Source organism: Xyrauchen texanus, chromosome 25 (assembly GCF_025860055.1).
Source record: "Xyrauchen texanus isolate HMW12.3.18 chromosome 25, RBS_HiC_50CHRs, whole genome shotgun sequence".
Classification (NCBI taxonomy): domain Eukaryota; kingdom Metazoa; phylum Chordata; class Actinopteri; order Cypriniformes; family Catostomidae; genus Xyrauchen; species Xyrauchen texanus.
The window spans coordinates 10,804,376-10,932,913 of record NC_068300.1 but is presented as its reverse complement, the minus strand read 5'-3'; the positions used below and the strand labels follow the sequence as shown (position 1 = coordinate 10,932,913).

Here is a 128,538-nt window from a genome sequence, read left to right as displayed (position 1 = left end):
TGTTCCTTGTTTGCCCTAATATTGACCTTAAGACATGCCAGTCTATTGCATACTGTGGCAACTCAAACACAAAGACAATGTTAAGCTTAATTTAACAAACACAAATAGCTTTCAACTGTGTTTGATATAATGGCAAGTGATTTTCTTGTACCAAATGAGCATTTTAGCATGATTACTCAAGGATAAGGTGTTGGAGTGATGGCTGCTGGAAATGGGGTCTGTCTAGATTTGATCAAAAAAGACATTTTTCAAATAGTGATGTGTTGTTTTTTACATCAGTAATGTCCTGACTATACTTTGTGATCAGTTAAATGCCACTTTGGTGAATTAAAGCAACAATTTCCTTCCGAATTTTATAGAAAATAGTGTGTTAAACAATTTTGAATGGAGAAATACTTTATTAATCCCGACAGGGGGAAATTACTTTGTCACAGTAGCAACATGTAAAGTGCAGGTGTTATACACAAAAACATGATCACACACATTATAAAAGACAAAAATACATAATAGCCTATTGCAAAAATATATTTTTTGTATGTATACATTGACTTAGCACTTTATTAGGAACACTTAGTTATTCATGCGATTATCTAATCACCCAATCGTGTGGCAGCAGTGCAGTGCATAAAATCATGCAGATACGGGTCAGGAGCTTCAATTAATGTTCACATCAACCACCAGAATGGTGAAAAAATGTGATCTCAGTGATTTCAACTGTGGCATGATTGTTGGTGCTAGACGGGCTGGTTTGAGTATTTCTGTAACTGCTGATATTCTGGGATTTTCACACACAACAGTCTGTAGAATTTACTCAGAATAGTGCCAAAAGCAAAAAACATACAGCGAGCAGCAGTTCTGCAGAAGGAGCTGACAGAAAGGCTACAGTAACTCAGATAACCACTCTGTACAATTGTATTGAGCAGAATAGCATCCCAGAATGCACAACATGTCAAACTTTGAGGTAGATGGGCTACAACAGCAGAAGACCACTTGGCACTTTATTAGTACCATAGTGCACATGAATGTATACAAAGAATGTATTATGCATTGATAAAGTTTCAAACAGTAGTGCATTAATGTACAGTTATAATTTCAGAAATGAAAATGGTTGTTTTGCATTTTTAATCCAATTTTGTGTTAAAACATTGAACATTTTGTCAGTTTAATCAAATAATGAGTCAAAAAATAATCACAGCTGATATTGCTTCTGATACATGTCGGCTTTCACACTGGAAATGGAAGCGAAGTCAAACATATCGCATATTACATTATGCTATATAGTGATCTCTACTGTATACTGCACATTTTTACCAAATATAGCCTATTTCTCCATGTATTCCATTCATACAGAAAATGTGCATATTCCACTCTGTAAATATACTATATACTACAATACTACTAGTATGCAAGTATTCAGTTTTGAACAGATTCTGAGTGTATGTGTGTGTGAGAAAGCATCCAATTGTTGCTGTATAAACATACTTTGTACAGTATACTGTATGTTCAATAGGTCTGTACATTTGTGTAAAGAAGATTCAATATTTTGAGATGATCCCTAATTCTATTAGGACTCAACACACCCCCTTGTCAGTCTTATTTGCATGAAAGAAGGAGAGGTTGGTACAGCAGTGATTTGTAAATGGTTGTGTGCTCTTTTACATGTTATATAATTGTCTATTTTGTCCATTTGATCTTATGCCGTTTTAGCATTAGTACTGTGAAGTCTGTAAATCTGTAACTGTTCAGATCACATAAGTCATCATGTGAATGCAAGATAAAAATAATAATAATATGAATTCACATAAGAATTAGTGACTTGCATTGAAGAATGATGGTTTGATGGTTTTGTAGCTGGAATGTGAAGCTCTACAACAACATTTAGACTGTGAATTATCCTCTTACTGTACATAGTATGGATGACATCCTTCAACAGATGTTTTAACTTTGATGACAGCTTACGGTCTGAGAAGTTTTCTGTTTGTCATCTGGTTATAGAAAGTTAGTAGTTCATCTCAGGTCTTGAACACTGAACCAGTTCACTGAAAATGCCTGGAAAACAGCTGGGAGATCTGCTTTAGTGGCTTCACATTTACACAGGACATTTGAAGTCAGCATAAAATGGCATTTGCAACCCATTTTACTTCCTTAATATGACATATTTCTGAATGAAACAAGATATTTGTTGAGGAAAAAATGTTGCTTAAACCTACAGCTTTTATTGATTGTGGCATGTCTGTATTTTTAATTTGACTGCTTTCAGGCCTTGGTTTTGTTGTAGACGGATTTGTGAGAAAAGTACTAAATGGAAATACAATAATCTACATGAGTGAGCCTTTGGTAGCAAAAGTGGTTTACACAAGTCATTATTTTCCTCTTATTTTCCCAGTTCTTCGTGCCGCACAAGGTCTAAAGTGGAAAAGATCTCAGAAGCCACATGAGATGTTTCCAGAAGTTGCTTTTTACTGCCATTCATTATATATATATATATATATTAGCAAGATTTATGCATTTCAATCTCACAACAGAATTTCAATCAAATTTAACTGTGTAATGTTTAACAAAATGTAATTAATAAAACGTAAAATATTTAGTTTATATTTTATAAGTGTTCCTCACATCAGTTTGATGAAATTGTGTTATAAAAAATTGAAATGCATAAATCGACAAAAGGATTTGTAACTGTGTTTTGTCTTTGCATGGCAGTTTAGTGTCTTCCAATAACAATATTTGCAGACATGGTGTACAGTTCCCTTCTTAACTGAACAGCAGCATATTAGCAGATATTTATATAGTTTTGTGTGTGATTAAATATCTCGACTGTATTGCATGCCTGGTGTCTAATATAAACAGCCATCTTTAGTTATAGATAGCAGAAGTCATTAACCACAGGTTACTGACAGGTTCACACAACGCTTATAACAGCACGTAACCGACTGACTGGAATCCATCTGTGTCGGACTGCTGAATCTGTGTGACAAATGTGATTGGATAATCCCCAAGAGCATATACAGATGGAATATATGTCTCCACTGAGTTATAGCCATTATTTCATCACTTTATAGGCCTTGCTGGTTTAACTAATGGCAAGATAATGAAGCAAGGCAATTACATTGGTGTCATTGATTGAAAATGCACAGCTGTTAGTGTGGTTGGACAGGACAAGCGTAATGGAGAGTTCACGAAAATAAACAACTTCATAATAAACAACGGGTTAAAAAAAACGGTCACATGCAAAAACAGAATGGATCATTTTTCATTCAGATGGTTTGGGTTCTCCTCCACTGTGGTCCTTCCATTTTTTCTCCCCACAGTTGGCAGGATAAACAAAAAAAAACACAACATTTCCTCCTCTCACTTCACAGTATTGAATGAGATCTGGAAGTGTTGGACTTTGTAGATTTTCTCACAGAGGAACCTGATACTATGGGGGATTTGCATTCTGGCAGGCTTTGGTAAGTGCTGCAGCAAAGATGCAAACATCTGTGACGATTTCCAGAGAAAACATTGTTGGCTTTCACATGAAACTCGAGTTTCTGCTTTCAGAATCGTTGAGTGCAAAAATCACAGTTCACAGTAAAGTGATTCCATACATATGAAGCTATACATATTTGGGTGTTTCTTCAACTTTGGCACTTTTAGCTCTGTGGACTTCTAGAAAGTAAAGTCTCATTATCTTTTTTCAAACTCTCACTAGTTTATACAATTTGTCTAATGACAATGTCCGAAAGTGTTAATGTACATGACATACCACAGAAGATTTGTGTCATTTTGGGGCCTTTTTTTCTGAAAGTCATGAAAGTTCCCCTGCGATGGACTGGCGACCTGTCCAGGGTGTCCCCCGCCTTTCGCCCAATGTTAGCTGGGATAGGCTCCAGCCCCCCGCGACCCTGTACACAGGATAAGCGGTTGACGATGGATGGATGGATGGATGAAAGTTCCCAACACAGCGTCAATTCCAGGTTGTATTGTGTTTAATAGAATTCTGTGGTGGAAATGACAGTAATGGAAATGACATTTTTACCATTTTTGGAATAATTTGGCCAACTCCTTTGTCTTGCTAAGGCTAATTTCATAGCTAACGCTTTATGCATCCTAAATACACACAATAAAATATTATTTTCATACTTTTTGAATAATATGGAGAAAAAGAAAAGAAAAACTCAACTGATACTTTTGTCGACTTAGTTGACATTAATGTTAAAAAATATAAAAAATTAAAAAATTAAAATTATTAGAGGCAAAATTGTTCAGTGTGGCGATGATGCCACAACTTTGGGACAATTGTGATTTTTGAAAAATTCATAGAAATAATTTTCACACAATAAATACTAAAATGTTTTTTGTTTATTTCACACTTTGTTTAGATTATAATAGTTTTAAACATGCAATAATTTGTAATTTTATAATTGGATTTCATTGTTTAATATTACATAATATTAGAAGGCTAAAACAAAAACAAATCAGAATTTGAAAAGTACACAATATAACTGATGTAGGCCTGAAAATTAATGCATTTCTAAAAGTTTTAATAGCAGTTTCATGGTTTGTTATAGCTACATGTACAGATACATAATATGAACTGCACAATTATGGATGACCAGCACCAAAGTATAATCCTGCATTTAAACTGTTTTTATGATTCATTCAGACATACACAACTCCTAAAAGGGCCAGAATGAGTTGTTTTCATGCAAGCTCAACATAACATGTCCCAAACATGCCCTCCTTACCCCTTTAATAGAGAAAATATATGCACAAATACAATCTGGTTTCTTCATATTTAATAATGGACATGTTTATAATGAGCTCAATGTAATAATCTAAATTTCTCTCTGTAATTCCCAACAGTCATTCATTGGTAGAAGGCCAGTAATTAGATATATACAGAAAAATCAATTGCTCTAATGGCATTTTTATGGCAAATTTAAAATTAGAGCATTTCAACAACATGCATTTCCTATGAGAAGACAAAAATAGAGGGCATTATTAATTCACAGGAAATGGGACGGCCTGGGGGAGGGAGAGGCATAAGGATTTTACTCCAGGCCTTTACACAGTGCTATTGTTTAGTCCTACTCCTATCCCACATTGGGGAAGCTGTGCCAATGAATTACGAATGATCTCATACCCTTCTCTTCTGCTTTTAAGATGTCAGATCAGCATGTGGCCTGTGGAGTGGAAGTGTAGAACTGGCCATGACAGTCTGTTTAGGGTGGGATTGGCATTTAAAGGGATAGTTCACCCAGAAATGAAAATTCTGTCATTATTTACTCACCCTCATGTTTTAAATTACAGAAGATGCTTTAAATTACAGAAACAAAATCTTACAGTAGATACAGTAACTAATAAAAAGTAATGTTTTAGTTGAGGAAAAATGAATCTGCTTTTGATTGCACTTATATTAAAAAAAGCTATTATAGGACATATCTAAATATTTGCATAACCAAATCCATTCAAATGTATAAACAATTCCAATTAGTAAAGCTTACAAAAATTCCATTGTAAATTGGTAAACAGGTAGTTATTTACCCTGTACGGAGAAAAATTCCATTTAAAAAGACAATATCATTTTACTGTAAAAAGTTGTTAAAACATTTTAGAAGTAAAAGTATTATTTATCTTATCTTTCACTGTGAAAATGTAAATAAATAAATAAAACCTGCCACACAGCGTGGCTATTTGCACCCCAGTATTATTGGAAACATCGAAATTTACACCAAACTCTATTGTGTTACATTAGTTGTGTTTCCTGTCTCCTCTCTTAATGTTCTTTAATACTACTTATAATGATACATCAAAATGTATATAAAGGTATGTGGCAGGGCGGAGGGCGGAACTGGGTGTGTAGGATCACAACCCGGACCCGCCCTCCGCCCTGCCACAAGGTAGTTTTACAATAGTAATATTGAAGTAACCGTGTCTTTGGCGGAAAGCAAATATTTGCGATTAACAATGGTGTTACTACAGTAATATGCTTTTTATATAGTTACCATGTGCCATGTTTTGTGGATACTATGATTTTACTACAATATATATTTAGCTATACTATAGTTACTGTAGTAAAACCATGGTTAATCTTTGTAACGGAAGGTTAGGGGTAGGGGATGGTGTAGTATGTGTGTGTGTGTGTGTGTGTGTGTGTGTGTGGGACTCTAAATAAACATGCTGCAGTGATGCCCCTAGAACTGTCAATAATATTTGCCATTATTTGCACTGGGCTTAAAATAGCATCTGTCAAATTTATATTATGTTTAACAAGACATTTACGGTAAACTATGGTTAATATTATGATGAAAAACTAAAATTGGGCTTTCCCAGAAATGTAAATATATTATATATTATAAATGAAAATATTTAACCTTCTTATTTTTTTACCTTTACGTACATTATTTGGTCTTTTTGGTCTTGTGGCACTGGCAGGTTTTAGACATGGAATCACGAATCGGCCCCTGTCAGATCATGAGGACACCAGAACATCTCTCCTGAGCTCTTGGAACACCAGCCTCCAGCTGCGTCTCGCCTGTGAGACCTCTACTGAGTGTTAAAATTAGACGTTTTCAAATCCACCGAGACGTCCCATTCTCCTGTGTCTCTTCGACTTTCACAGAACAAAGCTGGAGCTTTTTTTCTCTTTTTTGGTGGCTGTTGAGTCAGCAGTCTAAATTGGACAGAAGAGAGAGAGAGAGAGAGAGAGAGAGAGAGAGAGAGAGAGAGAGAGAGAGAGAGAGAGAGAGAGAGATTTATAGGTAAACTTCCATCTCTTCATTTGAAGATTAGATGGATAGACAGACAGACAGACAGATCGGATAGACAGACAGACAGACGGATAGACAGACAGAGAGACAGATAGACAGACAGACAGACGGATAGACAGACAGAGAGACGGATAGACAGACAGACAGACAGACGGATAGACAGAGAGACAGGCAGGCAGATGGACGGACAGACAGACAGACAGACAGACAGACAGATAGATAGACAGACAGACAGACAGACAGATGGATAGATGAGATGAGATGAGATTTAATTGTATGGATTAACTGATCAATCTATAAAGTGAAAATTTGCATTTAAATCAAGAACTAAAAAATAAAAGAGCAGCTATGAGGCTATATGTTTCTAAGATAATCATATTATAATTTTTTCACACATATCTGATTTTTGTTTCAACTACTCTAGTGAAAATATATTTAAAAGTGGGTTTGTGTGTGTGAAATTTGCTGTGAGTCTGTCTCACTGCACACACATGTGAGACGGATAGTGTGGCTTGCTGGATTTGCTGGAGAGTCTCGGGAATATTGACCTACTTTTTATTCAAATGCTTCACAATGTTCACCCGCGCGCTCTCTCGCTCTCTCTCCCTCCACATGTGCAGATGGCAGAGACCAGCCACTTCTGAACACAATGTGTAACAGTATCCATTCTGACTGCAGGTGCTACAACTGGACTGATTCAGGCACTTTTCTGGCAATATTACATTATACATGCTCTCTCTCTATCTCTCTCTCTCTATCTATCTCTCTATCTATCTATCTCTCTCTCTCTCTCTCATGTACTTCCAACAATTTGGTTCTGTCTTTGATCCATTATTCATCCTCAGTGTGTTTACATTTTTCTCAGTGCATATTCTCCTCTTTCCTTGAGCTGAGAAGCGTTCTAGTGTTTGCAGTCTGTCTCTTGTTCTTTGTTCCATGAGATCCGAATATTTCCCATCAGAAACACACAAATGGAAAACAATTCATCTCAGTGAATCAACAGATGCAGATGGTTTTCGAAGCTGATTACCAATTCATAAATGTCATTTTCTTAATGAATATTTTTATCTTGTTTTCCAGTAAAAATATCTAAACATCTGTAGAAGAAGATGCACTTCTTTTAGTAACACAGTTAGAGTAATAAGATTTGTTTTCATATATCTTGAATTACGTTTATTTTTCTTACCTGTACTGGCAAAATGTTTTTGTTGTTTGAAGCATAAATCTCACAAAAGTTTGTTAACTTTGTTTAAAACATGGGAAAAAAACCCAAACAATTTGCTAATGTGGTAAGAAAAATAAACATATAGATATAATCTCTGGAAATATCTTATATTATGTAGTTGCATCTGAAGTGTATCTTGTTTTAAGTATATTTACATATTTTTACTGAAAAACAAGACAAAAAAAATGGTTAAGTAAATTATTATTATTATTATTTGCAATGTGAGACTCACGACACACACTTGTGACAGAATAGCTTTTAATCCACAAATGAAATGCCCTTAAACTCTGTTAAAATAGATTAGGCAGATTAGTCAATGTCACAAGAACAAGACCAATATGCCAACATTTTAAAGTGGGTCTCAAGTGCATTTTTAAATGCCAAGTTATAAAAATAAAATCAAAACTCATAAAAATGGTTCTCAACCGCCAGGGAGCATTTAATAGGTCTCAAAATGAAAGCAATAATGAGAGACAAATTGCAAATATGTCATTTTGACTATAAGACTTCTGCTTTTGTCAGGTCATTGCTTAGCGGTTGCTAAGGTCTTCTGGATGTTTTTTAGAATGTTGCTATGCAGTTGCTGTGGTGCTCCGGATGGCAAAGAGGTGGTTTTCTTACTGGCCAAAGTCAATAGAGCCTAAGCAAACACCACTAAATACTTTGTGCAATGCCTCCAAAAGCAAGCAAAGAAATAAATAAATACGTTTATGACATTGTTATAAAGGATAACTTTATGTGCTGTTCATTTAGGAAGATGGCAACGAGCAAACAAACTTGTGTAAAGACAGCACTTGTGTACATCAAAAACATAATTATCATTGTCAAAACGAAGCTAACTCTCTGGATTAGTCACTGAAAAGTTTTGACCTTGCTGTCATTAGGGCTTTTCACACTGTGCTTAACCTCGGGTTAACATTTTTAAAAGCCCTGGGTAAAGCAACGTTTCACACATGTAATTTTTAAAGGGGGTTAGGACCACTTTTAACCCAGGTTTATAAAACCCTTCACCGCATTGCAGGGCAAAAGGATGGCAAACAGTAGGGCTTTTCACACTGTGCTTAACCCAGGATTATGAAACCCTTCTCCGGAGCACGGTTAGCGCCACATTGCGAGGAAAAAGGACGGTATAGATTAGGGCTTTTCACACTGTGCTTAACCCCGGGTTAATGTAATTTAAAACCCAGCTTTTAACCCTGGGTAAAGCAACGTTTCACACATGTAATTTTGAAAGGGGGTTAGCACCACTTTTAACCCGGGGTTATGAAACCCATTTCCCGTTCAGGGTTAGTGCCGCATTGTAGGGCAAAATTACAGTATACAGTAGGGCTTTTCACACTGTACTTAGCCCCGGGTTAATGTAATTTAAAACCCAGCTTTTAACCCTTGGTAAAGCAACGTTTCACACATGTAATTTTAAAAGGGGGTTAGCACCACTTTTAACCTGGGGTTATGAAACCCTTCTCCGGAGCAGGGTTAGCACCAAATTGCAGGTGCAAAAGGATGGTATACAGTAGGGCTTTTCACAACCCTGGGTTAACATCTTTTAAAACCCCACTTTAACCGTGGGTAAAGCAACGTTTCACACTTGTCATTTTGAAAGTATGTTAGCACCGGGCTTTTCACACTGCACTTTCCCAACGTTTACATTCTCTGTCTCAGGGAAATTGGTAAGTGTCGAACAGTGATGGCAAACGCGATTTCAAGTGTGAAATGGCCGTTTGTGTTTTAATCACATTAGAGAAAGACTATCACATAATGGCACTGAAAACTTTGCATAGCCATTTGTGAAGGGTCCTCTGTGCATTATAAAAGAGTCTGAGAAATAAACTTTCAGACTGTATGTAGGTTTTGGAGATGAAGAACATGGCATGCCCGGGTCAAATTCAGCACACTTGAAATGATTAGAATGGAAGACACTGTGAGGAAGTCTGTTGCTACAGTACTGGGAATGCAATGAAAGATTAATGCCAACAGCTGAGATTAACCCCAACACTGTGTCCAAAGCTTTTTTCTGACACTGGGCTTACTGTGCACTTTGAGCAGAACAGGTACCTTAAATAGTGCATTTTAGAAGAGAAAAACAACATAGAGACATCTTGGTTAAAAATCTGCATCCAGTTTTCCTCCCTAACAAGCTACATGGGATCATTCACATGGAAACACATCCATTCTCAAAAACACAGTCACATACAGTAAAATGACAATTTTGGAAGTTCTCCACTGTTTTCTGTGCACATCTATCATGACTATACTATTTTATGCACTATTTAGATTACATTTACATTTATGCATTTGGCAGACGCTTTTATCCAAAGCGACTTACAGTGCACTTATTACAGGCTGTGGGGCTTGAACCAGCGTCCTACCTGATTACCAGGTTACCAGTTATGTGCTTAGACCACTACTACTGAATATATCCTTGCAGTGTTCTCTCTCTCTTAAATTTTGATAATATCTATTATTTAGCAAGAGATGTAATGCAATCAAACAAAGATATTTTGGTGTACAGAGTAGCAAAGCTGTTTTTGGATTCCAAAGCTGCATTCAAAGCCATATGAGCCATTTTCCACGGTGAATGCCACATGCATTCTCACAGGAAGTGTGGAATATGATTGGCTACACTGACTGAATGGATCTGTCACTTCATAAAGGCTAGAAGACACAATGCATCACTCAAGCCACCACACAAATCACAGTCTTGTCCTCTCTGACTCAAACGTTTGCTTGTGTGCAGATATTTTCCTTGAATTCCACTCCAATGCACTTCGGTTTTATGGTATTTACAAAATCACTAATGTAAAATGTATATTGTACTCATATTAATCATGCTTGCACATGGCATCATACACATTGAAAAAGACATTTAAACAATAGATTAATTAGACACCACTTGATTTAAAGATGCTGTAAACAATTTTTTCTTGGAAAAGTATGCAAAACATGTTCGTACTCCCAGAAAGAAATCACTGAAATAAGTGTCCTGAGATAACTCACCTGTCTCTGTGACAGCATTAGACTCAATGTATCTGTGTGCACCGCCATCTCTGACGCTTTCTACCTGTCAATCATTTTGCGCATTCTCATATTATTGTAGTTGCAGCAATTTACTGAGGCTTAACGCCATTTTTATGCCACGTTGCTCATAAGAGTTGTCAGCTGAGGGCGCTATTTTGTCACTTCTGGCACTTCTGCACTATGTCCAAGCTCTTTTGATTTCTTTGGAGTGCTGGGTTTTGGAAAGAGGGGCGTGGCTAATCCAACGGCTCAGTTTGTGGAAAATCTAGGACAGTTGAAATCCCTTATAGCACCTTTAAATGCATAGTTCACCCAAAAATGAAAATTCTCTCATCATTCACCTAAGAATATTTTTTGACCAAATTTCACTATCATAAGTTTAACACACACTTTATATGTTGGAGAGTGCGTGGTTTTAACATACACAGTCATCGTGCTAATCTTAACTAGGTTAGGATACCTCTCCAGTGCTCTTAAATAATTTTGGAGCTGAGACCAAGTCTTAACACTTATGAACCTTTATGAATCACACTTACTCTTAAGTCTAGGATGAAAAGCAAAATGACATCATTCTTAGAATTTTGACACACTTCAGACTTTTACTCCAAGCGGCTTTAATGCATACAGCCCAGACCTTTATTGCTCCAAAAATCACATAAAGGAAACGTAAAAGTAATCCAGAAGCCACCAGTGATTAAATCCATATCTTCTGAAGCGATATGATAGGTGTGGGTGATAAAGAGAACAATATTGAAGTCCTTTTTTATGATCAATCTCCACTTTCACTTTCAGATGTGAAAGTGAAACTAAACAGGCACCACATGTGACTTTAAGATGTAAAAGGGAAAGCGAATGTGGAGATTTAGAGCATAAAATAGACTTAAATATTGATCTGTTTCTCACCCACACCCATCATATTGCTTCAGAAGACTTAGCCACTGATGTCATTTGGTTCACTTGTATATTTCCTTTATGTGATTTTTGGAGCTGCATAGGTCTGATCACCATTCACTTGCATTGTATAGACCTACACAGCTGAGATATTCTTCTAAAAATATTTTGTGTGTGTGTGTGTGTGTGTTCAGCAGATGAAAGAAAGTCATACACATCTGGGATGGCATGAGGGTGAGTAAATTATTAGAGAAATTTCATTTTTGGGTGAACTATCCCTTTAAGTTCAGCATAAGGCTCATGTCCCTCTTTCAATATAAATTTGCCTCTTTTTGTAACATTATGCTTGGAAAGTGTGCTTGTGCAATCTTTCTTTAAAATGAATACACTTGGATTGATATTTCGCTAACTAATGCAATGAAATTCATACATTTACATACAAGTGTAACTGGAGTGTCCAAATACTAATTGGGGCCTCTGCGTGTGGCTCAGAATGGACTAGTCATGTGTCTATCAAACCAACTAAACAAATTTAGTAATTGCACGTGGAACATGAACTGCATGATTTCCACATGCAAAAATGTGTGCATGTCTCCCATCACCCACAAAAGTCTGGGGGAGGCTGCACTTAAAAAGTTTCCTGTTCTGTCTTTTCATAACACCATGCATAAACCACAGCACTCAGTAAAAGTTTCCACCACTGGCAGAACAACACAGCTAGATTTCTGAAGACCTGATATGAAAATAAAGAACTTTCTGCTTTAGTTCTCTTCTTAGAATACAAGGAAGCTGAATTTCTAACCGTGTAAGTATAGTTTAAAATGAATTGTTTGATTTTTGTAGTGTGCATGCTTCTATTTGACATTTTTGCAATTTAATACATTTTTTTCCATTACAAATGATTATCAGCATAACAATGAGTTAACAGTTGAATTTGGTAGTATTCAGTCTCTCTACCTTTTCCATGCACTTGAACTGACAGACTCTGATGTTCAAGTTGTCCATCATGATTTGAGAATGTCCCAAAGAGCATCTTATGTGTTTCAAAAGCAGCATGTAAATCTGACCTTTTGTATAAAGGAGTTAATATGGTAAATGTTGATTACCACAACGTTACTCGTTCCTTTTTGAAAGCAAAAATTACGGTTGCACTAATGGTACATCCACATCATTTCCCATAATTACGAGATTTTGACTTATAAAAAGCATTCTCATCTTCAAGAACTCGTAATTACAAGTTTTAAACTTGGAATTCTATGAAAGCTCCGACTTGACAGTCATGACATCATGTAAAAAGATCCAACACAGCAGCGGCATCAACAGTTATAGGTAATAAACACATATTTCTGGATGGGTGCGTCTCAATCAGCCCCCTATGTTGTGAATCTGTGTAGTGTGAGCACAAATGCGAGCACTGGCAAGGGGACACTTCTGACTCAATCCCCTGTGACATGATTACGAGATCACACATTAAGACATTTAAATGATACTGACTTGCATTTTTTGTAGATATTTAAATGTACAATGTTAAGAAAAATAAATTACTTTAAGTAATACGTAATACAAATAAGAGTATTTTTAACCTTCTTTGAACAACTCTAATATTTAAAAGTATTGTTTCCCTTTCATGGTCATTATGTATGAAAGTCATTACAAACAAAGTATGAGAAAAAAAAAAATAGGCTCTGACTTCATAGTTTTACACATGTGCTTGTCTTTTAACGACTTGAGAGACTTCAGAAGACATAACGACGTTTCCGACAATGGAACATAAGCTGTGTCCCAAATGATGCACTATACAATATGCATTTACGATGTACACCATGCCTTCAGCCGTGTTTGATTGTTTAAAGTGTAATATCATCCAAAATTAAACCCTTAATGCTTTTTCTTTTACTTAACGGAAGCAATCGCCATTTAACAGCTGACAGAATGTTTCAAATGCATGCAACGTGCTGCCGCTAACTTGAGCGCATTAGCCAACCTCAGTTCAACACTTACTCACGGAGCACTTCATTAGAAATACTATGGTTCCAATAAAGTTACCCGATGTGGACTTCTGATGTTGTAGCCCATTCGCCTCAAGGTTCGACATGCATTCTGAGATGCTATACTGCTCACTACAATTGTACAGAGTGGTTATCTGAGTTACCATAGCCTTCTTGTCAGCTCGAACCAATCTGGCCATTCTCCGTTGATCTCTCTCATCAACAAGTCATTTCCTGTCCACAGAACTGCCGTTCACAGTTTGTTTGTTTTTGGCACCATTCTGAGTAAATTCGAGAGACTGTTGAGCGTGAAAATCCCAGGAGATTAGCAGTTACAGAAATACTCAAACCAGCCCATCTGGCACCAACAATCATGCCACGGTCCAAATCACAGAGATCACACCCCCCCCCATTCTGATTGTTGATGTAAACACTAACTGAAGCTCCTGTCCCGTATCTGAATGATTTTATGCACTGGTGCCACACGATTGGCTGATTCGATAATCCCATGAATAAGTAGGTGTACAGATGTACCTAATAAAGTGTAAAGCATTCAACTCACATTTGTAAGGCACTGCCTTAACTGACGTTTCACTAGTTGCTATATTCTCCATTATTTACAATTGTTTTGTCAGACCAGCATCCAGGATGGGCAACTCCACCCCTTCCGAAAGTACGGCAAGCAGTGAGCGATGAGTGCATGAAGTGTCCAAAATTCCACACTCCGTTTTGACGGTAGATGATGTGCATCATCCGGTTTCTCACAGTACACTTCTTTTTAGTGCATTTTCAGTGTTAACATTCTACTCACACTATACACTGCAAAATGACGTAAAATAGTGCTTAAGTGCGTTAAGCGCTCCCTCATTTTACGGTGCATTGTAGGAATTTTTAGGGAGTGAATGTTTAAGTGGACTGGAACGATTATGTACATAATCGAGACAGTTCTACAAACAGCTGACTCCCTGATCCGTGCCCTTACTACTGAACTGGGGAGCTGATTGAGACGCACCCTTTGATATGCCATTTTATTATGCCGTCGTTACCTGGAGCATTTTCTGCGTTCTTAAACATTTTGTGACAACATATAGAGGTGAATTAATGCATTGATAAATATTTTGATGTTAAAGAAATACCTTCCGAGGTCCCAGGACATGAACGGCTCAGAGTAGAACCTCCAAATTTCCATCTCGATATTACAGTAATTCCAACACAATGTGAACGCAGCATAAGGCACTTACAATGGAAGTGAATGGGGCCGTCATTGTAAGGCCTTACTGTAACCTAAATAAATAAGGGACCAATCAAAATGATTTTCTGTGGTTATCAACATTACGCCACAAATGCTGTCGATTGAACTGAACTTGTATTGAATGTAGAACATCCCTTTAAATATTTTGATTACATTTTGCATCTCAACTTTGTTGTAAATGCTTCAAACTGTTTTGCCCAGATTTTAATTAGATTTTGAAACCCAGGTTTTGAATGTGGTTATTTATATTGGTATTGTTTTCTTTTCACAGCGGATACTTTGTGAAAGGAAAACACACTTTCACCTCTTTCTGATGGTTTGCCGGCCCAGCGAAACACATTTGTGAGCAAAATAAAGACCGTTCATTAACACGATGCAGTAATGCTTTTCAATTTCTCTGCATTGTAATCGTGAAAGCACAGGCTCAAAAAGGCAAACTCAAGTTTCCCAAGCTTGTTCTGAACATCATGGAAACATCTTCAATAGACCTAGACTTAAACGCTTCAAACCCTTACACGGCAGATATGCAAATTTTTCAGTACTACCTCTTCCCACCAGTGTACAGTGTGGTCTTGTTTTTTGGGCTAATAGGAAATCTGGGGGCTTTGTACTACTTGATTTTCAAAATAAAACTAAAGTCTCCATCGAACGTGTATATCCTCAACCTAGCGGTGGCCGACACACTTTTCTTGTGCATCTTGCCGTTTCGTATCCACTATCATTTGAACTACAGCAACTGGATATTTGGCGATGTCATGTGCCGCATCACCGGCACAATCTTTTTCGTCAACATCTACATCAGCATCACCTTCATGACCTGTATCTGCGTAGACCGCTACATCGCAACCGTTCACCCTCACACCTACTTGAAACTTCGCAACACAAGTCTGACCGCGCTGGTGAGCACCGCTGTTTGGTTGGTGTCTGGCGCGGCGATATTGGCCTTCATGTTAACTTGCCCGTTGCCAGCTGAAGGGAAAAACTGCTTTGAAAACTTCTCGGCTAAGGAGTGGAGTAAGAACTTGGCGCCCTACAGTGCCTGCAGTCTTGTTTTTGGATCTCTGCTGCCCTCTGTGGTCATACTGGTGTGCTACCCCATTGTGGCACGTCGCATCGCCCGAATCCAAAACACCACATCGCGCGGGGCACAGAGAATTATTTATGCCATACTAGCCATCACCATTCTCTGTTTCCTACCATATCATATAGTGCATTTAGTGCATCTTCTGTCACGCACTCGTTGGATACCTGAAGGGCCCTGGAATGTAGACATTAACATCGCCCGCAGAGTGACCATGGCTCTAGTCAGTTTAAACAGCCTCTTGGACCCCCTGTTGTACTACTTTGCCACGGGCCACTACAAGTGGAGGATCAGAAGACTGAGGTTCAAAAGGAAAAAGGGGGTTTATTCAATTTCCAATGATTTATGACTTGGTTCAATGACCTTAAAGCTTAATTCTTACCAAACAATATGTTTTAAGCGCAGTGTGCTATATTTGTAAACCTAAAAAGCATAATGTGTATTGTAAAACAACATTTCAGTAAATTCTACAGTAAGGCACTTACAATGGAGGTGAATGGGGCCAGTCCAAATATACACTGTTTTACAAGTAAAGCCTCAAGACATAAACATTATATGTGTTAACATCAGGGATTTACCAGTATTACAACGTTTACCGTATTCCAGGGTTTACCGCTGTTCCGTCGTCATGACAACAAAGTTGGCTATAATTTAATACAGATAAGGTTATTAAGTGATTTTATTACACTAAAATCATGTTAACATGCATAATGTTTACGTCTTGTGGGTATATTTAAAAAATAGTGTGTATTTTAATGTTTATGTACTGGTGATATTCACTTGCATTGTAAGTGCCTTACTGTGATCACAATTTTATCTGCTTTTTTTTTTATATATACGAGGGATGAAATAATAATAATACATTTTTTTGTGGTAGTCAACTTTATGCCACCAGCGCTATCGATTAAGATGAACTTGCACTGAACCCAGAACATTCCTTTAAGAACATGTAAAGTGCACTTCTACAGAGCAAATATATTTTTTATTAACAAAATACAGACTTCTTACACCAACAATACATTATTTTGTATTCAAATGCTAATTTTGTAAAAATAAATGATATGTTTAACTGTACGCCTCCAAACCAAGAAATAAATATATTTTCAAACATTACAGGCATCTTGATGAATTGATTTAACTAAAAAAGGTTTTTATTAGTTTTTTCTAAACAAATGCAAAGAAGCAAGTTACATTGGCACAGTCAAGCAGGCAAACCTTTTTTCAACAACGTAGACAAAAAACTGCCCAATTCTTCATCCTGAGGGAGACAAAGATTTAAAAAAGGTCAAACTTTAAAATGTAATGTTTTAAATTTATACAATAAAAATTTGATTGTATAAATAAGAATAAAAAAATGATTCAATGTCTCAAGACAGTACTGGTATATTAGCATGCATGTAAGAATAAAATAAGATTCCCTTGAGGTCTGCAAGTTGTTGGGAATTCCACTACACCAACTGTCTCCGACCACGACAACGGACAATAAGCTACTTTTTCCATAAGTACAAACACGAAAGGGAAAGTAAAATGCTTAAGCCTTGCAGATGATGCTATTAATTCTCATCAAAAATGAAATTTAAAATCTAGGTAAATTATGTCTTGGGAACAATGTGTTAACAGTAAAAAGACAAAAATCTGATATATAGTAGAACGGTTCTACATTGCTATGCACAACAACAGCCTGAGAGTCAGTACTGGTGTTTGTTTACCTGATAGCTCCACGAGAGCAAAATGACTTTGAGGTTTGGTTCCTCAGCCGAGGAAGTCACTTTAATAACGATGGATTCAACACTGACAGTGCCGTCTGGGAGATGTTGAACACTGTAGGTTTTCAGTACACTATAATAAGAGAAAAACAGATATGACCTTAAACTCAATGTCTGAGAAAACGTAGACGTTGTACAGTATCTGCCCACATTTCCTGACATTCACACTGACTGGAAGGTAATTGTTTTGTTGTCACACTATGATGTGTGTTCGGAAACAAACTCACTTGTATGTGATGTATGTTTTTCTCATTCAACTTTTATTTTCCTGTGACATTAATGCCAGGTCGGTTTGGTGTAATTGGATTACAAACTAATTAGTTATTGTAATGTATTTCCTTTATCCTGTTTATACGCACCCCCTTTTTGAGCACAAACCATGAAAATGACAAACCTGAACTTAAATGGTTGTATTTACGGGACCCTTTGGAGTATGGACACAGTTGTAGTATCTTTTGAAAGAAGACACTTTTGGGCAGAAATACAATGTTCTCAAAGCCACAAGTCTAAAAAAGTTATGTTTCAAATTTGAAGATGATCTACCAAAAAATGAGGTTCCTGCAAGCTTGTTTCTCTGTAAAATCACTGGAAGCGTACAGAGTAAAATTAAGGCTCCACCTTTCAAGACAAAATCTGACTGCACTGCTTGGCTATAATGAATAAAACTACACCCCGTTTTTAAAAATAGACTTTGGAGACAGGCTCGTTTTGTTTATGAGACTCTAATATATGAGATAATATACAGTTTTACAACATGAATGCTGCTCAGATTGCAGTTTGTTGAAGAACGATGACGAAGGGTAATTCTTTCAGGTGAGATCTCATGTAAACAATGGAGAATATATCAATATTTCTCAGATTTATCACTTTTATGGACCAAAATTGCTATTGGATGTTTTTCAATGAACGCTTGTCATGGACAATTGACCCAAGTGTGTTGAACCTGGATTCATCTGACGATCGAGTTTTCATAACAAATGTATGAAGTCCCGTTTTGATATTGCATGTTTTCATTTGTACTCCTGGCACAAATAACTAAATTGCTGTTTCTGGAGGATTGCTATCGTGAAACAGAGATCGGATATCAATGTTGAATCCTTAGACCTTTGAAAAGATGTATCATTGGTTAACATTCATTACATTTATAGACGATAAATTATATATTAAATGTAAGCAGAGTGACGTCACTACTGCATGTGGGCGATTGCGTATCAACAGGTTAAGGCACAGAAAGTAGTGTATTACATTTTAAATTCTGTAATCAGATTACAATTACTGACATTCAATGAAAATAATTGCTTTTAAGTACATTACTTGGGTTACAAATATTTCTAAAAAAATATTATTTATGTGTACTACAATTAAAATGTGAATTTTTATGTTCATATGTACGTCTGTTTGTGTTTCTGTGACAGCTGAACGACAGTGTTCGACAACGCACAAGGAGAACATAGACATTATTTTGAATTTGTTGAGTGGAAAAACAAAAAAATGTGTGTTTCATAAAGTAACTTAAAAGTAAAGTGTGTGATTACTTTTTCAATTAAGTAATCAGTAAAGTAATTTGATTATAATTTGAGAGATGTAGCGGGTTACATTTTTTAGTAACCTACCCAACACTGCAGTTCGATAATGTGCTCTGTGAATTTAAAAACTGCTCTTGCCAAAATCCATGAAATTTGGCATCAAAACTGGACATTAACTGGTCATTTGCCCTCACATACTAACCAGTCAAAACATGTAAATTCCTCTTGCAGAACATTGGTTGAGTTACACTTTTTCTTACTATAAAAGCTGTTCAAATTAAGGTACAGGACCTTGAACATACCCCTAACCCTAAGTATTTCAAATATGTGACATAAAACGAGAAAAGAGCCCAAAACAAAAGACAGTAGAGAGTGCGTGAGTTCTGACCTCTTGAGATGTGTGTAGATGCGTCCGAGTGTGTGGGTGTCACTGTGAGGGTCGTGAAGCTGCACGCGGCAGGTGAAGCGCAGCTGATGTTCACTCAGACCGAGCTCTTTCAGTGCCTGATCTGGAGAAACCAGCCGCAGACTCTACACAAATGTTCAGAGAGCATGCAATTTATCATGCCAGAAATGTCATTTTTAATTTATGAAATGTAACAATCTAAAGAGCCATGGTGACCTACATTGTCCTTCATTATTAACGTCCCATGCATGGTGCGAGGTTTTTTAGGGTCAGGTAATGGGCCTGGAAGTAAACAAAGTTTATTAGAAATACATAATTATCAAAATGGCATTTTGAGTCAAGATACAGTTATTATTTTGACATCTAGTCTGATCAGATATGCTACTTCTAAGGTGCTACTTTTATCCTCCACTATATGCTTTCACTGTAAGAAAAACAGCAGCATGAACATTTTTTTAAAGTGTCTGCTTTTGTGTTCCACACAAGATAGAGTCATATTGGTTAGGAATGACTTTAGGGTGAATAAAATAATTTTGGGGGGAACTATTCCTTTAAGCTTTCAAGAGCATTGAGGCCATACTGAAACTACAGGTCAAAAAACAGAAACATTTAAAGATCAACACAGATTACGAGTGAATACAAAAATAACAGGAGCAAAAACTCAGGTGAGCATATCTCAGAGGCCCTTGGTGTATGTGTAATTGCTCACCTCCAAGAGCCATCTCTCTCTTCAGTAGATTGAGTGAGATGTCCACGGGGACGCTGGGGTTCGTCACTATAGTCGTTGTCTCTCCGTTGGCTGGCATGAAGCAACTGACATCTGCATGAGATAAAACAAAAGCCATTTACTTCCGCATTAGAGCTAGGTATTGATACACATTATCCAAATCGATTCGAATCCGATTTGACTCCTATTACAATGGGTATATTTAGATTATAATGCCCATTTTGCTTACAGATGAAAGAAATTCTCTCTCAGCTAATGCTGTTAATTATATAGCAGACTTTCTAACTAGGTACATTACAAAATGTTTACATTTGTAATTTTACAAATGTTACAATTAGCTTTTTAAAAATGTACAAATCCATGTATTATTCCATCAATAAATATGATGTCATGAAATTGCATAAACTGAATATATACACATTTTATTACATGTTTATTGTTTAAATGCATACTACATACTATTAACAAGTATTAGCATTGATATGTAGTACAAGTGCTAAAATGGATGAATGTGTGGATCTCGTCTTTGGACACAAATTACATGGAATGCGTCAAACCAAATGTATCCTCTAGACATAGTGAAAAGATCTCTGTGCTGCGTAACAGATCAATCTTGGGATTAGAGAATCAATATCAAATGAAGATCACAATGCATCGGAAAATCAATACTTTTACATCACTAAGAAAAATAAGTAGAAAAAACACTGATACTTATAAGTTATTGATAGTAGTCACTGATAGTTATTAAGGTTTTTCTTCATACAATAAAGTAGACCGTTAAAGGGGACATATTCTACATATCCCACTTTTGTAGCATTTTATGATTATATCCACTTAAACGACCATTTTTGCTATTGTTTACATTACCTTTTTTGCACTGTACCTTTAAGACTTGTCATGTAATGACGTGTAATGTCATGTTTTGATTGGCTTACCTTTGTGTACCAGTGTTCAAGACGTCAGCCATCACTGTATAACAAAATCATTGGAAAACATAATGTACTGACCGAAGTTAAATCAATGCCTTTAGAAAACCTACTGAATTCCTGTTCGATCTTGTCTTTGAGGAACTCCATCTTCTTGGCTTCTCCGTGCACCAGCAGCATGTTCCGCGGTTCTGCCATGCGGATCAATTGCATGATGCCTTTAGCGTCAGCGTGAGCACTGAAAGACATGTACTCCACCTGCAACTTCACTTCCAACTGAAAACACACACACACAAACATATAAGACTTCTTCAGATACTTAGGAAACATGTGAAACATACTTTGCTCCTGGTTTGATTTAAGAACCTAAAACAAATCAACGATAAAATAAGGGTAAACAGCAATTTAGAGCTCTCTAGTGCCATCTAGTGAGCTCTAAAAAAGGTTGTAACTAACTGCCACTATTTACCGTTGCTCTTCCCTCCATTTCAAGTTTCTTCTGTCCATTCAGGATCTTGTGTCCAACAGTGCCTTGTACACAGTATCCTGGCATGATAACCTAAGAAGAAAAAAAAACCCATTCAACTCAAATATTTGGTATTTCACAAAAACCTGAATAAAGCAGATTTATACAGTTTCCTTACCATGTTCTTATCATTGCCTGCCCATTTCTTGAATATCTGTAAAGACTGCCCAGCATGCAACATTCCCGGTGTCGCAAACACAACCTGAAGGCACAGATTAAGCAAAGTCTTATCTTCTACAGTGAACTATCCGCCATAAGCACTCATTTGTTACACTTCTAGTCATCAATCCACCTCTAACATGCTCTATGTGCACTAACATTCAATTGGTGGAAATATTGTAGAATTACAGAACATTCACACCAATTTACATCACAATCCAATAATCTTGAAATAACAGGACGCTACTCTAGCAATGAATAATATCAAATTCATAGATGATTCTTCCATATAAATGATCCTGTAGTTTAAACTGCCAAATAATATATAGCAAGAATATATTACGTCAGTGATTTCTTTAAAAAAGTCTTACCATTGGCCCAGGGTTATCCGCATAGGAGCGATCAAAAGCTTTGATGTGTTTGAACTCGAACATGTTTCTTTGCACGAAGGTTTTGCGTATCTTCTGATTTGTCCAGGTGATGAAGAGCTTGTAGTAGTGATTGGCTTTCTCCGTCAGCCCAGTGGAGAAGTAGATGGGGGCTTTCAGATTCATTCGCTCCCTTTTAAAGTGAAACACCAGCTGTTATGAACCATTCATATTGCCGATATGGAGTTTATTCATTTATGGAGTTTGTTTATTCCAGCTCACCAGAATGTCTCCAACAGAATACAGAGCTCTTGTGCTCTTCCCAGAGCAAACACTGGAATCAAGACCTAAAACAGAGAGATACCACGCTGAAAATAACTCAAACACACTTTAACATACTTCGAAAGGATGTGTTTGTTTAAACTAACATCAGCATCTCTTACCTTCCCTCCTCGTTCTACTGTTTCATGAACTTTCTTCAAGAAATCTCTTTCCCTGCAACGCTTTGAGTCTCTGATCGTGGTGGCGTACGTGGACTCTGATATCAGAAGATCTGGCCGGCATTTGTCAATCCAGGCAGCTCTGGGTAAATATTTGAAGAGAATTGAAACATTAAAGCATTTAGCCACATGATAAACTAAAATGGTATGAATGTTGTTGCCTTAACAAACTAGACAGCTAAAGTTTGACACGACAAACTTTGCTATTGGCTTGACAACACCTTGACCACACCTTGACCACGTTCACACATAAGCAGAATACAGCTGTCTTATTTTGAGTGCTTAATACGGTTGCGTTCACACACAGGATGGTTATTGATGAGTGTGACAACTGCATTCTGTAATCGAACGGACACCCACAAATTTTCAGGTCTCACAACCGCATTTAAGAGTTTGAAATCAATTGACACCCTTTACCATGGAGCATTGAGATTTATTCTAAACGGCAAAACTATTACTCATCATTGCACTTTATATGAAAGGGTTGGCTGGTCTTCTCTAGGCATCCGTAGGCTCAGTCACTGGCATGTTTTGATCTATAAAGCCATTCTGGGGTTTCTCCCATCTTTTTTGGGCATTTTAATTATTTAAACAAACACGAGGATTGGTGGCATTCCAAATTGGGAGAAAAGGGGATAAAAAAATTAAATATAATAAATAATAGTAAGATTTTACTCACCCCAAATGTCTGTCTGGTGTCATATTGTAATCTCCCTATACGAATAGATTAAAGTATAATTTTACACATGGACACATAAAAATAAAGATGACACATTATAAAATTAAAGTTTGAAAAAAGGTAAATTAACACTCACTGTGTAGACAACAGACTCCAAGCCAACTTTAATTTGGACCATGGCGGCTCCTAATACATGACCCGCATAGTATGCTTTGATCTCAAGCTCTTCATCTACCTTGAATGAGGGAAATAAAATAAAACTGCCATCAGTGAGAGGTATAAATAAAATAGCATAATACTCCTAGTATGAATGCATTACATACTATGTTATCTGTGCACAGTATGCAAACATTCTTGTTAAGACCTGTACAGTGCTCTCCCTGACAGGTCACAACAAGGGGAAAATGTACGAAAAATGAACAAATTAATCTAAACTAGACCAAAAATGTACTGAAACATAGTACTTAAAGGTGTCATGTTTCCATAACACCCACTAAAGAGTCCAAATAAAGACTCAGACTTATAGAGAAAATAAAGAAAGAGGCAAACTTTTACCTCAAAGAGGAAAGAAATCAGAATTAAGTGTGGAGAGCAGCCTGGTTAGCTGCTACAACCTCAACATCTACTCTCCCTATGAAGCTCAAAACACAGGCTTGTATATGGCCTGCCTGCTCAGCAGCACAGCACAGGTTAGTTGATCAGATTGATAAGGGCAGAAGGGGTGTGCCGAGTGTAACCGGAGGTTGATCAGGTCTCCAACCACACAACACTCACCACCAACACCCAAACCCAATGCAAAAAGGGGCGAGCAAGTAACATTGTTTCCACAGAATATCTGGAAGACCTTCTTTTTTTCATAAGGTTCCAGATTTTGTGGCATAAGTCCAAAACATTTCCAAAGGGGTCTGCACTTACAAAAGCTGCCTCAAATTGATTGCGCTTTTACCTGAACTGTTTGGTGGAGATTTAAAGGCACCACTTTCTTCATGCAGTCTTTAATCATTTGTGAAGTGAAAAAGTTGGTCTCGCCCTTTTTGTCCACTGTGATCTTTCTGAAGTCCTCCAGCAGGATGGGGCAGATGGCTTTAGTGGGGTGGGTCATATAAATGGGCCCGTCATAACCCACCATCTCACTCATGTAGGGAAGAGCACCACAGTGATCCAGATGGAAATGACTGAGAGAAAAGAAACAGAGGAGGAAAACTCACAACGGAGGACAGGAAGAATGTTATCATACAAAAATACATGGCGAATTTAAACAAACCTTATAATGACACAGTCCAAGAACTCAGTGAGACGCCCGTTCTGTGTAATGTAACTGAAATCTGGGAAACGCCTCTGTAAGGCAAAAGAGGAGACAAACATATCAAACACAGAAAGCTGAAAGCTAGTTTTAATCAAAATACAGGTAAGAGAAACAAAGCAAGATTGGTTACATTGCTTTAATGAAAAACTCACATCATCGTTGTAACCCATGTGCATTCCACAATCAAGCATGATGTTTTTGCCTCCTATGGAGACCAAAATACAGCTGCGGCCAACATCCTGACCAGCCCCTGGAAGATAAAACAGATAGATACAATTCTTACATAAATCTTCTATCACACCTGGGTCCTGATTAACGAAAAACGTATATAAATTATAAGAAGCTTGAAAGAACATCCCTAAGTGTAATTCATGTATTCATAAGAACATTCTTAAGAGGTCTTTCCATGAATACAAAATATTATTAAGTTAGAAAATAAGAAGAAAATAGTAGTTAAGAAGAAATTCATTCTTAAAGTTTTGTAAATCCAGCCCCAGATGCTTGGCCATTAATGGTAAATATTGTAAAATTATATCATACTGTATTTACAAATAGAGACCACTTACTATTAGGAGTCATAATGGAATAGAATAATCTAGTATAACATACCATACAAATGAATATACAACTCATTTTAAAGTATAACACTACTGCTTAAAGGGACAGATCACCCAAAAAGGAAAATTCTGTCATAATTTACTCACCCTCATGCCATCCCAGATGTGTATGACATTCTTTTTCCTGCTAAAGACAAATTAAGATTTTTAGAAGAATTTCTCAGCTCTATACAATTCAAGTGAATGGTGACCAAATTTTTTTAAAGCTCCAAAAAGCACACAAATACGACTCCATTATTTTAATCCATGTCTTCAGAAGCGTTATGATAGGTGTGGCTGAGAACAGACCAAAATAATACTCCTCCTTCACTAAAACTCTTGAAATCAGCAGTCTCCTTGGCGATCAAGATTTTAAGCTATATCACACTTCCTTGTTCTAACTAGTGATCTGTGCATGCGTCAAATACTAGGAAGTTTATTCGAGTTTAAAATCATTACCGTGTCTAGACACAGCAATTTCATGATTTATAGTGAAATAGGAGTTTTATTTTGGTCTGTTCTTACCCAACCCGACCAGATCACTTCAGCTGACATAGATTAAACCACTGGAGTCATGTGGGTTACTTTTATGCTGCCTTTATGTGCTTTTCAGAGCTTCAAAGTTCTAGCCACCATTCACTTGTGTTGTATGGACCTACAGAGCTGAGATATTCTTCTAAAAATCTTCTTTTATGTTCTGCATAAGTCATAGACTTCTGGGATGGCATGAAAGTGAGTATGAGATCATTTACATTTTGGGGTGAACTATTCCTTTAACAAGAGCATTAAAATACTTAATGTAAATTCATGTATTGATCATTATATTCGACTCATTATATTTTCAGAAGTTATACTTCTTTTCAATGTGCATTGACTTACTGTTTCATATAATGTTAGTTAATGCCTTGTTAATTAAAGTTATTTTTAAGTGTTACCTAGTAGGCAAATTAAACTTCTTACCTAAAGGCGTCACCTTGATATCGGGCATCTTGACGACTTTGAAAGGCTTAGAAAGAAAATTGTTTCTTAAAGGATGCTGTTGGGAAAAGATAAATAATAATCTTCAAATGTGCATATCTGTCTGCGTGCTCTATTTTCTGCGCATTAGCTACAATTACTTCCTAAAACCCACACGATCGAAGGATGTAAATCAACTGTGATGTCTTTAAATGTGTGGATAAGACCATATACTAAATACAAAGAGCAAAACAACATTCAAAAACAGGTTAACACAAAGCTAATGCAACTTCATTCGCAGCCATGTTGCTATCGCAGGCTGTGTCGCGAAACCTCATGAGCAGCATCACATACGTCATTTTTGGGCGTTTGAAACGCCTATATGTCTACTTGGTAGGTTGCTCGATACGATTTGAAACACAGCAAGTAACGACAGAACGTCACTTTAACGTCATCTTCAATCCCATTGGTTAATTCACCACAACAACCTTTGCCGATTCTCAACGTCCAATCATATGCCACGTTTCTCAAAAAACGCGATTCGATTGGTTCAATAAATCTTACGTTGCTAAAATAACGCAGGAAGAGAGAGCCATGACGAAAGCAGCAATGACAGTTCTATGTCCTAATGATGAAAATATTTGAATTTTAGCTTCTTTTGTGCGATTTGGCATATGTAAAATCACAAAAGGTTTTCGTCACAGTTTCTATCTAAGTTCCCGGCTGGTTGTTAAATAAGAAAGCAAAGAAATGGCAGATACATTCCGTCTTCAGAAAGTGTTAGATGCATTCAGATCATGTCTGAATGAAAATAAGGAGGTTTACATTAAATATTATATAGTAGGATGGCAAGAGCTGGTCAGGTGAGTTGGTCACATGTTTTGTTATTGTCTCTAAATAGTAGTCTTCTTTAATGTTAAAATAAGTGTGTCACAGTTCCCACGGTCATTGTAACTTTTGTATTAGTTATGATCATAAAATTAAATAAAATCAGAAAAAAATATTTAATTTAGTTTTAGATTTATTTCATAAAGTAAATGTATCTTTATTCTCTGTACTACATTATATTTTTTGATGAGTCTGGTGTCATGGAATTTTTTTTTTAAGCATAGTGGTTAAAGCATGAATAAAAACAAAGAATCATACACATTTTTATAGTCAATTTAAAGTTTCCAATCTAAAATATCTAGTGGTCTAGGAATTACACTTTTTGTGTGCAATACCTATATAATAATTTTTTTAAAACGCTATCTTGTAATTATGAAAAGATGTTGGAACTTTGAAGTTTATTATTCAAAATTTCTCCTTTCCCATTTCAGCTTCATGAACAGTTTGGGGAACGTGTTTTCCTTCATCTCCAAGGATGTGGTCAGCAAGATACAAATCATGGAGAACTTCCTTTCGGGTGAAAATGGGTCCCATTATGTCACCGTCCAGTCCATGGTGAAGTTTGAGCTGGAGAATGACCTAGTGGACCTCACCAAAAGGGAAAACCACCCAGAATCCGGTTGTCGCACTCTTCTGAGGCTACATCGGGCTCTGCGCTGGCTCGAGCTTTTCCTGGACAGACTGCGGACCAGCACAGAGGAGAGCAAGACTTCTGTCATGTGTTCTGATGCTTATAATGAGTCTCTGGCTCATCATCATCCCTGGCTCATCCGCAAAGCTGTTGACATGGCGTTCTGTGCACTTCCAGGGCGTGACACATTCTTTACTGTAATGAATGCAGGTGATCACACGCAGGTGGTTGCTCTGTTGGGAGAGTCTTTGCCTCTCATCTCTGAAGTGTACCAGATCACAGAAGACTTATATTTGAAGAACAACCTCCTTGAGTTACCATAGATGGATGACATATGTGGTTACACACCCACATACATATAATTCATAGTACATATAGCACGTGCATTTGATTTGCCCAGGAGACCTTTACAAGGGATCTATGCAAAATGCATATAAATGCAAACAGTTTTAACCAGGGTTGTGCTTATTTCACTTACCAACTACAGTACACATTACTTACACAGATATTTTCTGTTAGCCGAGTGAGCTGTATTTGAACATATTTGTAAATTAAGGGAACAATATGAAATCATAATTATTTTTTTTATTTAAAGGTGAAAGATGTACAGTACATGACATGTATTTAAATTATAACTGACACTACATTACATTTGAATTAGAAATACTGTATAATTTAATATATTGGAAATGTTGTTTTTTCCACTTAATTGTTTGGTTTTACTTGTATTTTCAGTTCATTTTAATGTATTATATCAGCTGAAAACTACAAAGGGAGATGTAAAGCTTTATGTAATGCAATAATTAAATGTAACATTCGGAAACAAAAATTACGTTTTATTCATGATTTTCTCATTCTCATATTATGTCTCACGTTTAGATGAAACTACAGTGTATTCAAAGCATTGACTGAAGAATGAGCACAGATGCATTGTTCACAATAAGACCAGCAACATAAATTAAGTAAATAAATAGGATCTATTTTAAGTTCATGTTGACTTTTAAGTTATCGTTTTCTTTTAAGTTAGACTTTTAAATGTCACCAAATAGTAAGTCATGATGGCTGACTATTTTAGAATGTAATTGTAAATCCAGGACATCAAGATGCGGAAATATCTAAAAAATTCCCAAGTCATAATAGTTATGACATTGATAAAACTGTATTTTGCTTAAACGCATCAGTGGACTCAAATGAAAAGCATATCAAATGCGATCTAAGGGATCTCAAGATGTGTTTAAAGATTGAGAATTAAACTGTATTTAACTTGAAACAGTGACCTAAACACTAATTATTTTCTTGTAGAGTGATTTAATTGTGATGTCGATATATTCTGTACATTTTGTGGTCTGCAGGAGGAAACATTTTTTCATTTATTTTGGAGTTGTCCCTACTCGACTTGTTTTTGGTCTGATTGCTGCAAGATTTTTAGAGATCATGTTATTCCTAGCTTTCAACTTTGTTTTGAAAATGTTTTATTCGTTTTTTTAGCTATGACATGTCTCTTCATAAGGAATATTATTTGATTAATGTTCTGCTTTTGTTGGCAAAGTTTAGTACTCATAAATGTAAGTGTGGTGGTTATAAACCATTAGTTTGGTTCAGCAATACCTAAGAATAATTTCCAATTTCAGTAACAAGAAAGCTGTAAAGGGTATTGAAATATGTAAACAATTTGATATTTTTATTACCGGTAAACTGTTTATTTATTTATTTTCCTTTTTAGTTGTTGTTTGTATTAATATACCTCTTGGCTCTAGATGTAAAAGTTATATAATGTCTGAAGCAGGTGTAAATTGACGAGTCCTTAAACAAGCCCTCATAATAAAACTGATTTACAAATTCACTTGTGAAATGGATTGCTGTATGCCAGTGATTGACTTATGATCAATAATATGGTAGTAATCAATACATTGTATTCTAAAGCCGCTTTTTGTATTGTCTTATCAATGATTAAGAATGTAATGCATTTTAATTATCTGAATATTTATATATGTATATATATAATGTTTAAATATTTAAAGATAACTATGTATAATTATATATTGATATTAATATGTATAATCATTATATATTTAATTATTGTTATATAAGGGGCTTTCTCAGCAAATATTTGTATATGTGATTAATCGCAATTAATTAATCGGGACACCATGTAATGAATTAGATTAAAAAAATATATTGATTGACAGCCCTATAAAAATCACATTACCTTTAACTATTATTATTATTATTATTATAAAATGAAAATACATTATTAATAAAAAAATAACAATAAAAAATAAAACAATAAACCACTAAAAAAGTATTTTATTTATATAATTGTACACAATAATGATTAGGTCTACAATATATATATATATATATATTTGTGAGTATTTAAAAATATGTAAACATAACTGTGTGCCAGAAGCAAACAGCACCAGTGTACTCATATGAAAATAAGATAGCTCTACCTCTTTTTTAACTTTACCTATTATTAGTATAAATCTGCAAAAAAAAAAAAAAAATGGGCTTATAGCACTAGATCAGTTTTTTTTTTTTTGAACAAGCCCTCATCTATATAGATCAGTGGCTTATAGTAATAAACGACGTAATAATGACATAAGGATCAATAACATCAAGAAATTTTATTTTTCGTAGCTATAGTTGAATAACACTATATAATGGTGAGATCTACAGTTTATATTTTTATACAACATTTTTAAAACTATACCAGAAGCCATTGTTAACTAAATGATCTTACTCATAACGCTCATTAACGCGGAAGAGTTGCCATGGAGACGGTACTGCGTCGGCAACAATAGAGACGGTATTGAAAATGCCTCCAACGAGCAAAATAACATAATACAGGTAACACGCCTCTAATACTTTACTCTATTGCTATAGTGTATGGAATATTGCATATTTATAACCTAAAAAGAGTAAATATGAATCATTGTTGCTGCAGTAAACTATATTTTACTTTGTTTACAAAAGGGATACACTTTTATATGTGCTATCTATCTATCTATCTATTATAGATTTTTAATTGTATGCAACTATGAAATAGATATGAATTCTGGAGAAATGATGCATGTGACCAGGCCGAAGTCTTCAAAGGGACGCAGTAGGCCCATGATGGCACCCACTCAGATTGTGGATACACCTGCGCAGCACTCGTCACTTTCACCCCAACCTCCAGCCAAGGCAAATGACAGATTCAACCAATGCCTCCGATCCAGAGCCTTTCTGAGACGCAGCAGTCGGCAGAGCACCGAGATTCTGTCTGACATCTGTGACAAACCCCTGGATGAGACCGTCTCACTCAACAAATACAGGGTTCTCCCTAACATTGAGAGAAAAACAACAGTGAATGGAGCCAGTGCAAGTACAGAACGGAAGGCATTACAGTTCAGCCCAGGTGGCAACAGTCGTTGGATATGCAGGCACCAGTGTGTGCAACACAGTTCACATGTTCCCACAAAGGCAAAGTTCAATACAAGTTTGAGGAGCAGTTCCAACACCCCTAAGCTACCAAACCAATCAGATGTGATGTCAAAGGGGACAGGAAGAGACACAGGTCAACCTCCTCGAGATGAACCAGATCTGCTGCTTGCTATCAGAACTGCATGTGGTCGAAGATTCAAGTGCCATTTCCACCCAACAGACAAGCTCCAGGAGGTGCTATCAGCTGCAGAGGCTGAATTTGGGGAGAAGTTTGACAATTGTCTGATTGAGACTATGGACGTCCCACGCAGGACATTTGCAAACATGACAATGACCTTTGCTCAGTGTGGCATCTTAAACAAATCGGTTTTATGCATTTCCAAAGATGATGACAATATGGATTTATCTTGAAACCTGATGATTGCATGAAAGTGCCTATCTAGTAGATTCATGACAAATTCAATTTACAGTCCAATCAACATTTCAAATCAAAATTCATATTCCTCATTTTTTAAATCTGAGAGCTATTCCTGCTAACATAAATGTACTTATAAACATAAAAATAAGTCAAAGAGGTGAATGTTACTTTAGTCACTTGTAAAATAAATACATGACTGAACAGCAAACGGGAAGACAGTGATGTTTTTTTGACGGTAATGTTCCTATTGATACTAGCAACATCGTTGTTGTTGAAGTTGAGGATAACATATCAGTCACATCAGTCTGATTGTGTATTATTTACTTTAATATAACCAAAATGTGCCTCTAGAGTACACTGAACATTAAAAGGAATGTATAGTGTCTCCATAAAACAGTATTTTTCAAACGGCTTCAATCATGAAACCTCCCGAGAACATGTCCAGGTGATATTTATATAACAAAAAAAAAAGTATGAAAATATGAAAAAATGTCATCATTTTTTAAATGTGAAAAATAACAAGACAAAAACAATATACGTGTTAACAGATTTAAATGTAATAGAATTGATTACTAACCTTATATGTGTAAAGTTATATCAATGTTACAACTTGGTTGTCATGAACACGTATTGCCGTTAAACCCTGTAATCTGGTAACTGCTTTAACGGCACTAAATCCATGATTTTATCAAAATAAAATCATGTTAAAAGAGTGTTTACGTCTAGTGGCTATGCTTTTGACTTTGTGTATTTTAGCGTTTATGTTCTGGCCCCGTTCACTTTCATTGTAAGCGTGTTACTGTAAAATGGAGGTAGTCAACATTAAGCCACAAATGCTGTCAACTAAACTTGTACTGAACCCAGAACAATCATTTAAATTAGATTTTGAGTTTAACCATGACCCAGAAATGTTTTCATAAGAAGCAACCTCCCATATTGCAAGTCAAATGTACAGAAAATACAGCGCAAGAAAGTATTGATATGAATCTAGAACACAGCTCATCTGAATCTGCATACATGAGAATATAACAGATGTTGCATAAAAGTGAATATTATGGATACACCAGAAAGATCTTTATTATTATAAGAATAGATAAGATGCAACTAAAACAAATGCAGCAAATGTGCAAAAAAATAAACTCAAATGCTGCAGAAAACTGTTCTCAATATTACATTGTAAACTAATTAACTTCACTCACAGCACTTGCAAATGCAAACAGTTTCAGTCAACAGAAGTGCTTTACTTTGAGCAGCAAAAATGTAACAAACAACAGTAAAATGATTTAGCTTTTTGCAAACAGCAGCAGGGCAATAATTTTCTAACATTATAGCTATTTTAGCTTTCAGTACCTAATTGTACTTGGTAAAAGTGCTGCATTTCCTGCAACGAAACAGAACATGCTAGCCAGTGTTAAGAGAAATTCACATTTCAACTAAAACTCAACTTTTTAACTTCCAACTAAAAAATTATTTTTGGTCTTCTTAACTTTTAACTAAAATCCAAAGCTTGGAATGACATTTAAGTACAATGTTTGTTTTTTTGTTAAACATCAAGATAATGGTCTACTGTGTTTTTCACAATAATGTTCATTACAAAATCTCTTTTAAATCTAAAGTGCGCTTGAGGAATGGTAGTGTTTTTGAATTGGTCATTTCTGTGCCTTATTATTTGATGCCAATTTGTACGCACACCAAGATTGATGTCAGATCCTCTTCCTAACGTATGCCATCACAGCTTATATATTTAAGTCAGTTGTAATTATATCCACATTTCAGACCAAAAGGTAGACTCATTATTTAACGGTGCAACACAACGCAACATGTGCTTCATTAGTCCATTAGCTTACAGACAAAATGGCTACATAAAATAAAAAACAAAACTAGGAATTAGTACAGTGGTTCACTTCTAATGGAAATATAGCAAGACACTCTTTCAAACGCAAACTGATTCCTCCTGTAACATCTGTTAGTTTGGAATCAAAACTATTTGGCATAAAGATTAGAGTTTACATCTGTAATTAATGTAAACATCTGTCTTTGCAACACTAGCTTGCACATTCAAAGTGTGGCACCAATGTCGTTTAATCAAGCATCAAATCTAAATGAGGTAACATCAACTGATTTTGATGATGTAACTTGGGAGTGCATTTTGGGTCTTCATTACTTCAGTTGGAGATCTTTTCGATTTCGTCAAGATCATCTGTATCCAGCCTCAGAATTTTCTTATCTGCAGGAAAAAAAAAAAAAAACACACATATCATTAAATTGAACTAATCTATTAGCCGTAGTTTCCTAACCTAACCCAACCATAGCCAAATATATACACAGGGGCGGCTGTGGCTCAGGTGGTAGAGCACGTCGACCGCTAATCGCAGGGTTGGCGGTTCGATTTCCGGCCAACATGACTCCACATGCCGAAGTGTCCTTGGGCAAGACACTGAACCCCAAACTGCTCCCAATGGCAGGCTAGCACCTTGCATGGTCCTGGTCACAGTTTAAAGTGCTTTGGTAACCTCCAAGTTTAAAAAAAGGTGCTATATAAGTGCAGACCATTTACCATTCTGCTATATATAGTATAAAATGTATACATTATCTTAAAGGGGTCATATAATGGTACATGCACTTTTTCAAGTTGATTGTACTGAAATGTGTGTTGGCTGTGCCTGTACACAACCATCCTATTATGATAAAAATCCATCCAGTGTTTTTGTTTTAATCTCCTTATATATTTTCCCCTGCCTCAAATCGAGCCGTTCGACCGTGTGACGTCACACGGTCGGACGCCCCTCCCAGGATTGTTGATTGACAGCTTCACATGTTTTTTCAAGTTGCAGAAAAGAAAGTCAAACTGGTTTGGAATGACGCAATGGTAAATAAATGACCATTTTCATTTTTGGGTGAACTATCCCTTTAAAAAAAAATAATAATTACGACGGGACTTACTAAAATGCCTTTCGATTGTCTTGAGAATCTCCATGCTGCGCTGGCTGTCCACCATGTTGATGGCAAGCCCTCTCTTGCCAAATCGTCCTGTTCTCCCGATCCTGTGGAGGTATGTCTCATTGTCTGGATTGTTGTCTTTGTCCAGAGGCAGGTCAAAGTTGATCACCACGGACACCTGTTCGACATCAATACCTGCGCATGCCCGTGAAATTGATGAAAATAGCTGAATTTACCCATAGATAAGATTAACATTACCTATATAATATACCAACTCTATATTCACTTATTAGCTGTGAATATAAAAACAATAGCACATTTACCTCTTGCACAGACATTAGTAGTGATGAGAACCTTCTCTTTGCCCTCTCTGAAACGTTCAATAACTGCAGCTCTTTGCTCGACCACCATTTCACCACTGAGGAGCGCCACCTGGTGGCCTTCTTTAGACATCTGCCCTGCAAGCCGGTTGTTTTCCGAGTCTGAGAAAAGAGGATGCAACGAGATATTTTGATGAATGATTAAAACAAACAATCTTCAACCATCAGAAAAGGCAGATGGACTCACATGACAGAAGATCATTGCTTGTGCTATAGTGATAGCTCCATAAATGTTACAGAGTGCATTGAATTTGTCCTCCTTGCTGTTGCAGAGCACATAGTACTGCTTGATAGTGTCCAGGGTCTCCTCTTCTCGTTTGAGCTTGATGATGTTGGGGTCAGGCACAATCCGCTCAGCAAATTTCCACACAGACTCCTCAAATGTAGCAGAGAAAAGTAACATCTGGCAGCCTCTGGGAAGCATTCTGTGATGGAAAACGGACACCACACTTAATTCTCACTTAATGGATTTCATGCTAAAGCATATCTTCCCTTTAAGTTAATTTAGAATGTGCCAAGTTTTGAACACGAACACACACACACACACACACACACACACACACACACACACACACACACACACACACACACACACACACACACACACACACACACACACACACACACGCAGAGCAGAAAGAAACATAAACACATCGTGGGCAGGTGCATACACAACAACATGGGGAAGAAATAGAAAACGCCTGCACTGTCGTATAGCTTGCAAATCTGTAATATTTTACAGCATTTCAGTCAAAGATCTTCTTTAAGCATTTTATACATTTCTCTGAAGATTCTTCAAGTATCCTATATCACTGTTACCATCATGATTTTCCAGAGAAGTTTCACAAACGATGCTGGTGATGAGTAAATTCAGAGTATGTTGCATGTTAAATGGACCTTCCCAAAAACTTTCCACTGGATTCAAAAATGCTTTACACTCCCCAGATTTGTTACTAAAACATGTGCATGTAAGTGAATTCCAAACATTCGAAAAGAGGGGGCGTGGCCACGTTCATTCACAATTAGCATAATCAACGGCCATGAAAACACCATAAAAAAAAATGAAAGAAAAATCTGAAATAAACACTGGTTTCTTTTCTACTGAAGACTCGAAGAATGAAATTACTTAATTTTGCAACATTATCCAGTATACTAGTTAACAATAAAGTGCTTCTTAATAAGCTATACATTTATACTGAAATAATGTGTAGTAAGAAGTTTGTGTTTCTTTACATATTAAAGAGCACACCCAATTAGTTCCACACAATAATGTAATAATAACTATAAGATAACTGATTATGCAAAAAAACAACACTGGTATTGGATCGGCTGATACTGAGATTTCCGGTATCGGAAAAAGTGGTATCAGTGCATCCCCACAAAGAACATATATGGCTATTAACAAATGTGTGTACAATTATAAAGTCAAAATACGTAGTCGGTTCATATTCTCAAATAATAAGTAAAAAATGTAAACGTGAAACTAAATGCTTCAAAAGACGGTTCAATGTTAACTTAGTGTTGCACAGTAGCCTATACCGGTGCCATGGTACTACCACAAACTCAAGCTTCATAATACCGGCGTTACAACAGTGTTTTTCATGAAATACAGCAGCGGGACGCTCATAAGAGCAAGCCAAGGCAGAGTCAAGACACAACCGTCAAAGACCTCAACCTCTTGGGCAGATTTTATTTTGACAGGCTTATGGGAAACCTTTTTAGCGACTATATATTAGATATAAATGCACAGTTGATAGAGGTGTTATTTCATAATTCAACATTATTTGCTTGAAAGTTTTCAAACCCTCCATTAGAGAAAGTTCACCTCTGAATGCGGATGCTCTGGTCCTGGTGTCCCTGTGTGGCGATCATGACATCAGCCTCATCCAAAACAAACACTTTGATCTTCTTTGGGTCAATGAGCTTCCGCTTGATGCACCAGACCAGAACGGTTCCAGGTGTGCCGATGACAATTTGCTCTCTGATTTCAACACCACGCTCCACTGAGAGAAAGCAGCCATAACACACATTTAAGTCTGGGGTTACGTATACCGGTAATTTACACATTGCAAGATTGAGAAGCTGAATTTACACCGCTTACTTCTGTGTCCACGAACAGCATACGCCAGAGTGACTTCTGGGTAGAATTTGCCCATCTGTTCAATGACTTTACCCGTCTGCAGAGCAAGCTCATAAGTGGGAGAAATGCACAAACACTGGAAGAAACACATAGATTGGACACCAGAGAATTATTGAAGGGATCGTTCATAATTCTGTCATATTTTACTCCTGTACGAGTGACCCCCCCCAAGGAACAGAAACGGAGATATTTTGCAGAATGTCTATGCTGCTCTTTTCCACACTATCAAATGAGTCATTAGTAGTGATGTATACAGCCAAACTGCAATTTTGAAGATGTATGGACTACTTTTATGGTGCCTTTTTAGATTGTGTTGTATGCAGAAGAGCAGCATGGAAATTCTGCTTAACATCTGTTTTTGTGTTCCACAGAAGAATGGGTTCCAACATGAGTAAATTTTGGGGTGAAATACACCTTCAACAATCCCTTACTATTTATTTTCGTTCTGATTTTAAATTCTATTTGAACTTGCTGTGAGAAAGGATCATGTCAGTCAAAGATGTTAGTTTTCACTTTCACCTGAGTCCATTTAAGGGTTGGGTCCACATGGCTGAGCATGGCCAACACGAAGGCGGCCGTTTTACCGGTGCCAGACTGAGACTGAGCGATCAGATTTTGAGGTCTGGGAGTGGAGGGAAATATATACAGAGAAGAGTGATACAGAGGTTTATACATTCCAAAGTTGAAGTAAACACTACTTAACACGTATCCACTACTTTAATAGCAGATATTTAGCAAAACTCTTTAATTAAAAACATTTGTAATGTAAAGGTATTGCATATTAAATATCCAAAGTATGTGTCAAAAGCATCTGATTTGTTAATGAATCAGACAAATCAGCTTCATTCTGAATGCATTTATTTGATCTATAGTTCTAGGTAAAAATACATCTTGGAATAAGATGACTGATCTTTATTAGCTCCTGGTGTGCAAAAACAATTTTATTTGTTGATGCCAGAGCTAATTTCTCTTACAAATTTAAAACATATGACCTCTGCATTTTTCTGAGACCAACGTAAATAAGAAATATGTGGACTTACGGTTCTGCAAGCATCATGGGAAGTGCATTCTCTTGGATTTTAGAGGGTCTGTTGAAGCCCATTTCATACACACCTTTGAGCAGCTGAGGTTTCCTGATTGTTAAAATTCACAACTAGTGAAAATGATCTCATCAAGTGCCACATAAGAGCTTTTTAAAGCTTATAGTTCATTAAACATTTAAAAATATGATGTCATTTTTTTCTCACTCTATACATACAACTTGTCAATTTACAGTAATTGGTCTGAATGCTCATAACATAATATATACAGGTCAAATTATTTTCTCACATTTTCTTGATTTTTAAAAGCATTTGCCTAATGATGGTTATTTTTAGAGTCGTCAAAGTTAACGCATTAATGCTTGCTAGAAATGTAAAAAGTTTCATGTGTTACATTTTCTTAATCACGCTTAACGCATTTACTGTTAATAAAGCAGAAACCAGCATATACACTGGTCGGAAAAGGGCGTAACCTTTGCAATATGTCCGCCCGGGTGTGACACTGACGCGCACACCACAACACACACCCAACAGATGTGTCAGTGATCAAATGATGGGGAAAGGACCTCTTAATGCTATTTGCTGTACAAAACAAGCCCAGATGGGACTTGTGACAGATATCAAGTACTTCGGAGACTCTGTAAAGTGCAAATTAATGACCAATTTAGCACGTCAAGTCTTAACTACCATGAAAATGCAGAATGAGACTTTGTTTGAAACCCACGATTGCATAGATCTTTTTAATAAGTCAGCTACCACTTAGACTTTGTGAAACATTTAATGTTACTTGATTTGGCACCATTTCAGCGCATATCAATCTTTATACTGTTGAAGGCTTTGTTTGGAAAATGTTAATAAAGCATTATTGTTACATATGTTTTTGTTTTCTTTCCTAAGAAGGAAATAAGTTGACAGGAAAAGAAATATATATATTATATATATATAGGGCTGGGCGTTATGGCCCAAATTTTTATCACGATAATCTTTTTCATATTGTTCAATATCGATATTTATCACGATATACATTTACACATTGCACTTTCTTTTTTTTTATTTCAAAGTTGACGGAAGAATAGAAGAAAAAATTAATTCTAAACAGTCAAAATAGGTTCTACAAAACTGCACAGGGGGTCCAGAGACGGCCAGAGCAGTGGGGTCTGCAGGATCTTTTACCGTTTATCAATTGAAAATGAATGTTAAAAGATCATCGTTTGTTCTGAAGCATAGTGACAGCAGTGCAGTATTTGTTGGAATATTCTAACATTCAAATGAAATATTTTTTATATTTATTTAGATTCAGATACCCAAGTATGAGGCATAGAAGCCCTTGTGACTGTGGAATGATGCTGAATGTGGGTTCAGGGGTGTCCCGAGAGAAAATTTAGAAAACATTTGTATATTTTCATTAAAGTGAGAGACTAGTCTACCAAATAGTAATTGTAGTCTTTCCTTATCCATTCCAGACATCTAAATAATTTTCACAAAATTAGAACAGAAATCGATTGTTTATTCACTTTGTTTATTATTAAAGGCTCGTAACATGCTGATTAATAAAGATACATTTAGAAGAGAAAAACGTTTTGGTCTAAAAGGTGCTTTGAAACCACGTTAACTCATGTGGCGCTTCATGTCTGCACAAATGCAGGGAAAAGAGGCAACGCATGCGGAGCGGGACAGGGCAGATGTTGTCCACATCACTGTTGTTCTGTCGCGCTCTTCAATAGAGACGATGAGAGAGCGCAAGTCATGAAGTCTTGCGGTGCGGATGGAATCAATCCGGTGTCCGACGTAACCTAAACATCAGCAAGGCGGCTAGCATTAGCAAGTTCATCCAATCTGACCCTACGTTACCACTGGCTCATTGTGAGCGAAGCTGAGAGCATTTTCAAATCATTCTTATGAAAGCAAAAAGTCATGCTCGCAAGGTGGATCGTAGGATTGGGTGCGGTGCGGAGCAAGCTCTCTCCTAGCGCTGCGAGTGGATTTCGTCCGCCCCAGTTGGAAACGCAGCCTGAGAAAGCCGAACTGCTTGTGTTTTAGCGACATGCAGTAAATATCGAAAATTCCTCAAAAGCTTATCATGGATTTTCTTTATCATGATATATATCGATATTGTTTTATCGCCCAGCCCTATATATATATATATATATATATATATAGAGAGAGAGAGAGAGAGAGAGAGAGAGAGAGAGAGACATTTTTAGTGATTAACTATGAAAAATGTACTGACAGCACCAGTTATTTTATATCTTTCACTTTAGTGTGTCAATAGGAAATATCAATTTCAGATTTCCAAACAATCCTTTTGAAAATAAACCCTTTCCTACAACAGATGGTATGACCCCCACAGTGCCCAAATGATTTCAACATGGAGTCACTCTGGGATTACATGAAGAGACAGAAGTAATTGAGACAGAGCTGTGGCAAGTTATCCAAGATGCTTGGAACAACCTATTTGCCAACAACCTTGAAAAACTGTGAGCAAGTGTACCACTGAGAATAGGTGCTGTTTTAGAGCCATAAGGTGGTCACACCAAATATTGATTTAGTTTGTTTACTGCACTTTTTATGACGTTAATTGAAAAATGATTTAATTTTGAAACTTTGGCACAGTATAAATCTTAACTAAAACATACTCACAATCTCAGCTCCTCAAAGGTCTTCACTGAATATAGTGGGGAGTTTGGATCTCTCTGAAGAACCTCCACTTGGTTTGTGTTGTTGACTAGACTGCTTCTGATCAGTTTATTTAAGAGGGACTGTGTGGCTTTGTCCTCTAAAAGAAAAGGTCAAGAAGTAAATAGTTTTAATATAATGGCTTTTTAATGTGAAGATTTGATGTCACATTTAAAATAAATATTTAAACCACAGTGTAAATAGTAGCCCCTAAGAAACATGGAAAACAATTTTTTTTTTAGACCAAATATCTTTCCTAATAAATTGATGTACACATATGTAGACAGTGGGACTAAGTTGGGACATAAATAATACCATGCTATAGGAAGTCAGATTTATTTTTAAATGAATTTGTTTATGTTTCCAGGAGTGTTAATTATTCATGTTTTGAGACATTACATCAGAAATTAGCATAAATAATTAAGTAATGTATAAGTAATGGCCAGAATCATCCAATCACTGCCAACTATGTTAAAATAAATGTTGCTAGAAAAACTCAGAATCTTTGTACAAATTACAATTGTCCCGTGTCTGCCAAAAATGTTGAGCGGTCCAAACATCATCTGCAGCCTGAAACTTTTGACCCGATGTTAGGAGTGAATGCTCTTGGCTGCATAGGAAAGCTATAGGATGCTCCCTTGTTCACTAATTAGGGAATTACTTAACATCCAGTGTGCTGTCTGTCCGCACTGGTCTCAGAACAGTTTGAAATGCACCTTCAGGGTTCCCACTCTTTTCAAGGCACAATTTTCCAGGACATTTCCAGGACATTTTATGTGTCCCACGGGTGTAATATTTAAGCAAAAACACACAGGAGGTCATGATGTGTGGTCATGTTGTGGTTATTGAATTGTTATTTTTTCCTGAATTCATTACACACATTCATTTTGAAGCATGCAGCACATGCAGATTACATTTTTTAACTAAATCACAGTGGTTTGCGGTTTAATAATCACACTAGGACATGTTGCAATTTGAATTTGATCATTTGGGCATTCAAACAAGGGATATATTGACTAGTCAATGGATTGTCTGAGCCACAAATCTGCTTGTCTGTGTTAAGGAACCAATTTAAGTATAATTAGGCTCCGTTAGCCTCACTGTTAAGTACAAGTTATCATCACACAAACGCTATGAAAAAGAAGGGTCGTCTCTCAATTAATTTGAGAACTGTGTCTACCATTAAAACCACCACCATTGAATATAGAAATGCTAGTAATCGATCCTACTAATTGACTCTTCGGTTGTTGGACGACCACCCTGACACATCCCTAATTTAAACATTCTTTTTCTTCCCAAATGTGTCACCTATCCAGAGTTTGTATATGTAACAAAAACCATGTTAGCCACACAGTCAACCAGTTTTATTATACATAAATGTCCTGGAAAATATTTAGGTGTATTTCTAATTTTACATGACTTGAAAACTGCAATGCAAATTTAAGGTTGTCCAGCATGCGTGGGAACCCTGACCTTATTTTCATGTCTCTAAAAGCAAGATTTTCCAGCTTTTGGAAGCATTCATTGATTCTAAATGTGATAATGCACAGAGTGCATAGGATATTTTATGAAAATGAGCCTATAGTCCATGTAGAAACTATATACTCAAATACCTCAGCTCAGATCTGCGCCATGTTGTTGTGTCACATGACTCTGTGCGTCAAATTTTAACCCTTAAATTAAATTAGGTATAGCCTATAGTGAAAACTTTATGTCCACACATGTGTATGTGGAGTTTAGGAGGTTAAGGTCAACAATAAACCATTTTTAACTCACCTTTATCCTCTTCGTCAGATTTGTCACCATCATCAACGGGTTTTGTTCTCCCTAAAGATAAAAAAAAAAGTACTAATTCAATAAATTACAATTACATAAGACAATGAAAAGAAACCTTTAAAACCGTTAGTAACAATATAGCAACAAATTTCTACACATCTTAAAAACAATGTAATTCATGTTGATTACCATTAGTGCAAAGAACAGGTCTATGTCCCACATCCAGAATCCGCAAACTGCCAATCTGTGTTTATTTTTTGTAAAAAAACAAAAAAAAAGTACAACAGAATTGCAGTTACAGTCTACTCAAATACAATGCATAGATTCCACATACAATACCATGTGCCAATAATTTGACAACAGAGCTGATATTTATGACACTACATCATGTAAAACATAATGATCATTTAATATGAACAGAGCAGATCTGGCTGAAGCTGATTTGGGTGAAGGCAATGAATCACTAATCTTTAACTGGCACAAGGAATAATTGGAATAAGTGCACGGATCAAAGTTATAGCTGATATAGTGATATTGAGGGGCTGTATGTACATACACACTATATAGTGTGCCTCAAAGAGTATAAAGAGCTTTGGCAGCGAAGTTTCAAGTCAAACTGTACAGTCTCAATACCTAGTGAGCTGCCTAATTAGACAGCATTTTTTGGCAATGGAACGTTTTGATTACATAGTTCGATTAGGACGCCCAAAAATGCTGACTGCAGAACATGCAGATAGCATGCTTACATTTAAATAAATACAGTGGGGAAAACACATTATTCACTCACAGACTTGGTTGTAGCCTCTTGTTCGTCCACAGCAAGAGCCCATGAGTCGGTTGCCATGGCTCCAGTCGCAGTTATGTGAATTATAAATCTGTTTTGATAACTCTTCTGACGGGCTGTCCACTAGTTTCACTCTACTCAGCTCCGCGTGCGTGGACGCGCATACTGAGGGCGCGTGGATAGAATGCAGTCCGGGCGGAAGTTAGCACCAAATTAGTTCCAGTTTACTTTTTAGAAACTATCTTCATTTATGTTTATTGTCAAAATATGTGTGTGTGTTTAGTTAAAATATGTTTGTCTAATTTTGCAAATTTAAAAAAATGTAATTTGTATTTGTATAAAAATATCTAGTCAATTATTCAAATATATATAGCTTATTATTGTCTATTAATACAGAGGGATGCGAGCATCTGCCTAGGGGGATTTTGATTCATTTGAGTCCAGTCTTTTTAATCCGTTCACCACAAATGATTTGTTTAGCCAGTAACAATAATAGCCAGTAGGTGTCGACATATGAGCCGCTGCACCCGAATGTCCATATACTTTCCCACTATGTAGTATGCCAAAAATAGTATGCCAATGGAGTAGAATCATCAGAATCCTCAGTATTCAGAAAACAGAAAGCGACAAATATACGGATGTGTATGACTTTTTTTCTTCTGCTGAACACAAAGATTTTTAGAAGAATTTCTTGGCTCTGTAGGTCCTCATAATGCAAGTGAATGGGTACCAAAAATGTGAAGCTCCAAAAGAACATAAAGGCAGCATAAAAGTAATCCATACGACACCAATGGATAAATCCATATCTTCAGAATTTATATGATTGATGGGTGAGAAACAGATCGATATTTAAGTCCTTTTTTACTCTAAATCTCCACTTTACCTTTCAAGTTCTTCTTCTTTTGTTTTTGGCAATACACATTCTTCGTGCATATTGCCACCTACTGGGCAGGGAGAAAAATGTAAAGTAAAAATGGGCTTAAATATTGATCTGTTTCTCAGCCACACCTATCATATCGCTTATGAATATGGATGTATACTGCCTTTATGTGCTTTTTGTATCTTCACATTTTTGATACCCATTTATTTGCATTGTGAAACCCTACAGAGCTGAAATATACTTCTAAAAATCTTTGTTTGTGTTCTGCAGAAGAAAGAAAGTCATACACATTTGGGAAATGAGGGCAAGTGAATGATGAGACAATTATAATTTTGGGTGAAGTAACTCTTTATTATGAGGGAGTCTTTGATCAATGATGTGATTAAACTGATTCATTAAACACAATGAGTCATTCATGAGCGAAACAGTGGAGGTGTACAAGAACGATTCATTTACTTAAACAATTCAATCAAAACACAGATTCATTCACAAACAAAATTTGTGTTAAGGCACATTTAGGGAAGCAAAATAGTTTTCATAAAACGAGGTACTAACAAACCAAAACGACTGCAAGTGCCACAGTGCCAAGCCACATTTAATATACATCAGAAACAAGCACTGCTCATGTTTATGGACAGTCGAAGATGATTTTATGACTAGCTGTGTCAAGGATAGGCAAAGTATGCTTTTAGAAACAGGGTTATCCATCATACTGAATATGGTGAGTATATATTGGGAGGAATTGTTCATTCATATCAAATATATATACAGTATCTCACAAAAGTGAGTACACCCCTCACATTTTTGTAAATATTTGATTATATCTTTTCATGTGACAACACTGAAGAAATGACACTTTGCAAAAATGTAAAGTAGTGAGTGTACAGCTTGTATAACAGTGTAAATTTGCTGTCCCCCTCAATATAACTCAACACACAGCCATTAATGTCTAAATCCAGTGACCAGTTTGAGGGAGTGTGAGAGCGATGACACCAAATTTAACACTAGTGCTTCCCATTCACACCTGAGACCTTGTAACACTAACGAGTCACATGACACTGGGGAGGGAAAATGGCTAATTGGGCCCAATTTGGACATTTCCACTTAGGGGTGTACTCACTTTTGTTTCCAGCGGTTTAGACATTAATGGCTGTGTGTTGAGTTATTTTGAGGCAGTAAATGTACACTGTAATACAAGCTGTACACTCACTACTTTACATTGTAGCAAAGAGTCATTTCTTCAGTGTTGTCACATGAAAAGATATGATCAAATATTTACAATAATGTAAGGGGTGTACTCACTATTTTGAGATACAGTATATAGGGAACAAAGGAATCGTGATCTTTTTGACATAACCATGTTAATGATGGGTCATCCATGTTAACCTGTGGTTGCTATTATATTACAAAAAATTCCTCAGATAAACTATGATTACTGTGCAAGAATAATGGAATATTTTTAAAATGGAATTTTCCTTGAAATTATTTTATTTTCCCAATAAAATGGAATTGATTCTCCTCTGTCCAAATCTACACCAAATACTGTATAATAATAATAAAGCTTTAACCACCATTTTACCATAAAGTATGCAATGTTAAGTGGGTGTAGATGTGTTTTCTTTCTTTTATCTTTTCATTTTTTAGCCTTTAACAATGGCTTGGGGGACCCTTAAACATCAGGATTTTATGTTGACTTAAAAGTTAGCACTTTCAGAACAGCTGGAAATGCTATCAGTAATAACGGTTTTGTATTGTTTGTCTGTTTTCTGGTATACTGTATGCATTTTTTTTTTTAATGTCTAAATCAAATTTTTTATAGGCTATTCCTTCCTACACAGGTTATTTTGTATAGATAACTGTCCCTCTTATACAGATACATTTAGACCCAAGCCATATCAAGTAAATAATGGGAGTCACTACAAATTGTGTTACTGTTAGAAATGTAAGTGCAATACTGCTGAATTTCAAAGAGTCTTTATTATTTACAATAGGTTTATGTAGCTGATATTTATTACTTGAATCCATAATCTCTGGATGTGTTCCACATCATAGTATTTTTAGAGAGAGAGAGAGAGAGAGAGGAGAGAGAGAGAGAGAGAGATACAGACAGCACGTTAATTTAATTGAGAAGCTTAATTTTAAGCCAAAGCACCACACACACTCACACACACACACACTCACACAAACAAACAAACACACACACTCACTTTTTCCAACCGACCTGTTGTCTTTTAAGACCCTGGAGGCTCCATGTTGATTGTCATGGTTACCTCCTCTGCAAAAGCAGACTAATCAGATGCGCCATGGTCATAAAACCTATTAAGATCAAATAAAACCATCCCTCGCACATTGAAATCAAGATAGTGAAGCTCAGCAGTCCCTAGAGGAGAAAAAAATTTATGATAAAATGACTAAAAGTTGGTCAAAAGAGGGCAAACTAAGAAATACAGAGGACATGTGAGACTAAAAGATGGGGGCTAAGCCTCTTCTATGGTCCATAATATAATACCCTCCCTTCATTATCCCATGCATGGTTTACATTTCAGTCAGTGCAGTCCCTCCATCAAATAGGATACATGAATGGATGCCCTCGTCACTGATTACGGAGAGGTAGGAGGGGGACATGTGGCTGGGTGGGTTGTACAGATGCTGAGGGGAGAAATGAGCATTGGCGGGTGGGTTGGGGGGGTTCATTTGTTGCACAGGACAAGCTCTCGCAATCCAGCTTTCTCACTTCTGTTGTTGCCACAGCTCCAGTGAGCTACTCTTCATAACCACATGTTGCTGTGCTGACAGACTGCATTACAGCTGCTGCTATATCTGCCCTTCTCTCTACCTCTCTCTCTACCTCTCTCCCTCCCTTCACAATTCTTCTCAGTTGTTGTGTCCATCTTTGAGGCTGGGAGCTTTAATTTAGAGTTGCAGCCACCTGTGACAGCCGACGGTATCTCAACGCCACTCACACGGACATCATTACCTAACAGAAAGGGAAAACCTTTTATAATACAGCTTCATATGATCCATACAGTCATCATAACCAGAGAACTGTTGCAGATGCCAATGTGAGGTAAGAGTTGTGGTTTCCGACTGTATGAAATGCACGTTTACACTTGAGAAACTGGCGTGCAATTCAGTTTCACAACAGGTTTATGATTAGGCTGGAATTTCTTTGATTTACAAAATCTTGCCATGAAGAATCATGTTCTTTTAGATTACAGGTAAATATGTAAAGAGAACTGCAACAGATGCCAAAGTGAGGTAAGTGTTCTGGCTTCCAAATATCTAAATGGCATGTTTACACTTAGGAAACTGAATTGGTGTGAAATTCAGTTTCACAATGGTAATGAATAAGCTAAACTTGAAATTGAATTGGTGTGCAAGTCCGATTTAAAGTGGCTTTGATTGAACAACATTTTGTGATGAAGTATGTTGCATATTGGTTTAGAAGTGTTTTAAAGGCACAAACCTTTAGAAATGTTTGTCCAAAGCGGTATGGATTTTTTGAAGATGGATCTAGAATTGCAATTGCTATAATAAACATCTTTCAATTCAGTAGGATGCATATTGCTTTAGATTAAAAGCTGTAAGGTGTATTGAAAAGCACAAACCTCTCCGAAATGTCCAAAACGATGCAGATGGTTTGAAGGGAGATTTTTTATTAAGTGACAATGTCAAGGAAAATCTGGGCTTCCTTTAAAACAGAAATAACTCACAGAATCAACAGGTGGTTGTTTTTAATGCTGTGTCTCCCTCAGTGTGTTTGGCGGCAGCCTTGGTGTTTGTGTAGTGAGTTATTTGGCTGTTTTGTGGGAGTGATTCACACTCCAAGCTCCAGGGAGATGGAATGGGAGACAAAGGTTTCATCAGTGTCTGTCACCCTGATTTTTCTTCTTCTAGGTCCCATATTGCAGAATATGCGACTATACCAGTTGCAAATTCTGCGCTTTTAAGATCCAGAAGCTCAATGCACAATTTTATGTGGAGGCAAAACAAATCAACCTTGTCAGGCAAAGGGTGAAATTAAATTGGGCCCTTACACCTATATTTGCACTGCTTAGGTTAATTAAATACTAAAACTAGATGTTAACTAGGCAGGTGCCTGCATTATCAGAGGACATCTTCTATATCTGTTTTATGATGTCTGATGATGATATTGACACCTTTACTTTGTGCAAATGGGTCTTAGGACACATGATGGCAGTGTTTGACTAGTTTGGTGTACATGATGGCAGCAAGGGGTGTGGAGGAAATCTGTTGCACTCTTCTGCTCTGAACAGCACCGTGCCAAACCCTAATTTGTTAAAGAGTAGGTGGTGTTCCTGTGTCTGTGAGTTATGGTCATGTGGGGACCTGGATGAACGGCCCTGTTTCTGCTCCGTGATTACAGGGAGACGTTTAATCTCAAACATTAATGTCTCCTTTTGTCTTCTCAGAGTAATTACCTATAAATCCAGGGGTGAACTGGCTGAAAATCATGTCAGGTCCAAAACTGTGAAAGTCTCTGTGGAAGTTCAACAAGTTAGATGTGGAGTTTTTTTTTTTTAAAAAAGGGCAAAAATAAGGTGGAAATCAGGGATCTGTTTTTCGGGACACTAAACACACCTGGTCCTGAGCTAAATGACATTACAGTTCACCTTTAGGTATATACAGTATGTTAGCGTTTCACCCAAAGAAGAATTATAACTGTTTTTGTTTTTGCTGTAGCCCCCTCTATGAGCAGAATTAGATGAAATTTGGCACGCATTCACAAAATGTTTTCTCATTGAAGCTTCCCAAGTTTTGTTAAATTTGGACTTTACGTTCAGAAAATATAGGACGATAAGTGAATTTTGGCCATGGCCAAAAATGAATTGGCTTATGTCTTCTAACAATTTGACTAATTAAAATTATTTTGATAACTTTTTGTCTTGTTGGTCTTTAGATGATACATGCAACAACAACAAAAAAGAAAAGTCTAGGAGGAGTTCGAAAAAGTGGTTTTTGGAAACTTCAAAAATGCTGAAACTTTTATAGATTTAATGAGACAATTTAAGATGTTCAGTTACATTGTAGAGCTATTCAATTACATATGGGGTCAACAGGGTGGCTGATGAAATATTTATATATTATAAATAATTACATTTAATGATGCCAATTTAAACTAATTATTATTTTACAAACTATGAATCTCATAATCTCAAAATATCTGATAAATTATTGTCTTGGCCAATATATTGGTCTGTCACTATCAGTGTTGGGTGTAATCTGATTAAAAAGTAATTAGTTACTGTAATCAAATTACTCTGTTACAAAAAGTAGTATAATACATTAATTAGGGGCCAAGCACCGAAGGTGCTGTGGCACCTATTGTTTTCGTTATTATTATTATTATTAGGGGCCAAGCACTGAAGGTGCTGTAGGTGTGTAGCCCCTATTGTATCCGTTAGTATTCTTCTTCTTCTTCTTCCTAATGGGAGTCTATGACAGCCCATAGAACCTAAGAAATTATTAAATTTGTCAAACTGAAAGGGGTAGTCAAGCATAGCTCGCATACTAATTTGAGGTCTTTAGGACACACTCCATGTAAAAAATTTACTTTTCTTTTCTGCATATCTTTTTAACCGTTTGTCCTTGAGACACAAAAACACCTTACATTAAAACTTCGCCCATTACAGTGGCCGCCATCTTGGATTATGTCTTTTGTCATTTTTTTCCACTTCTGTTCCTTCAAACTTTGCCTGATTTGCACAAAAAATGGCTCAAAATAATCTCCAGAATGAGCCGCACAGAATTAATTATACAGAAGTTTGATATTTGACTTTGTTGAAAAGTTATACAAACAAATATTTAGCGAGATGGCTGTGAAATTGGATATGAGCATGTATCTCATCAATGCTGTGTCCTACCGAAATTAAACTTGGTATGCTTCATGAGGACCATAGTCTGAAGGCAAATGCAGAGTTTTGCGACAGCGCCACTTATGGGTTAAGAATTGTGAAAATGTTTTTTTTTTTTGCCTGTTCACCCCAATCTTGGAATTCCCAATTCCCACAACTTACTAGGTCCTTGTGGTGGTGTGGTTGCTCACCTCAATATGAGTGACAGAGGACAAGTCTCAGTTGCCTCTGCTTCAATCTGCACATCTTATCACATGGCTTGCTGTGCATGACAATGTGGAGACTCATGCTAATCTCCATGATCAATGCACAATTTACCATGCACCACTTAATAGATTAATTCTAGAGCTAGAACCACTTAATCACAACCATGAGGAGGTCACCCCATGTGACTCTACCCTCCCTAGCATCTGGGCCAATTTTGTTGCCCCAGCTGGAGTCACTCAGCACACCCTGGATTTGAACTCAGAACTCCAGGGGTGGTAGTCAGTGTCAATGATTGTTGAGCTATCCAGGCCCCCCTGACTGTATGTTCTAAAACAATTTTCATACCATTTTTTCCCATATCGGCCATACTGCCTCTCCACCATATTGACATTTATTTAAAAATGATATACTGTTTAAATACCTTGTTGGATTTCAAAGAAAATTGGTATGCATCATCAACATCATATCCTGATGATATTTGAGCAGTTTGGAGACAGCGCCACCAATAGTTAAAAAAATAACCCACACTTGTTTGTTGGCTCTAACCTCTGGTATATATATATATATATATATATATATATATATATATATATATATATATATACACACTCACCTAAAGGATTATTAGGAACACCATACTAATACTGTGTTTGACCCCCTTTCGCCTTCAGAAATGTTGGCCCATATTGATAGGATAGCATCTTGCAGTTGATGGAGATTTGTGGGATGCACATCCAGGGCACGAAGCTCCCATTCCACCACATCCCAAAGATGCTCTATTGGGTTGAGATCTGGTGACTGTGGGGGCCATTTTAGTACAGTGAACTCATTGTCATGTTCAAGAAACCAATTTGAAATGATTCGAGCTTTGTGACATGGTGCATTATCCTGCTGGAAGTAGCCATCAGAGGATGGGTACATGGTGGCCATAAAGGGATGGACATGGTCAGAAACAATGCTCAGGTAGGCCGTGGTATTTAAACGATGCCCAATTGGCACTAAGGGGCCTAAAGTGTGCCAAGAAAACATCCCCACACCATTACACCACCACCACCAGCCTGCACAGTGGTAACAAGGCATGATGGATCCATGTTCTCATTCTGTTTACGCCAAATTCTGACTCTACCATCTGAATGTCTCAACAGAAATCGAGACTCATCAGACCAGGCAACATTTTTCCAGTCTTCAACTGTCCAATTTTGGTGAGCTCTTGCAAATTGTAGCCTCTTTTTCCTATTTGTAGTGGAGATGAGTGGTACCCGGTGGGGTCTTCTGCTGTTGTAGCCCATCCGCCTTAAGGTTGTGCGTGTTGTGGCTTCACAAATGCTTTGCTGCATACCTCGGTTGTAACGAGTGGTTATTTCAGGCAAAGTTGCTCTTCTATCAGCTTGAATCAGTCGGCCCATTCTCCTCTGACCTCTAGCATCAACAAGGCATTTTCGCCCACAGGACTGCCGCGATACTGGATGTTTTTCCCTTTTCACACCATTCTTTGTAAACCCTAGTAATGGTTGTGCGTGAAAATCCCAGTAACTGAGCAGATTGTGAAATACTCAGACCGGCCCGTCTGGCACCAACAACCATACCACGCTCAAAATTGCTTAAATCACCTTTCTTTCCCATTCTGACATTCAGTTTGGAGTTCAGGAGATTGTCTTGACCAGGACCACACCCCTAAATGCATTGAAGCAACTGCCATGTGATTGGTTGATTAGATAATTGCATTAATGAGAAATTGAACAGGTGTTCCTAATAATCCTTTAGGTGAGTGTATATATATATATATATATATATATATATATATATATATATATATATATATGTATATATATATGTGAGTGATATCCTTTTGTATAGCATTGAGAAGTTTGGAGAAAGTATCACCTGTATTTCAAAAGAACATGGTCTGTTTAGCATAGTTATCATGCTACATGCTATGATAGCTTAGCATGCTAATTGGTTAGCATGCTAACTTTTGGGTTTTCTGTCTTATAAGGCTATTTGATCACAATGCTATCTGTAGGGAAATACTATTTTAACATGCTAATTGGTTAGCATGCTAATTAGTTAGCATACTAACCAACACATTTGTAACACTATTTGATCAAAAGGTTATCCGTAGACAACATTATTTTAACATTCTGATCAGTTATTATGCTATTAGGTTAGATACATCATGACCAGTCTGTTCTTTCTTTCTGCAGTGTTTGATATTAACCATTTTGGCTCTCCACCATTTTGAATCCTTTTTTTTTTTTTTATTAAAAGCTTGCTGACTCTGAGCATAGTGTGTCTCTTCAGCAACTGTTAAACCTATGGAAATGTGGTCCAGCAGTATGATGCACCATACCTGTGTGCTGTGGTGATCAAAAGGTTGTTGGTTTGAGACCAGCTTGGGGATGCTTTAAAAATTTGGAGTATTTGCTAAATAGATTATGCACGGTCTGTTCTTTCTTTCTGCTTTGTTTGATATCAGCCATATTGGCTCTCCACCATTTTGATTACTTTTTTTTTTATTCAAAACCTGATGACTCTAAGCTTGGTATGGGTTTTCAGCTTATGTGGTCCATATTAAATTTTATATAAAAGTGATAAATCTTTACGAAAATTGGTATACATCATCAACATCATGTCCTGAGGATAACTGAGAAGTTTGGAGACAGCGCCACCTATAGTTCAAAAGATAACCTAGACTTGCCTGCTGACTTTAACCGAAGGAAATCTCTTTGCCAGGAAGTATGCATGCTGCATCAGTGGTTAGACTCATGAAATGTAAAATGGCAGGTTCCTGGTTCGAACCACAGCAAGTCATGCATTACAAATGTGTGAACTTCTAGAGATATTTGTATTTTGCTTACTGAATAGAGGCGGGGCTTTTCTCCAATCAAATGTTGATTTGTATCTTTGTTTTTTGTGATTAACATTTTTTATTCATTCATACGTTAAACAAAACAAAGCAAAACATATATACACAGAATCAACTTTTAACCCCCACAATTACATTACATAACCCCACCCTGACCCTCAAAAAACAATTCCTGTGGTCACATATGAGTATGTACAAAATATATGTATATGTATATATATATATATATATATATATATATATATATATATATATATATATATATATATAATCACACACATTAATAACTATACCTCTCTCTCCACTGCCCCTCCCTGAGAGCCCTCCAAGAATGCCAGATATTTGCCTCATTTCCCAACAGTCTTCCAGATGACCCTTCTTCAAAAGCTGCCACCCTTCCCATCTCCAAGCACCACTCCTGGGTTGCTCCAGCCGATTTCCATCTCCTTAAAAAAAAATTCCAACGATCCTGACACTGGTTAGGACCCAGTTTTTTAAGTGTTTATTCCCTATATTGATGACCGCCCCATTGCCTAAAATACAGAGTCTGGGGCAAAATGAAATTTGAGTGCCCAATACATCACAATAAATCTTTGAACTTCAACCAAAATTCTTGGATCTTAACACACCACCATCTTCTGATTGGCATCACCAGCAGGTGGGTGTGTCTTTCACACCAAGTCTGTACAATTTAGAAGGGGTCCAATAGAATCTGTGTAAAATCTTGAATTGCATAAGGCGCACCTTCAAGCACCATTCAGACTTGATATTTTTTAGAATCCTAGCGCACACTCCCTCCTCCAATACCAAGTTTAAATATTTCTCCCATAATCTCTTGATAGAAGTTAAAGCTCCGTCCCCCAGACTCTGAATTAGCAGGGAGTAATACACTGATGCCTCATTACCTTTTCCAAAAGAAGTAATCACCACTCCCAGAGTATCTGCCACTTTAGGGGGGTGTATGCTACTCCCAAAAACAGTTCAGAGCAGGTGGAGCAGCTGTAAATACCTAAAGAACTGAGATCTGGGAATCCCAAAATGTTGAACCAAAGTTTCAAGGGATCTAAACACTCCACTCTCATAAAGGTCACAGTGTATCAACCTCCCTCACAATCCACTCTGACCAGCAGAAAGGGGACATATTAATACAATAATAATAAATAAATGTCAGAATTAAACACTCTGAACACGTTTCTCCATACTGAGTGCAAATGTGAGATAACGGGTGTAGTAACTTAAAAATAAGTGAATTAGTAAAGTGATTACTTTCTGAGATGATTAATCAGTAATTATTTTATTTTTTTGTTAACAACTGTTTATTGAGTTTTTCTTTTTTAAAATCAAGAAAATACAAAGCAAAAAGCAACTATACAAATCTAGAACCCACCCCACCCCACCCCTGGTAGACTTCAAGAAAATAACAATAAAATCCAAACATAGAATAAATAATAATATTAATAAAATAAATAAGAAAATAAATAAATTACATGGATGTTAAAAAGGTTGATACACTATCAAAAGCAGCATGCCATAAATTCACAGTCTTAACATTGGATCCATGCATACGAGAAGTTGAGAGTTCCATCGATATAATATCCAGCAAAGACACTGTCCATGTTCGTCTGTCCATTGTGTGAGGGGATTCCAACGGTTAACTAACATTTTTTTGCTGCTGTGAGAGCTGCTAACAGTAAATGTCTTTGTTGAATGGATAAGGTTAGGTCCCTTAAGTCATTAAAAAAAAAATTGTGTGGGGTCAAACAAATATCAGAGTCCAACAGATAAGATAAGTCCTGAGAGAGCTGGGTCCAAAAAGGTGAAAGAGAGGGACAGTCCCAAAAGAAGTGCAAGTACGTACCTAGAGATCCTTGAGAACAAAGATTACACTTGGGAGAGGAGGATAGATTCATATAGAAACGTTTCATAGGAGTCAAGTAAACCCGATTAATCAGTAAATTAATTAGATTACAATTTAAATAAGTAATTAGTAATTTGTAGTGGATTGCTAGTAACTTACCTTACACTGGTCACTATGTAGGCCTAAAACTACTACAGTACAAAGCACTAGATAGTAAAAATAAAATAGTGAGATAATTTGAAGGAATCGAATGCAACATTTTGTGAATGCATACTAAAATCTCTCACTTCTCAACAAAAATGAGCAGTTTGAAACATTGTTGAGACATTTGTCTGTATTCATTCTTTATTGCTGGCTATGAGAAAAAGTTAGACATCTCAATGGTAATTTTGTATTCCTCTGGGTCATGCAGACTGAAAATCTCCTTATCAGAGCATTAAATCATTATAAATCATATTGTTTTAACAATAGAAATTATTGACAGCAAATATGCAAAGATACTGATTTGCAACTTATAACCCATTGTGATTTTGTGTTCCTTCAGTCTGACATGATCTATGTGCTGACTTATGACATCAGTACTGCATCTGTTAGTGTGCCAGTAGTGTATTTGATGTGGCAGAGGAGTCCTTTCCCTTTGATGGTGTTGAACCAGACCTGTTTTCAGTGTGACAGAAATCTGCCTGTGGGACGAGGGGTGGGGTAGACCTGCCAGAGGTCTTCATTTTGACATGTGAGAGGCATCCAGAGCGATATATATATATATAATGCCGTTGTTCTGCTCTGTCTTCATTAATGCGACAGGCATAAGGGCAATAATGAATGATATGTGGTGTCTGTGAATATTAATTAATAGTTTTTTTCCCTTCTGTGAGAAAATTATGTTATCATTTACTGACCCTCAGGTATTGCTGATCCAAACCTGTATGACTTTCTTGCTTCCTTGGGACACACAAGGAGATTTTAGGTAAAATGTTCACACTGCTGTTTTTCATATACAATGAAAGTGAATGGTAACAAGGGGCGATTGAGCTCAAAACATAAATGTGGCCCATATGACTTGTGCACTTGACTTGTCTTCTGAAGTCAAATAATAGCTTTATGTGAGGAACAGATGGATTTATTTAAAAAAAAAAGTCTTGCCCTTTGTGCATGCAAAATATGCCATATGGTTTTAGAAGACTTTGAATGTAGCACAGAAGTAATGTGTGCTACTTTGATGATCCTTATTTGTCCATTAAAGATCTTGGCAGCCCTGGTCACGATTCACATTCAATGTATGGAAAAGATAGCTAAACTCTACTTTTTGTTTTATAATACATGTTTTCTGTGTGTTAAACTTTAGTTAACATTTGCAAGGAATGTGAAATTAGTTGAGAAAAGTTCTAGCATCATTTGTTTCCAGATTCCACAATTTTGGCTTAAAGAGATAGTTCACCCAAAAATAAAAATTATCTCATTGTTTACCCACATGGCATCCCAGACATGTATGACTTTCTTTTTTCTGCTGAACACAAACAAAGCTTTGAAGATCCAAAAAGCACATAAAGGCAGCATAAAAGTAATCCATATGACTCCAGTGGTTAAATCTAGGGATGGGCATTCATCAATAATTTGGTATTAGAATATTTAAGCTCATACATTTTTTCATATTCGAATATTATATTATGTAAATGAAGGTAATTCATGAGAAAGAGATGTTGTAAAATTATTTATTTAGTCATAAAGTTTGCATCACCATTAAAAAAACAAGCTTCTCGTTATAATCAAAACAAGCTTATAACATGTCCAGTGTTTTTTTATTTATTTATAGTTTTTATATTTAAACGACCAATGCGTGAAAACAAAAAAAGAATAGAATGAAAGCATTTAAGCTCACACAAAGTGAAGAAAAAGAAACTGCTAATGAAGTAGACTGACGCAGTTAACATACAGGACAAATATAAACACTCGGCATATAATAGTTATGTTTATATTGTATCTCATGTCATGTTTTTATTGAGAAAAACAACATATCCACATGCTCAGTAAACTATACTCATTTATACACACCAGTTTAAATGACGGGATGTCCCTTAACTCAGCTAGCCACAGAGATTGCGTTGCTACGGGGATGCTGCTTTCTGACGAGCTGCACATATAAGAGAGTAAAGTGTACTCTGCTTATCCAGTACATTTAAACAGGAACCCATCTTTCACACAGTAAGCCACATTCTCGCAATAACCCACTTTTTTGGTGTCCATCTGAACGTACTGACAGAACCGTTTGCTCAACAAATATGATCAACTTGTGTCCACACTCAACAGCGCCACCCAGTGCATTATTTTATTACAGGCAGTTTTAGTTTGTGTGTTCAGGATATAACATGCATCTCACTATATATATATATGGCCGGCAAAGCAAAAGTTTTTGAAATTCGAATAGTATTTTTACTATTCTAATAATTATTGCAGAACGAATATTCGAATATTCATCTACTCGTGCACATCCCTAGTTAAATCCATATCTTCAGAATCTAAATTGCGAAGATACACTTGCATTGTAAGGACCAACAGAACTAAAAATCTTGGTTTGTGTTCAGCAGAAGACAGAAAGTCATACACATCTGGGATGGCATGAGGGTGAGAATCATTTTTAGGTGAGCTATAAATGTAAGTATCCAAACAGGATTTATAGATTTATTTAATTTTAGGTTTATATACATTCTGCAAGATATGGGCTTTTTTAAAGCATTGTTTAAATGTTACCTAGTCTTTTTAGGTACATGCTACTTCTCTCTGGGCTCAACCATCATCATGCCAGGCCTGATCAACAAGAGCAAACGCAGCGCTCTGCCTCTCAGTGTCTCAGACATCGCCTCCTGTGTCAGGGGTTACACCCTGGCAATGACGGCTTCTTTGACCTATGAAAACATTGAGGATCACTCTATTGAGGGTAAGTATGGTGTCTTACACAGGCAAGAATTGCTGCTTTTTAGGTTTAGGGATTTGCACAAAATATTAAAATTTGGCGTGTAAGTCATCCACACCATCTGTGCTATGGACAAGAATGATAATTCAAATCATGAGGCATGTTGCTGAGAGGTGCAGTCCCAATACTCTTGGATCGAACATTTTGCAGATGTCTCATAAAACATGAGACAGGGTATTGAATCCAGCTTTTGATGAAAACCAAAATTGTGATTCTTATCCGCAAAAGTAATTTTGGAAGAAATGTATAACGCTTCTTATTATCATTGTAATACTTTCTCAAAATCCCCAGTTGAGGTGTTAGAATGCCCTAAAGAGAGAAGAAACGCTTTCCATCCCCTCACCTCCCCTTATCAGCTATGTGTTAGAGGTGTGAAAATGTCACTGGCAGATTGTTGCTCTGTGGTCTCCGGTGCCATATTGACTCACAGTGATTGGATTTTGCTGTGGTCAGTGCAGAAAGCACTAAAATGAAGGATTTAATTTCTGTCAAGTGCAAAATTCACTTTGTGTAAAGATTGGTTTCTGCCACTGCATGCTGTAATAAACAATGACTTCTCAATAAATGTGATAAATCACTTTGTCTTTTCTAATCCCCTTTTTGTGACTCATGCAGGAATCTTTATATACCCTGTGGATGAATGCAGTGTGGTGGTTGGGTTCGAAGCAATGATAGGCAACCAGATAATAACCGTGCAGGTCAAAGACAAAATGAAAATCGATGACTGTTGTTTTGATTGCTGTAACGCTAATGGAACCTCTCAGAGTGGAGGTGGTAAGATTGCACGCTCATTTATAATGCTTATTCAAGATACTGCATATCTCATTTTTGATTCTCAACTAAAAATGAATTCATAGTGTGTACCCTGATGAAAAGACCAGTTTTGATCAGCATGAATTGCCATGCTGGTCCAAACTGGTTTATGTTGGTTAGTGCTGGTTGTTTCCCGATTTGATTCAATTCTGATTCTCAAGCACATTCCAATTTCTATACGATTTCATTAGATTCTGATTAATTTGGGTATATTTCAGTTATAATGGTTGTTTTGCTTACATATGAAGGAAAGACTTTCTCAGTTAATGCTGTAAATTATACAGGGAACTTCTAAATGGGAAAGCCCAGATTACGGAAATATTAATTCAAAAGATTAACAACAGTGCCCAAACTATGCAGTTACATTGCTATTTATGAAAGAGTCTTAATAATAAACATTGTAATAAACTTTAAAAGTAAAAGATTGATCTTGGGATTTTAATAATCGATATCAGGATCATTCAAATTAAATTATCCTTGCAAGATAATCTGGTTAAAGGAATATTCCAGGTTCAATGCAAGTTAAGAGCAATCAACGGCTGTTGTGCCATAATGTTGATTATCACAAAAATGTATTTAGACTCGTCCCTTCTTTTTCTTTAAAAAAAAAGCAAATATCGAGGTAAGGGTGTGGCTGAAAGGGGGCCCATTTTTTGAGAATTGAAAGACAGAAATGTGAAGCTTGTTGTTTTATAAAAGCACTTGCATTAATAGTGTATAATTTAAGATGTAAAGTTGTTTAAATAGTTTTACATGGGATTATATGCTTTACAATGTTATGTCTTCATGGCCATTGAGTTGTAAAATTGGATATAACTTTACACAAATAAGGTTAGTAAGTGATTTTAGCACACTAAAATAATGTTAAAGTGGCCATGTCATGAGCAATCAAATTGAACTTGATATTTTGACATATACGAGGTCATTCTACTGTAGAAACATACTGTAAATTTCAGAATTCAAAACTTAGTGCCCGATGCAATAAAAGCATTTATTGAAACCAAGCTGCAAAAATGCCTCATACTCTACCTCCGTGATTTCCCTACATCATTTGGGTGCTCATTAATTCATGACTGCCTCTACAGCAACAACATCAATGCCTACTTAATATCATCACACCCTTGGCCCCACCCACTGGCACTCAGTTCGAAACAGAGAGCAAGAGAGAAAGCAGGACAAACAGGCCTAATGTGGCCTAACTATTCCTGAACACCAAAGGGGACCCATCTGGACTATTTTCAAATGCAAATTTTGAAATATTTTTGTATATAAACATGCACTGGACAAACGTCTTTGACTGTTGTCATGTATCTTTCACCTCTTTTAAAAGATGCTGTGTAAAGTTACAACTCAAAAGAGGAGATTCCATTTTCTGTCATTAAGCTGCTTCCTCTTGCTGTTTTGAGCACAAACTGCTCAACAAACGGTTCTTTCACCCATTTGCGCTTTTAATTGTTGGTGTATGTAAACAAGCACTTGCAAACATGTGTAAATATTGCACATGTTTGCAATACATTTAAGATGATTGCATTTAAGCTGAGTCATTGCAATTCTGCTGCAGGACACCTAATTCTGGATGAAGATCAGGAGAGGACAGTGCTAGTGGTCAATTTGGGGGTCATTCCTGCTTTGGAGACCATCAATATACTGGTCAGCACCTCCTCTGAGCTGAGCACACTTCCAAATGGTGGAATTCGGATCACCTCACCTCCCATCTTTTCTCCGAGGGTCCAACGTTCTGTCAAAGAGGAGCAGGCGTTTTCGCCCAGCACTGCTAGGAGGTACCAGAGATTTGTCTTTTCCATCACTTTTTGAGTCATATCACCCATCAGCTCTCACATTGGTTAAATATACTTTATGAAACTGAAAATGAATCTGTGAAATTATGAAGTTGCTGATTTGTCTCAGGAGGGATAGACACCATTGTGCATTAGGAACTCATGAGCAGACAGCTTCAGGTGTGTGTTTGGCTTCTCTGTTGGAGGAAGAGTCCATCAATTCCATCGACTATGAGTTCAACTTCCAGCTTGAGATCAGAGGACCATATCTACTGGCAGGTTAGTAAAATTGGAATTCAAGGCAACCAGACTGTAATTTGAAAGCCCTTGCAGAGCTTAAAAATGAGAGAGAAAGTTGTTAGATTGTACAGTGAACACGTTATTTCAGCATAGCAGTTGTATGAAGTATGTATCTTCCTGTTAAGGGTTGCATAGCAGTCTAGTCCTTGCATGTTGCCTTACATCTGTTGTGCATGCTTATTTTAGATGCTTTTGAAAATTTTCTGTGCAGGTGTGGAGAGTCCCTCTCACGCCATCCGGGCTGACGCTGACCCCTCTGCTCGCTCTGCAACCAACATTGTGGTCACGCTGGCTGACAAATACACCTACGACTGCCCTGTGGAGATATTGATCTACCCCAGTGGTGATAATTCTATACATATGTTTGTTTATTTACTGTATACTAGGATGAGAACTTCATATTGACTACCCTTTTTAAACTAGTCTAATGAGCATCACTTTTACCATCGTTATACTTGGGGTTAGGGATTTTTCAAAAACCACTAACACTAAGTTTTCAATGATTCAATGAAATGAATGATACAGTACCTCCAATCATGTAAAGTGAATGGACTTTTTCACCTGTTGGGTGATAAAATAGCTGAAAAAATCCCATAGACTTGCATTGAGGACACTAGCCATTATTAAGGACCAGAATATCATAGAGACTATTTTGACTTGGGGCAGTAAGCAACCACCTAGCAACCACCCACAACACCCATGCAAAACCCCTCAGAAAGCATTAGCAATGCCTTGGGAAAAGTTTTTGATGTTTAATTTACTGAACAAAATGCAGTTCATTGGTTTTAAATAGCAGGTACATAATAAGAGATGCTCCAATATAGATTTGCGCATCCCCGGTGCAGAATAATGCGCTTCAACGTAACCAGAGTGCTTGGAGTCGCTTCAAAAGTGCACACTATATGTTTTTAATATCAGATGAAGATCCACCATTATGCAACACATGCTGGCTTTGGTTAGGTCTAACATATTTTACTGGATTTTGCTGGTTTTGTTTATTTTAGGATATTATTTTACTTGGCAAACACTTTTGAAGAGATTTTTAACAAAGTCAATACTGAATCAATTATTTTCTTATTGAAAATTATTTAACAAAATCTTATCTAGGTTTTTTATTCAATCTACCTTTTAATGTATTCTAACTTGTTCTTCGCCATGAAAATAGCCTTGGAAGCTGGCATGGCATAAAATCACTAACTAACTAATGCTTCAAAAGTGCATATCAGGAAGATTATCGTGGGTGCTCAACATGTAGTTTATGGCAACAATAGTTTTTTTCTTCTGCAACAGTTAACTAAAGCAATCCGTTGTCAGTCAGAAACCCCACCATAAACATCTGGCAACAGACTCCATAAAAACACTGCCTTTAATCTGTCCACAACACCTTACAAATAAACCTGTGGACTATGCATAATAACGGGAACATTTGCTTACAGCAAGCGATTTAATTCCGCTTATGAATAAAGTTGGATCTCTCAATACACCGCTTAAAATATTAAACTCACTAGATTGTTGTTGGTCGACTAGTGCAACATCCTGTCCCATTTTTAGGTTGAATTCTGACTGCATGTTTTACACCTGTCAGTAACCTATAGTCAACCAAATGCTCCCAAACCGCATATTTAATTCCTCTTGTATTATATTTTTGAGTTCATGTGTAGCCCCAGTTTCAAAATTAAAAGTTCACCTTCAGTCTGCGATACCTGGCCAAGCATCACATGGACACCATCAGTAACTAGGAATGTCCCGATACTGATACAGCTATCAAAATTGGTTCCGATATCACGCTCATGTTCTTGTACTTGTGTTTGAAATAATGCTACGACACCAAAAACCAATACCATTTGACATACAAATGTCATCCTGTTAACATTCAGTGTGATGGTTAAACCGCAAAGGCTGTGATTTAAATATATTCGATAATAAATATATAGTTTGCGTGTGCTGCACGCTTTCAAATGTGAGCACTTTTGAATGTGTGTGGAGCTGGTGTTGTGCTGACATTGTAAACTTTAGAGCTCCATGGCTCATACACAGAAAACATGTTTTTTGTGGAGATATTTGGTCCCCATGTGGACAGACAAACAAGATAACAGCCACACACTGTCCTGTGTAAACTGGACAATAGAGTCAGCCTTTCCAAACAAACTAGTACTAATCTTTTCAAGTGCCTGAAAACCTCCATCCACCATGTTCAAATTTGAGCGGGTTTATTAAATCAAAAGCTATTGAAACATCAGTCCCAGGTCCACAACTATAAAACAATTTCCTGGGCAGCAAGCCCTATTTACTTGCCCTCTGCCATTAAAATCTGAGCCCCCCATCCCTTTATATTTCCCTGCCCATTCTATCATGCATCTCAACCACCTCTGGTGGTGTCTGCGAGGCATAAATGAGTATCATAAGCTGCCTAGATAGATGCCTCACTCTCCAGTTGACCCAAAGCCAGTATTGTGCAATTGAATTCATCAGAGAGCATGGTGGCATTGGCACCCCCATCACAACACCAGTTTTGAGGAAGCTACTTTTGAATCTATAGCGTCCCAAACTACATATAATTTAAAGCACTACAATCAAGCTACATTTAAGGTATATAAGGAGGCAATATGTTTTAAAAGTCTATACAGTAGACAGTAAGTGTGTGATCTTTCAGCCCTTTTGGCTGTCATAATTCCATAATTTGTGTACTTCCTTCACGGTAGGTGCTCACTTTTGGTAAATGTAATAATAATTATTTCTCCCTCTGTGCAGAGCCTCATCTGCCACATGTTCTCATTGAGGATGGGGACATGACACCAGAGGAATACGATGAACACCTGAAAGGAAGGAGCGATTACATCAAGGCTACGAAGAAGGACTGCAGTAATGTGAATATAGTAAGTGCAAGAATTGAGACTAGATGAATGAGAGAGTGCAAAAGTGAGACATGTTTACATGCACATAATTTTCCAATTATAGGAATGTTCCAGTACAATACAAGTTAAGATCAATCGACAGCATTTGTCAAGTCAAGTCAAGTGGTTTTTAGTGTCGTTCAACCATATACAGGTAGTACAGTACACAGTGAAACGTTCCTCCAGGACCATGGTGCTACATAAAACAACATAGGACAAACACAGAACCACGTAAGACTACACAGACTAAATAATATACCTATATAAAGTGCACGTGCAAACATGTGCAAAAAGTACGGGACAGTACATAAATTACTAAAAAGTAACAGGACAATAGGCACAGTGAGAGACATTGCAGTGCCGACCAGTACACAGTAGTGCAAAAGTGTGTGTGTGTGTGTGTGTGTCAGTCCAGTCTCTTGAGTATTGAGGAGTCTGATGGCTTGGGGGAAGAAGCTGTTACACAGTCTGGCCGTGAGGGCACGAATGCTTCGGTACCGCTTGCCAGACGGCAGGAGGGTGAAGAGTTTGTGTGAGGGGTGTGTGGGGTCATCCACAATGCTGGTTGCTTTGTGGATGCAGTGTTTTTGTCAATGTCTTTGATGGAGGGAAGAGAGACCCAGATGATCTTCTCAGCTGTCCTCACTATCCTCTGCAAGGCTTTGAGGTCCGAAACGGTGCAAGTCCCAAACCAGGCAGTGATGCAGCTGCTCAGGATGCTCTCAATAGTCCCTCTATAGAATGTAGTGAGGATGGGGGGTGGGAGATATGCTTTCCTCAGCCTTCGAAGAAAGTACAGACGCTGCTGGGCTTTCTTGGTAATAGAGCTGGTGTTGAGGAACCAGGTGAGGTTCTCCGCCAGGTGAACGTCAAGGAATTTGGTGTTCAAGGTAGGAGAATTGATGCTGTTTTAAAGGCAAAGGTTTCTACACCAAATATTGATTTAGCTTTTTTATGTTTACTGGACTTTGTGTGACGTTAACTGATTGTGGAGCGGAGGGGGGCGGGGCCGGGTTGGAATATCGCGCGCCCGGTCCCCAGTCGGCCTGATGAGTCGCGCGAGGGATAAAGGCAGCCGGTGACGATGGTTCGAGAGAGAGAGAATTACGGGCATGTCCGTCATGTGTGTTTATGTTTGTGCTTTTGGTTTAAGTTTCTCATTAAAATATCATTTATGTTGACAAGCTGGTTCTCGCCTCCTCCTTGCCCATCCTTTAACCGTTTTACATTGGTGCCGAAACCCGGGAAGGAGGAGGGATGCCCGTCGCAGAGTCCTCGACACTGCCGTCCACCCAGGGGAGCACCGCTGCCATCTGCCGGGTGACGGAGTAGCCCGACCGCCCGGATGCGGGGTACAGCCGTCGTCCGCGGGGCAAGTGGGGACTGGATACCCCTACCGCCTGGAGCGAGGGAGCCGCTGCCGGGGGCGGAGGAGTGCCCTGCCGTCCCCAGAGACGCGGAGGGGTCGAGGGAAAACCGCAGTACGCAAGGGGAGGAGGGAAGAAACTCTCCGAACGCCCGGAGCGGTAGAGCCGCTGCCAGGGGCAGAGGAGTGTCCCCATTTGCCGCCAGAAAAGCGGAGGCGCATTCTACCCGCTGGGGGTCGACGGTTTCACTCCGGTTCGCCTGGGGTTGGAGCGGCTGTCGTCCGCCTGAGTGTGGAGGAGTGTTCGAGGACCACGCGACGGTACATCAGAGAACCGGTGAGTGAGCTTTTTCTCTCTCTCCTCTCTCTCTCCCTTTCGCACCGTGTTGGCCTTTTCTCTCGCCTATTTTTTTATTTTATTTTTTTCTCCTCCTGTCTCCTCCCAGGGCGAGGAAGGCGGGGATGACCACGCGGGACGCAAGATACACCCCGCCCCAGGGATGGGGGGGGTGTACGTCATGCCGGTGGCACCCCGGCCTGAGATAACGCCGGGAGGAGTGTGGAGCGGAGGGGGGCAGGGCCGGGTTGGAATATCGCGCTCCCGGTCCCCAATCGGCCTAATGAGGCGTGCGAGGGATAAAGCGGCCGGTGACGATGGTTCGAGAGAGAGAGAGAATTACGGGCATGTCCGTCATGTGTGTTTATGTTTGTACTTTTTAATTGCCGTTTTCTCTTTCACAGTTTAACAATAAACAAAACATACAGCACACTGGGTTGCTTTTTGGGCTCTCTCTCTCTGACTGGAGGCTCGGAGTCTGCTTTTATGCCGCTCTCCTCGTGCTCACTGGAATTAGAGACAGGTGTTAGGCATAATTTAGCTCAGGTGTAAGCACCCTTACCGCTTTCCTCTCCCGGACGGGCGCTTGACCACGCCCCCGCTGCCACATACCCCCACCGCCCGACTCAGGCCGGGGCGCCATCCGGCCTGCCTACCACTCCCCCCCCATTTCTGGAGAGAAAGTCGGCGACAGCCATCTGCACCCCCGGTTACTTGTGGAGACCACCTCTCACCGCGCCAGCTCGCAGAGGTTTCCGAGTTGCAAAAAGAATTTGCAGATGTGTTTTCTCCTCTACCGGGCCGTACAAACATCATACAACACCACATCGAGACCGAGCCGGGAGTGGTAGTACGTAGCCGCCTCTATCGCCTGCCCGAACACAAAAAGAAAATAGTTTGGGAAGAATTGGATGCGATGCTTGTGATGGGAGTAATAGAGGAATCCCACAGTGATTGGTCCAGCCCGGTCGTCCTTGTTCCCAAGAGCGATGGGTCTGTACGATTCTGTGTGGATTATAGAAAAGTCAACGCGGTGTCTAACTTTGACGCGTACCCAATGCCCCGTGTTGATGAACTGCTCAATCGGTTAGGTGCTGCTCGATTTTATTCGACCTTGGATTTAACAAAGGGCTATTGGCAGATCCCCTTGACACCAATGTCTCGTGAGAAAACAGCCTTCACTACGCCGTTTGGATTACACCAATTTGTGACGCTTCCTTTCGGTTTGTTTTGGGCACCAGCCACGTTTCAACGACTCATGGATAGGATGCTCAGACCTCACACCGCTTACGCCGCTGCCTATTTAAATGATATTTTAATGAGAAACTTAAACTAAAAGCACAAACATAAACACACATGATGGACATGCCCGTAATTCTCTCACTCTCGAACCATCGTCACCGGCCGCCTTTATCCCTTGCGCGCCTCATCAGGCCGATTGGGGACCGGGCGCGCGATATTCCGACCCGGCCCCGCCCCCCTCCTCTCCACACTGATCAATTAAAACAATTTATGCCATTATTTTTGAAGACATCCTCACTATGCAACATTTTTCACAAGTGCCTAAAACTTTTACACAGTATTGTACATGTTAAAATAATTTTAGTGTGATAAAATCGCTTACTATATCATTTTAAAGTTATATTCAATAGTACAACTCCATTTCCATGATGATGTAACAGTGTAAACCCTATTAGCAATTTTAGCACACTAAAATCATGCTAACATTTCAAATGTTACATCTTGTCGCTATACTTTTGAAGCAGTGTTTATTTAAATGTTATTGGACTGGCCCCTTTCACTTGTATTGTAAGTGCCATTACAGTAACCATTTTTGTTTTTTTTATTTTTAATAAGTCTTTTTTTAATGTGTTTCCTCAATAGCTTGACTTTTAAAAACTGTCGGTATCTATCCCATAATTAGTTTTGACATACACAGACCCAAGATTATGATTAATACAGGCAATTGCCAGCTGTCCTATATTTGGATTCCAACAAACTGGAATATTTGAATAATATTTGTAACACCACAGTACATTTTTGAAAGGGTTGTCATTATTAAAAACTTGTTTTTCCTGTGTTGACATATTGCATGTTGAAAAATTAAGTTGGAGTAGGGCAAATTCAAGGACTTATCCCTAATGTAAAAAGCTTATTGCCTTTAGTTTATGTCACAGCCTGGCCCAATTGAAACTTGCTATTTCTAATTCATTGCAGATGGTATTAGTCAGAGTTTTTACAGAAAGAGAGACTGTATTTTGTAAACATGTATATCTGCCAAATATATATATATATTTAATCTATATCACTCAAGCAAGAGTGCGATATGGCCCTGCTATCAGCACTGCTATAGCCCGATTGCGAGTGTGATATTGCTTAAGTGCAACAGTTCAATGAACAAGTACATACTAAAAAATTAGGAAAAATGGAGTACTGTCATAAAAACGCATTTGTGCATGGAACTACTTTATTACACAACCGATCAGAATCTGCCGTTGCTGGTTCAAAACAAATGATGTGTCCAAGCCTCCGTTAGTAATTCAAAAATGTCACTTCAGAAATAGTATCACGGCTTGTGCTGTTTCGAATAAGGTATTGGATAAACAAGGGTGTGTGTGTGTGTGTGTGTGTGTGTGTGTGTGTGTGTGTGTGAGAGAGAGAGATCGAGATCACCTGTCGCCACACCCAAGCAGAGATGTTTTCAGCTTTCTGAAGATCAGCTTTCTCAGTGGTAAAATAGCCGTCCAAGCGGGGGTATTCCTCTCTATTTTGCGGTAGAGTCATTCCCTATAGGAACCGTAATGCCCTCTGCCATTTTAAACAATATGTATCCAATGTGGAAACTCCATTAAGAGGTAAGCACCATAAGATCTGTAATCAATCAGTCTGTTGTGTCTCTCAGCTGTGATGAGCCGTAATGCTGAAGTTGTTTGTTTAAAGCCGTTTAAAGCTATTTTCCAGCTTTAGTAGTAATATGAGCGATCATGGAGTGCTGTTCTACGTAAACAATGACTAACGGATTCACTTCACGTCACCAACTGGCTCATATTGCACACAAAAATTATCTTTTGCCACCACCTGCTGTGCGTATGTAATGTAAAAAAAAAAAAGATGCAAAAAGAGACACATAGCCTACACATATGCTCTACTCTTACACTTTAGTTTAGGATGACGAACACAAGCGGAGTGATGCATACAGTGAAGCGTCGGAGTGCTGATGCTGTCAGACCATCAGTGCTCATGGAACATCTCTCGTCCAATCAGATTCGAGGACCGGAACTAAATGTTATATACACACACACACACACACACACACACACACACACACACACACACACACACACACACACACACACACACACACACACACACACACACACAGACACATACATATATTTCACCAGGTTTTAGGAGTACAGATATGGACAAATTGCCACAATTTCGATTTTGATTCATGGGGTCTTTAATGTTATGCATCCCCTAAAGTGATTTTCTGAAGTCCCTACTGAGGGCATGTTTTCTTGATGTGCTGCACTCTCTAAAATTTTCAGAAGTTTTTAACATCAAATTATTAGATTTAGTCTTCACTTTTACTTAAATTAGGGGGGCCTGGGTAGCTCAGCGAGTATTGACGCCGAGTACCACACCTGGAGTCACGAGTTCGAATCCAGGGCGTTCTGAGTGACTCCAGCCAGGTCTTCTAAGTCAGCGTTTCTCAAACTGGGGTCCTTTTCAAACAGCCAGGGGGTCTGTGGAGAACCCCTGAATTGTAATAAAAAAATGCATTAAAAAAACTACTCAATCTAAAGCTATTGACTGGTATAAAAACACAACATAACAGAAGTTAAGAGCAATTTATTCAAAAAAATAAATAAAACATTTTGATTCTTGAATGCAAATTGGGGAAATTAGCTTATTTCCATGGTAACAGCCACAGCAATTTCTCTGATTGGTGAATTAATCTCACTTCAAGATGAATCTTTTTACACGTGTTATCTATAGGAGTTTCTTTGCCTAAAAGCAAAAAGTGTATGAATAATGATTAAATTGTTATTGTGTCATTACTGTTGTTTAATTATGAATATTGTGGCGTGATTGTAGTTTATACGAATTAAAACAAATGAATCAATCCTCAACTGTTTAGTTTTTTCTTCAGAACATTATGGTGCTTTATTAATGTGTAAACACATGCTTTGTCTAGGGGGAAATTATATTAATTTACAAAAAATCAGTAGCATACTGTTTGAGCTTTGTAGCGTTCTCGGTGATGTTTCGCCATCCGACAGACTAACTCTCCCTAACTTAAATTTTATGGTGTTTGTTTTTGCTCTCTTTGATATGAATCGCTTTGATTGTATTCCTCACTTGTAAATTGCTGTAAAATGGCTGGATGTACTGTTAGGCAAAGTCAAAGGAAAGGCAATTTATAAAGCACTTTAAAAACATCAGTGTAGACCAAAATGCTGTACATTAAGTGTACAGCAAACACAATCTTACAATCTTATTAAAACTTCCAATGGAATAAATCATAAATCCAAATGTAATGTCATTGAAACACTTTGCATACAGAAGCCTTACACAACAGGACAGCAATGCTTGGCCATCCTGCAAGCTTCATATGTTTTGGCCCGGTTGCTAGGGAGGGTAGAGTCACATGGGCTAACCTCCTAGTGGTTCGCTCTCGGTGGGGCACGTGGTGAGTTGTGTGTGGATGCTGCAGAGAATAGCATGAAGCCTCCACACACACTAAGTCTCCACACGCTCAACAAGCCATGTGATAAGATGCGTGGATTGACGGTCTCAGACACTGAGGCAACAGATTCGTCCTCTACCACCTGGATTGAGGCGAGTCACTACACCACCACGAGGACCTAGAACGCATTGGGAATTGGGCATGCCAAATTGGGGAGAAAAATGGGAGGAAATAAAAGTATGTTAGGACTATTGAATGCAAAATCACTTGCCATTTAACTGTCACTCCAGGACAGAGTACCATTAAGTGGGAATGTTAGCGCAAAGCGTCAATTGGATTCTTAAGTGAGTGCTATTCCTCAACAGGAGGCAGTGAACATTCAGCCCTAAAATGATCAGCAATGAATAGAGGTTTCTATGGAAACTGTCAAAGGTCTCCAGCTCAGTCCATAGTGTTCCTAGCTGACGGGTGATGAAATAAGAGTTAACCTCCTTTGGGGATGTATACTCCTTTAGTTAAATTAAAATTCTGCAAACATGCAAGGGGAATCTGGGAACTTTAAAATATAAATAGATATTTTAATTCTGTTCTCAGCTCAAATATGCACACTTCTTAAGTGTCTAGCTTAATTAATAATTTGCTGAAGTGAGCTCATCATACATGCATTAAAGGAATATTTTCAAACTCAAAATGAAAATGATGTCATCTACTCACCCTCATGTCTATCAAAACCCATATGACTATCTCTTTTCCGTGGATTTCAAAAGAAGATATTTAACATCCTGAGACCCGAGCATGACTGCTGTGTGGATTTTCCATTTCCCTTTTTGATTTGTAACTAGTAGCACCTAATAAACAAGCAAATTTTTCTAGAGCAAATTGTTTACCTAAAAATATATGTCCACACATGTGGACAGTGGGACTAAGTTGTGAAATGTTAAATAATACCAAGCTACAGAAAGTCCGATTTTTTATTTTTCTTCATCAAATTGTTAATTAGGTTTCCTGGAGTGTTGGTTATTTATGTTTTTGAGATGTTACAGACATTACATCAGAAATTAGCATAATTCATTCTTATTCAAATGAATGCCCAGCAAAGCATCATCCAATCACTGCCAACCATGTTAAAATAAAATAATACATTATAAATTCTGAATCTATGTAATGATTGCTATTGTCTGCCAAACATGTTGAGTGGTCCAAACATCATCTGCAGCCTGACACTGAACTTTTGTTTCCGATTTTAGGAGTGAATGGAATATAAGATGCTCTCTTGCTCTCTTGATCCCTATTTAGGGAATTAATTAACCCCCAGTGTGCTGTCTGTCTGCAGTGGTCACAGAAAAGTACAAATTGCTACATTTTTCAGCTTTTGGATGAACCCATTTACATTCTCAATGTGAAAATGCAGAAATATATAGGAATGCATTTACTATGTTAATGAATGAAACCGTATTGTACAGTAATAATAAAATAAAATGTATATTAAAATGACCCACAGGTGAGTAATGTTGAAAGTTATTCAAAATAATTTACAGGTTTTTTCAACTTTTTAGGGAACTTTCAAAATCCACATTTGTGGACATCATGTTTATCAGCGTGCTGACGTGCGAGAAAATAATACATGTTTTAGAGATACTACTCTTTAAACCCAAACAGGTTTCAATGAAAAAACGTAAAGAGGTTTCTTTGGATCTGCGCCTGCAGAGAAATCAAAGAAATCATCATTTAAGAAAAACCCTTCTTGTGAACAGTATTTAGTCAGTATAAATTATGTGTTGTGAATAGCAAAGCCAAAAAACAATGTCCACACATGTGGATGCGGGGTCACACAAGCTTAAAGCAGAGCCATATTGACGACTTTGATTGACAACTTGATTGTTTTATGATTTTCTGTCTTTTTGATGTCTTGACAGCCAGTGGTCCCCATTCACTTTCTTTGTATGAGTGCAGATTTCCAAGAAGTTATTTTAAGTACAATAGGCTACCTAATTGAAGCTTCATATAAAGTGGTTGAAATACATTATTAACTTACATCAAAGCTTTTAACAATAGTCCAATTAGTGTTAAACACTCCCACCTCCAGGAAATTGCACTGGACTCAAAACTTTTACTTTGAAGGCTCTTCCACACATCAGCAAGTTAAGCTTTAACTCTCAACCTCTTATTTAACAGCTCTGGTCTTCAACTCCCAGGATACAACTGCCCACGTTATTTGAGAACTTGAAGCTGAAGTAAATGTATTTAATTTTTTTAAAGGAATTTAAAGGAATAGTTAAAACAAAAAGGAATATTCTGTGATCATATACTCACCCTCATATTGTTCAAATGCCATATAATTTTCATGCTTTTGTGGAACACAAAATGAGATATTAGACAGAATGACATATTCAGTTACTATAAAATTTTGTTGTATGGTCTGTCAAGCAAGAGTAAATGAATGAAGGCTGTTTGGGCAAATCTCGTTAAACCTGTTTTATTTCACCCCAAAATCAACATAAAGAAATAAGCAATTATATTTTGCATAAATAAAAATGAAGCATATCACTTCCCTTATTTCACATTACAGTAAAGTGTATATATACACACACACACACACACACACACACACACACACACACACACACACATTATTTAATCCTGTATTTTAAAAGTATGGTTGTATTTTTTATACTGTCTTTAATTTAATTATCATGATTTAAAGCTTTTGTAGATTTCTAACTCTTTCAATGTTAAAATACTTTTTCTCCTATTTCAGCTTAATATGCAGACAACTTTTAGTAAAACATTCATTTGATAATTTTCTCATTTACACGGTCTTTCTGTTGCGCTATGAAAATTAGTTTTATAGAAAAGTTTGTTTCAACTACGTTATTCAACCAATGGCATGAGTTGTGGGCGGGACTATCTCTTTGTTTGTCCAGCAAGAAACAGGGGCATTTTTTCAGAAAGCTGTTTTGAAAACCAAGTTTAGTTTTGAAATTCCGTTTTGTGGGGGTAGTTGTGCAAGAATTACATACTTCAGCTTTTATATTGCAAAATATATTTCTAAGGAGAATCACCATTGATCACCATTCTCAAAAGTAAAACATCTGGATATATAACAGTAATGAAAAATGGGGGAAAATGTGCTTAAGTGTCATGAAATAATGTCACAATGCAAAGGGTCTTAACCATTTAGGCTCGGATTGGCCAGCCATGAAAAAAGAATTATAAAATTTGAATTAACTACAGTCTTGACAAACACAAAATAGGTATTGTTTTCAAGAATATAAGCTCTGCTTTATAATGTATGTAGACATTTAACCAAAACTGAACAAGTGCTTAGAAATTTGCAGACAAATCAGAATGTTCCAATTTGTTTATTAATAATTCTGCACAGTAAATATTATTTTAATCAGTAAAAACATCAAACTGATCAATTAGGCATGTGTCATATGTAGATGGAAAGCTCTCAAAAAGCAGAATAACAGCAACCTATTTGTTTTACTCACAGACAATAATTTATTGAGTAATAGCTACGTATATATATCTTTGGCATACATGTTACATGCAAATGTTTCGGTTACTATCCTAACCTCCGTTCCCTCGTGGATAGAGCGAGACGTTGTGTCGAATAAATGACACTAGGGGTCGCTTCTGGGAGCCCCAGACATCTCTGATCTTTGAGAATAGGCCAATGAAAATTGGCGAGTCGTATTTTCATTCCACTCCCTCGGACATATTGGAATATAATTAGCTGGAATGCATACACTCATTCAGGTTTCTCACTGAGGAGCCGAGACAAAGTCCCAGCCGATTCAGCGGGTAGTTCGGTGTTGTGGCAGGAGGGACACAATGCCTCGTTCCTTCCATCAAGAACTGTCCAACGATCCCTTCTGTCACTCACTCGACGTTGTGTCAATGAAGTACTCTAGTGGTCCCTATGGAAAATGCCACAACTACTGAACTGTGTTACGTGGACTGACGGTGCAAGACAGGCAGAGCTCTGTGCGCCTCGTAGCCAGCACACCAGGCGATCATGTACACTCCCTCAAAACACTCGTAGGTGTCAAACTGTCCCCTGCACCTAAGGGACAATTCGACTGCCCAAAAAATAAGGACCGGCTGACCCAACCACGGCCTCTTCTCTTTTTTTCTCCCCAAAAGGAACTAAATCGTTCAGCTGGGGGCCATATAAGGTCCATGTCGTGGGGTGTCCCTCCAAAGGGGAGGACACCCGGAGGGGGCTTTAGAGTGGGAATACGTCACATAGTCTTCCCTAGTCCGGTCGGAAGCACGTCATGTGGAATGGTCACATGGTTGATCCTACCCGAATGGGGAGGTGTTACTACAAACACTGTGACCGGGGGCAGAGAGGCCTCTGCCCAAGGAAGACACGGTTTACCAACGGGGAAACCCTTTTGCAGAAAATACATCACACTGGGTTACCGAGTCACCAGCCACAGGGCTAAGGAGGAAGGTCATCCAGGGTCCACACTTTTGTGGGAGCACTCATCTTCATCTCAAGGGAGGCGAAGGTCCACCCAGCCACCTCGCAAAGGTGTTAGATGTTGCCCAGCCCGTTGCTCTACAAATGTCTGCTAGAGACGCGCCGTTGGTCAGACACCAGGAGGCCACTACACCCCTGGTAGAATAGGCGTGCAGCCCCAAAAGCAAACCGATGGAAGGGTCTGTGTCGAGACAGAACCGCGACATGGAAGTACGCGTCCTTTAGGTCTTCCGGCGCGAACCAATCTTGATGCCGGACGCGCACTAAAATGCATTTTTGCATCAGCATCTTGAACAGGAATCTGTGCAAAGCCCAGTTCAGAACTTGCATGTCCAAGTTTGGCTGCAACCTGCCATCTTTTTTGGGTACAATGAAGTAGGGGCTGTAAAACCCCTTCCTCATCTCGGCTGGAGGGACAGGCTTTGTTGCGTCCTTCCGTGTAGAGCCCAGGAAGCTAGGAAACTGCTCTTGAGAAAGTGGGAACCTTAGCCTGTTGGGCATGCACCGAAAAAAAAAAAAAGGATTCTCCACCCGGCCCTAAGAAGAATTGGTCTTCTTACCAGCGTCTGAAGTGCAGGTTCCGGACTTACTGGGCTGCTCGTCTCTGGGGTGCTTCAAAGCAGTTTATTGGCAGCCGGCCATGAGATGGGTGGCATTGCTTTCCTGCGGGTGGCTCCACGCCATGGCCGGCCCACTGGGGCAGGCTGTGGTGGAGCTGGTATTACCTCTGCAGGGGGATGCCCTTGGCGACGAGCAGATGGGGTACAGTGTCTTGAGCCATGCCGGGGCAGGATTTGTTGAATAGCCTCCGTCTGCTTCCTCACCATCGAAAACTGTCAGGCGAAGTCTCCGATGGTGTTGCCGAACAGGCCAACCTGGGAGATGGGTGCGACAAGGAATTGAAACTTGTCAATCTCTCTCGACTCGACCAGGTTGAGCCAAAGTTGGTGTTCCTGGACCACCAGGGTGGACATCACCTTTCCAAGAGACTGCTCTGTGACCTTCGTCGCCTGAAAGTTGAGATCGGTCACTGAGCGCAGCTCCTGCATCAATCCCGGGTCAGGACTACCCTCGTGCAGTTCTTTAAGTGCCTTGGCTTGGTGCACCTGCAGGAGAGCCATGGCATGCAGGGCGGCACGTCAAGCAGCACCGTAGCCTTAGCAGTCAGCGACGACGTAAGCCTATAGACGCCCTGGACGGGTGCCTCATACCTGTAGGTAGAAGGCCCAAGCTGGGGAGCCACTGGGGTGGATTTTCCTCTGACGAAGGAAAGCTGCGACTGCAAAGTAGCCATGGCCATGCTCTCGCAATGAGAGAACGAACCATCCACGAACACGTGAGACAGCAATCGTGGCCATCAGAAGCAGAGAGATAGCGACCGCAACCAGGAATAACACACAAACTAAAAGTCATCTTGGAAAAAAAAAAACGCTTTCATAAGTGCCACTCTTTTAGTAGGAAATATCTTCTTTGTTAGAGAAAATATGCTCTTTTTTTTTTTTTTTCTCTCTCTGCTGATGAAGAGCCCAGGGGTGTTTCTCTGCACAACGCCGGCATGAGAGGGGGAGAACTGCTGTAATGTGCTGTAGAGACCAACAGCTCATAAGAGTAACAGATGAATGGATGGCAGAATAATTAATCTCAGTTAATACAACCTCTCGGCTCAGAAGAAGAAGTCTGAATGAGTGTATGCATTCCAGCTCCTTATATACCCGTATGTCTGGAGGAGTGGCATGCAAATTCCACTTGGCAATTTTCATTGGCCTTTTCTCAAAGATTAGAGATGTCTGGGGCTCCCAGGAGTGACCCCTAGTGTCACTTCATTGACACAACATCGAGTGAGTGACAGAAGGGGAACAGGTTTTGCGTAAAATCCACATTTGCGATTATAACTTCACGAAAAATAAATAGAACATAAAATATCACATAGCACTAGATTCCCATTAAAACGAGCCCACACACAAAATAATCGGATGCATATATCATTAGATAATCCACTCAAAGTACCATGTGCACACAGCACAAAATGTGTTATTTGGCTAAAAACACATTAGCTTTCCTACATCAGATGTCTTCATCTGAAATTATGTAGAATGTTGACCAGCATCATGGAACGCTAAACCAATCATGTTGGGATTCTGATAGCTACAACCAGAAGTCTAGGTCATCCAAATATAGGCAGAGAGTATCGTTCACTCCAATTACATATGGCCACCAGAAGGTGTAAGTACATGACACAGACTCAATGATGGCTCAAATGACACAGAATGGAACTGAACAAGATATCATTACTCATACCTGCATGTTTTGGAGAGATAGCATGCCTTTAGTCATTATTGTGTTTGCATGTGTAATTAGTTATTATCATTATGTTTTATTTGTTTGGAGAGGCTTTTGGACACTTGTGTACATTTTTGGACACCAGGATAAATAATTTTTGTAATGCCATAAATTTTGATGGCTTTGTTTTATAAACACAACATTTTACTCAGTTACAGTTGACATGATTAGGAACAAAACAAAAGCAGTTATCCAAAGCTACCTTATTTACACCCTGAAATATATAATGTAAAATAAGAAAAACAAGAACAGAATTACATTTTCATGTGATTTGTTTTTCAGCCGTCATTTATTTATCATAATCTATATCATTATTTAAGTTTTCTTTCAATTATTCCAAACAATTGACCCTATTATTTTTTTGTAGAGTTGTAAGACTTTAATTTTGTCCTTTAATGCCACTGAAACATGAAATTATTAAAACACCTTAGTAAGAGTTTAAATGGTAATAGTCTGTAAAAACCGTTATGAAAAACACCTGGACATGTTTCAGTTAAATGTACCATACATTTTTTACCATAATTGCTTTATTATGCAAGTCTTGCCCTTGTCACACTGACTTGGAAGATGTAGTGCTTGTGAGATGTTGGGTAATGACTGCCTCTCTCAGTAGTTTCTCTGTGGTGTGTAGGTGGATATAATTCGGAAAAGGCTTCATAAAGACATCCTTCACAACCCTGTGGTCATGCTCAACTTCTGCCCAGACCTCCGCTCTACAATTTCTGACCTGCGGAGCATCCAGGGAGAATTCATCTTCCTCATTGACCGCAGTGGAAGTATGAGTGGGGTCAACATCAATCGGGTTAAGGTAAGATACTTGTGATACAAATGTGAACTCTGCCCTTCAGTTCCGATATGCAAATTAACTTTTTAAGACATTAACTTATTAAGTGGTTTAAGATTATTACAAACTGCTTTAGTTGTGTGGAATGGAACAGAACAGGGTTTATAAACACACAGCCAAAGCTTATTTACTAAAGAGGCTATTTGACACTTGTCTCCGCCTCAGACAACCAATAGACCATTCCACAGACTGCATATTGAACCCTATAACAGGTAATAGATTAATAAATTAATATTTGTTGGATTAAATCTAATTGAATGATGTAGACTTTATTTTACTCATAAGTTAGAAAAAAAAACATAAATAAAACATTATTTATAAAAATAAAAATGATACACAACTTTTGATTTAAAAAATGTATTTCTTTATATTAAAATTAACTATGATTAACAAATGCTGTAAATGTACTGTTCATTGTAAGTTCATGTTAACTAATGTTGTTAACTAATTTTAATAAACGGAACCTTATTGTAAATTGTTACCATACTTTTTGCTAAAATAAAATAATAATAAAAAATAATAGGTTGTATGTAATTCATACAAACTAATCACTGCACCACTTATCACGAGGCTCATCGTGCATGACACTGTGGAGACTCCGCATGTGGAGGCTCTTGATAGTCTCTGCAGTCTATGCACAACTTGCCATGTGCCCCATTGAGAGTGAGAACAACTACTTGCGACCACGAGGAGGTTACCCCATATGACTCCACCCTCCCTAGCAACCAGGCCAATTTGGTTGCTTTGGAGTCCTGGCTGGAGTTACTCAGCACACCCTAGATTCGAACTTGCGACTCCAAGGGTGGTAGACAGCATCTGTACTCGCTGAGCTACCCAGGCCCATGTATTCAGAGACTTGAACATTTTAAGCGTAAACTTGTTTTTGTGAAATAGCACCCCATTTTGGACCCACCAGGGAGTCTGCATAGTTGAACAAATATTTTGAATTATGAATTGAAAATATATTATGAATAGTTTGTTTATGCTACCTAATGCATTAACTAATGTTAACAAATGGAGCCTTTTTGTAAAGTGTTACCAGAAATATATGTACTATATGTAAATATTGCTGTTTATTCTAATGTACTGTTACATTATTGGTACATTCTGTCTTGTTATTGTTTGGTAGAAAAGTGAGAAAAGCTTTCAATGTTTTGAATCTAGTGGTGAATATATATTGAGATATTTGTTAAATATTTATAGTTTTTGTATGTGTTTTAGCTAGTTGCAAGTACTGTAAATGTGCTAGAAATAATATATATATATATATATATATATATATATATATATATATATACATACATACATATATATACATACATACATACATACATACATACACACACACACACACATATACATATATACATAACACAGACATTTTATTGAACACATGTGGCTCTGAGATTCTGAACCAAATGTGTCAAAATCAGACCTTTTGAGCAGTGCATTGAAGGGGCCATGAAATAAATTAACCAGCTTGTTGCATTGAGTGACACAAGCAGCTACTTTAATTGAACACAGTAAGTCTCCATGCCGAGATTGGATATTTGGTGCACTCTAAATGTGTGAATCGGGGTGTGTGTGTGTGTGTGTGTGTGTGTGTGTGTGTGTACTGAAGGGGCCCTGAAGTGTGACGCACAAGACAGCAGTGACTCACTGCAGTTTTGATTGAGGATGCTCCTCGTCTGACCACACACACCAACGCGTCAGAATCTAAAGGCTCAGGTCACTGGAGTGGTAATATCTTTGACCCTGAAAGTGACTTGATCCACACTGAAATGTCAAATATCCAATGTGATCCCTCCTAGGAATAGAAGGACAACAGCTGTTGTCATGGGTAAGATGGAGAGGAAATTTATTTAAAGGGATAGTTCACCCAAAATGAAAGTTCTGTCATCTTTTACTCACCCTCATGCCATTAAAAAACCTTTATGCTGTTATTTTCTTCCTTTGAACATAAAAGGAGAAAGATTATCAGTGAAATAACATCTTAAAATTCAGTGTGTTCCTCACACAAAGCTATCGTATGGTTTGGAAGACTTGGAATATAGCGCACAAGTCGTGTGGTCTACTTTTTTGGTACTTTTATGGTGCTTTTGTTTCCTTCCAGGATTTTCGATGCTTGAAAATGCTCCACACCCTATTCAATGTGATTGCATGGAAAAGAGCAAACATTTTTAAGATGTCGCCTTTTGTCAGAGTCACAGTAGTTAATCAGTAGGTAATTAATCACAGAATTAAAAAGAAATTATATAAAAAGACAATTCAGTCATTGTTTACTCACCTATTTTTTTGGTGCTCAGTGATGTCATACAGTGGCAATTTATAGTGACTTGACAACCTCTTCAAGCTTCAAAAGAATTCAAAAGTATAATTCAGAAGTCTAATAAATTATTCCATGAGACTCATGATTGTTATGACAGCATATGGAAGGTTTGGTGAGAGACAAACCAAAATAGAATGTATTATTTAGTAAAAATGCTCACTGACCGTTGATCTTCTGTGTGTCAATGTTCCAGCTTATCAGCTGGTTCCTTTTGTGTGTTTTCCTTTGCATCGGGAGCGGAGTAATCAGCGTTTCCTTGGAGACGCTCGTTTGCGCCGCTCACAAGGTAATCACCCCCACCTGTGTGTCATTATCGCTGTTTATTTATTTCCCTCTCGTGCCTCATCTAGTCGCCAGATTGTTCCTGTTTGATTTTGTTGTGCAGACTTGCCTTCCTGGCGATCTGTTTTCACCTTTGTTTCTCTCAGTATTTTTCCAGTGTGGATTCTGTGGTTACCGCTCCTGGTTTCACCTGTTGGAATTATCGTATGGACACTTGCTCTGAACTGTTACTGGCCTGGTTGTCTCAGCTCAACACAGCCATCATCGTCACTCACCTCTCTGCAACCAGGACTGGGTTATCGGTTTTTCAATATAAACTGATTTAATTTTCATTACCCCTGCATTTGGGTCCATCCTTAAACAACTCATGACAGAACAATCTGGCCAAACATGGACCCAGCTGAGGGAACATCTCTAGTTAATGCTATTTCACAACAGGGGATGCTCCTCGGTCATCAACAGGAGCAACTCTCATTCACCATTCAAGCCATTGAGGAGATGGCGAGATGGATAGCTGACCTGACATCCAGGAATTAACAGCTTTGTCTCTCCCCCAATGCCACACAATTACATCGAGATCCTTGAGGGTTCAAAGGTTCCATTTGTGGATTGGACAGACCACAAAAACCTTGAGTACATCCGCACTGTGAAACAACTAAATTCCAGGCAGGCTCAATTTTACTATCTTTTTTCGCCCTGGGTGTATGGACGGTAAACCTGATGCTTTGCCCTGCTCTTTTGAGACTGAGAGCACCTCAACCTCCCCATATACCATTATTCTACCCAACAGGGTAGTGGCAGTGGTGTCCTGAGAGATCGAGTAGTGCAAAGCAGAGCAGACTTTGGACTCTGTCTCCCAAGACACCACTGCCGCCATTCCCGTGAAGTGTCCAGAGAGCCTGCTGTTTGTTTCTGAGTCGGTCTGAAATCATGTCCTCCGGTGGTGTCATTCCTATAACCTGGCCTGTCATCCAGGTGTTACTCATACCTAGGCATTTGTTAAGCAATGGTTCTGGTTGCCCTCAATGGCGCGGGGCATGCAGCGTTTCATTTTGGCCTGTGCGGTTTGTGCTAACAACAAGTCTTCCAGTTGACCCCCTGCGGGGCTCCTTCAGCCGCTGCCAATCCCTTAGAGACCTTAGTTGCACATTGCTATGGATTTTGTTACCGGATTACCCTAGTACAATGGCAATACAGTTATTTTACAGACAATGATGAAACAACCTACAGAGAGGAGGTGCACACTCTGACACACTGGTGTCAGGAGCACAACCTCTCCCTCAACAAAGCTTGTAGTGGACTTCAGGAGGAAAGACAGAGAACACAGCCCCATCACCATTAATGGAGCACCGGTGGAGAGAGTCAGTAGCTTCAAGTTCCTCGGTGTCCACATCACTGAAGAACTCACATGGTGCATCTACACTGAGGCCGTTGTGAAGAAGGCTCACCAGCGCCTCTTCTTCCTGAGATGGCTGAGGATGTTTGGAATGAACCACCATATCCTCATACTGTTCAACACCAGCACTGTAGAGAGCATCCTGACTGGCTGGATCACCGCCTGATATGGCAATAGCACCACCCACAACCACAAAGCCCTGCAAAGGGTGGTGTGAACTGCCAGACAAACCATCGGAGGTGAGCTTCCCTCCCTCCAGGACATCTACACCAGGTGGTGTGTGAAAAAAGCTCGGAGGATCATCAGAGACTCCAGCCACCGAGCCATGTGTTGCTCTCATTGCTACCATCAGGCAGGCGGTATCACAGCATCAGGACCCGCACCAGCCAACTTCGTGACAGCTTCTTCCCCAAGCAATCAGACTTCTGAACACTTGATCTCTCACGATCAATATACATCAGCACTGCACTTTATTAATCTTATTATCTCACACTGGACTGTCATAAATTATATTCCCTTCACAATACAACTAAAGTATCCATCCATCCATCCATCGTCAACTGCTTATCCTGTGTACAGGGTCGCAGGGGGCTGGAGCCTATCCCAGCTAACATTGGGTGAAAGGCGGGGGACACCCTGGACAGGTCACCAGTCCATCGCAGGGCCACATATAGACAGACATACACTCACACTCACCTCCACATCCACATCCACACCTAGGGCAATTTTTTTGGAGACACCAATTAACCTAGCCTGCATGTCTTTTGGATGGTGGGAGGAAGCCGGAGTACCCGGAGAGAACCCACGCAGACACGGGGAGAACATGCAAACTCCACACAGAAAGGCCGGGGCAACCAGGGTTTGAACCCACGACCTTCTTGCTGTGAGGCGACAGTGCTAACCGCTGCACCACCGTATAAAGTATATATTTTTTTATTTGTGTAGTTATTATTGTGTTGTGCAATTATGTGTACATTTCATATGCAAATTGTGTTGTATAAATATGTTGTTTATTGTAAATCGGTATACTGTATGTCTCGTCACTGTCATGACTGCTATGTTGCTCGGAACTGCACACAAGATTTTCACCCACTGTTGCACTTGTGTATATGGTCATGTGACAATAAAGTGATTTGATTTGATTGGTTAATTTTAACTGTAGTACTGTAGACCGTCATTGATCACGTCTTCTGTATTCATGGCCTCTCGGCAGATGTGGTCTCCGACAGGGGACCTCAATTTGTGTCTATGTTTTGGGCTGAATTCTGCCGACAGTTGGGGCGACTTCTAGCTTGGTCACCCCCAGATCAATGGGCAGGCCAAGCGGGCTAATCAGAATTTGGAGAGGGTCCTGTGCTGTGTGGCACCTCAGGAACCATCGACTTGGTGATCCAGACTATCCTGGGTCGAGTTTGTGCATAACTCCCTCCCGGTTTCGTCTATGGGTCTGTTACCCTTCCAGTGCTGTTTAGGCTACCAGCCCCTGTTGTTCCCCTCCCAAGAACCTGATGCTGCTTTTCCGTCTGCGCATGTGTTCATCCAGAGATTCCATCACACCTGGAAGGTCGCCAGAGAAGCCCATTTCCGGACTGGTGATCGGAACAAAGCATAAGTGGACCATCCCCATTCTAAACCCTGGTTTATGTGTGTGGACAAAAGGTCTGATTGTCCTCCCAGGACATTCCTCTCCGACTTCCCTCACGTAAGCTGGGACCAATATATTGGACCGTTTAACACCTCTAAGGTGCTTAGTCCGATGACAGTTTGTCTCAAATTGCCCCCCCCATTTTAGTAGAATTCACCTGACTTTCATATATCTAAAATCAAGCCTGTTGTCCGCTCCCCCCTTCAGCCTGACTCTGTTCCCACATCTCCTCATCTAATAGATGGCTTACTCTGTTATACATCTCCTTGACGTGAGGCAGAGGGGCAGAGGATATCAGTATCTGGTAGACTGCGAGGGCTATGGTCCGGAGGAGAGATACTGTGTTACGGCTTATGAAAACCTGGACCGCGGCCTCATCTACAAATTCCATCAGCATCATGGTGGACCTTCAGGGGATGCCAGGAGGTGTCCCTTAGGGGAGGAGGTACTGTCAAGGTTGCGGCTTATCTGCCAGTTCCTTTTGTGTGTCTGTTTGTTTTCATTCACTTTGTGTGTTTTCCTTTGCCTCGGGAGCAGAGCAATCACCATTTCCTTGATGATGCTCGTTTGCATCGCTCATGAGGTAATCACCCCCACCTGTGTATCATTACCGCTGTGTATTATTTCCCTCTTGTGCCTCGTCTAGTTGCCAGATTGTTCCCATTTGTTTTTGGTGTGCAGTCTTGCCTTCCTGTCAGTATGTTTTCACCTTTGTTTCTCTCAGTATTGTGGATTTGGTGGTTACCGCTCCTGGTTTCACCTGTTGGAATTATCATATGGACACTTGCTCTGAACTGTTAACGCTCTGTGGATTACTCACCTCACCATATTGCCATCCTCTCCACCATTCCTCACCTGGATGTCTCAGCTCATCACTGCCATCACTGCTCTGTGGATTACTCAACTCATCGCTGTTATTATCCTCACCACCATTCCTCGTCCGGGTGTCCCAGTTCATCACTGCCATCATTGTCACTCACCTCTCTGCAACCAGGACCAGGTTTTCATTCATCAGTTCATTATTACATTAATTTGTGTTTTCATTTTCATTCCCTCTGCATTTGGTTCCTTCCTTAAACCACGCCTGACACTGTGCAAGATCATGATAGGGCACGAGAAAAATAGTTCACACAGCCCCCTCGTGAAATTGGAGCGTTCAAGCGAAAACTAATTTGTGACAAAATAACACAATACAGCTGCACAAAAAACAGAGAACAGAACTTACTAAACATGTCTGAAGAGTTTGTAGTTTAAGAAATGCTGCATTTCTATCCCCAGCCTTATTTATATATATATCATTTTTTTGGACCGGTGCCAGTTCACAGTGGACTGAGTTACCTTACCCGATGCCAAAAATAGAAAACAAACAATCGACAGAATGTACCATCGCTTGTCATGGCCGGTTAGCACAAAAACTCTGATTACCATAGAAAACATGCCTTTTATCGCTTGTAATTTGCCATCAGGTTAGGATACAGTGTGACTGTGGCTGCCTGTTGCCTCCTCTTTGTTTCTGATTGATTTACGATTACTCTGTTAAAGAAAAATAAGGCTATCTATCACTGTGGCGGAACCTTATCCACTATCAATTTGAATAACCTGTTTTTAGATAAACAAAATGAATGCCCCAATGTCGCAAGAGGGCTGTGTGAACTATTGCTCTTATGCCCAAACATGATCGCGTGGTCAGTGATGAATGGTCAGTGAACATTTTCAATAAATAATACATTTGATTTCGGTTTGTTTCACACCAGACAATATTGTATGCTTTCATAAAAATCATGAGTCTCATTAAATAAATTATTCGACTTCTGAATTATAATTTTGTGTCCTTTTGAGGCTTGAAGAGCTGGTCACCATAAGCTGCCATTGTATGACATCCTGAGCACAACATTTATTCACAATTTCTCCCTTTTCGAAAAAGACAGAAAGTCATATAGGTTTAGAACAACACAGGGGTGAGTAAGCAATGACTGAATTTTCATTTTTGGGTGAACTAATCCTTTAAGGATGATGTTTTTTTTAATAATTGATTGACCTCACTTAGCTTTGTAATACATTCAAAAAGTACTGGTAGATCTCATTATTTTACTGTAAAAGTGCTCTCCTTATTTGGCAAACCCATTAATATTTACAAACCTCATAATGTGCTTACAGTATGCTGGAAATGCTGTTGTGGCAATTACATAGTGAGAAGTAGTCTTCTAATTTATTTATCTTATCTTTACTTTAGTCTTAATATATACACATTGGTGTATATACACAACTTGGTATCATTGTCATCTGCTCAGGGAGAAGTGTTGAGTGGTAGTCTAATGGTCAAGGTTCCTGACTGCTAACAAAGATTGTGAGTAAGGGTGGCATGTTGAAAAGACATTATTGATTATCCGCTAATCTACATACTGGGGGGCATGTATCTGTGGTGGTTATGGTCCTGCCCTTGAGTAAGGCACTTGACCCCTGAGCTACCATCCCTGCAATTAGTTTACAGCAAGTTGCTTTTGGTAATTATCATCATGTTAAATAGCCAATTATGATAATCCTTGAAAAGTACTATCAAAATATTGTGAGGTTGCCAAATGCAATGACAAAGGTTAGAAATGTGACCTGACCCGTGCAAAATTCAGGGGCCAGTCCATCCAATGACCTCTTTAAACGCCTCGTTCCTATCCCCATGCTTCCCTCCACTTCTATTGTATCCGTTTTCCATTATATAACACACATCTAACACCCTCATTCATACTGACCTCTTTTTTTTTGTATGTCTTCATAGGATGCAATGGTCGTGATTCTGAAAAGTATTTTCCCAGCTTGCTTATTTAACATAGTGGGCTTTGGATCCAAGTATAAAACGCTGTTTGCCACCAGTCAGAGTTATGATGAGGTAGGTCACCCGCAGGGACCCAAAGCAAAGCACAGCTTCTACACACATACTGTCCTCATTAGAACAGTACTTTCACTATGACAGTGATTAAGATAAATGTTTGGGTTTTTCTGTAGGGAAGAGCTAACAAAGGTCTTGGCTTATATAATGAATACTATATAATGTTCTCTTAGTTTCACAAACACAGTCTTAGGGCTTTTCAGCTTAACAATCACAGCATTAACTCTTCAGCTTCACAGATATCAGTGGTAAGCTTTTCAATAGGCATGCACACCCAACATCACTGGACTGTCTCTCTCTGTGTCTCCAGCGTTCTCGGCAGCCTTTTCATGTCCGTCTCCATCGTCAATGTAATGAGACACAGGTGTTAAGCATCAATAATCACCAGGTGATGGCCCTTACCGCTTCCTCTGTCCCCAATGACAGACACACGAACACGTCCCACTCCACATACCCCCACCGCCTGACTCAGGCCCGCGCAATGTCCATCCTGCTAACTAGCCAGCCCCATGAACTGCCTCGCCTCCTTTTTGGACTTGGGATGTGGGCAGGCCACTATTGCTGTGGTCTTATAAATTTGCACACTTTTTCGGGTTTGCCGTGAGCCCCGCCCGCCTCAGCAACCTCAGAAGTAATGCCAATCATTACTATATATAATGGTGTCATCTAAATAGGCAGTGGCATACGCAGTGTGTGGCCAGAGAATCTTATCCATGAGGCACTGGAATGTATCGAGAGCCCCGAACAAACAGAATGAAAGCGAGACTAATTGGTATAACCCGAAATGTGTGGAAAAGATAGTATTTTTCTCGGGATAATGGAGTTAAGGGGATCTGCCAATATCCCTTTGTTAAATCCTCCAGACTGAGCTCCGCCTTCTCCGGAACTACTGTTACCATGGACACGTGGTATATTTGATGTGCTCTGTCTCTATCCGTTCGCTTAACATCATAATTGAGATCCTGACTCGTGTGAAACCTCAAAGTGTCCTTGCCACTTGGCGAGCAATTTTGAGCTCAAGGTGGGGAGTAATAGTAAAAGTACTTTGTCTCTCGGTGCAAATTTCTATATTTGTACAGCCGGCTTTGTGTCTCTTGAGATTAGAGAAAATTTTGTTGTGACAACTAACTGTATTTTGTTCTTGCTTTGGGAAGGTCCTTCCTCCCATGCCTCCCGCATGACAGCAACCACCCATAAAGGAGCTTGAAGGGGGAAAACATGTGGAGGCTTGCAAGACCTCCCTGACTGCAAATAATAGGGGTTACAGCCATTTGTCCTAATTCCTAGCATCCTCATGCACAAACTTGCAAATCACATTTTTCAGGATTTGATTAAATCGTTCCACAAGCCCGTCAGATTGCGGGTGATAATTCCTGGTGCAAATCGATTTAATCCCCAGCAATTTGTAAAGTTTGCATAGCGTTCATGACATAAACGTTGGTTGGTGAGGATTTTTTTCAGATCCCCATCTGGGAGATAATTTTGAAGAGTGCCTCCATAACACTGCATGCTGAGATGTTGCGTTAAGGCACTGCTTCCGGATATCGTGTTCTATAATCCACCAGGACGAATACAAAACGATATCCACGTGCTGACCATTCTAATGGCCTAACGAGGTCCATACCAATTCTTTCGAAGGGGGCCTCTAGTAACGGTAATTGGTGCAATGGCAGTCTTGGGGTGGCGAGTGGATTCACCAACTGACATTCGTGAAATGTCGCACAACATCTGCGTTTATCCCTGTAAATGCTCTGCAAATAAAAGCAGGCCATTAGACGGTGCAGTGTTCGTTCTTGTCCTAAGTGACCCGCCATAGGATTGTGGTGAGGCGCCTGGACAATTGTTTCACGACGGCTCCTCGGGACTAATAACTGGGTTGTATTTTCATTTGGTTTCGGTGTCCTGTGTCACTCGATACAAGTGGTCCCTAATAATTGAAAAGTATGGATATGTTAGGGCGACATGACTGGAGCTGCTGGCCATTGAATACTCTCACTTGGTCAAAGGCATGGCTAAGGGTTTCATAACATGACTGCTTTACAGGGAAATCCACCTCCAGGAACTCCCTAAAGACGGACATGCCGGAGGATTCCCCTCCTGCGTCATTCTGATGCTGAGCAGACGTGGACGGCCCCGGCTCCGCCTCCCCAGCCATCGCATCACACATCACACACTGAGATTTTGGTTTGCAGGACCCATCCACACATAACGCTTTTAATAATCTCTTAAATCCCAGCCAATTGGTTTAGTTCCCAGAATCAGTAGATTGGTGAGGCGGGTGTTAACCGTGGCCTCCACTCTATGCTTTACTCCCCGAACTTGAATAATGGTAGCCACTACCGGATATTTGTGAACATCCCCATGCACACACCTCACCATCAAGCCCCTTCATGAACCAAGCCGTGGTGGATCGATGTATGATTACAGCCTGAATCCACCAGGGCTTGTACGTCCCTGCTCGATCGGGGGCAGTCTGTGGCGTGTCGGGTACCTGGGTCCACATCTCTGCCTGGACACATCTCTACTGGACACCAGCTTTGGATGCGTCTCGGTTCCCTGCGACTCCAATAGACTGGCCCAGGTTTCCCAGCTGCACTCGTGGTGGTGGAGACATTAACCTAGGAAGGACGACAGAGAGGGGGCCAGCGTGTAGTGCAGTCTGCGAAGGCAGGGCGCCAGTGTGGGTGGCACCACTTCCCATTTCTGGGGAGCGGGTAAAGTGCGAGAGGGAGGAGGAGGAGGAGAAGCAGGAGGGGGAAAAGGAAAGAGAGAGAGAGATCTGGACTGCTGGCCAGCTTCTGGTAGTCCGCCATGTGGGCTTCGGCCAGCTGGAGGTGTCATCCTACGATGTGGGGCGATGGCACTGGGCCATTCCGTGGTTCTTCTAGGCAGGTGAACAATTAACTGCTCCAGCACCATCAGCTCGATGACATCTTCCATGCCGGGGCTTTCCTGGGCCAGCACCCATCTTTGGCAGGCATCACTGAGCTGCTGGGCTAACACAAATGTGCAGCCAGCATCATTCAGGTTGAGGGAGCGAAACCACTGACGATGTTGTTCGGGGCTGTGGCCAACCCGTTGCAGGACAGTGGTCTTCAGCTTGATGTATTCCAGGCAGTCCTCAGCTGGTATTTGCTGCACCATGAGCTGGGCCTCCCCGGTAAGAAGCGGCAGCAGGTGGAGGGCCCATTGGGTTCGCAGCGAGCCGGAGGCAGTGGCTGACTGCTCAAAGAAACTCTGGTATGCCTCTGGCTCATCCTGTGGGCCACCCCGGTAAGCAGTGGCAGCAGGTGGAGGGCCCATAGGGTTTGTGACCAGCCGGAGGTGGTTGCCAACAGCTCAAAGAAACTCAGGAACGACGGCGGCTCGTCTTGGGGGCCCATTTTTGGGAGCAGCAGCAGTGGCTTCATCGCTGCTTCAGGGGCCCCTGTGGAGGAACCGCCTGAGCTAACCAGCTATGCAAGGCCTGCTGATCCTCGGCTTGGAGGAGCTCCTGAAGATGCCGATCTTGCATGAGGAGGGCTTGGTGGTGGGTCTCTTGGATGCTGGCCAGGGCACGGATGACTTCATCCAGCGGTGAGGTGTCCATAGCAACCAGTCTTCATAATCCTGGGTTTCGGCACCAGTGTAAAGGTTCCAGCAAGAAGGAAGGGAGCTGGAAGCACAGTAGCAGTCCAGGTAAGTCAAGTTTTAATGGTCTCTCAGTTTCACAACACAGTCTTTGGGCTTTTCAGCTTAACAAGCACAGCATTAACTCTTCAGCTTCACAGATATCAAAGGTAAGCTTTTCAATAGACACACACACACACACACACACACACACACACACACACACACACACACACACACACACACACACACACACACACACACACACACACACACACACACACACACACACACACACACACAACGTTACTGGACTGTCTCTCTCTGTGTCTCTGGTGTTCTCGGCTGCCTTTTCAAGCCCGTCTCCATCGTCACTGTAATGAGACACAGGTGTTAAGCATCAGAAATCACCAGGTGATGGCCCTTACCGCTTCCTCTCTCCCCAATGACAGACACACGACCATGTTCCACTCCACAATAATTTATAAAATGTGTTTTGTACAAGAAAACTGGTTAAAGGAGCACTCAGTAATTTTATCCTAATTTAAAAAGCATTACTTCTATAGAAATTAATTCCAATTTTAAGACATATGTATAAAATCATGGAAAAATGAAAACATGGAGAGGGTCCCCTCATGGGGGCTACCATGTAAGAATCACATGACCAGCCAAATACTACTCGCTTAATCTCACTAACCGCCCTGTTATTGGACACTTTCACCCAGGGATTAAATTAACCCTGGCAGACTGCATATTAGTGAATTTCTATGATGGCAGTTACTAAAAACTATTGTGTTTTAATGATGCTGCATCCATGCCCTTAGGTTTGAGTGTCTCAAGTCCAAGAAGAGATATTCGAAAACTTACTGTGTGCACCTGTAATCAGTATTTTTGTCTAGTTTTCCAGTAAAAAATATCTAAACATCCTTAAAACTTTAGAAGCATTTCAAGTTAATGAAATGGATATTAAAATGTTAAATGATATTAAAGAATTAAAGAATAGTTTCAGAAAATATATTTTGAATTAAAGGGACAGTTCACTCAAAAAAGAAAATTCCATCATGATTTACTCATCCTCATGTTGTTCCAAATGCATATGACTTCCATGGAAAACTAAAGGTGATGTTATGTAGAATAACAGCCTTTACTCACCATTTATTTCAATTGTATGGAAAGAAAAAACACAAAGAAAGTGAATGGTGACTTAGACTAACATGCTAACTAACGTCATCTTATATGATCTACAGAAGTTGTTTTAAGGATGTTTGGATGTTTTTACTGGACAAAAAAAATATAAAAAATCAATAAAATATATTATAACAAAATAACTCAACCAGTGAGGTAAGAAAAAAAAAAACTTGATTCAAAGGGAAAACAAGTTGATCTTTTAAATAGTTTTTTCTAGTATTTAGCATAAAACTCACCAAATGGTCTTAGATTTCTTTGAAAATGCTTTTTCAATTATTTTTTTCTTCTTTTAATGATGTTTAACTATTTTTACCTATAAAACAAGACAAAATACTGAAAAAGAAATTGAATTTTAACTAACAAAAAGTAACACAGTTAACCACAAACAAATCTCATTTATGGCACAGGAAACTTTAGCTTTGGCTTGCGAACACGTGAAGAAGATCCGGGCTGACATGGGTGGTACAAACTTACTGGCTCCACTTAACTGGGTCCTACGGCAGCCCATGCAGAGAGGCCATCCTCGCTTGCTCTTCCTCTTAACGGACGGAGCCGTCAGCAACACCGGGAAGGTTATCGAGTTGCTCCGTAGCCACGCCCGATTCACAAGGTCAGTAAACTGTCTCTGGTTTTATGATTATTTTTGCATGGTACTGTCAAAAAATTGTTTGTATCTATCAAATTTGATTCTTCTGTGCATTAAAATGGGTTTGCAATCTTGACACCATGTATTAGTCTGAACATTTTGCTTTTTACAGGACTTGACTTGAGCAACGAAGGTCATGCAGCTCTCGCTAATGAGTCTGAATTTGGAAGCCAGTGGAGAAACTGCCAGACCTTTTCTATTTTTAAAAAATCTATTTAATATTAAGAGCCTTTTACATTTAATATCATTAGTTGAAGGACACAAAGCTCCTCAACTATGCAATCAGATCGTCACAGATGGGAGAGCGAGAAAATTGATGTCTCTCTGTTTAATCCTTTTAGATAACACTAGCTTTAACGCCGCCGGTATTCAGCGTCTTTGTTCCCAGGCTCTGTTGCCTCCGAGAGCTTTCCATCTTTTACCTCCAGTCAATTTATTACCTGCCTAAATGTTCACCTTAGAGAAGCAGTTCTTTTCTTACTCATCCTCTAGAGAAGAAGCTGCAATAGCCGTCCTTCAAAAGAACAGAAAAAATTTAGGTTTTAACAGCCATTCCTTCAACACAAAAGACACAAGTGGAGGTCAGACACAAAGAGGATGGCTTGAAAATGATGCTAAAGTATAATTTATCGACTTCAACACCCCTTGCCCTTAGCAGCATAGAAAAAGGGGTTGAGAATATAGCAGCTGTATGGACACGACTAGGCTTTTCTTTGCTTGCGAGGGAAGAATAATTTGCAGTAAATTTATCAGACAACCGTCAATACTTCTGTTCAGACTTAGAAAATGCACCACTGACAGATGTGTTCCCTGTCAGCACAATGAGCAAATAGCACTGTATCTTCAGTGGAGTGGTGAGACACATGTTGCTCACTTTGAAGGTCACTGTCTTTAATTACTTATGCTGACACTGAGATACTGTTTATTAGCTCCACTGGCTTTTAAAAACTTCAGTGAAGCAGAGAGTAAGTTTGAGCAATTTTAATGGAGTAAACCTGATGTTTTTGCTGATAAAGGATTCTGTGGGTTAAGACATACTGTACGCTCTGTTCCAAAACCTAGTAAGACAACATTTTAATACATCATAGGGGTGCAAAGAAAAGGTTATTTACAACGTTATGCTATCAAAAACATACTTGTTGTAAGTATGCATTGCAAGCTGTCTTATTGTAAATAACAAGCATTTTTGAAATTTTAACAGTGACAATCCTCAGTATTCAAGGACAAGATTCAGAAAGAACTGTTGCTCTGCAATGACAGTAGTTGACCTGAAAGAAAAAGGTTACCCTAGAAGAAGTTTTTGCTCATGCCCGCTGTAGTACCCCTTGTGGCAATGCTGAGCTGCATTCTGACACATTTCAAAATGTGTGAACTTGTTTATCTAGAATAGTTTACATTTATGTACATTCGTAGAGCATATTTTTTGTGCACGAAACATCAGCAGATGATATATTATTAGCCGATAACTGGAAAAGTGAAAATATGATCATGTCGATAGCGGAATTATTGCTGATAATTTTGCTGATAACTTTTTACTGTTTATTTGCTTGGGTCAGAGAATCTCTGACTGAAAAAGTTAAAATATAGCTCAACCCAATTAGAAATTGGATATTTTACTCTATATTTATTTGTGGTATATATTTTTTAATGTTTGAGTATTGTATTGTCAGCTTAGCAACCTGCTAACTTCAAACTGTATTTAAATCAGCTTGCTTATATAGAGAGTGGCATGTATTTTTTATGTTTGAATATTGTGTTGTTAGCTTAGCAACATGCTAACTTCAATCTGTATTTAAATCAGCTTGCTTATATAGAGAGTGGCATGTATTTTTTATGTTTGAATATTGTGTTGTTAGCTTAGCAACATGCTAACTTCAAACTGTATTTAAATCTGCTTGCTTATATAGAGAGTGGCATGTATTTTTTATGTTTGAATATTGTGTTGTTAGCTTAGCAACATGCTAACTTCAATCTGTATTTAAATCAGCTTGCTTATATAGAGAGTGGCATGTATTTTTTATGTTTGAATATTGTGTTGTTAGCTTAGCAACATGCTAACTTCAATCTGTATTTAAATCAGCTTGCTTATATAGAGAGTGGCATGTATTTTTTATGTTTGAATATTGTGTTGTTAGCTTAGCAACATGCTAACTTCAAACTGTATTTAAATCTGCTTGCTTATATTGAGAGTGGTATGTATTCAAGTTTGAGTGTTGTGTTGTTAGCTTTACATTTATGTATTACATAGGTATGTTTTGAGTTGAAGATACCTCGTTTGGCCAAATTACAAGACAATCCCAGCTCACTTTGAAACAAACTCCGTTAACAAAAGTCAATCCAAGATAGCGGATAAGTGAAACACTGATTATGAAAAGTACAAAAACATAGCTTTTGATGAAAATAGTACAATGTAATTAAAAAATTCACTGTTTTACTCAATATTTGTGTGTGCTTTGTATTTTTATACATGATTAGAGTATCATATCATTAGCTTAGCAACAGGCTACCGTGAAACTGTATTGAAATATTCGCAAGTCGAGTCCCATATGCACTTTACGTGAGTAGCGCTATTTGTGTGGCATGCAGAGATGAAGCCTATGTGTTTTAAATCAGTAACTTAGATTCAGTTATATAGTAGTTAGGAAGCTGCCTTAGGATTGCTGAAAACGTTCTTGTGCTAAAAAAAAAACGTGGACACAGTGCAATAAATAGAACAGAATGCAGGTCTCGAGACATTTTCAAAAGTAATTTTTAGCTTGACACAGCAACTTTAAAAAGTCAAACTGTTGTTTACATTGAAAAACAAAACAAAAAACAGTGCAGACAGGGGAAAAAGTTATTCAGTGTGAACGGCCCCTTAGAATGCAGCTGCTTTTGTAGACAGCAGGCTTAGAGCAAGAGTTTGTTTTAGCTGAAGAAGGTTTTTATGCCCCCTGTTGAAATAAGAAAAATAAATAAAAATAAAAATAATTTCCTTTCTGGCTTTCTGATAGCACTCCGCTTGCCAATTCATAGAATTTATAAAGCAATACACTTTGGTGAATCTTCAATTGAACCGATATTATCTGGCAGAGATACAGTTTCTTCAAACCCTTGTCTTAATTTGATGGTCTTTTCATGTTATCTTTTCATACACTCACTGCACCGGTTGTGTTTCCGTGTGCTGTGTATCATGGCAGGTGTTATGCGTTTGGCATCGGTCCGCGTGCATGCACAAGGCTGGTTTTAGGACTGTCCGCTGTTTCCAGAGGCACAGCTGAGTTCCTGGCAGAAGGGGAAAGATTGCAAACCAAGGTTCTCATTTCTTCTGACATGTTTGTTCTCCACCACAACAGCCCTGTTATTTTAAATGTCACCACGAAGCAATTACAGCACAGATGAAAATTGCAGGGTGTCCAATTGTATTAGCAATTAACAATATGTTTTGTCCCGAACATGAATTAGGATAATGAACAAAGCTTGACAGCACATTTAATGTGTGTTTCTTCTCTCCAACGTGTTTCATTTCTTCCTGTTTCTAATACTATAATACATGTATTTTATTTATTTGGTATATTTAATGGAATACAGTGGGGTCCAAAAGTATGAGACCACTAGTTCTGTTTTACATTTTCTTTACTTTACAAATTATATTATCAGCATAACGTTTAGAGTGAAATGTTAAGTAAAATTGTGCGCTTCAATGGAAACAAGGAAATCTGACCTTTTTTTCTTACTAAGGACTTTCGAGTCAATGTCACAAATGTGGTTATTTGATTAGAGACCTATAAATATTGCAGAATCTTTCTTCTGCATTTCATGTCATGTTTATTTGGTTTAATGTTTCGAAATCCTAAAACCTTCAGGTTTACGTTAGATTATACATTTCAGAAGTTGCAGACTTTTGGACTCCACTGTATATAGACTGAGTTCCCTTGATTAAATGTAGAAGATAATGTTTGACCTGGTGGTTATTTCTGTCTTTGGACTGACAGATGATTAAGTCCCTGAAGAAGTCCATGACATCAGTATTGACTGATATCTCTATTGAGTGGCTGTATCCAGAGACAAAAGAGATCTTGCTCTCTCCAGTGGGGGCGACCTGTCTGTTCCCTGGTGACCATCTGATTGGATACAGTGTGGTCTGTGATACCTCTAGATATCACTCCAATCCTAAATCAGTGAGTACTTTAAAATTGTGCACAATAACATGCTATAACTGGACTTATATTATCCTGGAATTATAAAGAATTATAAGCACTAGATATGCACCAATGTATCAACAAAACAGACGTATATGCTGCTAAAAGCCATTTGTAAGATTTGCACTGCTAGAATTTGAAGGTGAAACTACCGTTATAACTTTTACCACAAATAATTGTATTTAATGTAATTAATTATTAGTGATTTGAAACAAGGTAGCATATAAAAAGCATTATCACCAAACTATTGGTATTGGCACACATTTTGTATCAGTTCATACCTATTAAGCACCATTATAATCAAATCTATTTTAAAGTAATATTAATTAAATCTAGGAAAATATATGTTTTGTCAGAAACAATATAGATTTAAAAAGGGTACAAAAAGCTGACAATTTCCTAATTTTATCTTCTTGCTGTAACAGGATAAACGAAGACGATACAGCATGATGCGCTCCAATGAGTCGGCCAGTTCTGTATTCTACCACTCTCAAGAGGAGGAAGCTGGGAAGGTCTCCTCTGACAGTCAGGGGCTTCACAGAGACAATCAGGTCACCTCGCTGTTTGACGGTTGCCAGGAGACTGTGTCTGAAAGCAGTCCTATTGCCACGGAGCAAGATACTATAGGTGTGGTACAGCTCTATTAGAGACAAAATGGTTTGATGTTGAATGGTTTTAATGGTACCATTCCATTCTGAACAGAGCCACTATCATTTTAATGATGGTGTTTTTTTTTGTACAGGAAATGAGGCAAGCACCTCCCAGAGAAGACGTGCTTATAGCACCAATCAAATTGTTGATTATAACCCTACCAAGAAGGTCTACACCCCTAGTGACCCCATCTCTGCGGTGGGGAAAAACCCACTTAGAAGAGCAAAAGTGCAGGAGCTGATTGGTCAGACACATCCTGATCATGGAGCACAGTGGAAAAAAGACTACCAGGTTGGTGAATCCTAAACCATAAAGATTTGCAATTGTATTCCTACATCATACAGGAAAAGAATGTGAAAAGTCTTCTAGTTTGCATTCTTTTCTAACTGAATGCAACAACTGGCATGGACTTCAGAAGTTTGTATAAAACCTGATGTAAAATATCATTTAATTTAAATGGATGAAAGTTCACTCATCATTTACTCACCCTCATGCCATCCCAGATATGTATGACTTTCTTTCTTCTGCAGAACAAAAACAAAGATTTTTAGAAGAGTAATTCAGCTCTGTAGGTCTATACAATGCAAGTGAATGGTGACTAGACATTTCAAGCTCCAAAAATCAAATAAAGGCAGCATAAAAGTGACTCCAGTTGTTAAATCCATATCTGCAGAAGCGATATAATTGATGTGGAAATATTTAAGTCCTTTTTTTACTATAAATCTCCACTTTCACTTTCACATTCTGAAAGTGGAGATTTATAGTAAAAAAACACTTTCTCACACAAAGTGATTGCATTGTTTCAGAAGACATATACAGGTGAAACTCGAAAAATTAGAATATCGTGCAAAAGTTCATTAATTTCAGTAATTTAACTTAAAAGGTGAAACTAATATATTATATAGACTCATTACAAGCAAAGTAAGATATTTCAAGCCTTTATTTGATATAATTTTGATGATTATGGCTTACAGCTTATGAAAACCCCAAATTCAGAATCTCAGAAAATTAGAATATTACATGAAATCAATAAAAAAAGGATTTTAAATACAGAAATGTCGGCCCTCTGAAAAGTATAATCATGCATATGTACTCAGTACTTGGTTTGGGCCCCTTTTGCATTAATTACTGCCTCAATGCGGCGTGGCATGGATGCTATCAGCCTGTGGCACTGCTGAGGTGTTATGGAAGACCAAGATGCTTCAATAGTGGCCTTCAGCTCTTCTGCATTGTTTGGTCTCATGTCTCTCATCTTTCTCTTGGCAATGCCCCATAGATTCTCTATGGGGTTCAGGTCAGGCGAGTTTGCTGGCCAATCAAGCACAGTAATACCATGGTCATTGAACCAGGTTTTGGTACTTTTGGCAGTGTGGGCAGGTGCCAAGTCCTGCTGGAAAATGAAGTCAGCATCTCCATAAAGCTTGTCTGCTGAAGGAAGCATGAAGTGCTCTAAAATGTCCCGGTAGACGGCTGCGTTGACTCTGGACTTAATAAAGCACAGTGGACCAACACCAGCCGATGACATGGCTCCCCAAACCAACACAGACTGTGGAAACTTCACCCTGGACTTCAAGCATCTTGGATTGTGTGCCTCTCCATTCTTCCTCCAGACTCTGGGACCTTGGTTTCCAAATGAGATGCAAAATTTGCTCTCATCAGAAAAGAGGACTTTGGACCACTGAGCAACAGACCAGTTCTTTTTTCTTTAGCCCAGGTAAGACGTTTGACATTTGAAGGCCATGTCCAGGACCCGTCTGTGTGTGGTGGCTCTTGATGCAGTAACTCCAGCCTCAGTCCACTCCTTGTGAAGCTCCCCACACATTTGAATGGCCTTTTCCTGACAATCCTCTCCAGGCTACGGTCATCCCTGCTGCTTGTGCACCTTTTTCTTGCACACTTTTCCCTTCCACTTAACTTTCTATTAATGTGCTTTGATACAGCACTTTGAGAACATCCAGCTTCTTTTGCAATTACCTTTTGAGGCTTTCCCTCCTTGTGGAGGGTGTCAATGATGGTTTTCTGCACAACTGTCAGGTCAGCAGTCTTCCCCATGATTGTGAATTCAACTGAACCAGACTGAGAGACCATTTAAAGGCTCAGGAACCCTTTGCAGGTGTTTAGCTGATTAGAGTGTGAGACTTTGAGCCTACAATACTGAACCTTTTCACAATATTCTAATTTTCTGAGATTCTGAATTTGGGGTTTTCATAAGCTGTAAGCCATAATCATCAAAATTATATCAAATAAAGGCTTGAAATATCTTACTTTGCTTGTAATGAGTCTATATAATATATTAGTTTCACCTTTTAAGTTGAATTACTGAAATTAATGAACTTTTGCCCGATATTCTAATTTTTCGAGTTTCACCTGTACTATATTTAACCACTGGAGTCATATGGATTACTTTTATGCTGCCTTTATGTGATCTTTTGAGCTTCAAAGGTCTGGTCACCATTCACTTGCATTGTATGGACCTACAGAGCTGAAATATTCTTCTAAAAATCTTTGTTTGTGAAGAAAGTCATACACATCTGGGATGGCATGAGGGTGAGTAAATGATGAGTGAACTTTCACTTTAACATTAATATTTCTTCAATATTTAATATTAATACAAAATATATTAATGTTAATATTATTAATTACAAATGAAATAAAATATTGTTTAAATTTTTTTTTTTAAATATGAATGATTCAAATTAGTTTTATTTATTTTACATAAAAACTTACTCCGGTTTAAATGATAACTTATAATACATTTCATGAGTATGCAATAAACATTTTAACATGGAAATTATTAGAAAACATTCTCTTACATTCTCAATTATTAGAAAAGAAATATCCAATATCCTTCATGCAAATGTGATTTGACACAAAGCAGAAGACGTCTATTTCGGAAGTTTTTGTTTTCCTTACACCTTGTCTACACTGGACGTGAGCAATGTCACATTGCAACACCTTGAGTCTGTCCACACTAGACGTGTCAAAGCGAATGTTCTACAATGTTTATATGTGTTGCTGGCGGGAATAGCGCCAGTGCGTGCAGTGCAAAATAGAAAGGGGCATCCGTTTACTGTTGGCACAACATCCATTGAAGACAGCATCATTGATTATAATGGGAGTGATTTTCTTTTGTGGCACCACTCCGCTTGTGTCTGGTGTGGACAGGGTGTTAGAAGAGGCTGCAGGCAATCTTTACCATGATGTCTGTTCATCCAGAGTATCTGCTGTGAAATGAAAAGCCCTAGAAAGCTCCATGGATTCAGCTGTTTGTGCAGAGGGGTTATTTGGACTCATTTCTGAGCTCTGCGATGAAATGATGTGATCTGAATCTTCACATTGTGGCTGTAATTCAATCTTAACGCCACATCCACACAAATAGAGTTCACACAGCCGGCGGAAGGCAAATTATATTTCCCCAGACATTTAAGTAAAGGAATTATTCACAAAAAGGACGTTTTAGGTGGACCCATTAGATGACATTTTGTGATACGTGACCAATATGATCCAAATTCACTTTAGGAAGTCTAGAGGGAGAAACAAGGTTTACATCTACCTGTCTCAAAAAGGCATGCCAGGGTTTGAACAGGGCTAAAACAAGGGGGGCTGCAAAAATATTCCTGACCCAGAGACAAATTAAAATTCCATCAAGACCACAAGAGAATGTGTGCTTCCTCTGTGACTGATAATGATGGCTGTGCTCATCTCATGCATGTCAATTGAGCTAAATACACTTTTTATAGAGGGTTACATAAGTACAAACCCATCATTTTCTCCATAGAGAAATTATATTTAACGAAAATGTATAAACCTTTTAAAGACAGACCTACCATGAGCTCAAGTTTGTTAAGAGATGGTATATTCTTCTTTAAAAGCCATTAAATCATATTAAATAGAGCGCAACAGCGCCCACCATCCCTTTCAGCTGTCTTGGTTTCGAAAGTATTTTTCCCATTAAATTTTTCCTTTTTGATTTCATTAAGTACTTCATAGAAGATTACTAAGCCATGAACCAAAACAACCAGCTGCGATGTGAATCTCAACATAACGACAAACTTCGATTAGAAGCAAAATCAGACACAAAACAAAGGAATGAGCGTTGTGATTAACATAACTGAATTAAAAACGATGGAAAAATGTAAAACTACTGATTTAAAGTAGTTGATTTTAAGTATAGAAATAATAATATTCTATGTATATTGCAAAATATTCAAATAAATACAAGTACATAAGTAGTTTAAGAGTGTAGGGAGACCGACTCAATTGCATCCTTCACAGGAAGTGGGCGGTCGCTGCAGAGCTCTTCTGCTGCAGTTTGTTTGCTGCAGTTCTCTGATTGGTGGATCATTCTCTGCTGTATCATGGATAATGTAGTTCTTTACCAGAAATTAATCTATTAAACTAATTGAAAGTTGATATAACACTGACTGATGGCTTCAACAAAAGCGTGTACTCGATTAAAACCACTGAGCTCACAGTAAGTCTGTCTTTTAAGGTTTATAAGTGATCATTAATAATACATTTGCCTTTTTTTTATTTTTGTTTTTAACGTCTGTAACCAGAGATTTACCAATAAGATTATTATAATTTTTTTTAACCATAGAAATGAAAATCACTGCATATAAGCTTAGAAGCATCTGCCCACTCCTTTAAAACATTGCAGATGATATAATGATGTTGGTTTCCCAACACTCTCAAATGACTAAACTAAATATATATTTGAATTAGGCATGTAAGGATAAACAAATCGTGATATCGCCTCACAATACGATACAATTATAATCTTTTTAAAACAGCGCCCACATTTTTTTTCTGCTTATACTTATTCAAGGACTCGACATAATGCATTTTAAAACTTGAATGACACAACAGTGTCTGACATTGGCAACAATTGTTATGACAAAAATGATTTTTTTTGTTTGTCTACTGTCAAGTTATTTTTATTTACATGGCACTTTTCACAATACACATCATGTCAAAGCAGCTTTGTTGAAAATGATGCCTTAAAGTCTTAAGATCCCCATTGAGCAAGCTAAAGGTGGAAAAAAAAAACCCTTTGAATGTTAGCTAGTGGAAAAAATATGTACATAATCCAATATTATTTAGCGGTTTGAGCAAAAAACGAACGGCACGTGTAATTTTTTTGCACGTTCTTACCGGCTTATCCAATGTGCGTTAGTGTTGTGCTCATAGTTGTTTACATTTGACATCAAAAGCAGAGAATTATAAGTCTCATGTAATCGCGGGTTTCTTACGATGTCATTTTTTGAAAAAGCTGGTTTTTGATTGTTATGAGCGTCTTGCTGTGCATGTGATCACGCTTTGTGTGGGCCGGGAGAGGCTGCTGTTAATTGCAACTTGCTGCCTCAGTTTCGGCCTCACAAATCCACTTATTTGATGTTGGCGTACATAAAACGACATGTTTGATGTACTGTAGCACCGGGACATGGTTGTTTGGCAAATTCGACAAGCTGTAACAATACAATCTACTTGCATTTTGTCATTGGTCTTCGAGCTCTCAAATCGCCTATGTAGACTAGTTGCTCTGTTTTCCTGTGAGTGCTCAGTGCCGTCTCTCCGGGGAGGAGACTGTTTCGCAGATCTCAACGTTGCATTGCTTGGTTTAATCACACTACCATTTGTGTATTTATTTATGTATATGACAATACATATGCTATTGGCTCGAAAGCGTCTTATCGTATGGTAAAACACGATACATTACCTGTAAATTTTGCAATAAACTTCAAATATATTGTTCTTAGAAACAAAATAAATAAAATTGTGAATATAAAATCAATAGTTCAATATTGTTTCGTCATTTTGGATTCAATGACATAATTTGCAGTACATCATGTAAGAAGTAGTTTATCCCATCATGAAACAAAATAAGTTCATACTACCATTGGACTTTTTACCATTTTCATTGACTTTTTGTAATTGAATCATAGCTTGTAATGCTTTGATTTAACTTTGAGTGGGTTGGTTGGGTTCATGGCACGAGACACTGAAAAAACAGCGAGATGCGTTCCAACAGTCAAAATTCACTGTCAAATGCATTTTTATATGGACAAGAATAAATAAAGAAAGAAAAAATAGAGCAGACTGACTGTGTTCTATTTTGTGTCCTGTATTTACAAAATGCGTCCTGTATAAAGGGCTGTGTTGGAGCTTAGTAAGCTACAGTTTCAAAGTAGCTTCCCCAACGGTAGTGAACGGCACCTACTATGGCTAGCATCCACTTACCTGCCTTTTAGTAAATCAGTTAAGACTACTAAACCAACTTTACATCATCTAATTCATTTTCATGAGCCAGGCTGATAAGGTTTATAGAGGTTTAAGATCACTCCTCCGCTCACTGTTGCGCTCTATTTAAAGTTGCTCTTCCGGGGAAACTTATAGATGCATCTTCACATTTGCTTTCCTAACAGACCACATTATGTTTCTCACGGTCTGTTTGTGTACTTGCATTTCTAAACAAACCAGCAATACAGGCAATAATGGCACATCTAGTACTTACTGTACCAATTTCTCAACATTGTGTTTCGCATTCAATGAGTTCAGTGATACTTCTGCATGGTCGACACCCTGTCAAGAGGCATATCAAACATCCAGCCAATTGCATTCATCACAAAGGGTTCAGTTTGTTCTGACAACAACAAAACCCTTGATGGTCATGATATAACGTCCAATGTCAGGCTCTGTGAACGGAGAGAAGGTATCAATAGCATGAGCGCTAAAGCTAATTGGTCATGGAATTGATATTATAAAAGGTAGTGAGAAATATTAGAGATTATCTACGGCATAACAAGAGTCCTTGATTTCCCCTTAATGTGCATAATAATAACTTTAATGGTCCTTATTAGCTACTCAGCAGGCATGCATTTTTCATGAACCAAATTGCCATTAAACCCAAGGGAATAATAAGAGCTAGCATGGTTACGGTATCTCAAAAGAAATAATTGTGCTCATAAACTCCTCCTAGATGGGCTGAAATAAATTAGATTCCCTTTCATTACATGTTGCCTGCCTGCATGTTTAAAATTACAGTTGCAATCAGCATGCTTAACGCAGGTTTTCAACATGATTTTTCACGAACTTGTGAAGCATACTGAATAACTAATCTGATTGGCCAAGATGCAATAGACCTGTGTCCACTGTACTTAAAAGAATAATTCACCCAAAATTGGCCTTTTTGTTTTTTCCCCAACAGCCACAGTTGGCCAGCCTGTGTGCCACCTCCTCAAGAGCACGTCCCACAGCTGGTCACAAACCTCCAGTGCAGCAGCATGAGGGGCTCCAGGGCGAGCCAAAGGCAGATCAAGCCCAGCCTGGCCCCTCTGCGCAGGGGGTGACCCAGGGACCCGTAGAAGATGGCTCCAGGTCTTCAACGGACAGTCCTTCTCAAGGCAGCACTGGTGATGCAGGTTGTAATTTTTGGACCTTCAAAGTTCTGGCCACCATTCACTTGCATTATATGGACCTACAGAGCTGAGACATTTTTCTAAAAATCTTTGTTTGTGTTCTGCAGAAGAAAAAAGTCATATATATCTGGGATAGCATGAGTGTGAATAAATGATGAGAGAAGTTTATTTTTGGGTGAACTATCCCTTTAATATCTAACGTCAATTTGCTTCTCCAGTAAATCTATCTTGTTTTAAGTATGTTAAGCTATTTTTACTGGCAAACAAAAGAAAAATAGAAAAGAAATAATTTCCAGAATCAAGACAGCTAAATAAAAATGGACGGGCAACGTTGCACTCTATTAAACATTAAATATGTTCTCATATTGCAAAGCAGTTTTGCATTAAGTTTGGACTGACAAATTGCTTGTTGCTGGAAACTTGGCACATTGCATCTGTATAAGAACAAAATAAGTAGATTTTCTGATGTGTAATTATATTAGGTCATGCTGCTTGGGCTCAGAATTAATCTGGCTTTTAACGCTATAATTTAAATAACCATAATCAGCCTCACAGTTTAAGCGTAGAGGCACTTAACAGCAAAGCATAAGGTGAGGACCGACATGACACATGATTGACAAACTGTTCAAGAATCAGAGTTTATCAGAACTTTTGTTGTAAAATCTGTGCTGTCACTCTCACTTGCTTTCTCTATTGATCTGAAAAAAATTGCCCAAATGAATAACAAAGTTGTAAAGATATTACTGTGTAAAGACAGTATAGCCCTACAATGTACAGTCCCTCGGTGCACTGTACATTGTAGGGCTATACTGTGATATAGTAGGCTAAAAAATGCTTGCATATGGTCTAAACTGGTTTAAGATGGGCATTGCTGGTCTGTGACTGGCACAAGCTGCTTAAGCTGGTTATTGTTGCAGGTAGCCATGGTGGGTGGCCACACAAAACATATCTTATATATACTAATAATATTATGGTATATAATAATAATAAGGTGGCAGATTGAGCTTGTTTACCATCTGTACCAACTTATTCTGAATTACACTGAACATCAGGTTTCTCTCCTGTGTGTTTTGGAACAGATGGCTACACACATCAGCTTTGCGAAGTTGAAACACCCCAAGATATTCATACATCAGAATTTAAGGCCTGTCGGGGAAAGGGAAATTGCAAAGCGGTTGTATCAGGACTGCTGTGTGGAAAACCCATGAAATGGGAGGTGAGCTTTGACATTCAGCCTTACCTCAAAGGGCGAGAACGAGAGGAAAAAGTTCACGAAGACCTGTGGAATGAAACGTTCCATCACCTGGCAGGGCGTTCAATTATTCAAGACTTTGAACACATGGCCATGAATGATATTGAGCATGGTAAGGAACTTCAGACTTTATTCAACATATAGCTTTTATTTACTTTAAAGTGTATACTTACAATATACTTGGACAGCTCCCTTTAGGTTAATTTTTGGGATGCACCTACATGCATCATCCACCGATATGTATGGGCCAATTATTAACTGAATTAAAATCATCTGCATATTGGTCATAAGAATGAAAATGGCAGTATGAAAAGCAAATTGTGTCTTGTATTTATCATTCATTTTGACTGACTCATTGTGAATTTGAACTTTCTTGGGTGCATGTATTTTTCTGCTCTAAAATATTTAATGAGCTGAAACTTGCTTACAAGTCAAAATAATGTATAATTTTTCAATTAGTGCTGTCAGTCGATAATTGTTTTTAATCGCGATTAACTACAAAAAATTATGTGATTTAAGAAAGCCTTTCACAGTATAAAGATAGAAATGCACTAAAATAGGGCCAATCGGGTAACATTAAACGTTTTCCAAAGTCTAAGTCGTAGTTTGACTAACTGAACGAACTTGTCCCCATACAGGCTAAATTTGAATTGCATTGGGCATTAAATCTCACATCCTTCACAATATTAATCTGCCAGTAGACTGACTATCTGCTTTGATACAGCAATCCTGAAGCTGCGTTCACGATTGGCGTCGCATCAACGCCAGCGTCTCATTCTACGTTTTGGTGATAGTTAAGACTTGACTTGCTTCTGTGGTAATTAAAATGCACCTTACAAGTACTAAGAGGTCTTTTCTCCATCATTTTATCATTGACAGTGAAGCGCTGTTAGAGATTCTTTTATTTTATTTGAAATGACAACCTCCGCAGCTCTATCACAGGAGAGAGCATAGCGATTAATTAGCGTGTTATGACAGTACCGCCCATAGAATGTCTATGGGGCCACTGTGTTATGCTATTTTATGCTAAGCTTATAGGCTTCTCTTGGTAGAAGGGCTCTGATGCTGTGTCTGTTTGTGAAGTGTGCATCAGTATAATGACTCCAGATGGACACATTACAAAGGTTCCGCCCTTCACACCAGTGTTTATGCTGTATTAACGGTAAATGCGTTAATCGCGATTTAAGAAAAATTTACGAGTTCACATTTTTTAATTAATTGCATGCGTTAACACGTTAATTCTGACAGCTCTATTTCATTCTTTTGAATCAGTTATTTTCAATGAAGTAGTTGAAACTATCTGCGAAATCCACTACCGGACGACCTCATCCGAAAATGTGAAAACTTTTTTTAGCTACTAATAGACAAAGTGGCTACAGGAGTCCAAAATTAATAAGACCCCAGATGCAGTTTATTGTGCAACCAAAATTCTTATATAACCTGAAATGTTATTTTGAAATGACATAAGCTTAGCTCTGTTACAATGCTCTCTATTTAAGTATTTACCAAATTAAGCTCATCATAGCTGACACATTCACAAGATGAAGTTTAATGAGCAATAAGGTTTATTATTATTCACTAAATATGAAGCTGGAGACACGATGCATGTGCTGATGGGGGCATATTTCCATAAATTCTCTCTCTCTCTCTCTCTCTCTCTCTCTCTCTTTTGTGCATGCCCTGGCTTCAATTTTGAACATTTGATTATCTAATCAAAATACCAAAATATACATTCAAGTGAGAATAAAAATATGAAAGAATACTGTCATTGAAGAAAGATTTAGATTGTTTTCATTTCGCCTCTAGAGGCTGCTGTCATACTGTAGAGCCAAGCCATTCTAACTAGAATCCTCCAGTGCCGGCCACAGATGAAAACGTTGGACTAAAAAAACAACGAATGGCAACTATCGGTATATATGAATCGGTGAAACCGATATATCGTCTACCTCTAGTTGAAACGGTTCATAAATTGGTCTAAATTATTCATTAGCTATCGTGTCTAATCTGTGTATTCTGTAGTTAATAATAACAAATGCCTGGAAAGATCAGGAAAAAAGTAATGGAAACTCATTGGTCAAAAATGGTGGGATCCCTGTACTTGAACTGAGCACCTTGTATATGTACTTGCTCTTAGGTTCTGGTAGAAGGTACCAGCTTTATGCCATCCACACCAGCAAGGCCTGCAACATCTTAAGCAAATATACAGCATTTGTACCTATTGATCTGGACAGCAATGAATATTTACCCACCTTTGTTGAGTACAGCCACCCTGGTAAGTCATTCTTTTAATTCTTGAAGAGTGCCATAGGATGAAGAATTGGCTGAGGCACAGAATTAGATTATGGTAATGACTGTGTTTATATTTGTTTTTCTCCAGGGGAGGATCAAAAGAGGAGCTCACGCTGCAGTTCTCACTCTAGTAGCAGGAAGAGTCATGGTTACTCTGTGGGCCTGGGTCGCTCACAGTCAGGTGGTTTGCCTGAGCAAGATGATGCAGCCGTACCCTGCAGTAAGACTGAACATATAGTAACATCATAAATAAATATAGATAATATAGATAGAAAGGAACTTGGATGGGGTATAATGGGCAAGTTATCTATATATATACCATTACATATACCATCATACCATTGGTTCGACTAGTTAGTCTAAATCCAAGTTTGATTTCATCTGACCCACTGCCCCCACAAGTCTGGTTTCACATAGTATTCTTTGGCTCCAAACTGCACAAAATGTGCATTATCAACATGAATACAACTGAGTACCGAAAGCAGATGTTTACCACTGTAACTAGGTAACAGCATAGGAAAAGGCTGCAAAAATGGAAAGTGTTGTTGGCTTTACTTTTATAGAGGCCAACTGTTGTTTCTTCTTAATCTTCTGCTTCTTATGGCAGGGCATCTGTGGCATCCTGCACATGGCAAAAAGTTTTAAAATTTTGGCATGCTCATAGGAGAAAGCTTCAACCTCTATCATACCAAATATGGGGTCTCTATTTCAAACCCTCTAGCACCACCACCAGGTCAAATGTTCACGCACATTTTAGCTGATAACCTTTGAACATTGGGTCATATCATGTCCGTGCCAGGTTTCAGTTTCTTTTCTATTGATTTTCTGGCCATTAGAATTTGGATCAGATTATCTTTGGTCTAAACAAGTTATTAGAAGACTTTTGGTAATTGTCATTGTCACCATGCCCCAAGGGTACCTGAGCAGTTTGGTGACAGCACCATCTACTGGCTACTTTGGAGTCATTTGGTTTAACATGTACTCAATATACTCTTGGGGGCTTTCTGAATACTATGATTACTATTTTTTTCAAGATCTTCCATATGATTTTCGGACATTTAGAACAATATTACATACCATTTTCTGTGACCCCTAACAGTGTTGTTGGCAAACATGCCAAACTGGAAGTGAGACTGTATCATAACAAGACGTCTGCAATATTGACACAAAAGTATGAATATATCTTTGTCACAATGACCTAAAGATGTTACATCATTTTGGTGACAGCAAATATTCGGCCACTTTACAAACCATCCACATTCACGCCAACCGAATAACCAAACTTGCTCTTGAACTTGGACAGCATCAAAAGGCACCACAAGTCTTTGTTCTACAGATGTCTAGGATAGAGCCAATTTCCCTTGCAAAACCGCCTCATCCTCCAGATGGGAACGATGTAGCTTTATTGAAAGTAAAGTCAATACTAGGCAACTGTTTTATGTATCTAGATTATGGTTTTTAGAGTTGATAATCACAGTCTTTAAAGGAATACTTCATCCAATTTCTGTCAAATGAAAATTTACTCACCTGCATAACTTTCTAAAAGGAGAAATATTGAGGTCAATTACACTGAATGAGGACTGAACCTTTCAAGTGCAGAGTCCATTCAGCTTCTGCGCTGCATATCTTCTGAAGACATTTGAGCACTTTATTCGAGAAACAGACCAGAAATTAAGACGTTATTCCAGTAAACTGGTTATTTGAGAACCATTGCTGGTTAAAAGGGAAAAATTTGGGTGGACTAATCCTTTACGATCTTGCAGCTTGTCCAAACAAACACAACAGCATAGTCACTCAAGTGGCATAACCATATTAACATTTTGTAGCTGATGAATTCGTTAATTTGTTGTAACCTTCAGGAACATTGTCAAGTTTGGTGAGTACTCTGTGCCCTTTGCCCTTTAGTGCAGTATATGTGTTTGTATGTGTACTGGAGCATAGAAATGAGCAGAATGCCAACCTACTGTGTCTGCACTCTCTTTCAGCCTCTCAAAGGAGTCCATCTGTGACCTCCGACCACTCACAGAGATCAGTAGAGAGCCTTTTCTCTGCAAGGTGGGTTTAGTCCAAGAGACATAGAAGCCATAGACAACCTGCAAACAACTTTTACAAATCAAGTTATGGAAATACAAACACGATAATTCACGGAACACATATGAATAGTTCAACAGTTTGTATTTCTATTGCTCCATTGTTTTACAACATGAGTCAAATTTGCATTTTGATTACTTTTGTTATTCTGTGGGTGAATGTAATGAGTTCAATACTCAGAGAGGAGAGACCACGACATAAATTCATTATTCATTAAAAAGACTAAAGACAGGAGATGTTTACACTCCCAATATGACCACAAAGATGTGCAGAGGTATGTACTATAGTTGATTGAATCTTTGAGATTCAGTGAACAAGAAATGCTCAAGTGTAATGAATGTCAACGTTGAATCTAATTTGAAACTGTAGCTTGCCAAGCTACTCATAATTTAAAGTACTTAAGAGAATAGTTTACTCAAAAATTAAATTTCTTTCAAAATGTACTCACCCTTATTTTGTTCCAAACCCATTTCTTTTTGCATGGAACACAAAAGGAGATTTTAGGTAGAATGTAGCCTCAGTCACCATTTATCTTCATTGTAAGAAAAAAAAAAAATGCAATAAATGTAAATAGTGACTGAGGCCATCAGTCACTATTGAGGCTCAAATTGTGAAAGAGTGGTTCAGAGAGCATGAGGAATAATTTTCACACATGAATTGGCCACCACAGAGTCCTTACCTTAACCCCATTTAAATTATCTTGGATGTGCTGGTGAAGACTTTACGGGATGGACTCTCCCATCTCCCGTTGTCAAAACAACGCCACAACGAATGAGCGCCGTAATCAAAGCTAAAGGCGGTCCAATGAAATATTAGAATATGTGACTTTGGCTAAGCAGTGTATAATATTTTTTTTAACAATCATAGGATTTTAAAAAAATTTAAAAAGTAGCTTGTTACTGGAAAATCTATCCTAATGAAACTACCTCAACTATTGTCACGCTGCTGAAAAATGCAGTTAAGTATATTAAGTTAGTTAGTCCCCAACACTGTTTGACTGTTTTAATTTTATGTAAAGTACATAACTGCTTTCTTACAATTAAACGTTGTAAGTCAATGTAACAATTTCCCTCTAATAATGAGTGAACTTTGTTCAACTGACATCAAAAGTTCTGTTATTTGCACTTTTCCTTTTAAATAAAATGGGGTGAATGTCTTTAGTTAAATTGAACTCATAATGTGAAGGGGACTCCAGCAGGGTTTCTCCATAGAAGTGTGAAAATTGGATGTTAGTCCCACACACCTTTTTTTAAATTAGAGTTTGTAGCATTCAGAAATGATGACTTGGTACCGTAAGTCTGTTGGCTATAATTTCCCTGCCCTTCCTGTGACCACTGCTGTCACATCTTTGAACAAGTCAACAAACCCCCAAATTATCGCTCCATAAAAATGTGAATTCTGTCAATGTTGCTCCAAACCCATGTGACTTTGTTTTTTCCATGGAAAAACTATAAAGAGTTTTTATAAAGTCTTCTCAGTGTTTATTTGCCATATAATACAAGCGAATAGTGACTCCAGTCTGTCATGCTTGGAAAAGGGGCGAAAAATAACAATTTAAAATAATTAAGAAAAATAATTGATATGACTCCTGCACTGCATATGCTAAAGCGATATGATTGCTTTGTATGTTGAACCTATTTAAATTTAGCCCTGTAAAGCCTGACATATGAAAGAATTGTCAGAAAATATTTTTAGTACCATAAGACAAAACTTTGCATGCTTTTTTTTTTATGTATCATATTTTATAAATTAGGCTTTAAAGGGCATCCGTCTGAGGCCCATCAATCAATTTTTGTGTTGGACATTTATTATTTAAGAGTTTCTTGGACCATACATGCTACAGTGGTAAATCTCGGTGTATTATCAGAGGACTCTCCAGGCTTTTCAGAGATACCAAGTGTTTGAGAATTTGGCCATGACAACTATAAATAAAACATGGTCGATAAATATGCATTGAAATGTATTACAGTTCAATTCAGCACATCACATACAATATGAATAAAATATTCTTTTTTCAATAAACAGTTTTTTCCCATATGTTTTTTTATGCACCAAACACTATATTGACATTTAAAAAGGGAAATTTGCAAAACTTTGTTCGCTGGGTCTCAGGAACTTATGGTAAGATGACATCATAATAGCTTGTAATGTAAAATAATGAGATCTTTATAATGACAGTGGAGGCTGCATATATGAAAATACACAGAAATATAACTTCACATTTTAAATATATCTTATAAGAAATATATATGTCAGAATTTTCAAAGCTCTGTGATTTATTTATTGATTTTTTTCTGGTGGGCATGAATGGAATGTAATGGTGCTTGAGAGATTATACCTTAAAAGCCTGTTGTATCATATTTGATACATGGATTTCAAAGGGGCTTTTTCAATAAAATTATATACAATATTTCAACCAAGCACAAGTTGCTTATATTCAGCAAATACTCATTTTAAAATATTAGTAACAATATAATCATCACTGTAAATTTTACTTTATTTAAATAAGCTGTCATTTATCCTAACATACTGTAAGAGTCACTTTTCACGCAAGTCTGCCAAAATTTTTGATAGATCGATATAAACATTTAAACCACTTTTTTTTCCCAGAAATAACCATTGATGATGCCATAAACATTTGAAATATTACAACCATAGGTTGTTTGGCTCGTGAGCTTGAACAGAGAGTTAAACAGGAGCCTTCAAACATTGTGTATCATATTTGATACACACAGTGTTATAGGGTTAAGTTGTTATTCACTCTCAAATGAAACTGAATCATTAATAAAGCGCTTAAATGTAATATGACTACGTCGATAACATGAAACCTCACCGGTTCACACTGCATCTTGTGACCAAACGTCATGATGTCATGTTGCAAGAACCAATAAGTTTTCACATTATCGATGTAGCTGCCATAGTTGATTAGTTGCACTTAGTTGATGATTTGATTGTAAATAATGAAAACAACTTAATTATTTCGTTCTGTTAACACAGTGATCATATGCCTTCTGAAGACTTGGAATATAGTGCGTATGAATTACTTTTAATGTGGTTTTAGTACTTTTTTTATTTACTTGACAGACTGAAGTCACTATTCACTGTCATTATATGGCAAAAAAACCTTGTGAAGACTTTTTAAAATTCAAAATTCATCTTCCGTATTCCACGGAAGAAAATAAAGTCATACATGTTTGGACTTAAGGACGAGTATCCAATGACATTTTAATTATATTAAAATATTTGGGTGAGTTGTTCATTTAACTAGCCTAATGAACTAGTTTTACCAGCTTAAACTAGCCTTAACTTGAAAATCATTGCTAGCTTTAGCTGGTTCTGTCAGAAGGGACTGCAGCAACATGGCAGTCTAGACACCAATGATAAACACTTCCTCTCACCTGTCTGGAATCTCTGTCACAGCTCCCCCTCTTGCTTTCACTGCAGCTGAAATAATGACCTGAACGTGAGGAGCAGTGCTCTCGAGGAGGTGTACACACTTTGCAAATTAATGAAATGCCAAATTTCACAGATAAGAAGAAGCACATTAGACGTGACTATGCATTTAATGAAGACATTGAAGCACCAGATGTAAAGGTGTTGTTTCTTTTTGCCTCTAGCAAGCTGAGTCTGACCAGGACGCGACTCCTGACGAAAGCTGCTAGAGGATTCATGAGTCGATCGCAAAGCAAAATCAGCAACTCGATGGGTGAAAGCGAAAATGACAACAAGGACTACATCCCTCTGGTTTCTATTGACATTTTCTGTTTTCAGTTTGTTAATGCTTTATGGCAGTGTTTCTCAACTGGTGGGGTAAGACACAAAAGGGGGTTGCAGGTCTGTTCTGATAGGGTTATGGACAACAGGTAAACATTGCTCAATTTAAATATTTAAATGCAACTAACTGTATAATTGTGGAGATTTAGGATAGCAAAATATTTTTTTTTATGTCAATGGCCGTGCATCCAGTCAAGTTGTATGGTATTTGGTGCAAATTAATCTGTCACTTAGTAGAAGCTAGGTAAATTGGTGACAGTCCAAATGCTATCTTTGGAGGGCAGTGTTTTGGAAAGAAGGGGCATGTCTAATTTAACAGCTCATGTCTAATTTAAAATCGCTTGCAGAACCTTTAATATATTTCAGTATTTGATTGTAAAGGAATGTTCCGAGTTCAATACAAATGAAGTTCCATTAACAGCATTTGTGGCATAATCTTGGTTTCCACAAAAATGTATTTAGACTTTTATTTAAAATAAATAAATAAAGCAAAAATCATGGATAAAGTAAGGCACTTACAATGTAAGTGAATGGGGCCAGTACATAAGCACTAAAATACACACTGTTTCAAAAGTATAGCCACAAGACATAAACATTATTTGTTTTAGCATGATTTTAGTGTGATAATATCACTTACTAACCTTATCTGTGGAAAGTTATAAGCAATATTACATCTTTGTTGCCATGACGACAAAATCCTGTAGGCCAGGGGTCGCAACCTATGGCACGTGTGCCAGCATTGGTACATGGAGGGGTAATCACTGGCACGCCAGCAACGGCGAGAGAAGAGTAGACTATTTTATTTATATGTATTTCTGCACCTGCATTCCAGTCTATATCTTGAAGGAATCCTTCCTCATGATCATGAAGCGTGTTTTCATGAGGTGAATGGGAGGCCAAATAAACAAGCCATTTGCGCATCACGAGCCGGCAGCGTTTCACTTTCGGTTAATCACGCAGCCGCTTATATGTTCAGGCTGCACGGATGACAGCTTGTGTTCCATTTTTCATTTGTTTCTTTTTTGTTTCAGAACAACATGTGATGTAATAAGGAAAACACCACAATTAACCCTTGAGATTTCCAACCCAGCATATAGGTACACCCTCCTTAAACCATAGTCACACTCAAAATTACATTAAAAGAGAAAACATAAAGCCACATTGTGGGGTTAAAAAGTATTTTCAAGTCTATTCAAAATAGAAATTAAACCTGGAAATAAAGTTTTAGGATTTTGAAGGTGCGATTCACTGAAAAGGCTAAATAGTTGATCGGCTCGTGATGTGCAAATAGCTTTCATGTGCAGCGTGAGTTTCGTCACACTTTAATAGTGTTTAGTCTCCCATTCAGCTGATGAAAACATGCTGCGTGATCATGAAGGATTGCATCATGTAGATTGGAATGCAGGTGCGAAAAACGGCATAAATGAAAGGCCTGTTCCTCTCTCGCTGTTGCTTGAATGCTAGTGATTAATAACTGTTATTAAGTTGCCGACTCCTGCTGTATTATAATCCCGGTATTGGAGATTACTTTTCATAGATAAGGTTGGTGAGTAATTTTATCACACTAAAATCAACTTAACACATATAATGTTTACATCTTGTGGCTATATTTTTCAAATGGTGAATACACTGATGAGCCAAAATGACCACTCACAGGTGAAGTGAATAACGTTGATCATCTCCTAACACATGTCAAGGCCTGGGTACAGTTGATTAGATGGTAAGCGAACAATCAGTACTCTTAGTCAACATGATGAATGCAGGAGAAAGTGGCAGGAGTAAAGACCTGAGTGACTTTGACAAGGGCCAAACTTTTATGGCCAGATGACTGGGTCAGAGCATCTCTGAAACATCAAGGCTTGTGGGATGCTCCTGTTCAGCATTGGTGAGTATACCTACTGACAGTGGTCCCAGGAAGGATAAACCACAAACTGGTTTAAAAAAAATCGATGTGCGAGGACAACAAAGGCTATCCCATCCGGTCCGAACCAACAGAAACTCTACTGGCACAAGTCGCAGAAAATGTTTATGATGTTTACGAGAGGAATGTCACAACACATAGTGTATGTCGCCCTGCTGCGTATGGGGCTGCATAGCTACAGACTGGTCAGAGTGCCTATGACCCCGTCCACCATTTGAAAGCACCTACAATAATAAGCAAGTGTCAGAACTGGACCTTTGAGCAGTGGAAAAAGGTTTCCTGGTTCGATGAGTTCCGTTTTCTTAGACATCACTTGTATGGCTGTTTACGTATGCGCGCGTTTACCTGGGGAAGTGATGGCACCAGGATACACTGTGGGAAAACGACAAGCCTGTGGAGGGAGTGTGAATATCTGGGCAATGTTCTGCAGGGAAACACTGGGTCCGGGCATTCATGTAGACATCAATTTGACACGTGCCACCTACCTAAACACGGTTGCAGACCAGTTACACCCCTTCATGACAATGGTATTCCCTGATGGCTGTGGCCTCTTTCAGCAGGATAATGTGCCCTGCCACACTGCATTGTTTGGGAATGGTTTGAGAAACATGATGAAGAGTTCAAGGTGTTGCCCTGGCCTCCAAATTGTCCAGATCTCAATCCAATTGAACATCTGTTGGATGTGCTGGACCAACAAGTCAGATCCACGGTGGCTCCACCTCGCAACTTACAGGACTTGAAGGATCTGCTGCTTATATCTTTGTGCCAGATACCACAGGACACCTTCTGGGGTCTTGAAGAGTCCATGCCATGCACTGTATTAGTGGAACACAGAGGACCAATATCATATTAGGCAAGTGGTCATAATGTTTTTGCTCATGAGTGCATGATGGTGCTTATGGACTGGCCTCATTTACTTTAATTGAAAGTGCCTCAAAGAAACCAAGGGACGAGTCAAAATTATGCCACAAATGCTGTTGATTGAGCTTAACTTGGATTGAACCCCGAAATATTCCTTTAACATAATTTTTGTTAACTTTTGTTTGACAATTTTGGTACGGTGTTAGCTTCTCATTTGATGTGGAGTATAAAATGTTGGTTTCTGATGCAAAACCAGTTGAGAATTACTGATTTATGGGTTCAGTAGCAGTTTAAAAGCCAACCAATACAAAATAATGGCATCACTGAGTTTATTGCGTCCATTTGCCTCACAAGCTTTGAATAGCTGATCAATACTCACTTTGTAGGAAAAAGATGTAAATTCGGTGTCATTGTGAGTATGATGATGGGCCGGTGACATTTAAGAAGCGCAGATCAATGTCTCATGATCGTTTAGTCTACTTAAATGAAATGTCGTATTTGAACAGAATTTAATTTATAAATATGGAGCTATGAAACTTGCGCTCAATGTTAATGTCAAGGTATTTTTGTAGTAAATGTTAATTGAATTGTTCGAATTGATCCAATTGTTAATTTTTGGTTCTAATTTAGTTGGCAGCTTAAAGACCTTAAATTTAATTCTTCACTGCAAAATGGAAGTTTACTCTCTTCGTGTCTTTCCAATTGTCCACCATTTTTTTACGTACATGAAAGTCATGAGATTTGAGGTTGTTTATCGATTGTAGCAGCGCATAACTAAAAAAAGCATTGAAAGAACATGCGTTTTCTTCTCTGCTTCCTTTTCCAGGTGTCATTGCAGCTGTCCTGTGGGGCGTTCATGTTGAACAGTGCCTTGTGTGATGCCATCAATGTGCCGATGGAGAAGCTGAAGTGGACGTCACCCTTCAATAGCCACAGAATCAGCCTTGCCCACTTGTCCCACTCCAGCGCTCACCGTTCAGAGAGCTTGGAGGTCCATCACAGCTCTTCTCCTCCACCCAAAGACTCAGACCTGAACTATGAATACGAGGAGCTTGTTTCACAGCCATCTTCATCCTCCCTGCCAGCCCGAAGTCCTCGTATGGAGGGTGGGCTCTCATCATTGGCAGGCTTCTCCTCTATGTCAACCGAAGCCCCACCATCGCCCATTAATTCGTTGCATGATAGTGGACGATGGTCGGAGTCTGAGATCGCGGACACCCCCATTTTGGGCTCTCCAGGGAGCCTGCAAAGGGCCATGCAAGACCCTGAGGGCATGGTGTGGGCAACGGCAGTAGCTCTAGCCTGGCTGGAACACAGCTCAGCCAGTTATTTCATTGAATGGGAGCTTATCGCAGCCAAGGCGAGCATGTGGCTAAAAGAACAGTTTATCCCAGAGGGACGAGACCTGGCATCGGTCAAAGCCGCAGCCAATCAACTCTTCATCATCCTGAGACACTGGGACGAGAACCTACAACTGAACATGCTCTGTTACAACCCGAACAGTGTGTGAGTCCTGATAAGGTCCAGGCGAAATCGATGCATGCAGAACTCCGCAGAAAGCTCTGCAAATTTCCGCAGAATTGCAACGTCTGTCATTAACATAAGTTCTACACTTCCTCCACCCCTTGCATGTTTGTTTATTAAATATTTTGGCTTAATTAGGTATACTTTCAGCTATTAATAAAGGGGTTTCCACATGACTTGTGTCAGGATGTCAATGGATCACTTTGATCTCCACATGAAAACCTTTTTTTTTATTTTAGCACTGGCATCTCTCATGTAATTAAAAAACATCTGAATACGTCTGGTAATCATTGTCTGCAACTTTGAAAGTTCATGGGCAAAGGGGTCAAAGTTGAAATGGTTTGAACTTTGAGCCCAGTGTAACAACGCTTGATTGAATTGCAATGTGGGTTTAACACTGAAGCTAACGCTGGGGTCCAAAAAAGTTATATTGGCAACACTGACGCAAGTCATCCGGACGGCCCTTAAGAGTATCGTACTCTAAGCTCCATTTAACACGTTTTACTTTCTGCAGCTCTTCCGGCAAAATCAGCTCTGAAAATGCAGATTTCGTCTGGGCCTGCTGATAGGGTAGGGTCTAAACTTAAAACTATGCTAAAAGAGGGATTTACTCTCATCTGCTTGAATTGAATTGATGTATTCTGTGGGTTGGTTGATGTATTTATGAAGGGAAATCGTACTAGTATTTTATTGCTTTCCACCAATGCACCACCATAAAAATTGCATGTCTTGGCAATTTTTGTCTATAGGATGGATTTAATATTTTTAGCTTGTCTACAAAAAACTGATGTTCTTTGCATATCATATTATAAATTGTCTCGTTGCTGCTTTGGAATATTTTGTGCCAAAATTAAACACAAAGTAGGGAATTTACTAAGAATGAATTGCACCTGCCGAAAGCGTTGTTTATTTGCACTTGCTGTCTGCATTGTTTTAGCACCCGATTTGCCAAAGGAATTATGGAAATTAGATAAAAGTCCAAATACGCCCAAAAATTTTATAGTAAACATTATTTGCGTGCTTCAATTCCCTGTTATGTGTTGCATGCACCTGAATCTGCTCTTTAAAAAGCCAAAAGTTCAATTGACTACACTGTGCATCTTGAAAATTTCAAATATAATTTTTGATATCAAGAATTCATATTTTTACTAGTGCTAGCCTAATTACTGATATCAAATAACAATAAAATGGGTGTTTTCACTAGTAGTAATTCCAGTGAAAATTTTATTGTAGATTCATGCCCTGCATGCGATTCAATGTTGAAAGGGCTTGTGATTGGCGCTAATTATTATTTAATTTATTCGACAGTTACTTTATTGATATTTCTCACCGTTATACCAGCGTAGATAGCACCTTGGAAGACTGGATTGTGGGTTGTTAGTAAATCCAGTTTGTGTGCTGAAATAATACAGCTCAAAAGTGGAACATCTGTTTAGTGAATTCTCCCCTCATTGTATAAAATAAAGCCTCATCGTGACTATTGTTCATAAGATGAATTTGGTTGACTTCTGTGTGTATTTGGCGTCTCAAGCTCTTAGCTGTCAGAGGATCCATTGACTTGGTTTAAACCATAATTATAAGATGCAGTTCAATGTATGACATTGGTTACATCATGCAATGCATATTTGTTTGCCTTTACGATCGGAAAATATGTCAAATTGTTGCTGGGATGACACTTTCTATCAATGCGAGTGCTCTCCAGTCTTAAGTGCCTGACTTTGAACTCTCTGGACTGTTGAAATGAACGTTGTACTGTTACTGCAGCACGTAATTGATTATTTTTCTGTGTTTTTGCTGATTATATTTATTGCAGTGTATGTATTATTACAGTGTTTTGTTGATGATGTTGAATGGTTCAAAAATGCTACAGAAAATGCTAGGCTAATGAAACAGATAAAAAGGAAAGGTAGCTGTAAATACATTTAATAAATCTATTAAAAAAGTAGCTGAATCGAGAAAATACAGAAGCTAATTGTTTCTCTGTTTATCTCACACCGATTGGTTGCCAATTTAATTTGAATATACGTTTTATTCCTCAGGTATTGCTATTGAGTAAAATTACTTATAGTGCGTAAATGTTGTATAATGCAGGGGTTTTCAAACTGGGTCCAGGGACCCCCGAGGGGGTCGCATGGGGGTGATAGGGGGTCTGCAAGTATTTATTTTTTTTGTTGAAATTATTCTAAAAATGTTTGACATTATTTATGTAAATGTGAAACCTAATATTGTGTAGGTCCCCCTCGTGCCACCAAAACAGCACTGACCTGTCGAGGCATAGACTCCACAAGAAATCTGAGTGAAAGTGGAGTGGTGGTGGTGTAGTGGCTAAAGCACAGGGCTGTTAATCAGAAGGTCACAGGTTCTAACCCCATGGCCACCACCATTGTGTCCTTGAGCAAGGCACTTAACTCCAGGTTGCTCTGGGGGGATTGTCCCTGTAATAAGTGCACTGTAAGTTGCTTTGGATAAAAGCGTCTGCCAAATGCATAAATGTAAATGTAAATGAAATCTGAAGGTGTTCTGTGGTATCTGGCACCAAGACATTAGCAGCAGATCCTTTAAGTCCTATAAATTGCAAATTGGGGCCTCCATGTATCGGGCTTGTTGCTCCAGTGCATCCCATATATGCTCATTCAGATTGAGATCTAGGGAATTTGGAGGCCAAGTCAACACTCTTGGAATTATTGATGACTCTTGTCATATTCCTCAAACCATTCCTGAACAATTTTTGCTTCGTGGCAGGGCACATTATCCTGCTGAAAGAGGCCACTGCCATCAGGGAATATTGTTGCCATGAAGGGGTGTACATCTTCAAGAAACATTAGGTAGGTGGCGCGTGTCACAGTAACATCCACATGAATGCCAGGACCCAAGTTTTCCCAGCAGAACATTGCCCAGAGCATCACATTGCCTCCACCGGCCTGTCTTCTTCCCAAAGTGCATCCTGCTACCATCTATTTCCCAGGTAAAGAACACACACACACCTGGCTGTCCACATGACCTAAAAGAAAATATGAATCATCAGACCAGGCCACCTTCTTCCATTGCTCCATGGAGTGAGAATGGGCTCTCTGACCAGTCTATGGCTACTCTACCCCATACACAGCAGACTGCGATGCACTGTGTGTTTTGACACCTTCCTTTCTTTCATGGAATTACATTTTCCAGCAATTTGTGCTACAGTAGCTCTTCTGTGGGATCAGACCAGATGGGCTAGCCTTCGCTCCCCATGCTCATCATTGAGCCTTGGGTGCCCATGATCTTGTCGCCGGTTCACTGGTTGTTCTTACTTGGACCACTTTTGGTAGGAACTAGTCACTGCATACCAGGAACACAAAAGACCTGCCATTTTGGAGATGCTCTGACCCAATCGTCTAGCCATCACAATTTAGCCCTTGTCAAAGTTGCTCAGATCCATATGCTTGAACAGTGAAATTCAAGAACCGACTGTTCACTTGCCGCCTAATATATCCCACCCCTTGACAGGTGACGTTGTAATGAGTTAATATGTTGTTAATGCTATTCACTTCACCTGTCAGTGGTTTTAATGTTGTGGCTGATCAGTGTAAATATTTAAAATAAAATATAATTGAATTACATTATAAAATAATAATAATCATTTTTAATTGAATCGAGATGAAAATGTTTTTTTCATCAAATTTATACACAGTCAACTTAATAAGAAGTCAGTATTTTCCAGATAATATTGTAATCATTTATTTTGGCTTTAGTACAATGACAATATAAAAGCTAATTATTTAATTGAGCAAACAATAAGACTTTATAATATCATGTTAACTACTTTTCTCACACAGAGGGTCCCTCACAAGGGATAATCAAAGTCGGGGTTCCTTGACATCAACCAGTTTGAAAACACCTGGTATAATGCATGAGTGGTTTGTGGGAAGATCTTTCAAACCTCTCCCATGTGCTTGTGACACTAGTGGCAGCTGGCGTTTTATGTGAAAAGTGCATTACGTTTTGAGATCAAAAGTACTTTGTACTTAAATGTCAAATTCTCTTCAAGTCGTACGTACATTCTAGTGCAATGCTGGACTGTGTAACTGCATGTAATAAAGTTTATTAGCTGCAACAAAAAGGTTCTCTTTTTGCCATCACTGTTCCCACTAAGAAAAAAATGCACAACATTAAAAGCAACAAGATCAATGAGATCCAAAGAGACCAGCTTAAGCCAGATAAGCTGTTTCCTTTTTTATCCTCACCAATAGCAATCCAAAGGCAATACTTTTTGCAGCCAGTAGATGTTGCACCACTCTTTCAAAATCAGGAAGGAAAGGGTGCTGTTTTTGTCAGACTGTCGCATTTATAAACCTTAAATGTGTTCTCTTATCTCTCAGAAATACACAGCCATGTGACTGCAATTTACACAAAAGACAGCTAAGCCTCTGTAGTTGATTAGTCAGGCACTTATATGGGAATTGCATAGCAACAATTTCTGTCATCATGTCAATACAACAATAGAGTCATGCTAATGTTTGTCCTGCAGTCTATGTTGCATATCCTGGGTTTTAATTATATCAGTTACCACTCAGAGGGATAAAATGGCTTCCGGCATGAAGTGGGGCTGAAAGAGGATTATGATAGCTTTTGATGATGTAATTAATGTATGATTGCTAGAGAGAAAGAGAGAGCGGCGTGGCTGTCAGTATCGCATAGCCAGACCTTTGACTATATGACAAAAGGTCTGGTCCTCTTTGTCTATCAAAGATTTTATGTCTCTAACCTGTCAAAATTTGGAAAATTGAGTGACAAGTATGAACTCCAGGTCTTACAGAATCACAATACTATTTTGCAAAATTATTTTTATGTGGCTCATTGTGTCGCAAAAGTTCACTATAGGCACTTCAACAACAACAACTTTTATTCCCCCTCACACAAATGACGAGTAAAACACCAGATCAACGGTTCATAAACACTTTCTTTTAACCCTGTTCTTCACACAATGCTGTCTTGTAACATCAGAACACTTTTGCTATAGTGCATTACTTGTACGGTGATACATTTGAACCTTTTTTTATTACATAACCAACTACATTTACAAGCTTGTTTGTTTGCACATGGTTAAATTGCACGGTAGCTCAACTGATGCAATGCAAATGAGTCACTTGCGAATCAAAAGTGTCATAGAAGCACCACATAATGACATGGTTGCTTCACCGTTTAACTATCGGTTTTGGTTTAAGGGTAGTAAGGTTGGTTGGTTTTGTTGATTTAAAGCTCCATAGAGCATTAGAGATTATTACTATATTTTATTTATGCCCAATTCCCAATGCGCTCTAGGTCTTCGTGGTGGTGTAGTGACTTGCCTCAATCTGGGTGGTGGAGGATGAATCTCAGTTCCCTCCGCGTCTGAGACCGTCAATCCACGCATCTTATCATGTGGCTAGTTGAGCACGTTACCATGGAGACCTAGCACATGTAGAGGCTCATGCTATTCTCCCCAGTATCCACTCATAACTCACCACATCCCCAACTGAGAGCGAGATCCGCATTATAAAAACCATGAGGAGGTTAACCAAACGTGACTCTACCCACCGTACCAACCGAGCCAATTGTTTGCTTAGGAAGCCTGACTGGAGTCCCTCAGCACGCCCTGGATTTGAACTTGTGACTCCAGGTGTGGTAGTCAGCATCTTTACTTGCTAAGCTACCCAGGCCCCGAGCATGAGAAATTTTAACTCTCTTTTAATGCTACACAGTACTCTTGCGATACATGTAAGGAACCACGTAAAGTCATTTTGCAAAAATGTTGCCACTGTCACCTAATTGTCATGAGATCAGGATGATCAACAGTACCTTGTAAACACGACTTAGCTTTTTTTTTAAGCTATTTTTACATACACACAGCATAATAAGAGATATATCCCATTTACTGTAATGCTATTTTTAGGTAGACATGAAAATACATGATCATTAACTCAGATTCATGTTGTTCCAAAACCATTTGACTTTCTGATGTACAAGATGAGACATTTTGAAGAATGTTGACACTTGTCTTTCCTATACACTAAAAGTAAATAACCGTGGAACATGAGGGTAAGTAAATGAGGCGTTTCATTTTTGAGTGACATATCCCTTTAAGTCATTAAAGTTTTCTAGAACATAGGCGTTCTGCAGAATGGTGCACACAAACAGGTCTTCGCTTGACTTCTTTCACACTTTTGCACTATTTTTAATCAGCAGAAAGGTGTTGTTTGCTGTTGTTATAATGACTGCTGACTGCAAGAGGCAAAACATGCACAGAAAGAACTGAAACTGTAGTTTTATGACCGGTCTGTTATGCTGCACAAAAACAAGATATCTTTACTGGTCTTGTTTCTATGGCGACTATAAGGAATGTATTTGACATTAGAGCTAAAACAGTTAAATGAAACTCACTTAGTTTTATTAATCTGATCACCTGATCATGGTTGGCTGTGTTTGGTAAGGAATACTAAAGTATTTACTGCATAAAGCACAGTATGTACTGTATGGTGCCTACTATTTAAAAAAATATATAGTATGTGAAACAGTACACATAATGCTACAATAAACATTTAAAATAGTGTATGACCTTATTGCATTACATAATCATCTCTACAATACATTTGGTGTCAATTTTTGTCTCAATATTTGATATTGCTTTTATTGTGGTTTATTCGTTACACTGGAAATGGAAGGTCCAATCAAGCATATTACATTGTGGTATACAATATTCTGCACCTTGCACTTTATTTATGAAACACAAGCACATTTCAGTGTGAAATGTATGTAAAAACATTTACATAAATCTTTAGATTCAGTTCAACAACATAAAAATATTTCTGCTCTTTCATGAATAAGGCCCAATATATTCTGTACATTTTGGCAATGTCAATGACTAGTATGTCATCCACATGCCACATGTCACGTGCCATAATTAGGATATTGTATCTCATTATGACTTAATCACATAATTACTTTACTGTATATCTCATAAATATGACTTTTGTCATAAATAGGACTTAATATCTCATAATTATGTTCTAAAATGTTATAATTATGCCATTTGTCATTTAGTATCTCATAATTATGACTTTTTAATCTCAAAAAAATGTAAAATCTCATAATAATGGTTTAGAATTTCATAATCATGACTGACTAAGTATCTGAAAATGATGACTTTGATCTCATAATTGTGACTTTTTTTTTTTTTTTTACTTATAATTTGTATCTGATAATAATTTCTTTCCCCCCATAATTCTGACTTGGGCTTGCAGCCTGTCTCATAATTATTTTTATTTCCAAATAATTGCTTTTAACCTTTTTACCACAGTGAGAGGCTTTAGCTCTTAATGAGCTCTTAGAAGCGTAGCATGGTGGACACCTCAACCAGGGGATGTACAAAGGGCTTCAATGATGTCTTACAAGTTTGTTTTCACTGGGGGCTGGCGCTTTTTGCTTCAGTGAGAGTATTGGTGTGAGCTTTGCATAATTAAAAGTCTGAGGTGTGATTAAAAGCACAGCTGTAGAGGAAACATCCTAAATGACTATCAATAATTCCACCTTCACACCTGCAAATGACAGTTGAGGTGGAGTGCATTTATTTAGCATTAAATCATTTAATCCCTTTATCTTCCAGTAAAATTGTTCCTTAAAACAAAATAAGCCTGCATTTAATTGATAACATATTTTGAATTCATTTTTTCCCCTTGCCCCTTTTAAGAATAAGGCCAGAAACATGCATTACACAAGTATGAATACTCAAATGCGAGTGCTTGGCCAATACATTTCCAACTGTGGTCCAGTTGGACATGCTTGCTCTTGCGTTACTGTGGCGGTAACAAACCTCAGTACACAAGGGGGCGATAGAGCATCATGATCAAATGGGAAGTCGGCATGTTGTTTCAGAGAGTTCCAGTGCCCAGGATCGGCCACATTATGCCAATTTACTGATGAGCATTATCTCCAATCAGACATTTTTGCATCAGCTCCAATGAGTTTACCTTCCATTGTGGTGCGACAGGAAGTGCATTGTGCCAGCTTCGTGGGAGATCTGGGTTCGGATCTCACAATACCTGCTTATCCACTATCGGGCCAGTGCGAGCCAGGGCTATCAACTGGTCAGCTGGGGTCAATAGCCTTGCAACTCGAGCCGCGAGACCAAAATCTATCTGTGTTCCCTCCATCGTGTCAGTAGCCCAGCAATGTTCCCCTAAAACACACCCTTAACACACCGCCTTGGTGCCAATGTCATACACCCCGCCCATTTCACAAGCAAGAGGGAAACTCAAGCTGAGATGTCATGTTATCTGATTATCTAGAATATCGAGTTGATATCGTTTGTAAACATAAGCTAGCTAGCAAAATAAGTTAGCATTGACAGCTCACCATCTGAAACTGCCATGGTGCCCTGATTGGTCTCTCCACTAACAGCGGTATGATGTCCCAGCACATTGTCCATGATCTGAAAGTTCTTTCTTTGGGCAATGCTTTATCCATTGTACATGTAAACAGATTTGTACTGTACCCGCAATTTAAATTTTTTCCCCAAACCTGTACCATTGTGCGCTGAATGTAGATCCTGGCAAGTTCTGCAAAACTCCGCCTTTGACATTGACCCTGCCTCACTCCCCAGTTGGCCTTGTTTGTCCCAAGGTTAATTGGAGAGTCAAAGGCTATTGGCCATTGAAAATGGAGCACACATGCCCATACACCCAACAACACTTACCGCTTTGGACAATGAGTGCAGTGTTTCGATTTTCGGTAAGCATAGAACAATTTTAGCTAAAGAAATGTCAACCTACTGTTTCCGATTTCACTGTGAGATCAGTCTGGATAGAGTATCTACACTGGATGTGTTATTATTCAGGTGGATTGATATAAATATATTGACTTCAACTTACCTGCACCACACTATTTTCTTAAAACTGTTGCTCTGCCATTACAGTAGTTGACATTAAAGAAAAAACTAATCAAAGAAGCTAATACATTATATAGTAGCCCTTGTGCATTGTGTTATGAACTGCATTTTGAAACATTTTGAAAAACAACAATGCATGAAATAGAACTTTCATAGCTATACGCCTGCGTTCGAGTTCTTGCACAGAGTATGTTTCAGCCATAATGTATGTTCTTGCATTGCTAAACAAACCTCAGTCCTAAAGGGTCCCGATGTTTCATAATGCAACTTCTGGGTCACCATGGCAACACAGGAGCGATAACAATGTATTGTTCTTGGGTTGGAATTAAAGCAGAGGAACTTTTCCTTTCACTGTTGGTAACGTACTGTTAATAACGATTGCCATGGGTGAATTCGTTGGCCCTCTGTGGTGGTCACACTTTTATCCTTCATTGAGTTACGCAAGTGACCTAAAAAGTTAATTTACACTTTGACCAAAGAGTTATCCAGTGCAATAATCTAGTGCAAGCAAGGTCGCACAGTACAGAGTGGGCAAGAGTTTCTTTGAGCTGTGGTGCTTAACGAAAATATACCAGCAAACAGCCTTATCTGTCAATGGATATGCAATTTAAATTTCAACCTTGTTTCTAGGCAACCATTTTATGTGCTAGAGTGTTAAGCCTACTTTGACAAATCTTTGAGGAGCCCTTTTGATTTTCAAATGAAATCTCTAAAGCCTGTGTGTCTCAGCATCTTTGAAGGAATATTCATACTATGTTTGCAATTTATAAAAGAAAACTATTCTATTTGGCCCTGTAATAGAGGACCTTTTTGGTCAAGCAATTGTCTTATAGTGATGGATAAAAAGAAATATTTGTTGCAGAAATGTACCAAGATTCAGAGAGACTATTTTTTAAACTTGCCTTTTTTTGTCCTATTTGGAGCTTGATAGTCGCATGTTATTAAACCTCCTCCCTAACCCAAACCCCAATCTTAACCTAATCTGTGGAGTAAATTTTTTTATTTTAGAGTGAAAATGCAATCTGCAAATTACGCTCGCCATTGTTAATGTGAATGCAATTACTTACTGGTTCCCAATTCGCTATCAATGACATTAGAGAGAAAGTCTTTGCACATGAGTTGATGCAAAAATATCTGTTTGGGGTTGCTGCTTGTCAGTAATTCATCTGAATGGGGTGGATTTCAGGGTACATGAACTTTCAGAAGCAACATATCTATTTCTCAGGTGATCATGTTGAAAAAGTACTGGTTGGAGTTTCTTATTGTCTTATTTTGTTTGCCATACAGAATTGACATGTTTGGGAGGACAGTTGCCTTTTTTTTTTTAACAAGTTGGCCCTCAAAATCAAGTTAAGCTGTGAAACTGTCAAACCGAGAAGTCTGGAACCAGCTCAAAAAATAAAGGCATCCCTTTAAATGTCAGAGTTCA

General features: G+C 38.4%; 6 protein-coding genes across 6 annotated transcripts; 4 read left to right on the top strand and 2 right to left on the bottom strand.

The window, feature by feature from the left end:
- Positions 1-12,593: 12,593 nt before the first annotated feature.
- Positions 12,594-17,285, top strand: LOC127618873 (lysophosphatidic acid receptor 6-like). The gene is made up of 2 exons (XM_052091541.1): positions 12,594-12,694; positions 15,401-17,285. Exon 2 carries the CDS (start codon positions 15,597-15,599, stop codon positions 16,557-16,559), a length of 963 nt encoding a protein of 320 aa, XP_051947501.1. The 5' UTR covers positions 12,594-12,694; positions 15,401-15,596; the 3' UTR covers positions 16,560-17,285.
- A 7-nt stretch (positions 17,286-17,292) lies between these two features.
- On the bottom strand, positions 17,293-26,959 carry ints11 (integrator complex subunit 11). The gene is made up of 17 exons (XM_052091540.1): positions 26,656-26,959; positions 25,252-25,349; positions 25,058-25,131; positions 24,740-24,968; positions 23,930-24,028; positions 23,794-23,828; positions 23,058-23,196; positions 22,897-22,961; positions 22,618-22,807; positions 22,206-22,289; positions 22,031-22,120; positions 21,675-21,837; positions 20,618-20,728; positions 20,129-20,190; positions 19,891-20,033; positions 17,920-18,049; positions 17,293-17,468 (listed from the first exon to the last, which is right to left on the bottom strand). Exons 1-17 carry the CDS (start codon positions 26,681-26,683, stop codon positions 17,412-17,414), a joined length of 1,797 nt encoding a protein of 598 aa, XP_051947500.1. The 5' UTR covers positions 26,684-26,959; the 3' UTR covers positions 17,293-17,411.
- Positions 26,960-27,238: 279 nt separating this feature from the next.
- On the top strand, positions 27,239-29,980 carry cptp (ceramide-1-phosphate transfer protein). The gene is made up of 2 exons (XM_052092041.1): positions 27,239-27,515; positions 27,972-29,980. The coding sequence occupies exons 1-2, from the start codon at positions 27,403-27,405 to the stop codon at positions 28,492-28,494; spliced, it is 636 nt and encodes a 211-aa protein (XP_051948001.1). The 5' UTR covers positions 27,239-27,402; the 3' UTR covers positions 28,495-29,980.
- A 1,004-nt stretch (positions 29,981-30,984) lies between these two features.
- Positions 30,985-32,211, top strand: ubxn10 (UBX domain protein 10). The gene is made up of 2 exons (XM_052092217.1): positions 30,985-31,021; positions 31,221-32,211. The coding sequence occupies exon 2, from the start codon at positions 31,223-31,225 to the stop codon at positions 32,006-32,008; it is 786 nt and encodes a 261-aa protein (XP_051948177.1). The 5' UTR covers positions 30,985-31,021; positions 31,221-31,222; the 3' UTR covers positions 32,009-32,211.
- Positions 32,212-34,159: 1,948 nt separating this feature from the next.
- On the bottom strand, positions 34,160-43,884 carry ddx19a (DEAD-box helicase 19a). The gene is made up of 12 exons (XM_052091951.1): positions 43,755-43,884; positions 43,157-43,211; positions 42,968-43,018; positions 41,156-41,291; positions 38,516-38,608; positions 37,995-38,097; positions 37,437-37,551; positions 37,161-37,338; positions 35,519-35,760; positions 35,279-35,437; positions 34,959-35,150; positions 34,160-34,242 (listed from the first exon to the last, which is right to left on the bottom strand). Exons 1-12 carry the CDS (start codon positions 43,809-43,811, stop codon positions 34,181-34,183), a joined length of 1,443 nt encoding a protein of 480 aa, XP_051947911.1. The 5' UTR covers positions 43,812-43,884; the 3' UTR covers positions 34,160-34,180.
- Positions 43,885-58,234: 14,350 nt separating this feature from the next.
- On the top strand, positions 58,235-118,193 carry LOC127619240 (von Willebrand factor A domain-containing protein 5B1-like). Its single transcript, XM_052092072.1, is given in 21 exon segments — positions 58,235-58,373; positions 59,025-59,183; positions 60,784-61,003; positions 61,131-61,279; positions 61,512-61,643; positions 64,052-64,176; positions 78,054-78,230; positions 86,692-86,802; positions 92,007-92,209; positions 95,425-95,539; positions 96,220-96,405; positions 96,852-97,053; positions 97,169-97,368; positions 104,285-104,498; positions 105,575-105,859; positions 107,882-108,019; positions 108,125-108,256; positions 109,373-109,447; positions 110,022-110,091; positions 113,745-113,871; positions 117,510-118,193. Coding segments are annotated over 21 exon segments (3,843 nt in total).
- Positions 118,194-128,538: the final 10,345 nt, after the last annotated feature.

Coding starts and splice junctions, on each gene's coding strand:
- LOC127618873 (XM_052091541.1), top strand. CDS start 15,597: ATGGAAACATCTTCAATAGACCTAGACTTAAACGCTTCAAACCCTTAC.
- ints11 (XM_052091540.1), bottom strand. CDS start 26,683: ATGCCCGATATCAAGGTGACGCCTTTAG. Junction 24,969..25,057: donor TTGGACTGTGTCATTATAAG/GTTTGTTTAAAT, acceptor CTTTTCTCTCAG/TCATTTCCATCTGGATCACT. Junction 23,829..23,929: donor TGGAGTCTGTTGTCTACACA/GTGAGTGTTAAT, acceptor CTATTCGTATAG/GGAGATTACAATATGACACC.
- cptp (XM_052092041.1), top strand. CDS start 27,403: ATGGCAGATACATTCCGTCTTCAGAAAGTGTTAGATGCATTCAGATCA. Junction 27,516..27,971: donor GGATGGCAAGAGCTGGTCAG/GTGAGTTGGTCA, acceptor TTCCCATTTCAG/CTTCATGAACAGTTTGGGGA.
- ubxn10 (XM_052092217.1), top strand. CDS start 31,223: ATGAATTCTGGAGAAATGATGCATGTGACCAGGCCGAAGTCTTCAAAG.
- ddx19a (XM_052091951.1), bottom strand. CDS start 43,811: ATGGCAACCGACTCATGGGCTCTTGCTGTGGACGAACAAGAGGCTACA. Junction 43,212..43,754: donor AAGAGGCTACAACCAAGTCT/GTGAGTGAATAA, acceptor AAATAAACACAG/ATTGGCAGTTTGCGGATTCT. Junction 43,019..43,156: donor ACCTGTTCTTTGCACTAATG/GTAATCAACATG, acceptor TTTTATCTTTAG/GGAGAACAAAACCCGTTGAT.